Below are 144,179 nucleotides of genomic sequence, written 5' to 3' on the forward strand. Positions count from 1 at the left end.
GGGCAATGTCCTTTTCTAAACTTTGCTCATACCTCTTCTACTCTTTGTCTTCTCAAAAACTGTTTTATTGTGTTTTTCTCACACACTATCTTGATTATTTTTGTATCCTATAAATTAAATCCCATAATGATCAAAATCACCTGATTCCAAAATCTCACTACACAAAATAACCTCCCTTTTTAATGTAAACAAATTGAGTAAATGAGACGAATAAAACCAACATTAGACAATATAGATTTAGAAACTTCACATTTATTTAGAAAAATTAAACAGAATCAGAAACATTTTGCAGTTTCCGGATAAAAACATTAAGAAGTTAAGAGACAACATGACAGTCAGAAATATGGCCAAAATAAGGGCTACATCTGGACTCACAAAGAGTCATCCTTCAGCACTCAGGAGAGGAAAAACCCCCATGATGGAGGAAACCTCTGGGGAACCATGGCAAAAAGGACTGCCCTTCCCTCTGGGCTTAAGTAGGAAAATGTAAAATGCCCTTAATTGTTCTTCAATTAAAATTACCTTTAACAGTGTGTTTCTTTCAAATTATTATTATTATCATTATATTTTAGATTCTGCAGAGCTGAAAATTTTACAGATAACGACAAGTACAATACAGCAATTGACATACAGCTACAAGAGAAATAAAGCGGCCTGTTCCCGCAGGAATTTACAATCTATGTTTTAACAGAATGGAATTATTTGCCAAGTTTGTGTTCCCTTCCTTACCATCTGCACCCCCTCCAAAAGAAACAATAATGGAAAAAATGTTGAGACCCTTTGCAAAAGATTTGTCTACAGATGTTGCTGTTATAATCATTTACAACCTTGTGACATAACCACCAACTCACAAGGTCAGCAACCATGGAATGGATCTTTTGCAGAAGCACAAATGGTACATGTTAATCTAATCAGCTAGAACCCTCAAATTGCAAGGTAAGCATAAATAGAAAGGATGTTTGGCAGAGGCACTAGTCTTTAAAAAATGGTACATGAGTCAATCCTCTACTTAATTAGAACATTGTTAGCTAGACTCCAGAATCTCAAGGTTAGCAAACAATGTTGATACCCTGGTCAGAGGCACGATACTTAAACATATGGTACGTTAGTTAATGCTCTAATTAATTTGACCCTACATAGCTACACCAATAAATCTCAAGGTCTTAGAGAGGCAATAGTCTTACAAAAAAAACCAATCAAGAGTTGCTGCTCATATCAGAATTATCCTCCTGAAGTAAGACCTTCAAATCTCAAGGTTAGCAGAAATGGAATCAATCATGACACCTTTTGATGAGGCATTTGTCTCTAATAAACTACATACAAGTTCTAATTTATCAATTAGAACCTAATTTGCTACAGCTATCAAATCTCAATGTTGGAAGCAATGGAATAACTTATGATACCCTTTGTGGAGGCATTTGTCTCTAATAAACTACATACAAGTTCTAATTTATCAATTAGAACCTGATTTGCTACAGCTATCAAATCTCAATGTTGGAAGCAATGGAATAATTTATGATACCCTTTGTGGAGGCACCAATCTCTGACAAACATTACACAAGTTAATGCTCTAATTAATTAGAACCTCCTTAACTAGACCCCCAAACCTCAAGGATAGCAACGATGGAGTATATATTGATACCCTCTGGAAGGCAACCTTCCCCACCAAAAATAGTATGCCAGTTGCTGCTCCTATCAGGTACAATATTCTGAGCTTGGACTCTCAAATTAAAAGGTAAGCATAAATGGAAGGACTCATGTCATGCTCCAAAAAATGGTACACAAGTAAGTGTTCTAGTCATTTACCAGCTCTTTAGCTAGAAACCCTTAATCTTAACGTCAGCAACAATTAAATCAAACTTCATGCCCTTTGAAAGGCAACAGTATTCTCAAAAATGGTACATTGGTTGCTGCTCCTATGAGACACACATCTTGAGATTGCTTCTTAATGTCAGAAGCAATGGAATGACTCATGATACCCTTTGTGGAGGCATCAGTCTTTAACATAGGGTACACGAGTTAATGCCCTAATTAATTAAAACCCACTAGCTAGTTGTCTAAATCTAAAGGATCCCAACAATGGAGTGGATTTTGATACCCTTTGAGAGGAAAAAGTATCCACAAAAATGTTACACAGGTTGCTGCTCCTAAAAGAAACAATGTCCTAAACTAGGACCCTGAAATCTAAATGTCAGCAGCAATGGAATGACTGATGATACCCTTTGTGGAGGCATCAGTCTTTAACATAGGGTACACGAGTTAATGCCCTAATTAATTAAAACCCACTAGCTAGTTGTCTAAATCTAAAGGATCCCAACAATGGAGTGGATTTTGATACCCTTTGAGAGGAAAAAGTATCCACAAAAATGTTACAAAGGTTGCTGCTCCTATCAGATACAATGTCCTAAACTAGGACCCTGATATCTAAATGTCAGCAGCAATGGAATGACTGATGATACCCTTCATGGAGGCATCAGTTTCCAAAAACTGGTTCAGATGTTGCTGCTCTAATCATTCAAAACCTATTTAGCTAGAATGCCTAAATCTCAAGCCGAGCAGCAATTGAGTTGATCGGGATACCCATTGCAGAGGCACTCGTCTCTAATAAATGGCACACGATTTGCTGCTTTACTCAGACTAAACCTCCTGAGCTAGAATCCCCCACATTTGAAGATCAGTAATAATAGAAACAATGTTGATAAAGACTTTTGCCTCTGCCAAGGTTAACAACCTTAATGTTCTAATCAACTACACCCTCCTTAGCTAGACCCCCAAATCTAAAGGATAGCAACAATGGATTGGATAAAAGGTACCTAATTTGCTGATCTACTCATTTAGAACATATTTAGCTAGACTTCCTATCTCTCAAGGTCAGAAACAATAGAGTAGATCATGATACCTTTTGGTGAGGCACAAGTCTCTAATAAATGACACAAGAGTTGATTTACTACTCAGTCTGAACCTCCTGAGCTAAAATCCCCAAATTTGCAAATCAGTAACAATAGATACAGTATTAATACCTTTTGTAGAGGCACCAGTCTTCAAAAAATGGTACATGAGTCAATCCTCTAATTAATTAGAACATTATTAGCTAGACTCCTGAATCTCAAGGTTAGCAAACAATGCTGATACCCTTGTCAGAGGCACCAGACTTAAACATATGGTACGTTAGTTAATGCTCTAATTAAATAGACCCTACTTAGCTACACCAATAAATCTCAAGGTCTTAGAGGGGCAATAGTCTTACAAAAAATAACAATCAAGAGTTGCTGCTGATATCAGATTTATCCTCCTGAAGTAAGACCTTCAAATTGCAAGGTTGGCAGCAATGGAATCAATCATGACACCTTTTGATGAGGCATTTGTCTCTAATAAACTACATACAAGTTCTAATTTATCAATTAGAACCTAATTTGCTACAGCTATCAAATCTCAAGGTTGGAAGCAATGGAATAACTTATGATACCCTTTGTGGAGGCACCAATCTCTAACAAACAGTACACAAGTTAATGCTCTAATTAATTAGAACCTCCTTAACTAGACCCCCAAACCTCAAGGATAGCAACGATGGAGTAGATATTGATACCCTCTGAGAGGCAACCTTCTCCACCAAAAATAGTATGCCAGTTGCTGCTCCTGTCAGGTACAATATTCTGAGCTTGGACTCTCAAATTAAAAGGTAAGCATAAATGGAAGGACTCATGTCATGCTCCAAAAAATGGTACACAAGTAAGTGTTCTAGTCATTTACCAGCTCTTTAGCTAGAAACCCTTAATCTTAACGTCAGCAACAACTAAATCAAACTTGATGCCCTTTGAAAGGCAACAGTATTCTCAAAAATGGTACATTGGTTGCTGCTCCTATGAGACACACATCTTGAGATTGCTTCTTAATGTCAGAAGCAATGGAATGACTCATGATACCCTTTGTGGAGGCATCAGTCTTTAACATAGGGTACACGAGTTAATGCCCTAATTAATTAAAACCCACTAGCTAGTTGTCTAAATCTAAAGGATCCCAACAATGGAGTGGATTTTGATACCCTTTGAGAGGAAAAAGTATCCACAAAAATGTTACAAAGGTTGCTGCTCCTATCAGAAACAATATCCTAAACTAGGACCCTGGAATCTAAATGTTGGCAGCAATGGAACACAAGTTAATGCTCTAATTAATTAAAACCCACTAGCTAGTTGTCTAAATCTAAAGGATCCCAACAATGGAGTGGATTTTGATACCCTTTGAGAGGAAAAAGTATCCACAAAAATGTTACACAGGTTGCTGCTCCTAAAAGAAACAATGTCCTAAACTAGGACCCTGAAATCTAAATGTCAGCAGCAATGGAATGACTGATCATACCCTTTGTGGAGGCATCAGTCTTTAACATAGGGTACACGAGTTAATTCCCTAATTAATTAAAACCCACTAGCTAGTTGTCTAAATCTAAAGGATCCCAACAATGGAGTGGATTTTGATACCCTTTGAGAGGAAAAAGTATCCACAAAAATGTTACAAAGGTTGCTGCTCCTATCAGATACAATGTCCTAAACTAGGACCCTGATATCTAAATGTCCGCAGCAATGGAACACAAGATAATGCTCTAATTAATTAAAACCCACTAGCTAGTTGTCTAAATCTAAAGGATACCAACAATGGAGTGGATTTTGATACCCTTTGAGAGGAAAACGTATCCACAAAAGTGTTACAAAGGTTGCTGCTCCTATCAGAAACAATGTCCTAAACTAGGACCCTGAAATCTAAATGTCAGCAGCAATGGAATGACTGATGATACCCTTCATGGAGGCATCATTTTCCAAAAACTGGATCAGATGTTGCTGCTCTAATCATTCAAAACCTATTTAGCTAGAATGCCTAAATCTCAAGGCCAGCAGCAATTGAGTTGATCGGGATACCCTTTGCAGAGGCACTCGTCTCTAATAAATGGCACACGATTTGCTGCTATACTCAGACTACACCTCCTGAGCTAGAATCCCCACATTTGAAGATCAGTAATAATAGAAACAATGTTGATAAAGACTTTTGCCTCTGCCAAGGTTAACAACTGGTACATAACTTAATGATCTAATCAAATACACCCTCCTTAGCTAGACCCCCAAATCTAAAGGATAGCAACAATGGATTGGATAAAAGGTACCTAATTTGCTGATCTACTCATTTAGAACATATTTAGCTAAACTTCTTATCTGTCAAGGTCAGAAACAATAGAGTAGATCATGATACCTTTTGGTGAGGCACAAGTCTCTAATAAATGACACAAGAGTTGATTTACTACTCAGTCTGAACCTCCTGAGCTAAAATCCCCAAATTTGCAGATCAGTAACAATAGATACAATATTAATACCTTTTGTAGAGGCACCAGTCTTCAAAAAATAGTACATGAGTCAATCCTCTAATTAATTAGAACATTATTAGCTAGACTCCTGAATCTCAAGGTTAGCAAACAATGCTGATACCCTTGTCAGAGGCACCAGACTTAAAAATATGGTACATTAGTTAATGCTCTAATTAAATAGACCCTACTTAGCTACACCAATAAATCTCAAGGTCTTAGAGAGGCAATAGTCTTACAAAAAATAACAATCAAGAGTTGCTGCTGATATCATATTTATCCTCCTGAAGTAAGACCTTCAAATCCCAAGGCTGGCAGCAATGGAATCAATCATTACACCTTCTGATGAGGCATTTGTCTCTAATAAACTACATACAAGTTCTAATTTATCAATTAGAACCTAATTTGCTACAGCTATCAAATCTCAATGTTGGAAGCAATGGAATAACTTATGATAGCCTTTGTGAAGGCACTAATCTCTAACAAACAGTACACAAGTTAATGCTCTAATTAATTAGAACCACCTTAACTAGACCCCCAAACCTCAAGGATAGCAACGATGGAGTGGATTTTGATACCCTTTGAGAGGAAAAAGTATCCACAAAAATGTTACAAAGGTTGCTGCTCCTATCAGATACAATGTCCTAAACTAGGACCCTGAAATATAAATGTCCGCAGCAATGGAACACAAGTTAATGCTCTAATTAATTAAAACCCACTAGCTAGTTGTCTAAATCTAAAGGATCCCAACAATGGAGTGGATTTTGATACCCTTTGAGAGGAAAAAGTATCCACAAAAATGTTACACAGGTTGCTGCTCCTAAAAGAAACAATGTCCTAAACTAGGACCCTGAAATCTAAATGTCAGCAGCAATGGAATGACTGATGATACCCTTCATGGAGGCATCAGTTTCCAAAAACTGGATCAGATGTTCCTGCTCTAATCATTCAAAACCTATTTAGCTAGAATGCCTAAATCTCAAGCCGAGCAGCAATTGAGTTGATCGGGATACCCTTTGCAGAGGCACTCGTCTCTAATAAATGGCACACGATTTGCTGCTATACTCAGACGAAACCTCCTGAGCTAGAATCCCCAAATTTGAAGATCAGTAATAATAGAAACAATGTTGATAAAGACTTTTGCCTCTGCCATGGTTAACAACTGGTACGTGAATTAATCATCTAATCAACTACACCCTCCTTAGCTAGACCCCCAGATCGAAAGGATAGCAACAATGGATTGGATAAATGGTACCTAATTTGCTGATCTACTCATTTAGAACATATTTAGCTAGACTTCCTATCTCTCAAGGTCAGAAACAATAGAGTAGATCAGGGGTTCTCAAACTGCGGCCCTCCAGCTGCTGCAGGACTACATCTCCCATACTCCTCAGCCAGCCCCTTAGCTGAAGGATCATTATGGGAGATGTAGTCCTGCAGCAGCTGGAGGGCCGCAGTTTGAGAACCCCTGGAGTAGATCATGATACCTTTTGGTAAGGCACAAGTCTCTAATAAATGACACAAGAGTTGATTTACTACTCAGGCTGTACCTCCTGAGCTAAAATACCCAAATTTGCCGATCAGTAACAATAGATACAATATTAATACCTTTTGTAGAGGCACCAGTCTTCAAAAAATGGTACATGAGTCAATCCTCTAATTAATTAGAACATTGTTAGCTAGACTCCTGAATCTTCAGGGTAGCAAACAATGTTGATACCCTGGTCAGAGGCACGATACTTAAACATATGGTACGTTAGTTAATGCTCTAATTAATTTGACCCTACATAGCTACACCAATAAATCTCAAGGTCTTAGAAAGGTAATAGTCTTACAAAAAAAAAACAATCAAGAGTTGCTACTCATGTCAGATTTATCCTCCTGAAGTAAGACCTTCAAATTGCAAGGTTTGCAGCAATGGAATCAATCATGACACCTTTTGATGAGGCATTTGTCTCTAATAAACTACATACAAGTTCTAATTTATCAATTAGAACCTAATTTGGTGCAGCTATCAAATCTCAATGTTGGAAGCAATGGAATAACTTATGATACCCTTTGTGGAGGCATTTGTCTCTAATAAACTACATACAAGTTCTAATTTATCAATTAGAACCTGATTTGCTACAGCTATCAAATCTCAATGTTGGAAGCAATGGAATAATTTATGATACCCTTTGTGGAGGCACCAATCTCTGACAAACATTACACAAGTTAATGCTCTAATTAATTAGAACCTCCTTAACTAGACCCCCAAACCTCAAGGATAGCAACGATGGAGTATATATTGATACCCTCTGGAAGGCAACCTTCCCCACCAAAAATAGTATGCCAGTTGCTGCTCCTATCAGGTACAATATTCTGAGCTTGGACTCTCAAATTAAAAGGTAAGCATAAATGGAAGGACTCATGTCATGCTCCAAAAAATGGTACACAAGTAAGTGTTCTAGTCATTTACCAGCTCTTTAGCTAGAAACCCTTAATCTTAACGTCAGCAACAACTAAATCAAACTTGATGCCCTTTGAAAGGCAACAGTATTCTCAAAAATGGTACATTGGTTGCTGCTCCTATGAGACACACATCTTGAGATTGCTTCTTAATGTCAGAAGCAATGGAATGACTCAAGATACCCTTTGTGGAGGCATCAGTCTTTAACATAGGGTACACGACTTAATGCCCTAATTAATTAAAACCCACTAGCTAGTTGTCTAAATCTCAAGGATAGAAACAATGGAGTGGATTTTGATACCCTTTGAGAGGAAAAAGTATCCACAAAAGTGTTACAAAGGTTGCTGCTCCTATCAGATACAATGTCCTAAACTAGGACCCTGAAATCTAAATGTCCGCAGCAATGGAACACAAGTTAATGCTCTAATTAATTAAAACCCACTAGCTAGTTGTCTAAATCTAAAGGATCCCAACAATGGCGTGCATTTTGATACCCTTTGAGAGGAAAAAGTATCCACAAAAATGTTACAAAGGTTGCTGCTCCTATTAGAAACAATGTCCTAAACTAGGACCCTGAAATCTAAATGTCAGCAGCAATGGAATGACTGATGATACCCTTTGTGGAGGCATCAGTCTTTAACATAGGGTACACGAGTTAATGCCCTAATTAATTAAAACCCACTAGCTAGTTGTCTAAATCTAAAGGATCCCAACAATGGAGTGGATTTTGATACCCTTTGAGAGGAAAAAGTATCCACAAAAATGTTACAAAGGTTGCTGCTCCTATCAGAAACAATGTCCTAAACTAGGACCCTGAAATCTAAATGTCAGCAGCAATGGAATGACTGATGATACCCTTTGTGGAGGCATCAGTCTTTAACATAGGGTACACGAGTTAATGCCCTAATTAATTAAAACCCACTAGCTAGTTGTCTAAACCTCAAGGATAGCAACAATGGAGTGGATTTTGATACCCTTTGAGAGGAAAAAGTATCCACAAAAATGTTACAAAGGTTGCTGCTCCTATCAGAAACAATATCCTAAACTAGGACCCTGGAATCTAAATGTTGGCAGCAATGGAACACAAGTTAATGCTCTAATTAATTAAAACCCACTAGCTAGTTGTCTAAATCTCAAGGATAGCAACAATGGAGTGGATTTTGATACCCTTTGAGAGGAAAAAGTATCCACAAAAGTGTTACAAAGGTTGCTGCTCCTATCAGATACAATGTCCTAAACTAGGACCCTGATATCTAAATGTCAGCAGCAATGGAATGACTGATGATACCCTTCATGGAGGCATCAGTTTCCAAAAACTGGTTCAGATGTTGCTGCTCTAATCATTCAAAACCTATTTAGCTAGAATGCCTAAATCTCAAGCCGAGCAGCAATTGAGTTGATCGGGATACCCTTTGCAGAGGCACTCGTCTCTAATAAATGGCACACGATTTGCAGCTTTACTCAGACTACACCTCCTGAGCTAGAATCCCCACATTTGAAGATCAGTAATAATAGAAACAATGTTGATAAAGACTTTTGCCTCTGCCATGGTTAACAACTGGTACGTGACTTAATCATCTAATCAACTACACCCTCCTTAGCTAGACCCCCAGATCGAAAGGATAGCAACAATGGATTGGATAAATGGTACCTAATTTGCTGATCTACTCACTTAGAACATATTTAGCTAGACTTCCTATCTCTCAAGGTCAGAAACAATAGAGTAGATCAGGGGTTCTCAAACTGCGGCCCTCCAGCTGCTGCAGGACTACATCTCCCATACTCCTCAGCCAGCCCCTTAGCTGAAGGAGCATTATGGGAGATGTAGTCCTGCAGCAGCTGGAGGGCCGCAGTTTGAGAACCCCTGGAGTAGATCATGATACCTTTTGGTAAGGCACAAGTCTCTAATAAATGACACAAGAGTTGATTTACTACTCAGGCTGTACCTCCTGAGCTAAAATACCCAAATTTGCAGATCAGTAACAATAGATACAATATTAATACCTTTTGTAGAGGCACCAGTCTTCAAAAAATGGTACATGAGTCAATCCTCTAATTAATTAGAACATTGTTAGCTAGACTCCTGAATCTCAAGGTTAGCAAACAATGTTGATACCCTGGTCAGAGGCACGATACTTAAACATATGGTACGTTAGTTAATGCTCTAATTAATTTGACCCTACATAGCTACACCAATAAATCTCAAGGTCTTAGAAAGGTAATAGTCTTACAAAAAAAAAACAATCAAGAGTTGCTACTCATGTCAGATTTATCCTCCAGAAGTAAGACCTTCAAATTGCAAGGTTTGCAGCAATGGAATCAATCATGACACCTTTTGATGAGGCATTTGTCTCTAATAAACTACATACAAGTTCTAATTTATCAATTAGAACCTAATTTGCTACAGCTATCAAATCTCAATGTTGGAAGCAATGGAATAACTTATGATACTCTTTGTGGAGGCACCAATCTCTAACAAACAGTACACAAGTTAATGCTCTAATTAATTAGAACCTCCTTAACTAGACCCCCAAACCTCAAGGATAGCAACGATGGAGAAGATATTGATACCGTATGAGAGGCAACCTTCTCCACCAAAAATAGTATGCCAGTTGCTGCTCCTATCAGGTACAATATTCTGAGCTTGGACTCTCAAATTAAAAGGTAAGCATAAATGGAAGGACTCATGTCATGCTCCAAAAAATGGTACACAAGTAAGTGTTCTAGTCATTTACCAGCTCTTTAGCTAGAAACCCTTAATCTTAACGTCAGCAACAAAAAAATCAAACTTGATGCCCTTTGAAAGGCAACAGTATTCTCAAAAATGGTACATTGGTTGCTGCTCGTATGAGACACACATCTTGAGATTGCTTCTTAATGTCAGAAGCAATGGAATGACTCAAGATACCCTTTGTGGAGGCATCAGTCTTTAACATAGGGTACACAAGTTAATGCTCTAATTAATTAAAACCCACTAGCTAGTTGTCTAAATCTAAAGGATCCCAACAATGGAGTGGATTTTGATACCCTTTGAGAGGAAAAAGTATCCACAAAAATGTTACACAGGTTGCTGCTCCTAAAAGAAACAATGTCCTAAACTAGGACCCTGAAATCTAAATGTCAGCAGCAATGGAATGACTGATGATACCCTTTGTGGAGGCATCAGTCTTTAACATAGGGTACACGAGTTAATTCCCTAATTAATTAAAACCCACTAGCTAGTTGTCTAAATCTAAAGGATCCCAACAATGGAGTGGATTTTGATACCCTGTGAGAGGAAAAAGTATCCACAAAAATGTTACAAAGGTTGCTGCTCCTATCAGAAACAATGTCCTAAACTCGGACCCTGAAATCTAAATGTCAGCAGCAATGGAATGACTGATGATACCCTTCATGGAGGCATCAGTTTCCAAAAACTGGTTCAGATGTTGCTGCTCTAATCATTCAAAACCTATTTAGCTAGAATGCCTAAATCTCAAGCCGAGCAGCAATTGAGTTGATCGGGATACCCTTTGCAGAGGCACTCGTCTCTAATAAATGGCACACGATTTGCTGCTTTACTCAGACTAAACCTCCTGAGCTAGAATCCCCCACATTTGAAGATCAGTAATAATAGAAACAATGTTGATAAAGACTTTTGCCTCTGCCAAGGTTAACAACCTTAATGTTCTAATCAACTACACCCTCCTTAGCTAGACCCCCAAATCTAAAGGATAGCAACAATGGATTGGATAAAAGGTACCTAATTTGCTGATCTACTCATTTAGAACATATTTAGCTAGACTTCCTATCTCTCAAGGTCAGAAACAATAGAGTAGATCATGATACCTTTTGGTGAGGCACAAGTCTCTAATAAATGACACAAGAGTTGATTTACTACTCAGTCTGAACCTCCTGAGCTAAAATCCCCAAATTTGCAGATCAGTAACAATAGATACAGTATTAATACCTTTTGTAGAGGCACCAGTCTTCAAAAATGGTACATGAGTCAATCCTCTACTTAATTAGAACATTGTTAGCTAGACTCCTGAATCTCAAGGTTAGCAAACAATGCTGATACCCTTGTCAGAGGCACCAGACTTAAACATATGGTACGTTAGTTAATGCTCTAATTAAATAGACCCTACTTAGCTACACCAATAAATCTCAAGGTCTTAGAGAGGCAATAGTCTTACAAAAAATAACAATCAAGAGTTGCTGCTGATATCATATTTATCCTCCTGAAGTAAAACCTTCAAATCCCAAGGCTGGCAGCAATGGAATCAATCATTACACCTTCTGATGAGGCATTTGTCTCTAATAAACTACATACAAGTTCTAATTTATCAATTAGAACCTAATTTGCTACAGCTATCAAATCTCAATGTTGGAAGCAATGGAATAACTTATGATAGCCTTTGTAAAGGCACTAATCTCTAACAAACAGTACACAAGTTAATGCTCTAATTAATTAGAACCACCTTAACTAGACCCCCAAACCTCAAGGATAGCAACGATGGAGTGGATTTTGATACCCTTTGAGAGGAAAAAGTATCCACAAAAATGTTACAAAGGTTGCTGCTTCTATCAGAAACAATGTCCTAAACTAGGACCCTGAAATCTAAATGTCAGCAGCAATGGAATGACTGATGATACCCTTTGTGGAGGCATCAGTCTTTAACATAGGGTACACGAGTTAATGCCCTAATTAATTAAAACCCACTAGCTAGTTGTCTAAATCTAAAGGATCCCAACAATGGAGTGGATTTTGATACCCTTTGAGAGGAAAAAGTATCCACAAAAATGTTACAAAGGTTGCTGCTCCTATCAGAAACAATGTCCTAAACTAGGACCCTGAAATCTAAATGTCAGCAGCAATGGAATGACTGATGATACCCTTCATGGAGGCATCAGTTTCCAAAAACTGGATCAGATGTTCCTGCTCTAATCATTCAAAACCTATTTAGCTAGAATGCCTAAATCTCAAGCCGAGCAGCAATTGAGTTGATCGGGATACCCTTTGCAGAGGCACTCGTCTCTAATAAATGGCACACGATTTGCTGCTATACTCAGACGAAACCTCCTGAGCTAGAATCCCCAAATTTGAAGATCAGTAATAATAGAAACAATGTTGATAAAGACTTTTGCCTCTGCCATGGTTAACAACTGGTACGTGACTTAATGATCTAATCAACTACACCCTCCTTAGCTAGACCCCCAGATCGAAAGGATAGCAACAATGGATTGGATAAATGGTACCTAATTTGCTGATCTACTCATTTAGAACATATTTAGCTAGACTTCCTATCTCTCAAGGTCAGAAACAATAGAGTAGATCAGGGGTTCTCAAACTGCGGCCCTCCAGCTGCTGCAGGACTACATCTCCCATACTCCTCAGCCAGCCCCTTAGCTGAAGGAGCATTATGGGAGATGTAGTCCTGCAGCAGCTGGAGGGCCGCAGTTTGAGAACCCCTGGAGTAGATCATGATACCTTTTGGTAAGGCACAAGTCTCTAATAAATGACACAAGAGTTGATTTACTACTCAGGCTGTACCTCCTGAGCTAAAATACCCAAATTTGCAGATCAGTAACAATAGATACAATATTAATACCTTTTGTAGAGGCACCAGTCTTCAAAAAAATGGTACATGAGTCAATCCTCTAATTAATTAGAACATTGTTAGCTAGACTCCTGAATCTCAAGGTTAGCAAACAATGTTGATACCCTGGTCAGAGGCACGATACTTAACCATATGGTACGTTAGTTAATGCTCTAATTAATTTGACCCTACATAGCTACACCAATAAATCTCAAGGTCTTAGAAAGGTAATAGTCTTACAAAAAAAAAACAATCAAGAGTTGCTACTCATGTCAGATTTATCCTCCTGAAGTAAGACCTTCAAATTGCAAGGTTTGCAGCAATGGAATCAATCATGACACCTTTTGATGAGGCATTTGTCTCTAATAAACTACATACAAGTTCTAATTTATCAATTAGAACCTAATTTGCTGCAGCTATCAAATCTCAATGTTGGAAGCAATGGAATAACTTATGATACTCTTTGTGGAGGCACCAATCTCTAACAAACAGTACACAAGTTAATGCTCTAATTAATTAGAACCTCCTTAACTAGACCCCCAAACCTCAAGGATAGCAACGATGGAGTAGATATTGATACCCTCTGAGAGGCAACCTTCTCCACCAAAAATAGTATGCCAGTTGCTGCTCCTGTCAGGTACAATATTCTGAGCTTGGACTCTCAAATTAAAAGGTAAGCATAAATGGAAGGACTCATGTCATGCTCCAAAAAATGGTACACAAGTAAGTGTTCTAGTCATTTACCAGCTCTTTAGCTAGAAACCCTTAATCTTAACGTCAGCAACAACTAAATCAAACTTGATGCCCTTTGAAAGGCAACAGTATTCTCAAAAATGGTACATTGGTTGCTGCTCCTATGAGACACACATCTTGAGATTGCTTCTTAATGTCAGAAGCAATGGAATGACTCAAGATACCCTTTGTGGAGGCATCAGTCTTTAACATAGGGTACACGACTTAATGCCCTAATTAATTAAAACCCACTAGCTAGTTGTCTAAATCTCAAGGATAGAAACAATGGAGTGGATTTTGATACCCTTTGAGAGGAAAAAGTATCCACAAAAGTGTTACAAAGGTTGCTGCTCCTATCAGATACAATGTCCTAAACTAGGACCCTGAAATCTAAATGTCTGCAGCAATGGAACACAAGTTAATGCTCTAATTAATTAAAACTCACTAGCTAGTTGTCTAAATCTAAAGGATCCCAACAATGGAGTGGATTTTGATACCCTTTGAGAGGAAAAAGTATCCACAAAAATGTTACACAGGTTGCTGCTCCTAAAAGAAACAATGTCCTAAACCAGGACCCTGAAATCTAAATGTCAGCAGCAATGGAATGACTGATCATACCCTTTGTGGAGGCATCAGTCTTTAACATAGGGTACACGAGTTAATTCCCTAATTAATTAAAACCCACTAGCTAGTTGTCTAAATCTAAAGGATCCCAACAATGGAGTGGATTTTGATACCCTTTGAGAGGAAAAAGTATCCACAAAAATGTTACAAAGGTTGCTGCTCCTATCAGAAACAATATCCTAAACTAGGACCCTGAAATCTAAATGTCAGCAGCAATGGAATGACTGATCATACCCTTTGTGGAGGCATCAGTCTTTAACATAGGGTACACGAGTAAATTACCTAATTAATTAAAACCCACTAGCTAGTTGTCTAAATCTAAAGGATCCCAACAGTGGAGTGGATTTTGATACCCTTTGAGAGGAAAAAGTATCCACAAAAATGTTACAAAGGTTGCTGCTCCTATCAGAAACAATATCCTAAACTAGGACCCTGGAATCTAAATGTTGGCAGCAATGGAACACAAGTTAATGCTCTAATTAATTAAAACCCACTAGCTAGTTGTCTAAATCTCAAGGATAGCAACAATGGAGTGGATTTTGATACCCTTTGAGAGGAAAAAGTATCCACAAAAGTGTTACAAAGGTTGCTGCTCCTATCAGATACAATGTCCTAAACTAGGACCCTGATATCTAAATGTCAGCAGCAATGGAATGACTGATGATACCCTTCATGGAGGCATCAGTTTCCAAAAACTGGTTCAGATGTTGCTGCTCTAATCATTCAAAACCTATTTAGCTAGAATGCCTAAATCTCAAGCCGAGCAGCAATTGAGTTGATCGGGATACCCTTTGCAGAGGCACTCGTCTCTAATAAATGGCACACAATTTGCTGCTTTACTCAGACTAAACCTCCTGAGCTAGAATCCCCCACATTTGAAGATCAGTAATAATAGAAACAATGTTGATAAAGACTTTTGCCTCTGCCAAGGTTAACAACCTTAATGTTCTAATCAACTACACCCTCCTTAGCTAGACCCCCAAATCTAAAGGATAGCAACAATGGATTGGATAAAAGGTACCTAATTTGCTGATCTACTCATTTAGAACATATTTAGCTAGACTTCCTATCTCTCAAGGTCAGAAACAATAGAGTAGATCATGATACCTTTTGGTGAGGCACAAGTCTCTAATAAATGACACAAGAGTTGATTTACTACTCAGTCTGAACCTCCTGAGCTAAAATCCCCAAATTTGCAGATCAGTAACAATAGATACAATATTAATACCTTTTGTAGAGGCACCAGTCTGCAAAAAATGGTACATGAGTCAATCCTCTAATTAATTAGAACATTGTTAGCTAGACTCCTGAATCTCAAGGTTAGCAACAATGGAGTGGATTTTGATAGCCTTTGAGAGGAAAAAGTATCCACAAAAATGTTACAAAGGTTGCTGCTCCTATCAGATACAATGTCCTAAACTAGGACCCTGATATCTAAATGTCCGCAGCAATGAAACACAAGTTAATGCTCTAATTAATTAAAACCCACTAGCTAGTTGTCTAAATCTAAAGGATCCCAACAATGGAGTGGATTTTGATACCCTTTGAGAGGAAAAAGTATCCACAAAAATGTTACACAGGTTGCTGCTCCTAAAAGAAACAATGTCCTAAACTAGGACCCTGAAATCTAAATGTCAGCAGCAATGGAATGACTGATGATACCCTTTGTGGAGGCATCAGTCTTTAACATAGGGTACACGAGTTAATTCCCTAATTAATTAAAACCCACTAGCTAGTTGTCTAAATCTAAAGGATCCCAACAATGGAGTGGATTTTGATACCCTGTGAGAGGAAAAAGTATCCACAAAAATGTTACAAAGGTTGCTGCTCCTATCAGAAACAATGTCCTAAACTCGGACCCTGAAATCTAAATGTCAGCAGCAATGGAATGACTGATGATACCCTTCATGGAGGCATCAGTTTCCAAAAACTGGTTCAGATGTTGCTGCTCTAATCATTCAAAACCTATTTAGCTAGAATGCCTAAATCTCAAGCCGAGCAGCAATTGAGTTGATCGGGATACCCTTTGCAGAGGCACTCGTCTCTAATAAATGGCACACGATTTGCTGCTTTACTCAGACTAAACCTCCTGAGCTAGAATCCCCCACATTTGAAGATCAGTAATAATAGAAACAATGTTGATAAAGACTTTTGCCTCTGCCAAGGTTAACAACCTTAATGTTCTAATCAACTACACCCTCCTTAGCTAGACCCCCAAATCTAAAGGATAGCAACAATGGATTGGATAAAAGGTACCTAATTTGCTGATCTACTCATTTAGAACATATTTAGCTAGACTTCCTATCTCTCAAGGTCAGAAACAATAGAGTAGATCATGATACCTTTTGGTGAGGCACAAGTCTCTAATAAATGACACAAGAGTTGATTTACTACTCAGTCTGAACCTCCTGAGCTAAAATCCCCAAATTTGCAGATCAGTAACAATAGATACAGTATTAATACCTTTTGTAGAGGCACCAGTCTTCAAAAATGGTACATGAGTCAATCCTCTACTTAATTAGAACATTGTTAGCTAGACTCCTGAATCTCAAGGTTAGCAAACAATGCTGATACCCTTGTCAGAGGCACCAGACTTAAACATATGGTACGTTAGTTAATGCTCTAATTAAATAGACCCTACTTAGCTACACCAATAAATCTCAAGGTCTTAGAGAGGCAATAGTCTTACAAAAAATAACAATCAAGAGTTGCTGCTGATATCATATTTATCCTCCTGAAGTAAAACCTTCAAATCCCAAGGCTGGCAGCAATGGAATCAATCATTACACCTTCTGATGAGGCATTTGTCTCTAATAAACTACATACAAGTTCTAATTTATCAATTAGAACCTAATTTGCTACAGCTATCAAATCTCAATGTTGGAAGCAATGGAATAACTTATGATAGCCTTTGTAAAGGCACTAATCTCTAACAAACAGTACACAAGTTAATGCTCTAATTAATTAGAACCACCTTAACTAGACCCCCAAACCTCAAGGATAGCAACGATGGAGTGGATTTTGATACCCTTTGAGAGGAAAAAGTATCCACAAAAATGTTACAAAGGTTGCTGCTTCTATCAGAAACAATGTCCTAAACTAGGACCCTGAAATCTAAATGTCAGCAGCAATGGAATGACTGATGATACCCTTTGTGGAGGCATCAGTCTTTAACATAGGGTACACGAGTTAATGCCCTAATTAATTAAAACCCACTAGCTAGTTGTCTAAATCTAAAGGATCCCAACAATGGAGTGGATTTTGATACCCTTTGAGAGGAAAAAGTATCCACAAAAATGTTACAAAGGTTGCTGCTCCTATCAGAAACAATGTCCTAAACTAGGACCCTGAAATCTAAATGTCAGCAGCAATGGAATGACTGATGATACCCTTCATGGAGGCATCAGTTTCCAAAAACTGGATCAGATGTTCCTGCTCTAATCATTCAAAACCTATTTAGCTAGAATGCCTAAATCTCAAGCCGAGCAGCAATTGAGTTGATCGGGATACCCTTTGCAGAGGCACTCGTCTCTAATAAATGGCACACGATTTGCTGCTATACTCAGACGAAACCTCCTGAGCTAGAATCCCCAAATTTGAAGATCAGTAATAATAGAAACAATGTTGATAAAGACTTTTGCCTCTGCCATGGTTAACAACTGGTACGTGACTTAATGATCTAATCAACTACACCCTCCTTAGCTAGACCCCCAGATCGAAAGGATAGCAACAATGGATTGGATAAATGGTACCTAATTTGCTGATCTACTCATTTAGAACATATTTAGCTAGACTTCCTATCTCTCAAGGTCAGAAACAATAGAGTAGATCAGGGGTTCTCAAACTGCGGCCCTCCAGCTGCTGCAGGACTACATCTCCCATACTCCTCAGCCAGCCCCTTAGCTGAAGGAGCATTATGGGAGATGTAGTCCTGCAGCAGCTGGAGGGCCGCAGTTTGAGAACCCCTGGAGTAGATCATGATACCTTTTGGTAAGGCACAAGTCTCTAATAAATGACACAAGAGTTGATTTACTACTCAGGCTGTACCTCCTGAGCTAAAATACCCAAATTTGCAGATCAGTAACAATAGATACAATATTAATACCTTTTGTAGAGGCACCAGTCTTCAAAAAAATGGTACATGAGTCAATCCTCTAATTAATTAGAACATTGTTAGCTAGACTCCTGAATCTCAAGGTTAGCAAACAATGTTGATACCCTGGTCAGAGGCACGATACTTAACCATATGGTACGTTAGTTAATGCTCTAATTAATTTGACCCTACATAGCTACACCAATAAATCTCAAGGTCTTAGAAAGGTAATAGTCTTACAAAAAAAAAACAATCAAGAGTTGCTACTCATGTCAGATTTATCCTCCTGAAGTAAGACCTTCAAATTGCAAGGTTTGCAGCAATGGAATCAATCATGACACCTTTTGATGAGGCATTTGTCTCTAATAAACTACATACAAGTTCTAATTTATCAATTAGAACCTAATTTGCTGCAGCTATCAAATCTCAATGTTGGAAGCAATGGAATAACTTATGATACTCTTTGTGGAGGCACCAATCTCTAACAAACAGTACACAAGTTAATGCTCTAATTAATTAGAACCTCCTTAACTAGACCCCCAAACCTCAAGGATAGCAACGATGGAGTAGATATTGATACCCTCTGAGAGGCAACCTTCTCCACCAAAAATAGTATGCCAGTTGCTGCTCCTGTCAGGTACAATATTCTGAGCTTGGACTCTCAAATTAAAAGGTAAGCATAAATGGAAGGACTCATGTCATGCTCCAAAAAATGGTACACAAGTAAGTGTTCTAGTCATTTACCAGCTCTTTAGCTAGAAACCCTTAATCTTAACGTCAGCAACAACTAAATCAAACTTGATGCCCTTTGAAAGGCAACAGTATTCTCAAAAATGGTACATTGGTTGCTGCTCCTATGAGACACACATCTTGAGATTGCTTCTTAATGTCAGAAGCAATGGAATGACTCAAGATACCCTTTGTGGAGGCATCAGTCTTTAACATAGGGTACACGAGTTAATGCCCTAATTAATTAAAACCCACTAGCTAGTTGTCTAAATCTCAAGGATAGAAACAATGGAGTGGATTTTGATACCCTTTGAGAGGAAAAAGTATCCACAAAAGTGTTACAAAGGTTGCTGCTCCTATCAGATACAATGTCCTAAACTAGGACCCTGAAATCTAAATGTCTGCAGCAATGGAACACAAGTTAATGCTCTAATTAATTAAAACTCACTAGCTAGTTGTCTAAATCTAAAGGATCCCAACAATGGAGTGGATTTTGATACCCTTTGAGAGGAAAAAGTATCCACAAAAATGTTACACAGGTTGCTGCTCCTAAAAGAAACAATGTCCTAAACCAGGACCCTGAAATCTAAATGTCAGCAGCAATGGAATGACTGATCATACCCTTTGTGGAGGCATCAGTCTTTAACATAGGGTACACGAGTTAATTCCCTAATTAATTAAAACCCACTAGCTAGTTGTCTAAATCTAAAGGATCCCAACAATGGAGTGGATTTTGATACCCTTTGAGAGGAAAAAGTATCCACAAAAATGTTACAAAGGTTGCTGCTCCTATCAGAAACAATATCCTAAACTAGGACCCTGAAATCTAAATGTCAGCAGCAATGGAATGACTGATCATACCCTTTGTGGAGGCATCAGTCTTTAACATAGGGTACACGAGTAAATTACCTAATTAATTAAAACCCACTAGCTAGTTGTCTAAATCTAAAGGATCCCAACAGTGGAGTGGATTTTGATACCCTTTGAGAGGAAAAAGTATCCACAAAAATGTTACAAAGGTTGCTGCTCCTATCAGAAACAATATCCTAAACTAGGACCCTGGAATCTAAATGTTGGCAGCAATGGAACACAAGTTAATGCTCTAATTAATTAAAACCCACTAGCTAGTTGTCTAAATCTCAAGGATAGCAACAATGGAGTGGATTTTGATACCCTTTGAGAGGAAAAAGTATCCACAAAAGTGTTACAAAGGTTGCTGCTCCTATCAGATACAATGTCCTAAACTAGGACCCTGATATCTAAATGTCAGCAGCAATGGAATGACTGATGATACCCTTCATGGAGGCATCAGTTTCCAAAAACTGGTTCAGATGTTGCTGCTCTAATCATTCAAAACCTATTTAGCTAGAATGCCTAAATCTCAAGCCGAGCAGCAATTGAGTTGATCGGGATACCCTTTGCAGAGGCACTCGTCTCTAATAAATGGCACACAATTTGCTGCTTTACTCAGACTAAACCTCCTGAGCTAGAATCCCCCACATTTGAAGATCAGTAATAATAGAAACAATGTTGATAAAGACTTTTGCCTCTGCCAAGGTTAACAACCTTAATGTTCTAATCAACTACACCCTCCTTAGCTAGACCCCCAAATCTAAAGGATAGCAACAATGGATTGGATAAAAGGTACCTAATTTGCTGATCTACTCATTTAGAACATATTTAGCTAGACTTCCTATCTCTCAAGGTCAGAAACAATAGAGTAGATCATGATACCTTTTGGTGAGGCACAAGTCTCTAATAAATGACACAAGAGTTGATTTACTACTCAGTCTGAACCTCCTGAGCTAAAATCCCCAAATTTGCAGATCAGTAACAATAGATACAATATTAATACCTTTTGTAGAGGCACCAGTCTGCAAAAAATGGTACATGAGTCAATCCTCTAATTAATTAGAACATTGTTAGCTAGACTCCTGAATCTCAAGGTTAGCAACAATGGAGTGGATTTTGATAGCCTTTGAGAGGAAAAAGTATCCACAAAAATGTTACAAAGGTTGCTGCTCCTATCAGATACAATGTCCTAAACTAGGACCCTGATATCTAAATGTCCGCAGCAATGAAACACAAGTTAATGCTCTAATTAATTAAAACCCACTAGCTAGTTGTCTAAATCTAAAGGATCCCAACAATGGAGTGGATTTTGATACCCTTTGAGAGGAAAAAGTATCCACAAAAATGTTACAAAGGTTGCTGCTCCTATCAGAAACAATGTCCTAAACTAGGACCCTGAAATCTAAATGTCAGCAGCAATGGAATGACTGATGATACCCTTCATGGAGGCATCAGTTTCCAAAAACTGGTTCAGATGTTGCTGCTCTAATCATTCAAAACCTATTTAGCTAGAATGCCTAAATCTCAAGCCGAGCAGCAATTGAGTTGATCGGGATACCCTTTGCAGAGGCACTCGTCTCTAATAAATGGCACACGATTTGCTGCTTTACTCAGACTAAACCTCCTGAGCTAGAATCCCCCACATTTGAAGATCAGTAATAATAGAAACAATGTTGATAAAGACTTTGTTAAGGCACACGTCTCTAATAAATGACACAAGAGTTGATTTACTACTCAGGCTGTACCTCCTGAGCTAAAATACCCAAAGTTGCAGATCAGTAACAATAGATACAATATTAATACCTTTTGTAGAGGCACCAGTCTTCAAAAAATGGTACATGAGTCAATCCTCTAATTAATTAGAACATTGTTAGCTAGACTCCTGAATCTCAAGGTTAGCAACAATGGAGTGGATTTTGATACCCTTTGAGAGGAAAAAGTATCCACAAAAATGTTACAAAGGTTGCTGCTCCTATCAGATACAATGTCCTAAACTAGGACCCTGAAATCTAAATGTCCGCAGCAATGGAACACAAGTTAATGCTCTAATTAATTAGAACCTCCTTAACTAGACCCCCAAACCTCAAGGATAGCAACGATGGAGTGGATTTTGATACCCTTTGAGAGGAAAAAGTATCCACAAAAGTGTTACAAAGGTTGCTGCTCCTATCAGATACAATGTCCTAAACTAGGACCCTGATATCTAAATGTCCGCAGCAATGGAACACAAGATAATGCTCTAATTAATTAAAACCCACTAGCTAGTTGTCTAAATCTCAAGGATAGAAACAATGGAGTGGATTTTGATACCCTTTGAGAGGAAAAAGTATCCACAAAAGTGTTACAAAGGTTGCTGCTCCTATCAGATACAATGTCCTAAACTAGGACCCTGAAATCTAAATGTCAGCAGCAATGGAATGACTGATCATACCCTTTGTGGAGGCATCAGTCTTTAACATAGGGTACACGAGTTAATTCCCTAATTAATTAAAACCCACTAGCTAGTTGTCTAAATCTAAAGGATCCCAACAATGGAGTGGATATTGATACCCTTTGAGAGGAAAAAGTATCCACAAAAATGTTACAAAGGTTGCTGCTAATATCAGAAACAATATCCTAAACTAGGACCCGGGAATCTAAATGTTGGCAGCAAATGGAACACAAGTTAATGCTCTAATTAATTAAAACCCACTAGCTAGTTGTCTAAATCTCAAGGATAGCAACAATGGAGTGGATTTTGATACCCTTTGAGAGGAAAAAGTATCCACAAAAGTGTTACAAAGGTTGCTGCTCCTATCAGATACAATGTCCTAAACTAGGACCCTGATATCTAAATGTCAGCAGCAATGGAATGAGTGATGATACCCTTCATTGAGGCATCAGTTTCCAAAAACTGGTTCAGATGTTGCTGCTCTAATCATTCAAAACCTACTTAGCTAGAATGCCTAAATCTCAAGGGCAGCAGCAATTGAGTTGATCGGGATACCCTTTGCAGAGGCACTCGTCTCTAATAAATGGCACACGATTTGCTGCTTTACTCAGACTAAACCTCCTGAGCTAGAATCCCCACATTTGAAGATCAGTAATAATAGAAACAATGTTGATAAAGACTTTTGCCTCTGCCAAGGTTAACAACTGGTACATGACTTAATGATCTAATCAAATACACCCTCCTTAGCTAGACCCCCAAATCTAAAGGATAGCAACAATGGATTGGATAAAAGGTACCTAATTTGCTGATCTACTCATTTAGAACATAGTTAGCTAGACTTCCTATCTCTCAAGGTCAGAAACAATAGAGTAGATCATGATACCTTTTGGTGAGGCACAAGTCTCTAATAAATGACACAAGAGTTGATTTACTACTCAGTCTGAACCTCCTGAGCTAAAATCCCCAAATTTGCAGATCAGTAACAATAGATACAGTATTAATACCTTTGGCAGAGGCACCAGTCTTCAAAAAATGGTACATGAGTCAATCCTCTAATTAATTAGAACATTGTTAGCTAGACTCCTGAATCTCAAGGTTAGCAAACAATGCTGATACCCTTGTCAGAGGCACCAGACTTAAACATATGGTACGTTAGTTAATGCTCTAATTAAATAGACCCTACTTAGCTACACCAATAAATCTCAAGGTCTTAGAGAGGCAATAGTCTAACCAAAAAAAAACAATCAAGAGTTGCTGCTGATATCAGATTTATCCTCCTGAAGTAAGACCTTCAAATCCCAAGGTTGGCAGCAATGGAATCAATCATTACACCTTCTGATGAGGCATTTGTCTCTAATAAACTACATACAAGTTCTAATTTATCAATTAGAACCTAATTTGCTACAGCTATTAAATCTCAATGTTGGAAGCAATGGAATAACTTATGATAGCCTTTGTGAAGGCACCAATCTCTAACAAACAGTACACAAGTTAATGCTCTAATTAATTAGAACCTCCTTAACTAGACCCCCAAACCTCAAGGATAGCAATGATGGAGTAGATATTGATACCCTCTGAGAGGCAACCTTCTCCACCAAAAATAGTATGCCAGTTGCTGCTCCTATCAGGTACAATATTCGGAGCTTGGATTCTCAAATTAAAAGGTAAGCATAAATGGAAGGACTCATGTCATGCTCCAAAAAATAGTACACAAGTAAGTGTTCTAGTCATTTACCAGCTCTTTAGCTAGAAACACTTAATCTTAACGTCAGCAACAACTGAATCAAACTTGATGCCCTTTGAAAGGCAACAGTATTCTCAAAATTGGTACATTAGTTGCTGCTCCTATGAGACACACATCTTGAGATTGCTTCTTAATGTCAGAAGCAATGGAATGACTCATGATACCCTTTGTGGAGGCATCAGTCTTTAACATAGGGTACACGAGTTAATGCCCTAATTAATTAAAACCCACTAGCTAGTTCTCTAAACCTCAAGGATAGCAACAATGGAGTGGATTTTGATACCCTTTGAGAGGAAAAAGTATCCACAAAAGTGTTACAAAGGTTGCTGCTCCTATCAGATACAATGTCCTAAACTAGGACCCTGAAATATAAATGTCCGCAGCAATGGAACACAAGTTAATGCTCTAATTAATTAAAACCCACTAGCTAGTTGTCTAAATCTCAAGGATAGAAACAATGGAGTGGATTTTGATATCCTTTGAGAGGAAAAAGTATCCACAAAAGTGTTACAAAGGTTGCTGCTCCTATCAGATACAATGTCCTAAACTAGGACCCTGAAATCGAAATGTCCGCAGCAATGGAACACAAGTTAATGCTCTAATTAATTAAAACCCACTAGCTAGTTGTCTAAATCTAAAGGATAACAACAATGGAGTGGATTTTGATACCCTTTGAGAGGAAAACGTATCCACAAAAGTGTTACAAAGCTTGCTGCTCCTATCAGAAACAATGTCCTAAACTAGGACCCTGAAATCTAAATGTCAGCAGCAATGGAATGACTGATGATACCCTTCATGGAGGCATCATTTTCCAAAAACTGGATCAGATGTTGCTGCTCTAATCATTCAAAACCTATTTAGCTAGAATGCCTAAATCTCAAGGCCAGCAGCAATTGAGTTGATCGGGATACACTTTGCAGAGGCACTCGTCTATAATAAATGGCACACGATTTGCTGCTATACTCAGACTACACCTCCTGAGCTAGAATCCCCATATTTGAAGATCAGTAATAATAGAAACAATGTTGATAAAGACTTTTGCCTCTGCCAAGGTTAACAACTGGTACATGACTTAATGATCTAATCAAATACACCCTCCTTAGCTAGACCCCCAAATCTAAAGGATAGCAACAATGGATTGGATAAAAGGTACCTAATTTGCTGATCTACTCATTTAGAACATATTTAGCTAGACTTCCTATCTCTCAAGGTCAGAAACAATAGAGTAGATCATGATACCTTTTGGTGAGGCACAAGTCTCTAATAAATGACACAAGAGTTGATTTACTACTCAGTCTGAACCTCCTGAGCTAAAATCCCCAAATTTGCAGATCAGTAACAATAGATACAGTATTAATACCTTTTGTAGAGGCACCAGTCTTCAAAAAATGGTACATGAGTCAATCCTCTAATTAATTAGAACATTGTTAGCTAGACTCCTGAATCTCAAGGTTAGCAACAATGGAGTGGATTTTGATACTCTTTGAGAGGAAAAAGTATCCACAAAAATGTTACAAAGGTTGCTGCTCCTATCAGATACAATGTCCTAAACTAGGACCCTGATATCTAAATGTCCGCAGCAATGAAACACAAGTTAATGCTCTAATTAATTAAAACCCACTAGCTAGTTGTCTAAATCTAAAGGATCCCAACAATGGAGTGGATTTTGATACCCTTTGAGAGGAAAAAGTATCCACAAAAATGTTACACAGGTTGCTGCTCCTATCAGATACAATGTCCTAAACTAGGACCCTGAAATCTAAATGTCCGCAGCAATGGAACACAAGTTAATGCTCTAATTAATTAAAACCCACTAGCTAGCTGTCTAAATCTAAAGGATCCCAACAATGGAGTGGATTTTGATACCCTTTGAGAGGAAAAAGTATCCACAAAAATGTTACACAGGTTGCTGCTCCTATCAGATACAATGTCCTAAACTAGGACCCTGAAATCTAAATGTCCGCAGCAATGGAACACAAGTTAATGCTCTAATTAATTAAAACCCACTAGCTAGCTGTCTAAATCTAAAGGATCCCAACAATGGAGTGGATTTTGATACCCTTTGAGAGGAAAAAGTATCCACAAAAATGTTACACAGGTTGCTGCTCCTAAAAGAAACAATGTCCTAAACTAGGACCCTGAAATCTAAATGTCAGCAGCAATGGAATGACTGATCATACCCTTTGTGGAGGCATCAGTCTTTAACATAGGGTACATGAGTTAATTCCCTAATTAATTAAAACCCACTAGCTAGTTGTCTAAATCTCAAGGATAGCAACAATGGAGTGGATTTTGATACCCTTTGAGAGGGAAAAAGTATCCACAAAAATGTTACAAAGGTTGCTGCTCCTATCAGATACAATGTCCTAAACTAGGACCCTGAAATATAAATGTCCGCAGCAATGGAACACAAGTTAATGCTCTCATTAATTAAAACCCACTAGCTAGTTGTCTAAATCTAAAGGATCCCAACAATGGAGTAGATATTGATACCCTCTGAGAGGCAACCTTCTCCACCAAAAATAGTATGCCAGTTGCTGCTCCTATCAGGTACAATATTCGGAGCTTGGATTCTCAAATTAAAAGGTAAGCATAAATGGAAGGACTCATGTCATGCTCCAAAAAATGGTACACAAGTAAGTGTTCTAATCATTTACCAGCTCTTTAGCTAGAAACACTTAATCTTAACGTCAGCAACAACTGAATCAAACTTGATGCCCTTTGAAAGGCAACAGTATTCTCAAAAATGGTACATTAGTTGCTGCTCCTATGAGACACACATCTTGAGATTGCTTCTTAATGTCAGAAGCAATGGAATGACTCAAGATACCCTTTGTGGAGGCATCAGTCTTTAACATAGGGTACACGAGTTAATGCCCTAATTAATTAAAACCCACTAGCTAGTTGTCTAAACCTCAAGGATAGCAACAATGGAGTGGATTTTGATACCCTTTGAGAGGAAAAAGTATCCACAAAAATGTTACAAAGGTTGCTGCTCCTATCAGAAACAATATCCTAAACTAGGACCCTGGAATCTAAATGTTGGCAGCAATGGAACACAAGTTAATGCTCTAATTAATTAAAACCCACTAGCTAGTTGTCTAAATCTCAAGGATAGCAACAATGGAGTGGATTTTGATACCCTTTGAGAGGAAAAAGTATCCACAAAAGTGTTACAAAGGTTGCTGCTCCTATCAGATACAATGTCCTAAACTAGGACCCTGATATCTAAATGTCAGCAGCAATGGAATGACTGATGATACCCTTCATGGAGGCATCAGTTTCCAAAAACTGGTTCAGATGTTGCTGCTCTAATCATTCAAAACCTATTTAGCTAGAATGCCTAAATCTCAAGCCGAGCAGCAATTGAGTTGATCGGGATACCCTTTGCAGAGGCACTCGTCTCTAATAAATGGCACACGATTTGCAGCTTTACTCAGACTAAACCTACTGAGCTAGAATCCCCAAATTTGAAGATCAGTAATAATAGAAACAATGTTGATAGAGACTTTTGCCTCTGCCATGGTTAACAACTGGTACGTGACTTAATCATCTAATCAACTACACCCTCCTTAGCTAGACCCCCAGATCGAAAGGATAGCAACAATGGATTGGATAAATGGTACCTAATTTGCTGATCTACTCATTTAGAACATATTTAGCTAGACTTCCTATCTCTCAAGGTCAGAAACAATAGAGTAGATCATGATACCTTTTGGTGAGGCACAAGTCTCTAATAAATGACACAAGAGTTGATTTACTACTCAGTCTGAACCTCCTGAGCTAAAATCCCCAAATTTGCAGATCAGTAACAATAGATACAATATTAATACCTTTGGCAGAGGCACCAGTCTTCAAAAAATGGTACATGAGTCAATCCTCTAATTCAGGGCTTGACAAATTTGTTGTGAATCTAGGCGCCAGGTAAAAAAGTTAGGAGCCAGGATTTTTTTAAACTAACAGTTGGTCAGGAGTGATCTGATCATCATCAGCCCACTTACTAAACTCACAGCGTTTGACCTGGAAGCACCCTAGACTTTCAATTCAGTGCTGTTTTTTTTTTTTTTATTAATTTTTAATTAACTTTTATTAACTCTTTCGATGCTGATGTTCCATTGGAGCACAGCATTGACTGATATTTAGTCCCCACAAGCTTGTGGGGACAAATGTTAACCCCTGCAATGCCACAAATGTGTAACGCTGCACTGTCGCTCTCATGGAGCGATCAGGCAGCAGGGGGGTGTTGGGTCAGGTCCCCACACTTGTGTGGGGACCCAATCAACACACAACCCCCTTCCCTGAAGCCGCCTGTGGCAGCTGAAAACACGATTGCTGGTTTTGCAGCAACCGCGTTTTCAGCCTACAGGATCACTCCGTGGGAGGGATCTCAGGCTCGGGGGTGGGCTCTGAGTGGCTGTGCTGTCTGCTCAGACTCCTGGGCAGACAGCAGAAGCAGCGCCCCCGTGTGGTGACTCAGCCTCTTACATCCACAATTTTTTCTGGATGTAAGAGGCTGACAAAACCTAGGCGCCAGGACAAAATTCTCTGTTGCCATGGCGACCTGGCGCCTGGGATTTGTCGAGCCCTGCTCTAATTAATTAGAACATTGTTAGCTAGACTCCTGAATCTCAAGGTAAGCAAACAATGTTGATACCCTTGTCAGAGGCACCATACTTAAACATATGGTACGTTAGTTAATGCTCTAATTAATTAGACCCTACTTAGCTACACCAATAAATCTCAAGGTCTTAGAAAGGCAATAGTCTTACAAAAAAAAAAAACAATCAAGAGTTGCTTCTCATATCAGATTTATCCTCCTGAAGTAAGACCTTCAAATTGCAAGGTTTGCAGCAATGGAATCAATCATGACACCTTTTGATGAGGTATTTGTCTCTAATAAACTACATACAAGTTCTAATTTATCAATTAGAACCTAATTTGCTACAGCTATCAAATCTCAATGTTGGAAGCAATGGAATAACTTATGATACCCTTTGTGGAGGCATTTGTCTCTAACAAACAGTACACAAGTTAATGCTCTAATTAATTAGAACCTCCTTAACTAGACCTCCAAACCTCAAGGATAGCAACGATGGAGTGGATTTTGATATCCTTTGAGAGGAAAAAGTATCCACAAAAGTGTTACAAAGGTTGCTGCTCCTATCAGATACAATGTCCTAAACTAGGACCCTGAAATCTAAATGTCAGCAGCAATGGAACACAAGTTAATGCTCTAATTAATTAAAACCCACTAGCTAGTTGTCTAAATCTCAAGGATAGCAACAATGGAGTGGATTTTGATACCCTTTGAGAGGAAAAAGTATCCACAAAAGTGTTACAAAGGTTGCTGCTCCTATCAGATACAATGTCCTAAACTAGGACCCTGATATCTAAATGTCAGCAGCAATGGAATGACTGATGATACCCTTCATGGAGGCATCAGTTTCCAAAAACTGGTTCAGATGTTGCTGCTCTAATCATTCAAAACCTATTTAGCTAGAATGCCTAAATCTCAAGGCCAGCAGCAATTGAGTTGATTGGGATACCCTTTGCAGAGGCACTCGTCTCTAATAAATGGCACACGATTTGCTGCTATACTCAGACTAAACCTTCTGAGCTAGAATCCCCACATTTGAAGATCAGTAATAATAGAAACAATGTTGATAAAGACTTTTGCCTCTGCCAAGGTTAACAACCTTAATGTTCTAATCAACTACACCCTCCTTAGCTAGACCCCCAAATCTAAAGGATAGCAACAATGGATTGGATAAAAGGTACCTAATTTGCTGATCTACTCATTTAGAACATATTTAGCTAGACTTCCTATCTCTCAAGGTCAGAAACAATAGAGTAGATCATGATACCTTTTGGTGAGGCACAAGTCTCTAATAAATGACACAAGAGTTGATTTACTACTCAGTCTGAACCTCCTGAGCTAAAATCCCCAAATTTGCAGATCAGTAACAATAGATACAGTATTAATACCTTTGGCAGAGGCACCAGTCTTCAAAAAATGATACAAATTAATGCTCTAATTAGAACCTCCTTAACTAGACCCCCAATCTTCAAGCATAGCAACAATGGAGTGGAATGTTACATGGTCGCTGGGCTAATCCATCAGAAGCTCTTTAGAAACCCCAAATTATGAAGAACAGAATGGATGTTTATACCCAGCATATGGCACAGGAGTAGTATTACTATACAACGAAAACCTCTCTAACTACAACCCCGAAATCTAAAAGTCAGATTTTAAGTAGTAAACCTCCAAGCTCTCACCCATATCCAAGGATTTCTGTGCTGTGAAGACGAGGATCAGCTCCAAGGGTGTAGGTGTGAAGATCTGTCAGAGACTCAGATGTGACTGAGCACAAATAGAATGTTGCAGCAGTTACTAGTGGTGACTTCTGTGACATCACAACGTGATCTCTCTTTGACATTCTTGCTCCAGTTGCAAAGTATAGCATGTTGAACATATTATTAATCTGATAATTACAAAAACAAGCACATTATTTCTATTGTCTATTAGGGTGGAGAAGGTTTTTGATCAATTTTTTAGTTGCATTAGTCTCCAAGAAATGGTACACTAATTGCTGCTCTAATCAATTAGGAACTCCTTAGCTAAAACATCCAAAGCTCCTGGCCAGCAGAAATGAAAATGATCTTGAAACCCTTTGCAGAGTCACCAGTCTCCAGGAAATGGTACACGAGATGTGGTTCTAACCATGAGGACCCTCCTTAGCTAGAACCCCCAATTTTCAAGGCCAGCAACAATGAAATAGATCTAGATACAATTCCCAGTCTATAACAAATGTTACAGGAGTTGCTTGGCTAATCCATAAGAAGCTCTTTAGAAGCCCAAAATTATGAAGAATAGAATGGATTTTCATACCCTTTGTTGAGACACGAGGCTTGAGCAAATGGCACAGGAGTAGTAGTACTATACAACGAAAACCTCTCTAACTACAACCCCCAAATCTAAAAGTCAGATTTTAAGTAGTAAACCTCCAAGCTCTCACCAATATCCAAGGATTTCTGTGCTGTGAAGAAGAGGATCAGCTCCAAGGGTGTAGGTGTGAAGATCCGTCAGAGACTGAGATGTCACTAATCACAAAAAGAATGTTGCAGCAGTTACTAGTGGTGACTAGTGTGATATCACAATGTGTCTCTCTATGACATTCCTGTTCCATGCTGGCACCCAAGTCTAGTTATAACCTCCTTAGTTAAAACCACCAAACCTAATGGTTTTAGATCCATTTTGTAGCTGCATTAGTCTCCATGAAATGGTACACTAATTGCTGCTCTAATCAATTAGGACCTCCTTAGCTAGAACACCCAAAGCTCGTGGGCAGCAGAAATGAAAATGATCTTGAAACCCTTTGCAGAGACACCAGTCTCCAGCAAATGGTACACGAGATGTGGTTCTAATCATGAGGACCCTCCTTAGCTAGAACCCCCAATTTTCAAGGTCAGCAACAATGGAATAGATACAATTCCCATTCTATAACAAATGTTACACGAGTCGCTTGGCTTATCCATCAAAAGCTTTAGAAGTCCAAAATTATGAAGAACAGAATGGATCTTCATACCCTTTGTTGAGACACAAGGCTTCAGCAAATGGGGTCAGGAGTAGTAGTACTATACAACGAAAACCTCTCTAACTACAACCCCCAAATCTAAAAGTCAGATTTTAAGTAGTAAACCTCCAAACTCTCACCCATATCCAAGGATTTCTGTGCTGGGAAGGCGAGGATCAGCTCCAAGGGTGTAGGTGTGAAGATCTGTCAGAGACTCAGATGTGACTGAGCACAAATAGAATGTTGCAGCAGTTACTAGGGGTGACTACTGTGACATCACAACGTGATCTCCCTTTGACATTCTTGCTCCAGTCGCAAAGTATAGCATTTTGAACATATTATTAATCTGATAATTACAAAAACAAATAGTTATTTAGATATTACTTTAACAATCACATTATTTCTATTGTCTATTAGGGTGGAGAAGGTTTTTGATCAATTTTGTGGTTGCATTAGCCTCCAAGAAATGGTACACTAATTTCTGCTCTAATAAATTAGGACCTCCTTAGCTTGAAAATTATGAAGAATAGAATCGATGTTCATCCCCTTTGTTGAGACACGAGGCTTCAGCAAATGGCACAGGAGTAGTAGTACTATAGTATATGCCACTCTGCCATATAGGGGGTTAAAAGGCATATCATGGGACAGAGTGGCATATAGGGGGGTATAAGGCATTTCTGGAGGCAGAGTGGCATAAAGGGGGTTAAAAGGCATATCATGCGGCACTCTGCCTCCAGAAAAGCCTTATGCCCCCCTATATGCCACTCTGCCTCCCCGATATATGCTTTATACCCTCCTATATGCCACTCTGCCCCATGATATGCCTTTTAATCCCCTATATGCCACTCTGCCTCCAGATATGCCTTTTGACCCACTATATGTCACTCTGCATCCAGAAATGCCTTATACCCCTATATGCCACTCTGGCATATAGGGGGTTAAAAGGCATATCAAGGGACAGAGTGGCATATAGGGGGGTATAAGGAATTTCTGGAGGCAGAGTGGCATATAGGTGGACACACTTACATACACACACATGCCGATTTTTTTTGTTTTTAACAAATGCAAAAAAATATACAGTTTGTACAAAAAATACATTAGTTTACTGACCTTCTACTTCTCTTGACTTCCGTCCTCTGGTAGCTGCACACTGTTCTCTTCTCTATCCTGACAGGATGTCACTGACTCGACATCCGGTGCTCCAGCAGTCTGAGTGCGAGGGGGCGGAGCTTTCACCCTTCACGCTGCTCCCATCACTATGCAGCCAACAGGTTGCTGGGAATGTAATCGAAACGGCCGATGCGTGCTGATGCCGCCGGCCGGAGCAACTTTGACACTTTTTTTTAAAATGTAATATGGCAAGCTGGATCGGCTTGCCATATAAAGTAAAAAAAAAAAGTATTAAAGCAGAGCCGGCCGGCGGCATCAGCACGCATCGGCCGCTTAGATTACATTCCCAGCAACCTGATGGCTGCATAGTGATGGAAGCAGCGTGAGGGGTGAAAGCGCCGTGCGAGGGGGCGGAGCTTTCACCCCTCACGCTGCTCCCATCACTAGGCGGCCATCGCACACGGCTGCTGGTTGCTGATGCCGCCGGCCGGTGCTACTTTAATACATTTTTAAAATTTAATATGCCAAGCCGGACCCGTTTGCCATATTAAATTAAAAAAACAAGTATTATAGTAGTGCCGGCCGACCGCATCAGCACCCAGCGGCCGCTTAGATTAGATTCCGGGCAGCCTGGGGGGGCAATTGCCCCCCTGCCAGCCCGCCCCTGGCGCCGGGGGAGGTCTACAATGCCGTCTTCAGTGTTAGTCTGCCGGCCTCCCAGCCCACGGACCTGCCGTCCCACCGGGAAATTTCCCGGTATCCCGGTGGGCTAGTCTGGCCCTGCTGTGAAGACAAGTATCAGCTCCAAGGGTGTAGGTGTGAAGATCTGTCAGAGACTCAGATGTGACTGATCACAAAAATAATGTTGCAGCAGTTACTAGGGGTGACTACTGTGACATCACAATGTGATCTCTATGACATTCCTGTTCCATGCTGGCACCCAAGTCTAGTTATAACCTCCTTAGTTAGAACCACCAAACCTAATGGTTGTTGATCCATTTTGTAGCTGCATTAGTCTCCAAGAAATGGTACACTAATTGCTGCTCTAATCAATTAGGACCTCCTTAGCTAGAACACCCAAAGCTCGTGGGCAGCAGAAATGAAAATGATCTTGAAACCCTTTGCAGAGTCACCAGTCTCCAGCAAATGGTACACGAGATGTGGTTCTAATCATGTGGACCCTCCTTAGCTAGAACCCCCAAATTTCAAGGTCAGCAACAATGAAATAGATACAATTCCCATTCTATAACAAATGTTACACGAGTCGCTTGGCTAATCCATCAGAAGATCTTTAGAAGCCCAAAATTATGAATAGAATGGATGTTCATACCCTTTGTTGAGACACGAGGCTTGAGCAAATGGCACAGGAGTAGTAGTACTATACAACGAAAACCTCTCTAACTACAACCCCCAAATCTAAAAGTCAGATTTTAAGTAGTAAACCTCCAAGCTCTCACCCATATCCAAGGATTTCTGTGCTGGGAAGACGAGGATCAGCTCCAAGGGTGTAGGTGTGAAGATCTGTCAGAGACTCAGATGTGACTGAGCACAAATAGAATGTTGCAGCAGTTACTATGGGTGACTTCTGTGACATCACAACGTGATCTCCCTTCGACTTTCTTGCTCCAGTCGCAAAGTATAGCATGTTGAACATTTTATTGATCTTATAATTACAAAAACAAACAGTTACTTAGATATTTTTTAACAATCACATTATTTCTATTGTCTATTAGGGTGCAGTCCCTAAATACTGTATTTTTTCTTTCCAGCTTACATATTTTTGATATCTATCAAACTAAATCCTTTTATACACTCAATAAAAATGTAAATTGTGTGAACTGTATCCACTATTCCCTCTTGTGGATTTAGAGCGCAACAAAATAAAGCTCATCAAAACGTCTTAGAATTTTGTACTGTTCCTTTACCACCCCTACATAAGAGGTGGAGGGCTGTTTGGGGGTCTCTGGTGGTCAAGGATGATCAATCATTCAGGAGGGGTGATAAAAGCTCATGGTTCATCCTAACCCAGGGCAAGCAGACCCAAGTCACATCACGATGTCACTAACGACAAATAACCAACTGTCTGCTTTTTATTTACAGTAAATAAAATAATTGTATATAATGTTTTACTTAAGAGAACTCATAGATGTTTTCCTTCAAGCAGCCAATCAGTTGCTCAAAACAAATCCCATTGAAATCAATAAGAGCTCTTTCTGCGCATGCGCATAGGGGGGGGTTTATGAAAGCCACGCCGGTGCTGAAGCTGGATAGGGAGACGCATTTGGCCGAGCACACCTCTTTCACTGAAAATAACTGCTGGGCAGGGAAAGGGCAGATACATATGGGGTGATTCTGCTAATGCATCTAAAAGGGGACACTATGACAAATGAAGTGCACCCCGCAGGTTTCATACACATTAACCCCTTCAATCCCCTATAGACGTACCGGGACGTCCACAAAACGCCTATTAAGAAACCCCTATGGATGTCCCGGTACGTCCAGCCCGTCGTTTGACAGCCTGGACTCCCCACTGACAGCAGAAGCCGGCGTTGCCGGCTTTCTGCTGTCCGATCTCCTGTAACAGCTTCCGGCTGCGATCTCTATGCACGTCTGTGAGGACCTGCATAGAGATCGCAGTGTGATCAGTGCAGGGGGATCGCGGGGAGGGGAGTGAGAAACCATGTCTCTCACCCCCCCCCTCCCGTCCTGAAACAGAAAAGCTGAAAAAAAAACACGTTAATTCATTATTTAAAATAATATTAAAAAATTAAAATAATAATATAAATAATACTTAAAAAAATTATAATGTGAGCTGTGATGTCATTGTGACATCACTGGCATGTTCAGGAGGTCCCTAGGAGGACCTCTAACCATTTCTGTGTAAAAAAAATATATAAAAAATACCAAAAAAATGTAAAAAAATGAAAATAAAAAAAGTAAAAAAAAAATATATAAAAAAAGATAATAAAAAAATAATTAAAAAACCTTACTTCCCATTGCCCTAGCATAACATCTAGCCAGTATAACCCTCCTGCCCCCATTCACATCCCCCAAACCCGTTAAGCCATAGGCATAAAAATTATAGAAAATTGTACACCTTATAGCAGGGGCGTCCAACCTGCGGCCCTCCAGCTGCTGCAGGACTACATCTCCCATCCTCCTCAGCCAGCCCCTTAGCTGAAAGAGCATTATGGGAGATGTAGTCCTGCAACAGCTGGAGGGACGCAGGTTGGACGCCCCTGCCTTATAGTATGCTCCCTGGTGCTGGGAAAGTCTGGAAAATCTATATAAATTAGGTATTTCTGAAATCAGGACACCTGAATTGATAAACTTGGAGGGGATTTTCCATCACTTTACCTAATTTTGTGAGGATTCAGAGGGAAAATGTAAAAAAAAATAGTTTTCTTTTCTAATCTTCGCTAGTTTTTACAAAATTTCTCATTCTAAATTTACAGCTAATCATCCAACTATGGTATCAAACAAAAGCTCTATCTCTCCTTGAAAAAACAATATATAGTTTACATAGGTACACTACTCACAGGAACAGAGAATAATCGCTGAACCGGCATACCGCAAAAATGGCAAAATTGCTCCGGGCTTTGAGGTACGAAAAATCCCTGGGATTGAAGGGGTTAAAGTGCATGCGATGGCTGGAGTGTTTAAACATGCATGCAACGGGCATAAGCTTGAATATAAAAGAATTACAAGGACCAAGTAAGATACTTTACTGAATGGGCAGTAGATAAATGGAACAGCCTCCCATCAGAAGTGGTAGATATTAATACATTGAAGGGATTTAAGCATGCATGACATAAAGGTCATGATTCTCAGACAAGACCAACGACTGATTAAATTCTGAGTCTCTACAATCAGGAATAATGTGCAGACTAGATGGGCTGAAAAGCGTTGATTTTGAAAAACCGAAAAATCCGTTAAGAATAATCTGGCATTTATATGTATATTATGTATATATATATATATATATATATAGATCTATATATATAGATCTATATATATATACATATATTCTCCCAGAGTGCACTGTATACATACATGTTCCTGTAACACCTGCACATGTGTGGCTTCCCTACACACATGTAAACAGCCTGCGCCTCCCCCCTCCTCATCGCAGCCTTTATGAAACCAAAAACATGGGCTGTTTCAAGGGAGGGCAGCCCAGTGACAGCCAATGGGAGGCCGCCCTGCCGGTCACGTGAGCACACACTTTATGTAATGTTGCCGCACATTGTTATGACAGGGGCTCTTTGTGCTTCTTCTTCTTCCCCCCACTTTGTCTCCGCCGGAGTCCGGATCCGCTCCGTGCCAAGCGGGGTCTGCCCGACCATCCATAACGATCTAACCCCGTCAGAAGAGGAGCTCCGTGACATCTCTTCTCCCCACCTATAGGACTCTGATCAGCTGCTCGCTGTCACTGATGCCGGGGCAAGGACTCCCCTCGTCAGCTGCTGTGTGGAGGAGGTTATAGACTTTGTATAATATGAGCCTCTGATCACCCGCCCTGTGCTGTTTTATGCCCTCGGCTTTATTGTTCTTGCGTGGAGAGTTACCCTCCTGTGACCCATGGATGTCTTTAACTGCCCCTCCTGCCAGCAGGCCCTCTGGGACCCTGTAACTGTAAGATGCGGCCACTCTTTCTGCAAAAGGTGCTTGCGGGGGCCAGCAGTGGACAGGTGCCACGTTTGCAAGCTGAAGCCCAGGGGTGCCCAGGAGCTGAAATGTAACACCCTTTTATGCAACCTGCTGGAGCAGTGCCTGCAGAGCGAAACCAGACTGAACAGGGTGAGAAGCGACCTGCGCGATCTGCTCTCACTCCAGGACCACGAAGAGGCAGCAAAAGTGGCCTCCAGAGGAGTTGTGATGGGTGAGTTTCTGTAGGAGGTGCCGGGGGAGGGGGGCATTTAAATGTCTATATGTGATCCTCATGATGATATAAGAGTAGATCATATATCACATTATATATGATCATTGCTATTATATACCGGGATTAACTCATCCATAGCCAGTGCATATTGAGTTTTTGTAAAATTGTGGACAGTGATCATTATCAGTGCGTTTCTGTCTTTTAATGGCCTGTTGTATGATTGTTATTATTATTTATTGTTGTATATACCGCCATTGTAGCGTATAAGTGGAGAACCCTGTATATGTTGCCCAAATGATGTATCCAATGAGCATTAAGGGCATTACGCTGGTGGCAGCATGTTAGGTGCCCTTAATTGTGTCTACGTAGGACGCCATCCTGAGAATGGAACCTAAAAACCTTTTTTGTTACTTAAAATATTTGTACTGGTGGTTGATCTGTGCCCTCCTACCATTAGATTAGGCTTAGAGGGTCTTTCAGGTATTGAAATGTCTGCCCAGAGCCCAGCAATGCATTAAAGTGCAGAACCTTCTTAGATGGAGAGGGGGAAAGACGGAGGTAGAGGCGCATGTCCAAGACTGGACTCATCTCTGATAGCCTCAGGTTAGTTGAACCATCAGACGTGACATCAGTGCCTGTTAGGCATACCTTGGAGAGCTTCCTTAGTCAGCTGACTGAGACTCTTTAGGTATTAACCCTTTAATAGCACGTCAAGAAGATTCTTTGGAGTGATTTGCCAAATTGTAAGACTTTACTGAGTCACCTGCATTCAAGCAGGGATATCATCCATAACATACTGGTATCATAAGCAGGGGTCTTATGTATGATCACAGCAGTGTAGAATAGGACAGGAGTCAGTTCCAGACCGTGTGATCTGGAGATTTTACTCCTTCATCCAGAGACGCTGATATTTGGGCAACAAACCACGGACTCCGGGTCAAACTTTAAGAGTTCCCAGCTAGGCTCTTACAAGAATTATGGGGCTCACTTATTCTTTGGTGCAAAATTGGACGTTTGGGTGAGAGAGGGAACGTTCCTTGTCTCTCACCCTGCTCTGCGGACGCTGACATATTTAGATTTACGAATGTTTGCCATGTTAGGTTTTTTTTTATGTTCTGTCCAATAGCAGATTATCTAAAATCATAGCTACCTGTGGAGTAGGAGGAACGTAAACCAGTTCTGGGTGGATCGGGGAGCACCTGTGAACGCTGTGTGTCTGCTTATGACAGCTTGACAAAGGCCCTGTTTGGCCGAAACGTTGCTTTTGTTTGTTTTCGCTTAATAAAGTGTCCTAGAGACTGGAAGCTGTTTGGAGTGCTGGGATTCCTTTTCTTTGAATGCTTATGACACGGCTTGGGTAATAAGCAGCATTTAACGATAAGTAATTAGCGAGATCTTTAACCTGAGTGCTGTTGGTAGCTATTGAATACTTCAGAGCAGTCTGGTGACACTTTCTCGAACATCCAAGAGGGAGTCACTGGGTTCTGTCTATGAGACACATATAGTGCTACATGTAGTATGGGCGATCAGACCTACTTCCACATACTGACATTATTTTCTGGGTGACAGATGGTGCCCTTCTGTGGCACCTGGACCAAGAGCCGGAGCTAGTCCCTTTTGCACCCGAGGCAACAATGGAAAATTGCCCCCCCCAGCTATTTTTTTTTTTTTTTTTTTACAGAGGTTGTTTTATTTACACTGCCCTTACACACACCTGTCCATAAATACACATACACGTTGCCTTTACACACAACTGCCCATAAACACACACATACACTGCCCTTACACGCAACTGCCCTTACACACACACCTTTCCATTAATATGCATATACACATACACCAGCTTACAAACATACAAATACCTACACTGCCCTTACACACGCACACACACCAGCTTACAAACACACACCTGCCCTTTAACACGTGTATACACATACACTGCCCTCACACTTCCCTACATTTACACACGCACATATACACACACACACCAGCTTACAAACACAGAAATACCTACACTGCCCATACACATACACACACATACTGCCCATACACACACACACTGCCCATACACACACACCAGCTTACAAACACACACACATACACAGCCCTCACACACACCAGCTTACAAACACACACCTATACACAGCCCTTTCTCTCATCTATTACTTTTCTCATCTTCCATCCTGTGGTGGGAGCTCGAGGTCTGTCACTCCAGGCCTCTGCTTGACATCATATCCCGTAGCTCTGCATCATTTGCCGTCGCATAGTGGTTAGGGAGAACGGAAGACGAGGTCTGAATTGACAGACCTCACGCTCCCTAATGTTGGGCCGGTTTGAGGGGGATTGTGATATCCCCAACCAGCCCTGCTCATCGGGCACCTCCACCCCAGACCAGGGCTGATGGTGCCTGGGTGCGCACTGCTCACAGGGGCGCCTGATGAGCAGGGCTGTTTGGGGAGAGCACAATCGTGCAGTCCCCTGAAGACCGGCACAGGGGAGGGGGCCTTTCCGGTCACCCTCTCCCATATAGAAATGGTACTGTCCGTGATCTCCCCAAGCAGACCTGGGGGCTGCAGCTTCTGATCGGGCGGCTGTGCACCCCCTCGCAGGTGCGCCCAAGGCGAGTGCCTCACTCGCCTCACCCTTGCTACAGCCCTGCCTGGACCAGGAGAATGCCAGCTGTCACTCCAGAAAATATGGTGTCCTCCAATGAAAGTAGGTCCCAATGTAATGTAAGAAAATACCCGCAATGTATAAGTAGGTTGGACCCCCACCCACTAGGGGCCACAAAAAAGACCCTTAATGCCTGGACATACACAGAAGAACTCTACATTGGCATTGAGAACCGTAGCCATAATGGACTACATACATTGGGAATTAAACAATTATATTGCCATAGCAACAATTAATAATAATAATAATAATTATTATCATTCAAGAATTATTTCAAAACTGTATGTATATTTAGTTACAAAAGTATATTCTGTAGAGTACGTTGAATATCGACACATGTAACATTTAATGTAATTATGTTGTAGATCTTGGTTTTCCGGGGGCCTTCATCTCCTGAAGAGCTGTTAGACGAGGTCTCTCATTACTTGAAGTCGTCCAGTCCAGACGCCGCTACCCTCATAGCTCCTCTAAAAGCTGCATCCATTGATTCATGTGACACAATAGCGAATGTGAAGGTAACCTTAAGTTTTGGTATGATTGGGATACTGCAGGTTTACCTTACCAAGAGACATACAAAAATCACAAACAGTAGGAACCAAATTCATAACTTACCTCTGGCTCAGGGGGCATAAGATTGAAATGTTGAGATACATCTGATGTCATCAATACAGTGTGAGCCAGGAGAAAGAGTCAGAGCAAGCTATAGGTAAAGGGCCACATTTTAAATTTAGTTTCAGAGGGTATGCAGAGCTAGTGGAGGGACTGACACAGTGGGACAGCTAATGATGGGACCAGGGCCGGCCTTTGGGGTGTGCGACCGCCGCCGCCGCGGGGTCCGACGCCGCTGCCGCTGGGTCCACTGCCGCCCCCTCTGTACCTAAATTAAAACATCGGGGTTTTTTTTTTTACTTTATTTAACATCCTCCATGTTAAATAAAGTTTTTTTTAACTTTATTTAACATGCAGGATGTTAAATAAAGTTAAAACACACAAAAAACCCCCCAATGTTTTCATTTATGTCCCGGGCAGGGGTGCCGAGCGGTTGCTTGTGAAGTTTTCAGGAACCGCTCGGCGCCCCTCACGCTCCGTGACTCCATCGCGGTGCTGCGTTTTATGCTGAGCGCCAGAATATTCCGGCGTTCAGCTGTGAAGCGCGCACCACGGGAAGACAGACGCCTCCCGCTCCCACCGATGGACTCAACAAGGTAAGTAAGGGGAAGGGGCAGAAGGGGGGGTCAGTGAGAAGAGTGGGGGTCAGTGAGAAGGGGCAGAGGTGGTAGATAGTGATACAGGGGGATAGATAGTGAGAAAGGGGAGTTTTTTTACAAGTTTTTATTCCTTTCTTTTTTGGGATGGGGGTGGCGCCAGAGGAGTAGTCCGCACAGGGCGCCAGAACACCTAAGGCCGGCTCTGGATGGGACAGGGACTAATACTTATCGTACCCCAATCAAAATGTCTTTAGACAACGTCACATATTATATGACTGCACTTATTGTACCTCCCCTTTTATTATACTGTAAAGCGCTACGTAGATGCACAAACGCGTAGTAAAAAATAAATATGCGTACATATACATTGTACTGTGAAAAAGTATTTCCACTCTTTCCTATTTTTTCTGGCTTTTGCATTTGTCACATTGAAATGTTTCAGATCATCAAACTAATTTTAATATTAAATAAAGATAACTCCAGTAAAACACAAAATGCAGTTTTGAAATGAAGATTTTATGTATGGGAGGAAAATGCTAAGCTATCCTACCCAACCTGGCACTATGTGAAAAAGTAATTGCCCCCTTACTTATTGAATCAATTAATTAACCAAATTTAAATGATAATTGGGTTCAATTTCACTAGACACTGATTACTGCCAGCCCTGCTGAATCTAAATATCAATTAAATAGAATGTTTTTTGCGAAGTGATGTAGGCTTAAAGGTCTTAGAAAGCAGCACATGATGCCACAATCTGAAGAAACTCCAGATCAAAGAAGAAACAACTGGGAATCATCCAAAGCAATTTCTAAGGCTCTGGGACTCCAGCAAAGCACTGTGAGAGCCATTATCTACAAATGGAGAAAACGAACAAAAAGAACACAAACTCTTGTCTGACATTTGCCAAAATATATCTTGATGATCCTCAAGACTTTTGGGATAATATTCTGTGGACTGATGAGTCTAAAGTGGAATTTTTTTGAAAGACATGCTTCCTGGTAAATCTGAAGTAAATCTTAACACAGCATTCCATAACAAGAACTTCACACCAACAGTTAAACGTGGTGGTGGTGGTAGTGTGGTGGCCTGGGGCTGCTTTGCTGTTTCAGGGCCTGGGCGACTTCCCATAATTGATGACACCATGAATTTTGCTCTCTACCAGAAAATCCTGAAGGAGAATGTCCAGCCATCAGTTTGTGACCTAAAGCACAAGCGCAGTTGGTTATGCAGCAGGACCGTGATCCGAAGCACATAAGCAAGTCCACCTCTTAATGGCTCAAAATAAACAAAATGAAGGTTCGGTGCTACCAAGTCAAAGTCCTGACTTAAATCCGTTGGTAATGCTCGAAAACCTTCCAATGTGGCTGAATTAAGACAACTCTACCAAGGAGAGTCACCAATATTAATAATAATATTGCTATTTATTGCAAATGTTTGATTGCACTTTTTGCGCAAAGGATGGCAACCAGTAATGGCATTATTTTTTCACATGAGTAAAAAAGGTTTTGATGAACTCTTTACCTTCAATAATTAAAATAATGATTTAAAAGCTGCATTTTGTGTTTACTCAAATTGTTTTATATTAACATGTAAATATGACTAAAAAGGAGAAATTGAAGAAATTAGGTAAATACCGTTTTTGAGTAAATGGTCTGAAAAATATCCCTCGTCTTATATTTATTATAATCAAACCTCAAATAGAGATCTGACTACAAGACTAAGATCCAGATTCCCCGCAGCGCTGCAGGGGACCTGAATCCTTCTCTCTGGCAGCCAGTGGCTTCTATGACAGAGCGCCGGCATCACATGACCTTCCAGTGCTCCACCAAAGAAGCCCTGGCCCTTTTTATTAACAGAGCAATTCTCTCTTCTGCATGTGGTCTGGCAGCTCTTATAACATGCTTTTCCTCTTTCTGTCTAATCTTATAGATCTGTCTGTCTTCCTAACTTTGCTTTTCTCTGTATTTACTAAATGCTTCTTGTTTTTTACTATTCTGGCCACTTCTGCGGGGTATCACAGTGTTTTCTTTAATGTTTGCTCTTACTGACCAGCCTAATAAAACTTTATGTTACCTTCAATAATTGAACTTTTAAATAATCTCATTCCTCCTGTACTCCATTAAATGGCACCAAGTAACTTTTTTACACATTCTCTCATTTTCGAAAATTCAGCAAGGGTGTGGGGGCTTTAGGGTGACCAAATTGGCCTTGTTTTCCAGGACACATATAATTTTTACATATTGCTGACAAAACCTGCAGTATGGGGCATCATTTTATCTGTGCTGGCAGCATCAATACACAAGGGGCAGCTGGGGCCATTACATAAATCAATACTAAAAGGAGGGGCTGGCTGGGGGCAAAAACACAAAAGGGGGGGTCAATGACAAAGAAGTGTGGGGGAAAAACATTGTTTTTATTGTTGTAGCTTAGCCCATCCAGATGTGTGACAGAGCCTGTCCTGGTGTGTGTGTGTGTTTGGGTGTCGATGTAGAAGAGCCTGTCCTGGTGTGTGTGTCAGTGCGGCAGAGCCTGTCCTGGTGTGTGTGTTTGGGTGTCAATGTCCTGGTGTGTGTGTTTGGGTGTTGGTGTGGCAGAGCCTGTCCTGATGTGTGTCCCCGTGTGGCAGAGCCTACCCTGGTGTGTGTGTGCATCTGGGTGTAGATGTGGAAGAGCCTGTCCTGGTGTCTGTGCTTGGGTGCTGGTGTGGCAGAGCCTGTCCTGGTGTGTTTGTCGGTATGGCAGAGCATGTCCTGGTGTGTTTGGGTGTTGGTGTGGCAGAGCCTGTCCTGGTGTGTGTGTTTGGTCATCTGTTACCTGGCACTGTAGAAATAAATTGAACTATTTAATTTTTACCATTTCAGAGATAAAGCACCCTCCTTTGTAGATCACGTCAGAGGACAAACCTTTCCAGGCCCAAAAATCAGAGGAGAAGTAAAGTTATTGTGTTATTTACTCTATTTCAATCTGCATATTTTATTAAAATTGATTAGTGACTTCAGGCATCCTGTGTATGATGACTTTTTTAGTGTACTGATGTACTCCCGATCCCATCACATTAGATTCTATCCTATATTATCTGCCTAGCACTGATGTCATCTTATCCAGTACACATGGATGCTGAGGAGTTAAGATTCTAAGAGTCTATTGTATTTATTTCTATAAAAAGGCCCACTAAAATCCTCAGCACCAGGCCCACGATGATCTTAATCCAGCCCTGCCAATAACTAATACATAAAGATTTTTGTATATTGTATATTTTTCATTTTTTAGAGTCAATTACTAGCCCCTGGCAAGTATGTCTTAATGGGAAATAGGATTAAAGCCATTAAAGGGAAATGCTCTGAAAAATACCCCTCATTTTAAAATCCAACCTCAAATAAGAGTAAGATCCAGATCCCCGCAGCGCTACAGGGGACCTGGATCCTTGTCTCTGTCAGCTGGTGGACATCTGCGCAATGTGCCGGGGCTTCTATGACGGAGCGGCAACGTGACATAATGTTTGGGTCAATATAGAAGTAAAGTCATGCAGTAAGAAAAAAAATGATATGGCTGTATTATTCCAAGAGAAAATGGAGCCTTTAGACAGTTGATACACTTTATTAGGCTGAAATAGAAATACATATAAAGTAACAAAAGCTCACTTGTCACTTATTTTGTGTGATTTATATTTATATGAATTTCTGATGTTAAGTATTTCTTTTTCTTTCTAAATATCTTACAGGGAGGAGAGAAGAAAAAAGACAAGCATTAGAAGAACAAAAGTGATACAATGTTGCTGGAACATGCATTTAACAAACCTCCATTATACTTATTAATGCGCTTCTGCATGTGTGTTTGTAAATGGTCTGCAATGTATATACTGACCTTTACTTAAAGGTCATGGGTTTTCAGAATAAAACCTTAAACAAACTTGTTGAAGTATTCCAATATCTTATGAAATATACTGAGTACCTGTATATACACTCAATACAATCGTCTACAGCCTAGGGCTGAATATGGAGCAGCACCATAGGCTGGTACAAATGATCTATCAAAAAAAGACTGAGGGATCTATCAGGAAATAACATGGGGGCTCAATATAGAAAACAGAGGAGGGGGGGTATTATAGAAACATTTCCATAAATAAAGGCATTTCACAATGTATCAGAGGGAAGTTCGTGAAATCAAGGAGCTGAAACCACAACTTTCCTGACAAGTCTACTGTTGGTGAATAGCTACAAACAGCAGACTCGGGTGGTCTTTCGGGCGCTGCAGGCGATCAGGCACTGTACCTGCGGGTCCCAGTAATCCCGCGCACTCCCGCAAGGCTGCCTTCGCGTTGCTCCCTCACAACATCTATTCTCTTGTTCCGCAAAAGGAAGCCAGCGGAGTCACGTGATTTTACGTCATGTCACATGACTCTGCTCAGCTCCTGGGTGGAACAAGAGAAGAGACGCTGTACGGGAGCAACATGAAGGCAGCCTTGCGGGACTGCACAGAAAATCTGCAGTACAGGTAAGGGAGTGGGTGTGATTGACCACATATGTTGCGGGAGCGGGCGGGATTGGACACATATGTTGCGGGAGCGGTTGGGAGTGGAACACACACATTGCGGAAGCGGGCGGTAATGGTCACAAAATCAGCGGGAGCGGTATTAAAAAACTAAAGGACCTGACTCTAAACAGGGCTTGACTGAGGATGACCAACTGGCTCTGGCACTTGAAGGCCACCAAATAACATTTGTGCAGAGATCAGCAGGATATGTGTGGCTGCGAGTAACGTTATTACAGTTTTGGAGTGTGCGGTCGCCCGTATCCATCGGGCAGTCACACAATAGTGGGATATGGGATATGATGGTATAGGGTAATTTGCTACCCCCACCCATTGTTTACATTACCCTTCATTGAACCAGTTCCCCACCTTTGTGTATAGAATATTTTTTGGGCTTGCCAACTTGCTCTCAGGTCCAGGAAAACTTTTATATTTAAAATCTGCATATTTTTAGGTATAATCATCACGCAGAAGGAAACATAACAAACCTGATGTACAATTGCTGAGTAAAGATACCACAACAATTTAATAGTAAAAAAAAAATCCCTGGCTGAATAATTTATTGGTGTTCCAGCGGCATATAGTGTAACAAAAATCACTACACAAAGAAACAAAGTCATTATTGAAATATTTTTCATATTATTTTGAAAACTGCCAAATTTTGTTCCAGGAGGAATATACAGACTTTATTGCATATCCGAGTACTTTTCAGGCAAAGTTTTTGGGGTAATTCTATCTCTTAGATCGGTAGCAGATGTTTATTCCAGGGACTTTGATGACATTAAAGACATAAAGCTCAGGTACAGGTAATTTATTGCAGCTAACAAATTGCAACTGGATAACCTGGGCTTGTTAGGGAGTCATTGTTGGTCCTTGTGATTAATAGCACTGTGGGTTGTAGTTTTGAAAGCAACTTCCGATACAGCGATGGGCGAGAGGGCAGTAAAAGCTACTGTCCTTCCACATGTCATTTTATTTAGCAGCAGACCCTACAACTTCTCCGTGGCTTACCTTTGGTGGCAGTTGTTTTTGTTCAGTCCCACAGGCCACGGTTCCAAATAAATATTTCCGAATAAAGGGACACTTCAGTGGTAGTTGTCAATGTACATATGATACCCATTATTAAGACGGGTTGAGATGAGGTTCCAGGCAATTTTCACCACTTATCCCCACAGAGCCGGCATAGCCTGGGTAATTTAATTGCAAGTGACCCCCCCACCCCATAAATCCAAAAAGAAAAGGAATGTCCGTCTCTTTAACAAAGCTTGTACAGCTTGACCGTTACCTTGCCCTCTTGGAACTTATATGTTGTTTAAATATCAGCCTTCCTTTTTATTGCATTAACCCCTTAATGATAAGACTGTACACGTTTGGGCAAAGGCTGTTTTAATATTTTTGCGGTCATTTTGTGCATCCGCACACATTATATACACATTTTACCACAAACATTACATATCATATATTATATATTTTTGAAAACTAAACCCCAGGGTATTTCAAATATTGATATTTTCATTTTTTATCACCAGCCTTTGTCAACATTTGCAGTAGTATTTTTTGTGTTTTTTTCCACACACATTTATGTATGAATTTGCAGCTCCTGGTATATGTTACTGTCAAAAAACAGCCCAATTTGTGTTCAGCAACACTGAGTACAGGGACACCCCCACGCATAGGGGTTTGTTGGGTTGTCTGGGAGGTAAAAGGCCATCTTGGCAAGGTTTGCATTTTTCTTTCAGTTTCAACATCAGTCTGTGCTGCCAGGCCTAGTAGACTTGGTTTATTGTGAATCTAGTGTTTAGCCAATATGTGTGTAGTAGATACATGGAGCGGTTACCCTTTCAGTCAGAAATGGTACGAGGGTGGAGTGGCGAGAGTTAACGGAGTTTAAATAAGATGCGGTGTGAACCCAATGAACCATACATGAGGTTTACTCCAGTCGATTAGTTTCTTTGTGTTATTATGGGACTCATTTTGCCTAAACCATTCCAAGTTGGCAAATGTGACACCTCTCCTAGCCAGAAAGGCACCATTTTGACCCTGCAAAGAACCCTCCAACAAACAAAGGCGTTACAATCTCAGCCCCTTTTCTACTAAAGGTTATATTTAAAAGATTAAATCTAGATCCAGGGATCTGGGGTCCTCATATGTATATTTGAGGTGCCCACATTTTTCCTAGCAGAATGACATCAGACAAGGTTGGGTTATCTCCAATCATTTAATCGATAAACTAAAGTCTGCAGTGTTAGATCACAGACTGACCAAGGAAGGTCATTATGGAAAGAGGCATTTCTGACAAGTCTGGATCTGAAAAAATATAACCTTTATATTCTGTAACTGGATAGAAAAACCCTTTGCTAGGTGTCGAATAAGTGGCCCAATCTCGTAGCTCCTCCTATTCTTCTGCGGACTGCAGCCATGCCATCTGACCTGCAGTCAACAGGTATAAAGTATTGTGTACTTCGATATTAAGGTGTCCCTATTTTGGTGGCCAAGATCTAATTTTGCAATAAATCGCCATTATTCTTGCCAAAAGCTCTTCCGGGAATAGAATAAAGTACTTCTGTAAGTAGGATTTCTATTAACTGTTCTCCCTTTTATTTTTATCTGCTTGGTGTGACTAAATTGTTAATATCTGTTTTTGTATTTACTGTGAATATTTTTTATTTTATAATAAATCATTCATTTATTAAGTTCCTGCCTTTGTCTGGTATAAGAACCACATTTGCCTTGAAGAGAGTTATTTAATAATCCGTAGTCTTCTTAGATGCTTGGCTAATCTGCATGTTTGGATATCTTTCATAAACTATTTGGGGACAGTAGATTAAAAAGTAAATTGAGCGTTTTAACCAGGTTTGGTGGCAGCATTACCTATCTTTATATCAGAGTGAGAGGTGTGTAAGCGGTGCATTTAATTATTATTTTCCAGTCTAGTGAAGACAGATAGTGATTTAGACCCTCTTACCGCAAAAATAAGTCACGTGCCTGCTTGGAGTAGTGGGCATTCCTGCCATGTGCCATGTCCTATTTTTAGGAGATCTTTCAACCTGGCCAAGTCGATCTACCCCATCAAATCATACATTTTTTTAAACTACATACTCCATGGGCATTTACAACACCATTTTTTTCAACTCTTTCCATGTGATAATGTTTGCTCATATCTGATTTGTGAAACTGGATGGTTCTCCTGATGCTGACATCCGTGGCAAATTATTTTTACATGTTACACATTTTTTAAACTATTTTATTATTATTATGATTTTACGGATCACTTGTGATTAGTGAGCTGGGCTCCATTGACTGCATGGTTGAATTCAGTGCCTGGACAGACCCTTGTGAAGTCATTAGCTGTTCAGTTGGTAGTGCCATCTTGTGAGTGGCAGCAATGGTGCTTAGAATAAAATCGGTCTGGGTGCAATGAAAAAACATTGTACAGAATTATCAGTAATCAGGTTGCCTTTATTCTCAGTGGAACTCAATGTATCACTAAATAGTGTTCAGAAAAGACAGAATATGGAGGCAGAGAGACAAACAGTGTGCCATGCAGTATACATTTATCGGCCAATCACAGTGATTGTATGACATAGGTGGTTGCTAATTGGTTCCTACAGACTGCCTTGGTTACGAGACAGTCTCCTGCAATGGGTTCTATACCATCAATATAGGTATGTTTTTGTGCGATAACATAGAACAGGATTGATATTTTTACTGTTTAATAACTATGATTAATAACTCATTGTTAACTGAAATAAACAATGTGAGAAGTGGCACATGGCAAATAGATAGAAAAATAGTGGCTCTCCAGCTGTCATGGGCCTATGATTTCCTTGAGTTTAGTCAGAATCTTTAAGGAAGAGAAGCATGCATATGGTCATCTGAGATTATGAGCTTTGTAGTTCTTTCTCAGGTAAGCATACAGCAGGGCAATGTCCTTTTCTAAACTTTGCTCATACCTCTTCTACTCTTTGTCTTCTCAAAAACTGTTTTATTGTGTTTTTCTCACACACTATCTTGATTATTTTTGTATCCTATAAATTAAATCCCATAATGATCAAAATCACCTGATTCCAAAATCTCACTACACAAAATAACCTCCCTTTTTAATGTAAACAAATTGAGTAAATGAGACGAATAAAACCAACATTAGACAATATAGATTTAGAAACTTCACATTTATTTAGAAAAATTAAACAGAATCAGAAACATTTTGCAGTTTCCGGATAAAAACATTAAGAAGTTAAGAGACAACATGACAGTCAGAAATATGGCCAAAATAAGGGCTACATCTGGACTCACAAAGAGTCATCCTTCAGCACTCAGGAGAGGAAAAACCCCCATGATGGAGGAAACCTCTGGGGAACCATGGCAAAAAGGACTGCCCTTCCCTCTGGGCTTAAGTAGGAAAATGTAAAATGCCCTTAATTGTTCTTCAATTAAAATTACCTTTAACAGTGTGTTTCTTTCAAATTATTATTATTATCATTATATTTTAGATTCTGCAGAGCTGAAAATTTTACAGATAACGACAAGTACAATACAGCAATTGACATACAGCTACAAGAGAAATAAAGCGGCCTGTTCCCGCAGGAATTTACAATCTATGTTTTAACAGAATGGAATTATTTGCCAAGTTTGTGTTCCCTTCCTTACCATCTGCACCCCCTCCAAAAGAAACAATAATGGAAAAAATGTTGAGACCCTTTGCAAAAGATTTGTCTACAGATGTTGCTGTTATAATCATTTACAACCTTGTGACATAACCACCAACTCACAAGGTCAGCAACCATGGAATGGATCTTTTGCAGAAGCACAAATGGTACATGTTAATCTAATCAGCTAGAACCCTCAAATTGCAAGGTAAGCATAAATAGAAAGGATGTTTGGCAGAGGCACTAGTCTTTAAAAAATGGTACATGAGTCAATCCTCTACTTAATTAGAACATTGTTAGCTAGACTCCTGAATCTCAAGGTTAGCAAACAATGTTGATACCCTGGTCAGAGGCACGATACTTAAACATATGGTACGTTAGTTAATGCTCTAATTAATTTGACCCTACATAGCTACACCAATAAATCTCAAGGTCTTAGAGAGGCAATAGTCTTACAAAAAAAAACAATCAAGAGTTGCTGCTCATATCAGATTTATCCTCCTGAAGTAAGACCTTCAAATCGCAAGGTTAGCAGAAATGGAATCAATCATGACACCTTTTGATGAGGCATTTGTCTCTAATAAACTACATACAAGTTCTAATTTATCAATTAGAACCTAATTTGCTACAGCTATCAAATCTCAATGTTGGAAGCAATGGAATAACTTATGATACCCTTTGTGGAGGCATTTGTCTCTAATAAACTACATACAAGTTCTAATTTATCAATTAGAACCTGATTTGCTACAGCTATCAAATCTCAATGTTGGAAGCAATGGAATAACTTATGATACCCTTTGTGGAGGCACCAATCTCTGACAAACAGTACACAAGTTAATGCTCTAATTAATTAGAACCTCCTTAACTAGACCCCCAAACCTCAAGGATAGCAACGATGGAGTATATATTGATACCCTCTGGGAGGCAACCTTCCCCACCAAAAATAGTATGCCAGTTGCTGCTCCTATCAGGTACAATATTCTGAGCTTGGACTCTCAAATTAAAAGGTAAGCATAAATGGAAGGACTCATGTCATGCTCCAAAAAATGGTACACAGGTAAGTGTTCTAGTCATTTACCAGCTCTTTAGCTAGAAACCCTTAATCTTAACGTCAGCAACAAAAAAATCAAACTTGATGCCCTTTGAAAGGCAACAGTATTCTCAAAAATGGTACATTGGTTGCTGCTCCTATGAGACACACATCTTGAGATTGCTTCTTAATGTCAGAAGCAATGGAATGACTCAAGATACCCTTTGTGGAGGCATCAGTCTTTAACATAGGGTACACGAGTTAATGCCCTAATTAATTAAAACCCACTAGCTAGTTGTCTAAATCTCAAGGATAGAAACAATGGAGTGGATTTTGATACCCTTTGAGAGGAAAAAGTATCCACAAAAGTGTTACAAAGGTTGCTGCTCCTATCAGATACAATGTCCTAAACTAGGACCCCGAAATCTAAATGTCCGCAGCAATGGAACACAAGTTAATGCTCTAATTAATTAAAACCCACTAGCTAGTTGTCTAAATCTAAAGGATCCCAACAATGGAGTGGATTTTGATACCCTTTGAGAGGAAAAAGTATCCACAAAAATGTTACACAGGTTGCTGCTCCTAAAAGAAACAATGTCCTAAACTAGGACCCTGAAATCTAAATGTCAGCAGCAATGGAATGACTGATGATACCCTTTGTGGAGGCATCAGTCTTTAACATAGGGTACACGAGTTAATTCCCTAATTAATTAAAACCCACTAGCTAGTTGTCTAAATCTAAAGGATCACAACAATGGAGTGGATTTTGATACCCTTTGAGAGGAAAAAGTATCCACAAAAATGTTACAAAGGTTGCTGCTCCTATCAGAAACAATGTCCTAAACTAGGACCCTGAAATCTAAATGTCAGCAGCAATGGAATGACTGATAATACCCTTCATGGAGGCATCAGTTTCCAAAAACTGGTTCAGATGTTGCTGCTCTAATCATTCATAACCTATTTAGCTATAATGCCTAAATCTCAAGGGCAGCAGCAATTGAGTTGATCGGGATACCCTTTGCAGAGGCACTCGTCTCTAATAAATGGCACACGATTTGCTGCTTTACTCAGACTAAACCTCCTGAGCTAGAATCCCCCACATTTGAAGATCAGTAATAATAGAAACAATGTTGATAAAGACTTTTGCCTCTGCCAAGGTTAACAACCTTAATGTTCTAATCAACTACACCCTCCTTAGCTAGACGCCCAAATCTAAAGGATAGCAACAATGGATTGGATAAAAGGTACCTAATTTGCTGATCTACTCATTTAGAACATATTTAGCTAGACTTCCTATCTCTCAAGGTCAGAAACAATAGAGTAGATCATGATACCTTTTGGTGAGGCACAAGTCTCTAATAAATGACACAAGAGTTGATTTACTACTCAGTCTGAACCTCCTGAGCTAAAATCCCCAAATTTGCAGATCAGTAACAATAGATACAGTATTAATACCTTTTGTAGAGGCACCAGTCTTCAAAAAATGGTACATGAGTCAATCCTCTAATTAATTAGAACATTGTTAGCTAGACTCCTGAATCTCAAGGTTAGCAACAATGGAGTGGATTTTGATACCCTTTGAGAGGAAAAAGTATCCACAAAAATGTTACAAAGGTTGCTGCTCCTATCAGATACAATGTCCTAAACTAGGACCCTGATATCTAAATGTCCACAGCAATGAAACACAAGTTAATGCTCTAATTAATTAAAACCCACTAGCTAGTTGTCTAAATCTAAAGGATCCCAACAATGGAGTGGATTTTGATACCCTTTGAGAGGAAAAAGTATCCACAAAAGTGTTACAAAGTTTGCTGCTCCTATCAGAAACAATGTCCTAAACTAGGACCCTGAAATCTAAATGTCAGCAGCAATGGAATGACTGAGGATACCCTTCATGGAGGCATCATTTTCCAAAAACTGGATCAGATGTTGCTGCTCTAATCATTCAAAACCTATTTAGCTAGAATGCCTAAATCTCAAGGGCAGCAGCAATTGAGTTGATCGGGATACCCTTTGCAGAGGCACTCGTCTCTAATAAATGGCACACGATTTGCTGCTTTACTCAGACTAAACCTCCTGAGCTAGAATCCCCACATTTGAAGATCAGTAATAATAGAAACAATGTTGATAAAGACTTTTACCTCTGCCATGGTTAACAACTGGTACGTGACTTAATCATCTAATCAACTACACCCTCCTTAGCTAGACCCCCAGATCTAAAGGATAGCAACAATGGATTGGATAAATGGTACCTAATTTGCTGATCTACTCATTTAGAACATATTTAGCTAGACTTCCTATCTCTCAAGGTCAGAAACAATAGAGTAGATCATGATACCTTTTGGTGAGGCACAAGTCTCTAATAAATGACACAAGAGTTGATTTACTACTCAGTCTGAACCTCCTGAGCTAAAATCCCCAAATTTGCAGATCAGTAACAATAGATACAATATTAATACCTTTGGCAGAGGCACCAGTCTTCAAAAAATGGTACATGAGTCAATCCTCTAATTAATTAGAACATTGTTAGCTAGACTCCTGAATCTCAAGGTTAGCAAACAATGCTGATACCCTTGTCAGAGGCACCAGACTTAAACATATGGTACGTTAGTTAATGCTCTAATTAAATAGACCCTACTTAGCTACACCAATAAATCTCAAGGTCTTAGAGAGGCAATAGTCTAACCAAAAAAAAACAATCAAGAGTTGCTGCTGATATCAGATTTATCCTCCTGAAGTAAGACCTTCAAATCCCAAGGTTGGCAGCAATGGAATCAATCATTACACCTTCTGATGAGGCATTTGTCTCTAATAAACTAAATACAAGTTCTAATTTATCAATTAGAACCTAATTTGCCACAGCTATCAAATCTCAATGTTGGAAGCAATGGAATAACTTATGATACCCTTCGTGGAGGCACCAATCTCTAACAAACAGTACACAAGTTAATGCTCTAATTAATTAGAACCTCCTTAACTAGACCCCCAAACCTCAAGGATAGCAATGATGGAGTAGATATTGATACCCTCTGAGAGGCAACCTTCTCCACCAAAAATAGTATGCCAGTTGCTGCTCCTATCAGGTACAATATTCGGAGCTTGGATTCTCAAATTAAAAGGTAAGCATAAATGGAAGGACTCATGTCATGCTCCAAAAAATGGTACACAAGTAAGTGTTCTAGTCATTTACCAGCTCTTTAGCTAGAAACACTTAATCTTAACGTCAGCAACAACTGAATCAAACTTGATGCCCTTTGAAAGGCAACAGTATTCTCAAAAATGGTACATTAGTTGCTGCTCCTATGAGACACACATCTTGAGATTGCTTCTTAATGTCAGAAGCAATGGAATGACTCATGATACCCTTTGTGGAGGCATCAGTCTTTAACATAGGGTACACGAGTTAATGCCCTAATTAATTAAAACCCACTAGCTAGTTGTCTAAACCTCAAGGATAGCAACAATGGAGTGGATTTTGATACCCTTTGAGAGGAAAAAGTATCCACAAAAATGTTACAAAGGTTGCTGCTCCTATCAGATACAATGTCCTAAACTAGGACCCTGATATCTAAATGTCCGCAGCAATGAAACACAAGTTAATGCTCTAAATTAATTAAAACCCACTAGCTAGTTGTCTAAATCTAAAGGATACCAACAATGGAGTGGATTTTGATACCCTTTGAGAGGAAAAAGTATCCACAAAAATGTTACAAAGGTTGCTGCTCCTATCAGAAACAATGTCCTAAACTAGGACCCTGAAATCTAAATGTCAGCAGCAATGGAATGACTGATGATACCCTTCATGGAGGCATCAGTTTCCAAAAACTGGATCAGATGTTCCTGCTCTAATCATTCAAAACCTATTTAGCTAGAATGCCTAAATCTCAAGCCGAGCAGCAATTGAGTTGATCGGAATACCCTTTGCAGAGGCACTCGTCTCTAATAAATGGCACACGATTTGCTGCTATACTCAGACGAAACCTCCTGAGCTAGAATCCCCAAATTTGAAGATCAGTAATAATAGAAACAATGTTGATAAAGACTTTTGCCTCTGCCATGGTTAACAACTGGTACGTGACTTAATCATCTAATCAACTACACCCTCCTTAGCTAGACCCCCAGATCGAAAGGATAGCAACAATGGATTGGATAAATGGTACCTAATTTGCTGATCTACTCATTTAGAACATATTTAGCTAGACTTCCTATCTCTCAAGGTCAGAAACAATAGAGTAGATCAGGGGTTCTCAAACTGCGGCCCTCCAGCTGCTGCAGGACTACATCTCCCATACTCCTCAGCCAGCCCCTTAGCTGAAGGAGCATTATGGGAGACGTAGTCCTGCAGCAGCTGGAGGGCCGCAGTTTGAGAACCCCTGGAGTAGATCATGATACCTTTTGGTAAGGCACAAGTCTCTAATAAATGACACAAGAGTTGATTTACTACTCAGGCTGTACCTCCTGAGCTAAAATACCCAAATTTGCAGATCAGTAACAATAGATACAATATTAATACCTTTTGTAGAGGCACCAGTCTTCAAAAAATGGTACATGAGTCAATCCTCTAATTAATTAGAACATTGTTAGCTAGACTCCTGAATCTCAAGGTTAGCAAACAATGCTGATACAATTGTCAGAGGCACCAGACTTAAACATATGGTACGTTAGTTAATGCTCTAATTAAATAGACCCTACTTAGCTACACCAATAAATCTCAAGGTCTTAGAGAGGCAATAGTCTTACAAAAAATAACAATCAAGAGTTGCTGCTGATATCAGATTTATCCTCCTGAAGTAAGACCTTCAAATCCCAAGGTTGGCAGCAATGAAATCAATCATTACACCTTCTGATGAGGCATTTGTCTCTAATAAACTACATACAAGTTCTAATTTATCAATTAGAACCTAATTTGCTACAGCTATTAAATCTCAGTGTTGGAAGCAATGGAATAACTTATGATAGCCTTTGTGAAGGCACCAATCTCTAACAAACAGTACACAAGTTAATGCTCTAATTAATTAGAACCTCCTTAACTAGACCCCCAAACCTCAAGGATAGCAACGATGGAGTGGATTTTGATACCCTTTGAGAGGAAAAAGTATCCACAAAAGTGTTACAAAGGTTGCTGCTCCTATCAGATACAATGTCCTAAACTAGGACCCTGAAATCTAAATGTCAGCAGCAATGGAACACAAGTTAATGCTCTAATTAATTAAAACCCACTAGCTAGTTGTCTAAACCTCAAGGATAGCAACAATGGAGTGGATTTTGATACCCTTTGAGAGAAAAACGTATCCACAAAAGTGTTACAAAGGTTGCTGCTCCTATCAGAAACAATGTCCTAAACTAGGACCCTGAAATCTAAATGTCAGCAGCAATGGAATGAGTGATGATACCCTTCATGGAGGCATCATTTTCCAAAAACTGGATCAGATGTTGCTGCTCTAATCATTCATAACCTATTTAGCTAGAATGCCTAAATCTCAAGGGCAGCAGCAATTGAGTTGATCGGGATACCCTTTGCAGAGGCACTCGTCTCTAATAAATGGCACACGATTTGCTGCTATACTCAGACTACACCTCCTGAGCTAGAATCCCCCACATTTGAAGATCAGTAATAATAGAAACAATGTTGATAAAGACTTTTGACTCTGCCAAGGTTAACAACCTTAATGTTCTAATCAACTACACCCTCCTTAGCTAGACGCCCAAATCTAAAGGATAGCAACAATGGATTGGATAAAAGGTACCTAATTTGATGATCTACTCATTTAGAACATATTTAGCTAGACTTCCTATCTCTCAAGGTCAGAAACAATAGAGTAGATCATGATACCTTTTGGTGAGGCACAAGTCTCTAATAAATGACACAAGAGTTGATTTACTACTCAGTCTGAACCTCCTGAGCTAAAATCCCCAAATTTGCAGATCAGTAACAATAGATACAGTATTAATACCTTTTGTAGAGGCACCAGTCTTCAAAAATGGTACATGAGTCAATCCTCTACTTAATTAGAACATTGTTAGCTAGACTCCTGAATCTCAAGGTTAGCAAACAATGCTGATACCCTTCTCAGAGGCACCAGACTTAAACATATGGTACGTTAGTTAATGCTCCAATTAAATAGACCCTACTTAGCTACACCAATAAATCTCAAGGTCTTAGAGAGGCAATAGTCTTACAAAAAATAACAATCAAGAGTTGCTGCTGATATCAGATTTATCCTCCTGAAGTAAGACCTTCAAATCCCAAGGTTGGCAGCAATGGAATCAATCATTACACCTTCTGATGAGGCATTTCTCTCTAATAAACTACATACAAGTTCTAATTTATCAATTAGAACCTAATTTGCTACAGCTATTAAATCTCAATGTTGGAAGCAATGGAATAACTTATGATAGCCTTTGTGAAGGCACCAATCTCTAACAAACAGTACACAAGTTAATGCTCTAATTAATTAGAACCTCCTTAACTAGGCCTCCAAGCCTCAAGAATAGCAATGATGGAGTAGATATTGATACCCTCTGAGAGGCAACCTTCTCCACCAAAAATAGTATGCCAGTTGCTGCTCCTATCAGGTACAATATTCGGAGCTTGGATTCTCAAATTAAAAGGTAAGCATAAATGGAAGGACTCATGTCATGCTCCAAAAAATGGTACACAAGTAAGTGTTCTAGTCATTTACCAGCTCTTTAGCTAGAAACCCTTAATCTTAACGTCAGCAACAATTAAATCAAACTTCATGCCCTTTGAAAGGCAACAGTATTCTCAAAAATGGTACATTGGTTGCTGCTCCTATGAGACACACATCTTGAGATTGCTTCTTAATGTCAGAAGCAATGGAATGACTCATGATACCCTTTGTGGAGGCATCAGTCTTTAACATAGGGTACACGAGTTAATGCCCTAATTAATTAAAACCCACTAGCTAGTTGTCTAAATCTAAAGGATCCCAACAATGGAGTGGATTTTGATACCCTTTGAGAGGAAAAAGTATCCACAAAAATGTTACACAGGTTGCTGCTCCTAAAAGAAACAATGTCCTAAACTAGGACCCTGAAATCTAAATGTCAGCAGCAATGGAATGACTGATGATACCCTTTGTGGAGGCATCAGTCTTTAACATAGGGTACACGAGTTAATGCCCTGATTAATTAAAACCCACTAGCTAGTTGTCTAAATCTAAAGGATCCCAACAATGGAGTGGATTTTGATACCCTTTGAGAGGAAAAAGTATCCACAAAAATGTTACAAAGGTTGCTGCTCCTATCAGAAACAATGTCCTAAACTAGGACCCTGAAATCTAAATGTCAGCAGCAATGGAATGACTGATGATACCCTTCATGGAGGCATCAGTTTCCAAAAACTGGATCAGATGTTCCTGCTCTAATCATTCAAAACCTATTTAGCTAGAATGCCTAAATCTCAAGCCGAGCAGCAATTGAGTTGATCGGGATACCCTTTGCAGAGGCACTCGTCTCTAATAAATGGCACACGATTTGCTGCTATACTCAGACGAAACCTCCTGAGCTAGAATCCCCAAATTTGAAGATCAGTAATAATAGAAACAATGTTGATAAAGACTTTTGCCTCTGCCATGGTTAACAACTGGTACGTGACTTAATGATCTAATCAACTACACCCTCCTTAGCTAGACCCCCAGATCGAAAGGATAGCAACAATGGATTGGATAAATGGTACCTAATTTGCTGATCTACTCATTTAGAACATATTTAGCTAGACTTCCTATCTCTCAAGGTCAGAAACAATAGAGTAGATCAGGGGTTCTCAAACTGCGGCCCTCCAGCTGCTGCAGGACTACATCTCCCATACTCCTCAGCCAGCCCCTTAGCTGAAGGAGCATTATGGGAGATGTAGTCCTGCAGCAGCTGGAGGGCCGCAGTTTGAGAACCCCTGGAGTAGATCATGATACCTTTTGGTAAGGCACAAGTCTCTAATAAATGACACAAGAGTTGATTTACTACTCAGGCTGTACCTCCTGAGCTAAAATACCCAAATTTGCAGATCAGTAACAATAGATACAATATTAATACCTTTTGTAGAGGCACCAGTCTTCAAAAAATGGTACATGAGTCAATCCTCTAATTAATTAGAACATTGTTAGCTAGACTCCTGAATCTTCAGGGTAGCAAACAATGTTGATACCCTGGTCAGAGGCACGATACTTAAACATATGGTACGTTAGTTAATGCTCTAATTAATTTGACCCTACATAGCTACACCAATAAATCTCAAGGTCTTAGAAAGGTAATAGTCTTACAAAAAAAAAACAATCAAGAGTTGCTACTCATGTCAGATTTATCCTCCTGAAGTAAGACCTTCAAATTGCAAGGTTTGCAGCAATGGAATCAATCATGACACCTTTTGATGAGGCATTTGTCTCTAATAAACTACATACAAGTTCTAATTTATCAATTAGAACCTAATTTGCTGCAGCTATCAAATCTCAATGTTGGAAGCAATGGAATAATTTATGATACCCTTTGTGGAGGCACCAATCTCTAACAAACAGTACACAAGTTAATGCTCTAATTAATTAGAACCTCCTTAACTAGACCCCCAAACCTCAAGAATAGCAACGATGGAGTAGATATTGATACCCTCTGAGAGGCAACCTTCTCCACCAAAAATAGTATGCCAGTTGCTGCTCCTATCAGGTACAATATTCTGAGCTTGGACTCTCAAATTAAAAGGTAAGCATAAATGGAAGGACTCATGTCATGCTCCAAAAAATGGTACACAAGTAAGTGTTCTAGTCATTTACCAGCTCTTTAGCTAGAAACCCTTAATCTTAACGTCAGCAACAACTAAATCAAACTTGATGCCCTTTGAAAGGCAACAGTATTCTCAAAAATGGTACATTGGTTGCTGCTCCTATGAGACACACATCTTGAGATTGCTTCTTAATGTCAGAAGCAATGGAATGACTCAAGATACCCTTTGTGGAGGCATCAGTCTTTAACATAGGGTACACGACTTAATGCCCTAATTAATTAAAACCCACTAGCTAGTTGTCTAAATCTCAAGGATAGAAACAATGGAGTGGATTTTGATACCCTTTGAGAGGAAAAAGTATCCACAAAAGTGTTACAAAGGTTGCTGCTCCTATCAGATACAATGTCCTAAACTAGGACCCTGAAATCTAAATGTCCGCAGCAATGGAACACAAGTTAATGCTCTAATTAATTAAAACCCACTAGCTAGTTGTCTAAATCTAAAGGATCCCAACAATGGCGTGCATTTTGATACCCTTTGAGAGGAAAAAGTATCCACAAAAATGTTACAAAGGTTGCTGCTCCTATTAGAAACAATGTCCTAAACTAGGACACTGAAATCTAAATGTCAGCAGTAATGGAATGACTGATGATACCCTTTGTGGAGGCATCAGTCTTTAACATAGGGTACACGAGTTAATGCCCTAATTAATTAAAACCCACTAGCTAGTTGTCTAAACCTCAAGGATAGCAACAATGGAGTGGATTTTGATACCCTTTGAGAGGAAAAAGTATCCACAAAAATGTTACAAAGGTTGCTGCTCCTATCAGAAACAATATCCTAAACTAGGACCCTGGAATCTAAATGTTGGCAGCAATGGAACACAAGTTAATGCTCTAATTAATTAAAACCCACTAGCTAGTTGTCTAAATCTCAAGGATAGCAACAATGGAGTGGATTTTGATACCCTTTGAGAGGAAAAAGTATCCACAAAAGTGTTACAAAGGTTGCTGCTCCTATCAGATACAATGTCCTAAACTAGGACCCTGATATCTAAATGTCAGCAGCAATGGAATGACTGATGATACCCTTCATGGAGGCATCAGTTTCCAAAAACTGGTTCAGATGTTGCTGCTCTAATCATTCAAAACCTATTTAGCTAGAATGCCTAAATCTCAAGCCGAGCAGCAATTGAGTTGATCGGGATACCCTTTGCAGAGGCACTCGTCTCTAATAAATGGCACACGATTTGCTGCTTTACTCAGACTAAACCTACTGAGCTAGAATCCCCAAATTTGAAGATCAGTAATAATAGAAACAATGTTGATAAAGACTTTTGCCTCTGCCATGGTTAACAACTGGTACGTGACTTAATCATCTAATCAACTACACCCTCCTTAGCTAGACCCCCAGATCGAAAGGATAGCAACAATGGATTGGATAAATGGTACCTAATTTGCTGATCTACTCATTTAGAACATATTTAGCTAGACTTCCTATCTCTCAAGGTCAGAAACAATAGAGTAGATCAGGGGTTCTCAAACTGCGGCCCTCCAGCTGCTGCAGGACTACATCTCCCATACTCCTCAGCCAGCCCCTTAGCTGAAGGAGCATTATGGGAGATGTAGTCCTGCAGCAGCTGGAGGGCCGCAGTTTGAGAACCCCTGGAGTAGATCATGATACCTTTTGGTAAGGCACAAGTCTCTAATAAATGACACAAGAGTTGATTTACTACTCAGGCTGTACCTCCTGAGCTAAAATACCCAAATTTGCAGATCAGTAACAATAGATACAATATTAATACCTTTTGTAGAGGCACCAGTCTTCAAAAAATGGTACATGAGTCAATCCTCTAATTAATTAGAACATTGTTAGCTAGACTCCTGAATCTCAAGGTTAGCAAACAATGTTGATACCCTGGTCAGAGGCACGATACTTAAACATATGGTACGTTAGTTAATGCTCTAATTAATTTGACCCTACATAGCTACACCAATAAATCTCAAGGTCTTAGAAAGGTAATAGTCTTACAAAAAAAAAACAATCAAGAGTTGCTACTCATGTCAGATTTATCCTCCTGAAGTAAGACCTTCAAATTGCAAGGTTTGCAGCAATGGAATCAATCATGACACCTTTTGATGAGGCATTTGTCTCTAATAAACTACATACAAGTTCTAATTTATCAATTAGAACCTAATTTGCTACAGCTATCAAATCTCAATGTTGGAAGCAATGGAATAACTTATGATACTCTTTGTGGAGGCACCAATCTCTAACAAACAGTACACAAGTTAATGCTCTAATTAATTAGAACCTCCTTAACTAGACCCCCAAACCTCAAGGATAGCAACGATGGAGAAGATATTGATACCCTATGAGAGGCAACCTTCTCCACCAAAAATAGTATGCCAGTTGCTGCTCCTATCAGGTACAATATTCTGAGCTTGGACTCTCAAATTAAAAGGTAAGCATAAATGGAAGGACTCATGTCATGCTCCAAAAAATGGTACACAAGTAAGTGTTCTAGTCATTTACCAGCTCTTTAGCTAGAAACCCTTAATCTTAACGTCAGCAACAAAAAAATCAAACTTGATGCCCTTTGAAAGGCAACAGTATTCTCAAAAATGGTACATTGGTTGCTGCTCGTATGAGACACACATCTTGAGATTGCTTCTTAATGTCAGAAGCAATGGAATGACTCAAGATACCCTTTGTGGAGGCATCAGTCTTTAACATAGGGTACACAAGTTAATGCTCTAATTAATTAAAACCCACTAGCTAGTTGTCTAAATCTAAAGGATCCCAACAATGGAGTGGATTTTGATACCCTTTGAGAGGAAAAAGTATCCACAAAAATGTTACACAGGTTGCTGCTCCTAAAAGAAACAATGTCCTAAACTAGGACCCTGAAATCTAAATGTCAGCAGCAATGGAATGACTGATGATACCCTTTGTGGAGGCATCAGTCTTTAACATAGGGTACACGAGTTAATTCCCTAATTAATTAAAACCCACTAGCTAGTTGTCTAAATCTAAAGGATCCCAACAATGGAGTGGATTTTGATACCCTGTGAGAGGAAAAAGTATCCACAAAAATGTTACAAAGGTTGCTGCTCCTATCAGAAACAATGTCCTAAACTCGGACCCTGAAATCTAAATGTCAGCAGCAATGGAATGACTGATGATACCCTTCATGGAGGCATCAGTTTCCAAAAACTGGTTCAGATGTTGCTGCTCTAATCATTCAAAACCTATTTAGCTAGAATGCCTAAATCTCAAGCCGAGCAGCAATTGAGTTGATCGGGATACCCTTTGCAGAGGCACTCGTCTCTAATAAATGGCACACGATTTGCTGCTTTACTCAGGCTAAACCTCCTGAGCTAGAATCCCCCACATTTGAAGATCAGTAATAATAGAAACAATGTTGATAAAGACTTTTGCCTCTGCCAAGGTTAACAACCTTAATGTTCTAATCAACTACACCCTCCTTAGCTAGACCCCCAAATCTAAAGGATAGCAACAATGGATTGGATAAAAGGTACCTAATTTGCTGATCTACTCATTTAGAACACATTTAGCTAGACTTCCTATCTCTCAAGGTCAGAAACAATAGAGTAGATCATGATACCTTTTGGTGAGGCACAAGTCTCTAATAAATGACACAAGAGTTGATTTACTACTCAGTCTGAACCTCCTGAGCTAAAATCCCCAAATTTGCAGATCAGTAACAATAGATACAGTATTAATACCTTTTGTAGAGGCACCAGTCTTCAAAAATGGTACATGAGTCAATCCTCTACTTGATTAGAACATTGTTAGCTAGACTCCTGAATCTCAAGGTTAGCAAACAATGCTGATACCCTTGTCAGAGGCACCAGACTTAAACATATGGTACGTTAGTTAATGCTCTAATTAAATAGACCCTACTTAGCTACACCAATAAATCTCAAGGTCTTAGAGAGGCAATAGTCTTACAAAAAATAACAATCAAGAGTTGCTGCTGATATCATATTTATCCTCCTGAAGTAAGACCTTCAAATCCCAAGGCTGGCAGCAATGGAATCAATCATTACACCTTCTGATGAGGCATTTGTCTCTAATAAACTACATACAAGTTCTAATTTATCAATTAGAACCTAATTTGCTACAGCTATCAAATCTCAATGTTGGAAGCAATGGAATAACTTATGATAGCCTTTGTAAAGGCACTAATCTCTAACAAACAGTACACAAGTTAATGCTCTAATTAATTAGAACCACCTTAACTAGACCCCCAAACCTCAAGGATAGCAACGATGGAGTGGATTTTGATACCCTTTGAGAGGAAAAAGTATCCACAAAAATGTTACAAAGGTTGCTGCTTCTATCAGAAACAATGTCCTAAACTAGGACCCTGAAATCTAAATGTCAGCAGCAATGGAATGACTGATGATACCCTTTGTGGAGGCATCAGTCTTTAACATAGGGTACACGAGTTAATGCCCTAATTAATTAAAACCCACTAGCTAGTTGTCTAAATCTAAAGGATCCCAACAATGGAGTGGATTTTGATACCCTTTGAGAGGAAAAAGTATCCACAAAAATGTTACAAAGGTTGCTGCTCCTATCAGAAACAATGTCCTAAACCAGGACCCTGAAATCTAAATGTCAGCAGCAATGGAATGACTGATGATACCCTTCATGGAGGCATCAGTTTCCAAAAACTGGATCAGATGTTCCTGCTCTAATCATTCAAAACCTATTTAGCTAGAATGCCTAAATCTCAAGCCGAGCAGCAATTGAGTTGATCGGGATACCCTTTGCAGAGGCACTCGTCTCTAATAAATGGCACACGATTTGCTGCTATACTCAGACGAAACCTCCTGAGCTAGAATCCCCAAATTTGAAGATCAGTAATAATAGAAACAATGTTGATAAAGACTTTTGCCTCTGCCATGGTTAACAACTGGTACGTGACTTAATGATCTAATCAACTACACCCTCCTTAGCTAGACCCCCAGATCGAAAGGATAGCAACAATGGATTGGATAAATGGTACCTAATTTGCTGATCTACTCATTTAGAACATATTTAGCTAGACTTCCTATCTCTCAAGGTCAGAAACAATAGAGTAGATCAGGGGTTCTCAAACTGCGGCCCTCCAGCTGCTGCAGGACTACATCTCCCATACTCCGCAGCCAGCCCCTTAACTGAAGGAGCATTATGGGAGACGTAGTCCTGCAGCAGCTGGAGGGCCGCAGTTTGAGAACCCCTGGAGTAGATCATGATACCTTTTGGTAAGGCACAAGTCTCTAATAAATGACACAAGAGTTGATTTACTACTCAGGCTGTACCTCCTGAGCTAAAATACCCAAATTTGCAGATCAGTAACAATAGATACAATATTAATACCTTTTGTAGAGGCACCAGTCTTCAAAAAATGGTACATGAGTCAATCCTCTAATTAATTAGAACATTGTTAGCTAGACTCCTGAATCTCAAGGTTAGCAAACAATGTTGATACCCTGGTCAGAGGCACGATACTTAAACATATGGTACGTTAGTTAATGCTCTAATTAATTTGACCCTACATAGCTACACCAATAAATCTCAAGGTCTTAGAAAGGTAATAGTCTTACAAAAAAAAAAACAATCAAGAGTTGCTACTCATGTCAGATTTATCCTCCTGAAGTAAGACCTTCAAATTGCAAGGTTTGCAGCAATGGAATCAATCATGACACCTTTTGATGAGGCATTTGTCTCTAATAAACTACATACAAGTTCTAATTTATCAATTAGAACCTAATTTGCTGCAGCTATCAAATCTCAATGTTGGAAGCAATGGAATAACTTATGATACTCTTTGTGGAGGCACCAATCTCTAACAAACAGTACACAAGTTAATGCTCTAATTAATTAGAACCTCCTTAACTAGACCCCCAAACCTCAAGGATAGCAACGATGGAGTAGATATTGATACCCTCTGAGAGGCAACCTTCTCCACCAAAAATAGTATGCCAGTTGCTGCTCCTATCAGGTACAATATTCTGAGCTTGGACTCTCAAATTAAAAGGTAAGCATAAATGGAAGGACTCATGTCATGCTCCAAAAAATGGTACACAAGTAAGTGTTCTAGTCATTTACCAGCTCTTTAGCTAGAACCCCTTAATCTTAACGTCAGCAACAAAAAAATCAAACTTGATGCCCTTTGAAAGGCAACAGTATTCTCAAAAATGGTACATTGGTTGCTGCTCCTATGAGACACACATCTTGAGATTGCTTCTTAATGTCAGAAGCAATGGAATGACTCAAGATACCCTTTGTGGAGGCATCAGTCTTTAACATAGGGTACACGAGTTAATGCCCTAATTAATTAAAACCCACTAGCTAGTTGTCTAAATCTCAAGGATAGAAACAATGGAGTGGATTTTGATACCCTTTGAGAGGAAAAAGTATCCACAAAAGTGTTACAAAGGTTGCTGCTCCTATCAGATACAATGTCCTAAACTAGTACCCTGAAATCTAAATGTCTGCAGCAATGGAACACAAGTTAATGCTCTAATTAATTAAAACTCACTAGCTAGTTGTCTAAATCTAAAGGATCCCAACAATGGAGTGGATTTTGATACCCTTTGAGAGGAAAAAGTATCCACAAAAATGTTACAAAGGTTGCTGCTCCTAAAAGAAACAATGTCCTAAACCAGGACCCTGAAATCTAAATGTCAGCAGCAATGGAATGACTGGTCATACCCTTTGTGGAGGCATCAGTCTTTAACATAGGGTACACGAGTTAATTCCCTAATTAATTAAAACCCACTAGCTAGTTGTCTAAATCTAAAGGATCCCAACAATGGAGTGGATTTTGATACCCTTTGAGAGGAAAAAGTATCCACAAAAATGTTACAAAGGCTGCTGCTCCTATCAGAAACAATATCCTAAACTAGGACCCTGAAATCTAAATGTCAGCAGCAATGGAATGACTGATCATACCCTTTGTGGAGGCATCAGTCTTTAACATAGGGTACACGAGTAAATTACCTAATTAATTAAAACCCACTAGCTAGTTGTCTAAATCTAAAGGATCCCAACAGTGGAGTGGATTTTGATACCCTTTGAGAGGAAAAAGTATCCACAAAAATGTTACAAAGGTTGCTGCTCCTATCAGAAACAATATCCTAAACTAGGACCCTGGAATCTAAATGTTGGCAGCAATGGAACACAAGTTAATACTCTAATTAATTAAAACCCACTAGCTAGTTGTCTAAATCTCAAGGATAGCAACAATGGAGTGGATTTTGATACCCTTTGAGAGGAAAAAGTATCCACAAAAGTGTTACAAAGGTTGCTGCTCCTATCAGATACAATGTCCTAAACTAGGACCCTGATATCTAAATGTCAGCAGCAATGGAATGACTGATGATACCCTTCATGGAGGCATCAGTTTCCAAAAACTGGTTCAGATGTTGCTGCTCTAATCATTCAAAACCTATTTAGCTTGAATGCCTAAATCTCAAGCCGAGCAGCAATTGAGTTGATCGGGATACCCTTTGCAGAGGCACTCGTCTCTAATAAATGGCACACGATTTGCTGCTTTACTCAGACTAAACCTCCTGAGCTAGAATCCCCCACATTTGAAGATCAGTAATAATAGAAACAATGTTGATAAAGACTTTGTTAAGGCACACGTCTCTAATAAATGACACAAGAGTTGATTTACTACTCAGGCTGTACCTCCTGAGCTAAAATACCCAAAGTTGCAGATCAGTAACAATAGATACAATATTAATACCTTTTGTAGAGGCACCAGTCTTCAAAAAATGGTACATGAGTCAATCCTCTAATTAATTAGAACATTGTTAGCTAGACTCCTGAATCTCAAGGTTAGCAACAATGGAGTGGATTTTGATACCCTTTGAGAGGAAAAAGTATCCACAAAAATGTTACAAAGGTTGCTGCTCCTATCAGATACAATGTCCTAAACTAGGACCCTGAAATCTAAATGTCCGCAGCAATGGAACACAAGTTAATGCTCTAATTAATTAGAACCTCCTTAACTAGACCCCCAAACCTCAAGGATAGCAACGATGGAGTGGATTTTGATACCCTTTGAGAGGAAAAAGTATCCACAAAAGTGTTACAAAGGTTGCTGATCCTATCAGATACAATGTCCTAAACTAGGACCCTGATATCTAAATGTCAGCAGCAATGGAATGAGTGATGATACCCTTCATGGAGGCATCAGTTTCCAAAAACTGGTTCAGATGTTGCTGCTCTAATCATTCAAAACCTATTTAGCTAGAATGCCTAAATCTCAAGGCCAGCAGCAATTGAGTTGATCGGGATACCCTTTGCAGAGGCACTCGTCTCTAATAAACGGCACACGATTTGCTGCTATACTCAGACTACACCTCCTGAGCTAGAATCCCCACATTTGAAGATCAGTAATAATAGAAACAATGTTGATAAAGACTTTTGCCTCTGCCATGGTTAACAACTGGTACATGACTGAATGATCTAATCAAATACACCCTCCTTAGCTAGACCCCCAAATCTAAAGGATAGCAACAATGGATTGGATAAAAGGTACCTAATTTGCTGATCTACTCATTTAGAACATATTTAGCTAGACTTCCTATCTCTCAAGGTCAGAAACAATAGAGTAGATCATGATACCTTTTGGTGAGGCACAAGTCTCTAATAAATGACACAAGAGTTGATTTACTACTCAGTCTGAACCTCCTGAGCTAAAATCCCCAAATTTGCAGATCAGTAACAATAGATACAGTATTAATACCTTTTGTAGAGGCACCAGTCTTCAAAAAATGGTACATGAGTCAATCCTCTAATTAATTAGAACATTATTAGCTAGACTCCTGAATCTCAAGGTTAGCAAACAATGCTGATACCCTTGTCAGAGGCACCAGACTTAAACATATGGTACGTTAGTTAATGCTCTAATTAAATAGACCCTACTTAGCTACACCAATAAATCTCAAGGTCTTAGAGAGGCAATAGTCTTACAAAAAATAACAATCAAGAGTTGCTGCTGATATCAGATTTATCCTCCTGAAGTAAGACCTTCAAATCCCAAGGTTGGCAGCAATGGAATCACTCATTACACCTTCTGATGAGGCATTTGTCTCTAATAAACTACATACAAGTTCTAATTTATCAATTAGAACCTAATTTGCTACAGCTATCAAATCTCAAGGTTGGAAGCAATGGAATAACTTATGATACCCTTTGTGGAGGCACCAATCTCTAACAAACAGTACACAAGTTAATGCTCTAATTAATTAGAACCTCCTTAACTAGACCCCCAAACCTCAAGGATAGCAACGATGGAGTAGATATTGATACCCTCTGAGAGGCAACCTTCTCCACCAAAAATAGTATGCCAGTTGCTGCTCCTATCAGGTACAATATTCTGAGCTTGGACTCTCAAATTAAAAGGTAAGCATAAATGGAAGGACTCATGTCATGCTCCAAAAAATGGTACACAAGTAAGTGTTCTAGTCATTTACCAGCTCTTTAGCTAGAAACCCTTAATCTTAACGTCAGCAACAACTAAATCAAACTTGATGCCCTTTGAAAGGCAACAGTATTCTCAAAAATGGTACATTGGTTGCTGCTCCTATGAGACACACATCTTGAGATTGCTTCTTAATGTCAGAAGCAATGGAATGACTCATGATACCCTTTGTGGAGGCATCAGTCTTTAACATAGGGTACACGAGTTAATGCCCTAATTAATTAAAACCCACTAGCTAGTTGTCTAATTCTAAAGGATCCCAACAATGGAGTGGATTTTGATACCCTTTGAGAGGAAAAAGTATCCACAAAAATGTTACAAAGGTTGCTGCTCCTATCAGAAACAATATCCTAAACTAGGACCCTGGAATCTAAATGTTGGCAGCAATGGAACACAAGTTAATGCTCTAATTAATTAAAACCCACTAGCTAGTTGTCTAAATCTAAAGGATCCCAACAATGGAGTGGATTTTGATACCCTTTGAGAGGAAAAAGTATCCACAAAAATGTTACACAGGTTGCTGCTCCTAAAAGAAACAATGTCCTAAACTAGGACCCTGAAATCTAAATGTCAGCAGCAATGGAATGACTGATCATACCCTTTGTGGAGGCATCAGTCTTTAACATAGGGTACACGAATTAATTCCCTAATTAATTAAAACCCACTAGCTAGTTGTCTAAATCTAAAGGATCCCAACAATGGAGTGGATTTTGATACCCTTTGAGAGGAAAAAGTATCCACAAAAATGTTACAAAGGTTGCTGCTCATATCAGATACAATGTCCTAAACTAGGACCCTGATATCTAAATGTCCGCAGCAATGGAACACAAGATAATGCTCTAATTAATTAAAACCCACTAGCTAGTTGTCTAAATCTAAAGGATACCAACAATGGAGTGGATTTTGATACCCTTTGAGAGGAAAACGTATCCACAAAAATGTTACAAAGGTTGCTGCTCCTATCAGAAACAATGTCCTAAACTAGGACCCTGAAATCTAAATGTCAGCAGCAATGGAATGACTGATGATACCCTTCATGGAGGCATCATTTTCCAAAAACTGGATCAGATGTTGCTGCTCTAATCATTCAAAACCTATTTAGCTAGAATGCCTAAATCTCAAGGCCAGCAGCAATTGAGTTGATCGGGATACCCTTTGCAGAGGCACTCGTCTCTAATAAATGGCACACGATTTGCTGCTATACTCAGACTACACCTCCTGAGCTAGAATCCCCACATTTGAAGATCAGTAATAATAGAAACAATGTTGATAAAGACTTTTGCCTCTGCCAAGGTTAACAACTGGTACATGACTTAATGATCTAATCAAATACACCCTCCTTAGCTAGACCCCCAAATCTAAAGGATAGCAACAATGGATTGGATAAAAGGTACCTAATTTGCTGATCTACTCATTTAGAACATATTTAGCTAGACTTCCTATCTCTCAAGGTCAGAAACAATAGAGTAGATCATGATACCTTTTGGTGAGGCACAAGTCTCTAATAAATGACACAAGAGTTGATTTACTACTCAGTCTGAACCTCCTGAGCTAAAATCCCCAAATTTGCAGATCAGTAACAATAGATACAGTATTAATACCTTTGGCAGAGGCACCAGTCTTCAAAAAATGATACAAATTAATGCTCTAATTAGAACCTCCTTAACTAGACCCCCAATCTTCAAGCATAGCAACAATGGAGTGGAATGTTACATGGTCGCTGGGCTAATCCATCAGAAGCTCTTTAGAAACCCCAAATTATGAAGAACAGAATGGATGTTTATACCCAGCATATGGCACAGGAGTAGTAGTACTATACAACGAAAACCTCTCTAACTACAACCCCGAAATCTAAAAGTCAGATTTTAAGTAGTAAACCTCCAAGCTCTCACCCATATCCAAGGATTTCTGTGCTGTGAAGACGAGGATCAGCTCCAAGGGTGTAGGTGTGAAGATCTGTCAGAGACTCAGATGTGACTGAGCACAAATAGAATGTTGCAGCAGTTACTAGTGGTGACTTCTGTGACATCACAACGTGATCTCTCTTTGACATTCTTGCTCCAGTCGCAAAGTATAGCATGTTGAACATATTATTAATCTGATAATTACAAAAACAAGCACATTATTTCTATTGTCTATTAGGGTGGAGAAGGTTTTTGATCAATTTTTTAGTTGCATTAGTCTCCAAGAAATGGTACACTAATTGCTGCTCTAATCAATTAGGAACTCCTTAGCTAAAACATCCAAAGCTCCTGGCCAGCAGAAATGAAAATGATCTTGAAACCCTTTGCAGAGTCACCAGTCTCCAGGAAATGGTACACGAGATGTGGTTCTAACCATGAGGACCCTCCTTAGCTAGAACCCCCAATTTTCAAGGCCAGCAACAATGAAATAGATCTAGATACAATTCCCAGTCTATAACAAATGTTACAGGAGTTGCTTGGCTAATCCATAAGAAGCTCTTTAGAAGCCCAAAATTATGAAGAATAGAATGGATTTTCATACCCTTTGTTGAGACACGAGGCTTGAGCAAATGGCACAGGAGTAGTAGTACTATACAACGAAAACCTCTCTAACTACAACCCCCAAATCTAAAAGTCAGATTTTAAGTAGTAAACCTCCAAGCTCTCACCAATATCCAAGGATTTCTGTGCTGTGAAGACGAGGATCAGCTCCAAGGGTGTAGGTGTGAAGATCCGTCAGAGACTGAGATGTCACTAATCACAAAAAGAATGTTGCAGCAGTTACTAGTGGTGACTAGTGTGATATCACAATGTGTCTCTCTATGACATTCCTGTTCCATGCTGGCACCCAAGTCTAGTTATAACCTCCTTAGTTAAAACCACCAAACCTAATGGTTTTAGATCCATTTTGTAGCTGCATTAGTCTCCATGAAATGGTACACTAATTGCTGCTCTAATCAATTAGGACCTCCTTAGCTAGAACACCCAAAGCTCGTGGGCAGCAGAAATGAAAATGATCTTGAAACCCTTTGCAGAGACACCAGTCTCCAGCAAATGGTACACGAGATGTGGTTCTAATCATGAGGACCCTCCTTAGCTAGAACCCCCAATTTTCAAGGTCAGCAACAATGGAATAGATAGAATTCCCATTCTATAACAAATGTTACACGAGTCGCTTGGCTTATCCATCAAAAGCTTTAGAAGTCCAAAATTATGAAGAACAGAATGGATCTTCATACCCTTTGTTGAGACACAAGGCTTCAGCAAATGGCACAGGAGTAGTAGTACTATACAACGAAAACCTCTCTAACTACAACCCCCAAATCTAAAAGTCAGATTTTAAGTAGTAAACCTCCAAACTCTCACCCATATCCAAGGATTTCTGTGCTGGGAAGGCGAGGATCAGCTCCAAGGGTGTAGGTGTGAAGATCTGTCAGAGACTCAGATGTGACTGAGCACAAATAGAATGTTGCAGCAGTTACTAGGGGTGACTACTGTGACATCACAACGTGATCTCCCTTTGACATTCTTGCTCCAGTCGCAAAGTATAGCATTTTGAACATATTATTAATCTGATAATTACAAAAACAAATAGTTATTTAGATATTACTTTAACAATCACATTATTTCTATTGTCTATTAGGGTGGAGAAGGTTTTTGATCAATTTTGTGGTTGCATTAGCCTCCAAGAAATGGTACACTAATTTCTGCTCTAATAAATTAGGACCTCCTTAGCTTGAAAATTATGAAGAATAGAATCGATGTTCATCCCCTTTGTTGAGACACGAGGCTTCAGCAAATGGCACAGGAGTAGTAGTACTATAGTATATGCCACTCTGCCATATAGGGGGTTAAAAGGCATATCATGGGACAGAGTGGCATATAGGGGGGTATAAGGCATTTCTGGAGGCAGAGTGGCATAAAGGGGGTTAAAAGGCATATCATGCGGCACTCTGCCTCCAGAAAAGCCTTATGCCCCCCTATATGCCACTCTGCCTCCCCGATATATGCTTTATACCCTCCTATATGCCACTCTGCCCCATGATATGCCTTTTAATCCCCTATATGCCACTCTGCCTCCAGATATGCCTTTTGACCCACTATATGTCACTCTGCATCCAGAAATGCCTTATACCCCTATATGCCACTCTGGCATATAGGGGGTTAAAAGGCATATCAAGGGACAGAGTGGCATATAGGGGGGTATAAGGAATTTCTGGAGGCAGAGTGGCATATAGGTGGACACACTTACATACACACACATGCCGATTTTTTTTGTTTTTAACAAATGCAAAAAAATATACAGTTTGTACAAAAAATACATTAGTTTACTGACCTTCTACTTCTCTTGACTTCCGTCCTCTGGTAGCTGCACACTGTTCTCTTCTCTATCCTGACAGGATGTCACTGACTCGACATCCGGTGCTCCAGCAGTCTGAGTGCGAGGGGGCGGAGCTTTCACCCTTCACACTGCTCCCATCACTATGCAGCCTACAGGTTGCTGGGAATGTACTCGAAACGGCCGATGCGTGCTGATGCCGCCGGCCGGAGCAACTTTGACACTTTTTTTTAAAATGTAATATGGCAAGCTGGATCGGCTTGCCATATAAAGTAAAAAAAAAAAGTATTAAAGCAGAGCCGGCCGGCGGCATCAGCACGCATCGGCCGTTTAGATTACATTCCCAGCAACCTGATGGCTGCATAGTGATGGAAGCAGCGTGAGGGGTGAAAGCGCCGTGCGAGGGGGCGGAGCTTTCACCCCTCACGCTGCTCCCATCACTAGGCGGCCATCGCACACGGCTGCTGGTTGCTGATGCCGCCGGCCGGTGCTACTTTAATACATTTTTAAAATTTAATATGCCAAGCCGGACCCGTTTGCCATATTAAATTAAAAAAACAAGTATTAGTAGTAGTACAAGTAGTAGTGCCGGCCGACCGCATCAGCACCCAGCGGCCGCTTAGATTAGATTCCGGGCAGCCTGGGGGGGCAATTGCCCCCCTGCCAGCCCGCCCCTGGCGCCGGGGGAGGTCTACAATGCCGTCTTCAGTGTTAGTCTGCCGGCCTCCCAGCCCACGGACCTGCCGTCCCACCGGGAAATTTCCCGGTATCCCGGTGGGCTAGTCTGGCCCTGCTGTGAAGACAAGTATCAGCTCCAAGGGTGTAGGTGTGAAGATCTGTCAGAGACTCAGATGTGACTGATCACAAAAATAATGTTGCAGCAGTTACTAGGGGTGACTACTGTGACATCACAATGTGATCTCTATGACATTCCTGTTCCATGCTGGCACCCAAGTCTAGTTATAACCTCCTTAGTTAGAACCACCAAACCTAATGGTTGTTGATCCATTTTGTAGCTGCATTAGTCTCCAAGAAATGGTACACTAATTGCTGCTCTAATCAATTAGGACCTCCTTAGCTAGAACACCCAAAGCTCGTGGGCAGCAGAAATGAAAATGATCTTGAAACCCTTTGCAGAGTCACCAGTCTCCAGCAAATGGTACACGAGATGTGGTTCTAATCATGTGGACCCTCCTTAGCTAGAACCCCCAAATTTCAAGGTCAGCAACAATGAAATAGATACAATTCCCATTCTATAACAAATGTTACACGAGTCGCTTGGCTAATCCATCAGAAGATCTTTAGAAGCCCAAAATTATGAATAGAATGGATGTTCATACCCTTTGTTGAGACACGAGGCTTGAGCAAATGGCACAGGAGTAGTAGTACTATACAACGAAAACCTCTCTAACTACAACCCCCAAATCTAAAAGTCAGATTTTAAGTAGTAAACCTCCAAGCTCTCACCCATATTCAAGGATTTCTGTGCTGGGAAGACGAGGATCAGCTCCAAGGGTGTAGGTGTGAAGATCTGTCAGAGACTCAGATGTGACTGAGCACAAATAGAATGTTGCAGCAGTTACTATGGGTGACTTCTGTGACATCACAACGTGATCTCCCTTCGACTTTCTTGCTCCAGTCGCAAAGTATAGCATGTTGAACATTTTATTGATCTTATAATTACAAAAACAAACAGTTACTTAGATATTTTTTAACAATCACATTATTTCTATTGTCTATTAGGGTGCAGTCCCTAAATACTGTATTTTTTCTTTCTAGCTTACATATTTTTGATATCTATCAAACTAAATCCTTTTATACACTCAATAAAAATGTAAATTGTGTGAACTGTATCCACTATTCCCTCTTGTGGATTTAGAGCGCAACAAAATAAAGCTCATCAAAACGTCTTAGAATTTGGTACTGTTCCTTTACCACCCCTACATAAGAGGTGGAGGGCTGTTTGGGGGTCTCTGGTGGTCAAGGATGATCAATCATTCAGGAGGGGTGATAAAAGCTCATGGTTCATCCTAACCCAGGGCAAGCAGACCCAAGTCACATCACGATGTCACTAACGACAAATAACCAACTGTCTGCTTTTTATTTACAGTAAATAAAATAATTGTATATAATGTTTTACTTAAGAGAACTCATAGATGTTTTCCTTCAAGCAGCCAATCAGTTGCTCAAAACAAATCCCATTGAAATCAATAGGAGCTCTTTCTGCGCATGCGCATAGGGGGGGGTTTATGAAAGCCACGCCGGTGCTGAAGCTGGATAGGGAGACGCATTTGGCCGAGCACACCTCTTTCACTGAAAATAACTGCTGGGCAGGGAAAGGGCAGATACATATGGGGTGATTCTGCTAATGCATCTAAAAGGGGACACTATGACAAATGAAGTGCACCCCGCAGGTTTCATACACATTAACCCCTTCAATCCCCTATAGACGTACCGGGACGTCCACAAAACGCCTATTAAGAAACCCCTATGGATGTCCCGGTACGTCCAGCCCGTCGTTTGACAGCCTGGACTCCCCACTGACAGCAGAAGCCGGCGTTGCCGGCTTTCTGCTGTCCGATCTCCTGTAACAGCTTCCGGCTGCGATCTCTATGCACGTCTGTGAGGACCTGCATAGAGATCGCAGTGTGATCAGTGCAGGGGGATCGCGGGGAGGGGAGTGAGAAACCATGTCTCTCACCCCCCCCTCCCGTCCTGAAACAGAAAAGCTGAAAAAAAAACACGTTAATTCATTATTTAAAATAATATTAAAAAATTAAAATAATAATATAAATAATACTTAAAAAAATTATAATGTGAGCTGTGATGTCATTGTGACATCACTGGCATGTTCAGGAGGTCCATAGGAGGACCTCTAACCATTTCTGTGTAAAAAAAATATATAAAAAATACCAAAAAAATGTAAAAAAATGAAAATAAAAAAAGTAAAAAAAAAATATATAAAAAAAGATAATAAAAAAATAATTAAAAAACCTTACTTCCCATTGCCCTAGCATAACATCTAGCCAGTATAACCCTCCTGCCCCCATTCACATCCCCCAAACCCGTTAAGCCATAGGCATAAAAATTATAGAAAATTGTACACCTTATAGCAGGGGCGTCCAACCTGCGGCCCTCCAGCTGCTGCAGGACTACATCTCCCATCCTCCTCAGCCAGCCCCTTAGCTGAAAGAGCATTATGGGAGATGTAGTCCTGCAACAGCTGGAGGGACGCAGGTTGGACGCCCCTGCCTTATAGTATGCTCCCTGGTGCTGGGAAAGTCTGGAAAATCTATATAAATTAGGTATTTCTGAAATCAGGACACCTGAATTGATAAACTTGGAGGGGATTTTCCATCACTTTACCTAATTTTGTGAGGATTCAGAGGGAAAATGTAAAAAAAAATAGTTTTCTTTTCTAATCTTCGCTAGTTTTTACAAAATTTCTCATTCTAAATTTACAGCTAATCATCCAACTATGGTATCAAACAAAAGCTCTATCTCTCCTTGAAAAAACAATATATAGTTTACATAGGTACACTACTCACAGGAACAGAGAATAATCGCTGAACCGGCATACCGCAAAAATGGCAAAATTGCTCCGGGCTTTGAGGTACGAAAAATCCCTGGGATTGAAGGGGTTAAAGTGCATGCGATGGCTGGAGTGTTTAAACATGCATGCAACGGGCATAAGCTTGAATATAAAAGAATTACAAGGACCAAGTAAGATACTTTACTGAATGGGCAGTAGATAAATGGAACAGCCTCCCATCAGAAGTGGTAGATATTAATACATTGAAGGGATTTAAGCATGCATGACATAAAGGTCATGATTCTCAGACAAGACCAACGACTGATTAAATTCTGAGTCTCTACAATCAGGAATAATGTGCAGACTAGATGGGCTGAAAAGCGTTGATTTTGAAAAACCGAAAAATCCGTTAAGAATAATCTGGCATTTATATGTATATTATGTATATATATATATATATATATATATAGATCTATATATATAGATCTATATATATATATATATTCTCCCAGAGTGCACTGTATACATACATGTTCCTGTAACACCTGCACATGTGTGGCTTCCCTACACACATGTAAACAGCCTGCGCCTCCCCCCTCCTCATCGCAGCCTTTATGAAACCAAAAACATGGGCTGTTTCAAGGGAGGGCAGCCCAGTGACAGCCAATGGGAGGCCGCCCTGCCGGTCACGTGAGCACACACTTTATGTAATGTTGCCGCACATTGTTATGACAGGGGCTCTTTGTGCTTCTTCTTCTTCCCCCCACTTTGTCTCCGCCGGAGTCCGGATCCGCTCCGTGCCAAGCGGGGTCTGCCCGACCATCCATAACGATCTAACCCCGTCAGAAGAGGAGCTCCGTGACATCTCTTCTCCCCACCTATAGGACTCTGATCAGCTGCTCGCTGTCACTGATGCCGGGGCAAGGACTCCCCTCGTCAGCTGCTGTGTGGAGGAGGTTATAGACTTTGTGTAATATGAGCCTCTGATCACCCGCCCTGTGCTGTTTTATGCCCTCGGCTTTATTGTTCTTGCGTGGAGAGTTACCCTCCTGTGACCCATGGATGTCTTTAACTGCCCCTCCTGCCAGCAGGCCCTCTGGGACCCTGTAACTGTAAGATGCGGCCACTCTTTCTGCAAAAGGTGCTTGCGGGGGCCAGCAGTGGACAGGTGCCACGTTTGCAAGCTGAAGCCCAGGGGTGCCCAGGAGCTGAAATGTAACACCCTTTTATGCAACCTGCTGGAGCAGTGCCTGCAGAGCGAAACCAGACTGAACAGGGTGAGAAGCGACCTGCGCGATCTGCTCTCACTCCAGGACCACGAAGAGGCAGCAAAAGTGGCCTCCAGAGGAGTTGTGATGGGTGAGTTTCTGTAGGAGGTGCCGGGGGAGGGGGGCATTTAAATGTCTATATGTGATCCTCATGATGATATAAGAGTAGATCATATATCACATTATATATGATCATTGCTATTATATACCGGGATTAACTCATCCATAGCCAGTGCATATTGAGTTTTTGTAAAATTGTGGACAGTGATCATTATCAGTGCGTTTCTGTCTTTTAATGGCCTGTTGTATGATTGTTATTATTATTTATTGTTGTATATTGTTGTATATACCGCCATTGTAGCGTATAAGTGGAGAACCCTGTATATGTTGCCCAAATGATGTATCCAATGAGCATTAAGGGCATTACGCTGGTGGCAGCATGTTAGGTGCCCTTAATTGTGTCTACGTAGGACGCCATCCTGAGAATGGAACCTAAAAACCTTTTTTGTTACTTAAAATATTTGTACTGGTGGTTGATCTGTGCCCTCCTACCATTAGATTAGGCTTAGAGGGTCTTTCAGGTATTGAAATGTCTGCCCAGAGCCCAGCAATGCATTAAAGCGCAGAACCTTCTTAGATGGAGAGGGGGAAAGACGGAGGTAGAGGCGCATGTCCAAGACTGGACTCATCTCTGATAGCCTCAGGTTAGTTGAACCATCAGACGTGACATCAGTGCCTGTTAGGCATACCTTGGAGAGCTTCCTTAGTCAGCTGACTGAGACTCTTTAGGTATTAACCCTTTAATAGCACGTCAAGAAGATTCTTTGGAGTGATTTGCCAAATTGTAAGACTTTACTGAGTCACCTGCATTCAAGCAGGGATATCATCCATAACATACTGGTATCATAAGCAGGGGTCTTATGTATGATCACAGCAGTGTAGAATAGGACAGGAGTCAGTTCCAGACCGTGTGATCTGGAGATTTTACTCCTTCATCCAGAGACGCTGATATTTGGGCAACAAACCACGGACTCCGGGTCAAACTTTAAGAGTTCCCAGCTAGGCTCTTACAAGAATTATGGGGCTCACTTATTCTTTGGTGCAAAATTGGACGTTTGGGTGAGAGAGGGAACGTTCCTTGTCTCTCACCCTGCTCTGCAGACGCTGACATATTTAGATTTACGAATGTTTGCCATGTTAGGTTTTTTTTTATGTTCTGTCCAATAGCAGATTATCTAAAATCATAGCTACCTGTGGAGTAGGAGGAACGTAAACCAGTTCTGGGTGGATCGGGGAGCACCTGTGAACGCTGTGTGTCTGCTTATGACAGCTTGACAAAGGCCCTGTTTGGCCGAAACGTTGCTTTTGTTTGTTTTCGCTTAATAAAGTGTCCTAGAGACTGGAAGCTGTTTGGAGTGCTGGGATTCCTTTTCTTTGAATGCTTATGACACGGCTTGGGTAATAAGCAGCATTTAACGATAAGTAATTAGCGAGATCTTTAACCTGAGTGCTGTTGGTAGCTATTGAATACTTCAGAGCAGTCTGGTGACACTTTCTCGAACATCCAAGAGGGAGTCACTGGGTTCTGTCTATGAGACACATATAGTGCTACATGTAGTATGGGCGATCAGACCTACTTCCACATACTGACATTATTTTCTGGGTGACAGATGGTGCCCTTCTGTGGCACCTGGACCAAGAGCCGGAGCTAGTCCCTTTTGCACCCGAGGCAACAATGGAAAATTGCCCCCCCCAGCTATTTTTTTTTTTTTTTTTTTACAGAGGTTGTTTTATTTACACTGCCCTTACACACACCTGTCCATAAATACACATACACGTTGCCTTTACACACAACTGCCCATAAACACACACATACACTGCCCTTACACGCAACTGCCCTTACACACACACCTTTCCATTAATATGCATATACACATACACCAGCTTACAAACATACAAATACCTACACTGCCCTTACACACGCACACACACCAGCTTACAAACACACACCTGCCCTTTAACACGTGTATACACATACACTGCCCTCACACTTCCCTACATTTACACACGCACATATACACACACACACACCAGCTTACAAACACAGAAATACCTACACTGCCCATACACATACACACACATACTGCCCATACACACACACACTGCCCATACACACACACCAGCTTACAAACACACACACATACACAGCCCTCACACACACCAGCTTACAAACACACACCTATACACAGCCCTTTCTCTCATCTATTACTTTTCTCATCTTCCATCCTGTGGTGGGAGCTCGAGGTCTGTCACTCCAGGCCTCTGCTTGACATCATATCCCGTAGCTCTGCATCATTTGCCGTCGCATAGTGGTTAGGGAGAACGGAAGACGAGGTCTGAATTGACAGACCTCACGCTCCCTAATGTTGGGCCGGTTTGAGGGGGATTGTGATATCCCCAACCAGCCCTGCTCATCGGGCACCTCCACCCCAGACCAGGGCTGATGGTGCCTGGGTGCGCACTGCTCACAGGGGCGCCTGATGAGCAGGGCTGTTTGGGGAGAGCACAATCGTGCAGTCCCCTGAAGACCGGCACAGGGGAGGGGGCCTTTCCGGTCACCCTCTCCCATATAGAAATGGTACTGTCCGTGATCTCCCCAAGCAGACCTGGGGGCTGCAGCTTCTGATCGGGCGGCTGTGCACCCCCTCTCAGGTGCGCCCAAGGCGAGTGCCTCACTCGCCTCACCCTTGCTACAGCCCTGCCTGGACCAGGAGAATGCCAGCTGTCACTCCAGAAAATATGGTGTCCTCCAATGAAAGTAGGTCCCAATGTAATGTAAGAAAATACCCGCAATGTATAAGTAGGTTGGACCCCCACCCACTAGGGGCCACAAAAAAGACCCTTAATGCCTGGACATACACAGAAGAACTCTACATTGGCATTGAGAACCGTAGCCATAATGGACTACATACATTGGGAATTAAACAATTATATTGCCATAGCAACAATTAATAATAATAATAATAATTATTATCATTCAAGAATTATTTCAAAACTGTATGTATATTTAGTTACAAAAGTATATTCTGTAGAGTACGTTGAATATCGACACATGTAACATTTAATGTAATTATGTTGTAGATCTTGGTTTTCCGGGGGCCTTCATCTCCTGACGAGCTGTTAGACGAGGTCTCTCATTACTTGAAGTCGTCCAGTCCAGACGCCGCTACCCTCATAGCTCCTCTAAAAGCTGCATCCATTGATTCATGTGACACAATAGCGAATGTGAAGGTAACCTTAAGTTTTGGTATGATTGGGATACTGCAGGTTTACCTTACCAAGAGACATACAAAAATCACAAACAGTAGGAACCAAATTCATAACTTACCTCTGGCTCAGGGGGCATAAGATTGAAATGTTGAGATACATCTGATGTCATCAATACAGTGTGAGCCAGGAGAAAGAGTCAGAGCAAGCTATAGGTAAAGGGCCACATTTTAAATTTAGTTTCAGAGGGTATGCAGAGCTAGTGGAGGGACTGACACAGTGGGACAGCTAATGATGGGACCAGGGCCGGCCTTTGGGGTGTGCGACCGCCGCCGCCGCGGGGTCCGACGCCGCTGCCGCTGGGTCCACTGCCGCCCCCTCTGTACCTAAATTAAAACATCGGGGTTTTTTTTTTTACTTTATTTAACATCCTCCATGTTAAATAAAGTTTTTTTTAACTTTATTTAACATGCAGGATGTTAAATAAAGTTAAAACACACAAAAAACCCCCCAATGTTTTCATTTATGTCCCGGGCAGGGGTGCCGAGCGGTTGCTTGTGAAGTTTTCAGGAACCGCTCGGCGCCCCTCACGCTCCGTGACTCCATCGCGGTGCTGCGTTTTATGCTGAGCGCCAGAATATTCCGGCGTTCAGCTGTGAAGCGCGCACCACGGGAAGACAGACGCCTCCCGCTCCCACCGATGGACTCAACAAGGTAAGTAAGGGGAAGGGGCAGAAGGGGGGGTCAGTGAGAAGAGTGCGGGTCAGTGAGAAGGGGCAGAGGTGGTAGATAGTGATACAGGGGGATAGATAGTGAGAAAGGGGAGTTTTTTTACAAGTTTTTATTCCTTTCTTTTTTGGGATGGGGGTGGCGCCAGAGGAGTAGTCCGCACAGGGCGCCAGAACACCTAAGGCCGGCTCTGGATGGGACAGGGACTAATACTTATCGTACCCCAATCAAAATGTCTTTAGACAACGTCACATATTATATGACTGCACTTATTGTACCTCCCCTTTTATTATACTGTAAAGCGCTACGTAGATGCACAAACGCGTAGTAAAAAATAAATATGCGTACATATACATTGTACTGTGAAAAAGTATTTCCACTCTTTACTATTTTTTCTGGCTTTTGCATATTTGTCACATTGAAATGTTTCAGATCATCAAACTAATTTTAATATTAAATAAAGATAACTCCAGTAAAACACAAAATGCAGTTTTGAAATGAAGATTTTATGTATGGGAGGAAAATGCTAAGCTATCCTACCCAACCTGGCACTATGTGAAAAAGTAATTGCCCCCTTACTTATTGAATCAATTAATTAACCAAATTTAAATGATAATTGGGTTCAATTTCACTAGACACTGATTACTGCCAGCCCTGCTGAATCTAAATATCAATTAAATAGAATGTTTTTTGCGAAGTGATGTAGGCTTAAAGGTCTTAGAAAGCAGCACATGATGCCACAATCTGAAGAAACTCCAGATCAAAGAAGAAACAACTGGGAATCATCCAAAGCAATTTCTAAGGCTCTGGGACTCCAGCAAAGCACTGTGAGAGCCATTATCTACAAATGGAGAAAACGAACAAAAAGAACACAAACTCTTGTCTGACATTTGCCAAAATATATCTTGATGATCCTCAAGACTTTTGGGATAATATTCTGTGGACTGATGAGTCTAAAGTGGAATTTTTTTGAAAGACATGCTTCCTGGTAAATCTTAACACAGCATTCCATAACAAGAACTTCACACCAACAGTTAAACGTGGTGGTGGTGGTAGTGTGGTGGCCTGGGGCTGCTTTGCTGTTTCAGGGCCTGGGCGACTTCCCATAATTGATGACACCATGAATTTTGCTCTCTACCAGAAAATCCTGAAGGAGAATGTCCAGCCATCAGTTTGTGACCTAAAGCACAAGCGCAGTTGGTTATGCAGCAGGACCGTGATCCGAAGCACATAAGCAAGTCCACCTCTTAATGGCTCAAAATAAACAAAATGAAGGTTCGGTGCTACCAAGTCAAAGTCCTGACTTAAATCCGTTGGTAATGCTCGAAAACCTTCCAATGTGGCTGAATTAAGACAACTCTACCAAGGAGAGTCACCAATATTAATAATAATATTGCTATTTATTGCAAATGTTTGATTGCACTTTTTGCGCAAAGGATGGCAACCAGTAATGGCATTATTTTTTCACATGAGTAAAAAAGGTTTTGATGAACTCTTTACCTTCAATAATTAAAATAATGATTTAAAAGCTGCATTTTGTGTTTACTCAAATTGTTTTATATTAACATGTAAATATGACTAAAAAGGAGAAATTGAAGAAATTAGGTAAATACCGTTTTTGAGTAAATGGTCTGAAAAATATCCCTCGTCTTATATTTATTATAATCAAACCTCAAATAGAGATCTGACTACAAGACTAAGATCCAGATTCCCCGCAGCGCTGCAGGGGACCTGAATCCTTCTCTCTGGCAGCCAGTGGCTTCTATGACAGAGCGCCGGCATCACATGACCTTCCAGTGCTCCACCAAAGAAGCCCTGGCCCTTTTTATTAACAGAGCAATTCTCTCTTCTGCATGTGGTCTGGCCGCTCTTATAACATGCTTTTCCTCTTTCTGTCTAATCTTATAGATCTGTCTGTCTTCCTAACTTTGCTTTTCTCTGTATTTACTAAATGCTTCTTGTTTTTTACTATTCTGGCCACTTCTGCGGGGTATCACAGTGTTTTCTTTAATGTTTGCTCTTACTGACCAGCCTAATAAAACTTTGTTACCTTCAATAATTGAACTTTTAAATAATCTCATTCCTCCTGTACTCCATTAAATGGCACCAAGTAACTTTTTTACACATTCTCTCATTTTCGAAAATTCAGCAAGGGTGTGGGGGCTTTAGGGTGACCAAATTGGCCTTGTTTTCCAGGACACATATAATTTTTACATATTGCTGACAAAACCTGCAGTATGGGGCATCATTTTATCTGTGCTGGCAGCATCAATACACAAGGGGCAGCTGGGGCCATTACATAAATCAATACTAAAAGGAGGGGCTGGCTGGGGGCAAAAACACAAAAGGGGGGGTCAATGACAAAGAAGTGTGGGGGAAAAACATTGTTTTTATTGCTGTAGCTTAGCCCATCCAGATGTGTGACAGAGCCTGTCCTGGTGTGTGTGTGTTTGGGTGTCGATGTGGAAGAGCCTGTCCTGGTGTGTGTGTCAGTGCGGCAGAGCCTGTCCTGGTGTGTGTGTGTTTGGGTGTCAATGTCCTGGTGTGTGTGTTTGGGTGTTGGTGTGGCAGAGCCTGTCCTGATGTGTGTCCCCGTGTGGCAGAGCCTACCCTGGTGTGTGTGTGCATCTGGGTGTAGATGTGGAAGAGCCTGTCCTGGTGTCTGTGTTTGGGTGTTGGTGTGGCAGAGCCTGTCCTGGTGTGTGTGTTTGGTCATCTGTTACCTGGCACTGTAGAAATAAATTGAACTATTTAATTTTTACCATTTCAGAGATAAAGCACCCTCCTTTGTAGATCACGTCAGAGGACAAACCTTTCCAGGCCCAAAAATCAGAGGAGAAGTAAAGTTATTGTGTTATTTACTCTATTTCAATCTGCATATTTTATTAAAATTGATTAGTGACTTCAGGCATCCTGTGTATGATGACTTTTTTAGTGTACTGATGTACTCCCGATCCCATCACATTAGATTCTATCCTATATTATCTGCCTAGCACTGATGTCATCTTATCCAGTACACATGGATGCTGAGGAGTTAAGATTCTAAGAGTCTATTGTATTTATTTCTATAAAAAGGCCCACTAAAATCCTCAGCACCAGGCCCACGATGATCTTAATCCAGCCCTGCCAATAACTAATACATAAAGATTTTTGTATATTGTATATTTTTCATTTTTTAGAGTCAATTACTAGCCCCTGGCAAGTATGTCTTAATGGGAAATAGGATTAAAGCCATTAAAGGGAAATGCTCTGAAAAATACCCCTCATTTTAAAATCCAACCTCAAATAAGAGTAAGATCCAGATCCCCGCAGCGCTACAGGGGACCTGGATCCTTGTCTCTGTCAGCTGGTGGACATCTGCGCAATGTGCCGGGGCTTCTATGACGGAGCGGCAACGTGACATAATGTTTGGGTCAATATAGAAGTAAAGTCATGCAGTAAGAAAAAAAATGATATGGCTGTATTATTCCAAGAGAAAAGGGAGCCTTTAGACAGTTGATACACTTTATTAGGCTGAAATAGAAATACATATAAAGTAACAAAAGCTCACTTGTCACTTATTTTGTGTGATTTATATTTATATGAATTTCTGATGTTAAGTATTTCTTTTTCTTTCTAAATATCTTACAGGGAGGAGAGAAGAAAAAAGACAAGCATTAGAAGAACAAAAGTGATACAATGTTGCTGGAACATGCATTTAACAAACCTCCATTATACTTATTAATGCGCTTCTGCATGTGTGTTTGTAAATGGTCTGCAATGTATATACTGACCTTTACTTAAAGGTCATGGGTTTTCAGAATAAAACCTTAAACAAACTTGTTGAAGTATTCCAATATCTTATGAAATATACTGAGTACCTGTATATACACTCAATACAATCGTCTACAGCCTAGGGCTGAATATGGAGCAGCACCATAGGCTGGTACAAATGATCTATCAAAAAAAGACTGAGGGATCTATCAGGAAATAACATGGGGGCTCAATATAGAAAACAGAGGAGGGGGGGTATTATAGAAACATTTCCATAAATAAAGGCATTTCACAATGTATCAGAGGGAAGTTCGTGAAATCAAGGAGCTGAAACCACAACTTTCCTGACAAGTCTACTGTTGGTGAATAGCTACAAACAGCAGACTCGGGTGGTCTTTCGGGCGCTGCAGGCGGTCAGGCACTGTACCTGCGGGTCCCAGTAATCCCGCGCACTCCCGCAAGGCTGCCTTCGCGTTGCTCCCTCACAACATCTATTCTCTTGTTCCGCAAAAGGAAGCCAGCGGAGTCACGTGATTTTACGTCATGTCACATGACTCTGCTCAGCTCCTGGGTGGAACAAGAGAAGAGACGCTGTACGGGAGCAACATGAAGGCAGCCTTGCGGGACTGCACAGAAAATCTGCAGTACAGGTAAGGGAGTGGGTGTGATTGACCACATATGTTGCGGGAGCGGGCGGGATTGGACACATATGTTGCGGGAGCGGTTGGGAGTGGAACACACACATTGCGGAAGCGGGCGGTAATGGTCACAAAATCAGCGGGAGCGGTATTAAAAAACTAAAGGACCTGACTCTAAACAGGGCTTGACTGAGGATGACCAACTGGCTCTGGCACTTGAAGGCCACCAAATAACATTTGTGCAGAGATCAGCAGGATATGTGTGGCTGCGAGTAACGTTATTACAGTTTTGGAGTGTGCGGTCGCCCGTATCCATCGGGCAGTCACACAATAGTGGGATATGGGATATGGCGGTATAGGGTAATTTGCTACCCCCACCCATTGTTTATATTACCCTTCATTGAACCAGTTCCCCACCTTTGTGTATAGAATATTTTTGGGGCTTGCCAACTTGCTCTCAGGTCCAGGAAAACTTTTATATTTAAAATCTGCATATTTTTAGGTATAATCATCACGCAGAAGGAAACATAACAAACCTGATGTACAATTGCTGAGTAAAGATACCACAACAATTTAATAGTAAAAAAAAATCCCTGGCTGAATAATTTATTGGTGTTCCAGCGGCATATAGTGTAACAAAAATCACTACACAAAGAAACAAATTCATTTTGGGAATTATTGAAATATTTTTCATATTATTTTGAAAACTGCCAAATTTTGTTCCAGGAGGAATATACAGACTTTATTGCATATCCGAGTACTTTTCAGGCAAGTACTCTTAGATCGGTAGCAGATGTTTATTCCAGGGACTTTGATGACATTAAAGACATAAAGCTCAGGTACAGGTAATTTATTGCAGCTAACAAATTGCAACTGGATAACCTGGGCTTGTTAGGGAGTCATTGTTGGTCCTTGTGATCACCAAATAAATAGCACTGTGGGTTGTAGTTTTGAAAGCAACTTCCGATACAGCGATGGGCGAGAGGGCAGTAAAAGCTACTGTCCTTCCACATGTCATTTTATTTAGCAGCAGACCCTACAACTTCTCCGTGGCTTACCTTTGGTGGCAGTTGTTTTTGTTAAATCCCACAGGCCACGGTTCCAAATAAATATTTCCGAATAAAGGGACACTTCAGTGGTAGTTGTCAATGTACATATGATACCCATTATTAAGACGGGTTGAGATGAGGTTCCAGGCAATTTTCACCACTTATCCCCACAGAGCCGGCATAGCCTGGGTAATTTAATTGCAAGTGACCCCCCCACCCCATAAATCCAAAAAGAAAAGGAATGTCCGTCTCTTTAACAAAGCTTGTACAGCTTGACCGTTACCTTGCCCTCTTGGAACTTATATGTTGTTTAAATATCAGCCTTCCTTTTTATTGCATTAACCCCTTAATGATAAGACTGTACACGTTTGGGCAAAGGCTGTTTTAATATTTTTGCGGTCATTTTGTGCATCCGCACACATTATATACACATTTTACCACAAACATTACATATCATATATTATATATTTTTGAAAACTAAACCCCAGGGTATTTCAAATATTGATATTTTCATTTTTTATCACCAGCCTTTCTCAACATTTGCAGTAGTATTTTTTGTGTTTTTTTCCACACACATTTATGTATGAATTTGCAGCTCCTGGTATATGTTACTGTCAAAAAACAGCCCAATTTGTGTTCAGCAACACTGAGTACAGGGACACCCCCACGCATAGGGGTTTGTTGGGTTGTCTGGGAGGTAAAAGGCCATCTTGGCAAGGTTTGCATTTTTCTTTCAGTTTCAACATCAGTCTGTGCTGCCAGGCCTAGTAGACTTGGTTTATTGTGAATCTAGTGTTTAGCCAATATGTGTGTAGTAGATACATGGAGCCGTTACCCTTTCAGTCAGAAATGGTACGAGGGTGGAGTGGCGAGAGTTAACGGAGTTTAAATAAGATGCGGTGTGAACCCAATGAACCATACATGAGGTTTACTCCAGTCGATTAGTTTCTTTGTGTTATTATGGGACTCATTTTGCCTAAACCATTCCAAGTTGGCAAATGTGACACCTCTCCTAGCCAGAAAGGCACCATTTTGACCCTGCAAAGAACCCTCCAACAAACAAAGGCGTTACAATCTCAGCCCCTTTTCTACTAAAGGTTATATTTAAAAGATTAAATCTAGATCCAGGGATCTGGGGTCCTCATATGTATATTTGAGGTGCCCACATTTTTCCTAGCAGAATGACATCAGACAAGGTTGGGTTATCTCCAATCATTTAATCGATAAACTAAAGTCTGCAGTGTTAGATCACAGACTGACCAAGGAAGGTCATTATGGAAAGAGGCATTTCTGACAAGTCTGGATCTGAAAAAATATAACCTTTATATTCTGTAACTGGATAGAAAAACCCTTTGCTAGGTGTCGAATAAGTGGCCCAATCTCGTAGCTCCTCCTATTCTTCTGCGGACTGCAGCCATGCCATCTGACCTGCAGTCAACAGGTATAAAGTATTGTGTACTTCGATATTAAGGTGTCCTTATTTTGGTGGCCAAGATCTAATTTTGCAATAAATCGCCATTATTCTTGCCAAAAGCTCTTCCGGGAATAGAATAAAGTACTTCTGTAAGTAGGATTTCTATTAACTGTTCTCCCTTTTATTTTTATCTGCTTGGTGTGACTAAATTGCTAATATCTGTTTTTGTATTTACTGTGAATATTTTTTATTTTATAATAAATCATTCATTTATTAAGTTCCTGCCTTTGTCTGGTATAAGAACCACATTTGCCTTGAAGAGAGTTATTTAATAATCCGTAGTCTTCTTAGATGCTTGGCTAATCTGCATGTTTGGATATCTTTCATAAACTATTTGGGGACAGTAGATTAAAAAGTAAATTGAGCGTTTTAACCAGGTTTGGTGGCAGCATTACCTATCTTTATATCAGAGTGAGAGGTGTGTAAGCGGTGCATTTAATTATTATTTTCCAGTCTAGTGAAGACAGATAGTGATTTAGACCCTCTTACCGCAAAAATAAGTCACGTGCCTGCTTGGAGTAGTGGGCATTCCTGCCATGTGCCATGTCCTATTTTTAGGAGATCTTTCAACCTGGCCAAGTCGATCTACCCCATCAAATCATACATTTTTTTAAACTACATACTCCATGGGCATTTACAACACCATTTTTTTCAACTCTTTCCATGTGATAATGTTTGCTCATATCTGATTTGTGAAACTGGATGGTTCTCCTGATGCTGACATCCGTGGCAAATTATTTTTACATGTTACACATTTTTTAAACTATTTTATTATTATTATGATTTTACGGATCACTTGTGATTAGTGAGCTGGGCTCCATTGACTGCATGGTTGAATTCAGTGCCTGGACAGACCCTTGTGAAGTCATTAGCTGTTCAGTTGGTAGTGCCATCTTGTGAGTGGCAGCAATGGTGCTTAGAATAAAATCGGTCTGGGTGCAATGAAAAAACATTGTACAGAATTATCAGTAATCAGGTTGCCTTTATTCTCAGTGGAACTCAATGTATCACTAAATAGTGTTCAGAAAAGACAGAATATGGAGGCAGAGAGACAAACAGTGTGCCATGCAGTATACATTTATCGGCCAATCACAGTGATTGTATGACATAGGTGGTTGCTAATTGGTTCCTACAGACTGCCTTGGTTACGAGACAGTCTCCTGCAATGGGTTCTATACCATCAATATAGGTATGTTTTTGTGCGATAACATAGAACAGGATTGATATTTTTACTGTTTAATAACTATGATTAATAACTCATTGTTAACTGAAATAAACAATGTGAGAAGTGGCACATGGCAAATAGATAGAAAAATAGTGGCTCTCCAGCTGTCATGGGCCTATGATTTCCTTGAGTTTAGTCAGAATCTTTAAGGAAGAGAAGCATGCATATGGTCATCTGAGATTATGAGCTTTGTAGTTCTTTCTCAGGTAAGCATACAGCAGGGCAATGTCCTTTTCTAAACTTTGCTCATACCTCTTCTACTCTTTGTCTTCTCAAAAACTGTTTTATTGTGTTTTTCTCACACACTATCTTGATTATTTTTGTATCCTATAAATTAAATCCCATAATGATCAAAATCACCTGATTCCAAAATCTCACTACACAAAATAACCTCCCTTTTTAATGTAAACAAATTGAGTAAATGAGACGAATAAAACCAACATTAGACAATATAGATTTAGAAACTTCACATTTATTTAGAAAAATTAAACAGAATCAGAAACATTTTGCAGTTTCCGGATAAAAACATTAAGAAGTTAAGAGACAACATGACAGTCAGAAATATGGCCAAAATAAGGGCTACATCTGGACTCACAAAGAGTCATCCTTCAGCACTCAGGAGAGGAAAAACCCCCATGATGGAGGAAACCTCTGGGGAACCATGGCAAAAAGGACTGCCCTTCCCTCTGGGCTTAAGTAGGAAAATGTAAAATGCCCTTAATTGTTCTTCAATTAAAATTACCTTTAACAGTGTGTTTCTTTCAAATTATTATTATTATCATTATATTTTAGATTCTGCAGAGCTGAAAATTTTACAGATAACGACAAGTACAATACAGCAATTGACATACAGCTACAAGAGAAATAAAGCGGCCTGTTCCCGCAGGAATTTACAATCTATGTTTTAACAGAATGGAATTATTTGCCAAGTTTGTGTTCCCTTCCTTACCATCTGCACCCCCTCCAAAAGAAACAATAATGGAAAAAATGTTGAGACCCTTTGCAAAAGATTTGTCTACAGATGTTGCTGTTATAATCATTTACAACCTTGTGACATAACCACCAACTCACAAGGTCAGCAACCATGGAATGGATCTTTTGCAGAAGCACAAATGGTACATGTTAATCTAATCAGCTAGAACCCTCAAATTGCAAGGTAAGCATAAATAGAAAGGATGTTTGGCAGAGGCACTAGTCTTTAAAAAATGGTACATGAGTCAATCCTCTACTTAATTAGAACATTGTTAGCTAGACTCCAGAATCTCAAGGTTAGCAAACAATGTTGATACCCTGGTCAGAGGCACGATACTTAAACATATGGTACGTTAGTTAATGCTCTAATTAATTTGACCCTACATAGCTACACCAATAAATCTCAAGGTCTTAGAGAGGCAATAGTCTTACAAAAAAAACCAATCAAGAGTTGCTGCTCATATCAGAATTATCCTCCTGAAGTAAGACCTTCAAATCTCAAGGTTAGCAGAAATGGAATCAATCATGACACCTTTTGATGAGGCATTTGTCTCTAATAAACTACATACAAGTTCTAATTTATCAATTAGAACCTAATTTGCTACAGCTATCAAATCTCAATGTTGGAAGCAATGGAATAACTTATGATACCCTTTGTGGAGGCATTTGTCTCTAATAAACTACATACAAGTTCTAATTTATCAATTAGAACCTGATTTGCTACAGCTATCAAATCTCAATGTTGGAAGCAATGGAATAATTTATGATACCCTTTGTGGAGGCACCAATCTCTGACAAACATTACACAAGTTAATGCTCTAATTAATTAGAACCTCCTTAACTAGACCCCCAAACCTCAAGGATAGCAACGATGGAGTATATATTGATACCCTCTGGAAGGCAACCTTCCCCACCAAAAATAGTATGCCAGTTGCTGCTCCTATCAGGTACAATATTCTGAGCTTGGACTCTCAAATTAAAAGGTAAGCATAAATGGAAGGACTCATGTCATGCTCCAAAAAATGGTACACAAGTAAGTGTTCTAGTCATTTACCAGCTCTTTAGCTAGAAACCCTTAATCTTAACGTCAGCAACAATTAAATCAAACTTCATGCCCTTTGAAAGGCAACAGTATTCTCAAAAATGGTACATTGGTTGCTGCTCCTATGAGACACACATCTTGAGATTGCTTCTTAATGTCAGAAGCAATGGAATGACTCATGATACCCTTTGTGGAGGCATCAGTCTTTAACATAGGGTACACGAGTTAATGCCCTAATTAATTAAAACCCACTAGCTAGTTGTCTAAATCTAAAGGATCCCAACAATGGAGTGGATTTTGATACCCTTTGAGAGGAAAAAGTATCCACAAAAATGTTACACAGGTTGCTGCTCCTAAAAGAAACAATGTCCTAAACTAGGACCCTGAAATCTAAATGTCAGCAGCAATGGAATGACTGATGATACCCTTTGTGGAGGCATCAGTCTTTAACATAGGGTACACGAGTTAATGCCCTAATTAATTAAAACCCACTAGCTAGTTGTCTAAATCTAAAGGATCCCAACAATGGAGTGGATTTTGATACCCTTTGAGAGGAAAAAGTATCCACAAAAATGTTACAAAGGTTGCTGCTCCTATCAGAAACAATGTCCTAAACTAGGACCCTGAAATCTAAATGTCAGCAGCAATGGAATGACTGATGATACCCTTCATGGAGGCATCAGTTTCCAAAAACTGGATCAGATGTTCCTGCTCTAATCATTCAAAACCTATTTAGCTAGAATGCCTAAATCTCAAGCCGAGCAGCAATTGAGTTGATCGGGATACCCTTTGCAGAGGCACTCGTCTCTAATAAATGGCACACGATTTGCTGCTATACTCAGACGAAACCTCCTGAGCTAGAATCCCCAAATTTGAAGATCAGTAATAATAGAAACAATGTTGATAAAGACTTTTGCCTCTGCCATGGTTAACAACTGGTACGTGACTTAATGATCTAATCAACTACACCCTCCTTAGCTAGACCCCCAGATCGAAAGGATAGCAACAATGGATTGGATAAATGGTACCTAATTTGCTGATCTACTCATTTAGAACATATTTAGCTAGACTTCCTATCTCTCAAGGTCAGAAACAATAGAGTAGATCAGGGGTTCTCAAACTGCGGCCCTCCAGCTGCTGCAGGACTACATCTCCCATACTCCTCAGCCAGCCCCTTAGCTGAAGGAGCATTATGGGAGATGTAGTCCTGCAGCAGCTGGAGGGCCGCAGTTTGAGAACCCCTGGAGTAGATCATGATACCTTTTGGTAAGGCACAAGTCTCTAATAAATGACACAAGAGTTGATTTACTACTCAGGCTGTACCTCCTGAGCTAAAATACCCAAATTTGCAGATCAGTAACAATAGATACAATATTAATACCTTTTGTAGAGGCACCAGTCTTCAAAAAATGGTACATGAGTCAATCCTCTAATTAATTAGAACATTGTTAGCTAGACTCCTGAATCTCAAGGTTAGCAAACAATGTTGATACCCTGGTCAGAGGCACGATACTTAAACATATGGTACGTTAGTTAATGCTCTAATTAATTTGACCCTACATAGCTACAGCAATAAATCTCAAGGTCTTAGAAAGGTAATAGTCTTACAAAAAAAAAACAATCAAGAGTTGCTACTCATGTCAGATTTATCCTCCTGAAGTAAGACCTTCAAATTGCAAGGTTTGCAGCAATGGAATCAATCATGACACCTTTTGATGAGGCATTTGTCTCTAATAAACTACATACAAGTTCTAATTTATCAATTAGAACCTAATTTGCTGCAGCTATCAAATCTCAATGTTGGAAGCAATGGAATAACTTATGATACTCTTTGTGGAGGCACCAATCTCTAACAAACAGTACACAAGTTAATGCTCTAATTAATTAGAACCTCCTTAACTAGACCCCCAAACCTCAAGGATAGCAACGATGGAGTAGATATTGATACCCTCTGAGAGGCAACCTTCTCCACCAAAAATAGTATGCCAGTTGCTGCTCCTGTCAGGTACAATATTCTGAGCTTGGACTCTCAAATTAAAAGGTAAGCATAAATGGAAGGACTCATGTCATGCTCCAAAAAATGGTACACAAGTAAGTGTTCTAGTCATTTACCAGCTCTTTAGCTAGAAACCCTTAATCTTAACGTCAGCAACAACTAAATCAAACTTGATGCCCTTTGAAAGGCAACAGTATTCTCAAAAATGGTACATTGGTTGCTGCTCCTATGAGACACACATCTTGAGATTGCTTCTTAATGTCAGAAGCAATGGAATGACTCAAGATACCCTTTGTGGAGGCATCAGTCTTTAACATAGGGTACACGAGTTAATGCCCTAATTAATTAAAACCCACTAGCTAGTTGTCTAAATCTCAAGGATAGAAACAATGGAGTGGATTTTGATACCCTTTGAGAGGAAAAAGTATCCACAAAAGTGTTACAAAGGTTGCTGCTCCTATCAGATACAATGTCCTAAACTAGGACCCTGAAATCTAAATGTCTGCAGCAATGGAACACAAGTTAATGCTCTAATTAATTAAAACTCACTAGCTAGTTGTCTAAATCTAAAGGATCCCAACAATGGAGTGGATTTTGATACCCTTTGAGAGGAAAAAGTATCCACAAAAATGTTACACAGGTTGCTGCTCCTAAAAGAAACAATGTCCTAAACCAGGACCCTGAAATCTAAATGTCAGCAGCAATGGAATGACTGATCATACCCTTTGTGGAGGCATCAGTCTTTAACATAGGGTACACGAGTTAATTCCCTAATTAATTAAAACCCACTAGCTAGTTGTCTAAATCTAAAGGATCCCAACAATGGAGTGGATTTTGATACCCTTTGAAAGGAAAAAGTATCCACAAAAATGTTACAAAGGTTGCTGCTCCTATCAGAAACAATATCCTAAACTAGGACCCTGAAATCTAAATGTCAGCAGCAATGGAATGACTGATCATACCCTTTGTGGAGGCATCAGTCTTTAACATAGGGTACACGAGTAAATTACCTAATTAATTAAAACCCACTAGCTAGTTGTCTAAATCTAAAGGATCCCAACAGTGGAGTGGATTTTGATACCCTTTGAGAGGAAAAAGTATCCACAAAAATGTTACAAAGGTTGCTGCTCCTATCAGAAACAATATCCTAAACTAGGACCCTGGAATCTAAATGTTGGCAGCAATGGAACACAAGTTAATGCTCTAATTAATTAAAACCCACTAGCTAGTTGTCTAAATCTCAAGGATAGCAACAATGGAGTGGATTTTGATACCCTTTGAGAGGAAAAAGTATCCACAAAAGTGTTACAAAGGTTGCTGCTCCTATCAGATACAATGTCCTAAACTAGGACCCTGATATCTAAATGTCAGCAGCAATGGAATGACTGATGATACCCTTCATGGAGGCATCAGTTTCCAAAAACTGGTTCAGATGTTGCTGCTCTAATCATTCAAAACCTATTTAGCTAGAATGCCTAAATCTCAAGCCGAGCAGCAATTGAGTTGATCGGGATACCCTTTGCAGAGGCACTCGTCTCTAATAAATGGCACACAATTTGCTGCTTTACTCAGACTAAACCTCCTGAGCTAGAATCCCCCACATTTGAAGATCAGTAATAATAGAAACAATGTTGATAAAGACTTTTGCCTCTGCCAAGGTTAACAACCTTAATGTTCTAATCAACTACACCCTCCTTAGCTAGACCCCCAAATCTAAAGGATAGCAACAATGGATTGGATAAAAGGTACCTAATTTGCTGATCTACTCATTTAGAACATATTTAGCTAGACTTCCTATCTCTCAAGGTCAGAAACAATAGAGTAGATCATGATACCTTTTGGTGAGGCACAAGTCTCTAATAAATGACACAAGAGTTGATTTACTACTCAGTCTGAACCTCCTGAGCTAAAATCCCCAAATTTGCAGATCAGTAACAATAGATACAATATTAATACCTTTTGTAGAGGCACCAGTCTGCAAAAAATGGTACATGAGTCAATCCTCTAATTAATTAGAACATTGTTAGCTAGACTCCTGAATCTCAAGGTTAGCAACAATGGAGTGGATTTTGATAGCCTTTGAGAGGAAAAAGTATCCACAAAAATGTTACAAAGGTTGCTGCTCCTATCAGATACAATGTCCTAAACTAGGACCCTGATATCTAAATGTCCGCAGCAATGAAACACAAGTTAATGCTCTAATTAATTAAAACCCACTAGCTAGTTGTCTAAATCTAAAGGATCCCAACAATGGAGTGGATTTTGATACCCTTTGAGAGGAAAAAGTATCCACAAAAATGTTACAAAGGTTGCTGCTCCTATCAGAAACAATGTCCTAAACTAGGACCCTGAAATCTAAATGTCAGCAGCAATGGAATGACTGATGATACCCTTCATGGAGGCATCAGTTTCCAAAAACTGGTTCAGATGTTGCTGCTCTAATCATTCAAAACCTATTTAGCTAGAATGCCTAAATCTCAAGCCGAGCAGCAATTGAGTTGATCGGGATACCCTTTGCAGAGGCACTCGTCTCTAATAAATGGCACACGATTTGCTGCTTTACTCAGACTAAACCTCCTGAGCTAGAATCCCCCACATTTGAAGATCAGTAATAATAGAAACAATGTTGATAAAGACTTTGTTAAGGCACACGTCTCTAATAAATGACACAAGAGTTGATTTACTACTCAGGCTGTACCTCCTGAGCTAAAATACCCAAAGTTGCAGATCAGTAACAATAGATACAATATTAATACCTTTTGTAGAGGCACCAGTCTTCAAAAAATGGTACATGTGTCAATCCTCTAATTAATTAGAACATTGTTAGCTAGACTCCTGAATCTCAAGGTTAGCAACAATGGAGTGGATTTTGATACCCTTTGAGAGGAAAAAGTATCCACAAAAATGTTACAAAGGTTGCTGCTCCTATCAGATACAATGTCCTAAACTAGGACCCTGAAATCTAAATGTCCGCAGCAATGGAACACAAGTTAATGCTCTAATTAATTAGAACCTCCTTAACTAGACCCCCAAACCTCAAGGATAGCAACGATGGAGTGGATTTTGATACCCTTTGAGAGGAAAAAGTATCCACAAAAGTGTTACAAAGGTTGCTGCTCCTATCAGATACAATGTCCTAAACTAGGACCCTGATATCTAAATGTCCGCAGCAATGGAACACAAGATAATGCTCTAATTAATTAAAACCCACTAGCTAGTTGTCTAAATCTCAAGGATAGAAACAATGGAGTGGATTTTGATACCCTTTGAGAGGAAAAAGTATCCACAAAAGTGTTACAAAGGTTGCTGCTCCTATCAGATACAATGTCCTAAACTAGGACCCTGAAATCTAAATGTCAGCAGCAATGGAATGACTGATCATACCCTTTGTGGAGGCATCAGTCTTTAACATAGGGTACACGAGTTAATTCCCTAATTAATTAAAACCCACTAGCTAGTTGTCTAAATCTAAAGGATCCCAACAATGGAGTGGATATTGATACCCTTTGAGAGGAAAAAGTATCCACAAAAATGTTACAAAGGTTGCTGCTAATATCAGAAACAATATCCTAAACTAGGACCCGGGAATCTAAATGTTGGCAGCAAATGGAACACAAGTTAATGCTCTAATTAATTAAAACCCACTAGCTAGTTGTCTAAATCTCAAGGATAGCAACAATGGAGTGGATTTTGATACCCTTTGAGAGGAAAAAGTATCCACAAAAGTGTTACAAAGGTTGCTGCTCCTATCAGATACAATGTCCTAAACTAGGACCCTGATATCTAAATGTCAGCAGCAATGGAATGAGTGATGATACCCTTCATTGAGGCATCAGTTTCCAAAAACTGGTTCAGATGTTGCTGCTCTAATCATTCAAAACCTACTTAGCTAGAATGCCTAAATCTCAAGGGCAGCAGCAATTGAGTTGATCGGGATACCCTTTGCAGAGGCACTCGTCTCTAATAAATGGCACACGATTTGCTGCTTTACTCAGACTAAACCTCCTGAGCTAGAATCCCCACATTTGAAGATCAGTAATAATAGAAACAATGTTGATAAAGACTTTTGCCTCTGCCAAGGTTAACAACTGGTACATGACTTAATGATCTAATCAAATACACCCTCCTTAGCTAGACCCCCAAATCTAAAGGATAGCAACAATGGATTGGATAAAAGGTACCTAATTTGCTGATCTACTCATTTAGAACATAGTTAGCTAGACTTCCTATCTCTCAAGGTCAGAAACAATAGAGTAGATCATGATACCTTTTGGTGAGGCACAAGTCTCTAATAAATGACACAAGAGTTGATTTACTACTCAGTCTGAACCTCCTGAGCTAAAATCCCCAAATTTGCAGATCAGTAACAATAGATACAGTATTAATACCTTTGGCAGAGGCACCAGTCTTCAAAAAATGGTACATGAGTCAATCCTCTAATTAATTAGAACATTGTTAGCTAGACTCCTGAATCTCAAGGTTAGCAAACAATGCTGATACCCTTGTCAGAGGCACCAGACTTAAACATATGGTACGTTAGTTAATGCTCTAATTAAATAGACCCTACTTAGCTACACCAATAAATCTCAAGGTCTTAGAGAGGCAATAGTCTAACCAAAAAAAAACAATCAAGAGTTGCTGCTGATATCAGATTTATCCTCCTGAAGTAAGACCTTCAAATCCCAAGGTTGGCAGCAATGGAATCAATCATTACACCTTCTGATGAGGCATTTGTCTCTAATAAACTACATACAAGTTCTAATTTATCAATTAGAACCTAATTTGCTACAGCTATTAAATCTCAATGTTGGAAGCAATGGAATAACTTATGATAGCCTTTGTGAAGGCACCAATCTCTAACAAACAGTACACAAGTTAATGCTCTAATTAATTAGAACCTCCTTAACTAGACCCCCAAACCTCAAGGATAGCAATGATGGAGTAGATATTGATACCCTCTGAGAGGCAACCTTCTCCACCAAAAATAGTATGCCAGTTGCTGCTCCTATCAGGTACAATATTCGGAGCTTGGATTCTCAAATTAAAAGGTAAGCATAAATGGAAGGACTCATGTCATGCTCCAAAAAATAGTACACAAGTAAGTGTTCTAGTCATTTACCAGCTCTTTAGCTAGAAACACTTAATCTTAACGTCAGCAACAACTGAATCAAACTTGATGCCCTTTGAAAGGCAACAGTATTCTCAAAATTGGTACATTAGTTGCTGCTCCTATGAGACACACATCTTGAGATTGCTTCTTAATGTCAGAAGCAATGGAATGACTCATGATACCCTTTGTGGAGGCATCAGTCTTTAACATAGGGTACACGAGTTAATGCCCTAATTAATTAAAACCCACTAGCTAGTTCTCTAAACCTCAAGGATAGCAACAATGGAGTGGATTTTGATACCCTTTGAGAGGAAAAAGTATCCACAAAAGTGTTACAAAGGTTGCTGCTCCTATCAGATACAATGTCCTAAACTAGGACCCTGAAATATAAATGTCCGCAGCAATGGAACACAAGTTAATGCTCTAATTAATTAAAACCCACTAGCTAGTTGTCTAAATCTCAAGGATAGAAACAATGGAGTGGATTTTGATATCCTTTGAGAGGAAAAAGTATCCACAAAAGTGTTACAAAGGTTGCTGCTCCTATCAGATACAATGTCCTAAACTAGGACCCTGAAATCGAAATGTCCGCAGCAATGGAACACAAGTTAATGCTCTAATTAATTAAAACCCACTAGCTAGTTGTCTAAATCTAAAGGATAACAACAATGGAGTGGATTTTGATACCCTTTGAGAGGAAAACGTATCCACAAAAGTGTTACAAAGCTTGCTGCTCCTATCAGAAACAATGTCCTAAACTAGGACCCTGAAATCTAAATGTCAGCAGCAATGGAATGACTGATGATACCCTTCATGGAGGCATCATTTTCCAAAAACTGGATCAGATGTTGCTGCTCTAATCATTCAAAACCTATTTAGCTAGAATGCCTAAATCTCAAGGCCAGCAGCAATTGAGTTGATCGGGATACACTTTGCAGAGGCACTCGTCTATAATAAATGGCACACGATTTGCTGCTATACTCAGACTACACCTCCTGAGCTAGAATCCCCATATTTGAAGATCAGTAATAATAGAAACAATGTTGATAAAGACTTTTGCCTCTGCCAAGGTTAACAACTGGTACATGACTTAATGATCTAATCAAATACACCCTCCTTAGCTAGACCCCCAAATCTAAAGGATAGCAACAATGGATTGGATAAAAGGTACCTAATTTGCTGATCTACTCATTTAGAACATATTTAGCTAGACTTCCTATCTCTCAAGGTCAGAAACAATAGAGTAGATCATGATACCTTTTGGTGAGGCACAAGTCTCTAATAAATGACACAAGAGTTGATTTACTACTCAGTCTGAACCTCCTGAGCTAAAATCCCCAAATTTGCAGATCAGTAACAATAGATACAGTATTAATACCTTTTGTAGAGGCACCAGTCTTCAAAAAATGGTACATGAGTCAATCCTCTAATTAATTAGAACATTGTTAGCTAGACTCCTGAATCTCAAGGTTAGCAACAATGGAGTGGATTTTGATACCCTTTGAGAGGAAAAAGTATCCACAAAAATGTTACAAAGGTTGCTGCTCCTATCAGATACAATGTCCTAAACTAGGACCCTGATATCTAAATGTCCGCAGCAATGAAACACAAGTTAATGCTCTAATTAATTAAAACCCACTAGCTAGTTGTCTAAATGTAAAGGATCCCAACAATGGAGTGGATTTTGATACCCTTTGAGAGGAAAAAGTATCCACAAAAATGTTACACAGGTTGCTGCTCCTATCAGATACAATGTCCTAAACTAGGACCCTGAAATCTAAATGTCCGCAGCAATGGAACACAAGTTAATGCTCTAATTAATTAAAACCCACTAGCTAGCTGTCTAAATCTAAAGGATCCCAACAATGGAGTGGATTTTGATACCCTTTGAGAGGAAAAAGTATCCACAAAAATGTTACACAGGTTGCTGCTCCTATCAGATACAATGTCCTAAACTAGGACCCTGAAATCTAAATGTCCGCAGCAATGGAACACAAGTTAATGCTCTAATTAATTAAAACCCACTAGCTAGCTGTCTAAATCTAAAGGATCCCAACAATGGAGTGGATTTTGATACCCTTTGAGAGGAAAAAGTATCCACAAAAATGTTACACAGGTTGCTGCTCCTAAAAGAAACAATGTCCTAAACTAGGACCCTGAAATCTAAATGTCAGCAGCAATGGAATGACTGATCATACCCTTTGTGGAGGCATCAGTCTTTAACATAGGGTACATGAGTTAATTCCCTAATTAATTAAAACCCACTAGCTAGTTGTCTAAATCTCAAGGATAGCAACAATGGAGTGGATTTTGATACCCTTTGAGAGGGAAAAAGTATCCACAAAAATGTTACAAAGGTTGCTGCTCCTATCAGATACAATGTCCTAAACTAGGACCCTGAAATATAAATGTCCGCAGCAATGGAACACAAGTTAATGCTCTCATTAATTAAAACCCACTAGCTAGTTGTCTAAATCTAAAGGATCCCAACAATGGAGTAGATATTGATACCCTCTGAGAGGCAACCTTCTCCACCAAAAATAGTATGCCAGTTGCTGCTCCTATCAGGTACAATATTCGGAGCTTGGATTCTCAAATTAAAAGGTAAGCATAAATGGAAGGACTCATGTCATGCTCCAAAAAATGGTACACAAGTAAGTGTTCTAATCATTTACCAGCTCTTTAGCTACAAACACTTAATCTTAACGTCAGCAACAACTGAATCAAACTTGATGCCCTTTGAAAGGCAACAGTATTCTCAAAAATGGTACATTAGTTGCTGCTCCTATGAGACACACATCTTGAGATTGCTTCTTAATGTCAGAAGCAATGGAATGACTCAAGATACCCTTTGTGGAGGCATCAGTCTTTAACATAGGGTACACGAGTTAATGCCCTAATTAATTAAAACCCACTAGCTAGTTGTCTAAACCTCAAGGATAGCAACAATGGAGTGGATTTTGATACCCTTTGAGAGGAAAAAGTATCCACAAAAATGTTACAAAGGTTGCTGCTCCTATCAGAAACAATATCCTAAACTAGGACCCTGGAATCTAAATGTTGGCAGCAATGGAACACAAGTTAATGCTCTAATTAATTAAAACCCACTAGCTAGTTGTCTAAATCTCAAGGATAGCAACAATGGAGTGGATTTTGATACCCTTTGAGAGGAAAAAGTATCCACAAAAGTGTTACAAAGGTTGCTGCTCCTATCAGATACAATGTCCTAAACTAGGACCCTGATATCTAAATGTCAGCAGCAATGGAATGACTGATGATACCCTTCATGGAGGCATCAGTTTCCAAAAACTGGTTCAGATGTTGCTGCTCTAATCATTCAAAACCTATTTAGCTAGAATGCCTAAATCTCAAGCCGAGCAGCAATTGAGTTGATCGGGATACCCTTTGCAGAGGCACTCGTCTCTAATAAATGGCACACGATTTGCAGCTTTACTCAGACTAAACCTACTGAGCTAGAATCCCCAAATTTGAAGATCAGTAATAATAGAAACAATGTTGATAGAGACTTTTGCCTCTGCCATGGTTAACAACTGGTACGTGACTTAATCATCTAATCAACTACACCCTCCTTAGCTAGACCCCCAGATCGAAAGGATAGCAACAATGGATTGGATAAATGGTACCTAATTTGCTGATCTACTCATTTAGAACATATTTAGCTAGACTTCCTATCTCTCAAGGTCAGAAACAATAGAGTAGATCATGATACCTTTTGGTGAGGCACAAGTCTCTAATAAATGACACAAGAGTTGATTTACTACTCAGTCTGAACCTCCTGAGCTAAAATCCCCAAATTTGCAGATCAGTAACAATAGATACAATATTAATACCTTTGGCAGAGGCACCAGTCTTCAAAAAATGGTACATGAGTCAATCCTCTAATTCAGGGCTTGACAAATTTGTTGTGAATCTAGGCGCCAGGTAAAAAAGTTAGGAGCCAGGATTTTTTTAAACTAACAGTTGGTCAGGAGTGATCTGATCATCATCAGCCCACTTACTAAACTCACAGCGTTTGACCTGGAAGCACCCTAGACTTTCAATTCAGTGCTGTTTTTTTTTTTTTTATTAATTTTTAATTAACTTTTATTAACTCTTTCGATGCTGATGTTCCATTGGAGCACAGCATTGACTGATATTTAGTCCCCACAAGCTTGTGGGGACAAATGTTAACCCCTGCAATGCCACAAATGTGTCATACACAATTGTGGCATTGAAGGGGTTAACGCTGCACTGTCGCTCTCATGGAGCGATCAGGCAGCAGGGGGGTGTTGGGTCAGGTCCCCACACTTGTGTGGGGACCCAATCAACACACAACCCCCTTCCCTGAAGCCGCCTGTGGCAGCTGAAAACACGATTGCTGGTTTTGCAGCAACCGCGTTTTCAGCCTACAGGATCACTCCGTGGGAGGGATCTCAGGCTCGGGGGTGGGCTCTGAGTGGCTGTGCTGTCTGCTCAGACTCCTGGGCAGACAGCAGAAGCAGCGCCCCCGTGTGGTGACTCAGCCTCTTACATCCACAATTTTTTCTGGATGTAAGAGGCTGACAAAACCTAGGCGCCAGGACAAAATTCTCTGTTGCCATGGCGACCTGGGATTTGTCGAGCCCTGCTCTAATTAATTAGAACATTGTTAGCTAGACTCCTGAATCTCAAGGTAAGCAAACAATGTTGATACCCTTGTCAGAGGCACCATACTTAAACATATGGTACGTTAGTTAATGCTCTAATTAATTAGACCCTACTTAGCTACACCAATAAATCTCAAGGTCTTAGAAAGGCAATAGTCTTACAAAAAAAAAAAACAATCAAGAGTTGCTTCTCATATCAGATTTATCCTCCTGAAGTAAGACCTTCAAATTGCAAGGTTTGCAGCAATGGAATCAATCATGACACCTTTTGATGAGGTATTTGTCTCTAATAAACTACATACAAGTTCTAATTTATCAATTAGAACCTAATTTGCTACAGCTATCAAATCTCAATGTTGGAAGCAATGGAATAACTTATGATACCCTTTGTGGAGGCATTTGTCTCTAACAAACAGTACACAAGTTAATGCTCTAATTAATTAGAACCTCCTTAACTAGACCTCCAAACCTCAAGGATAGCAACGATGGAGTGGATTTTGATATCCTTTGAGAGGAAAAAGTATCCACAAAAGTGTTACAAAGGTTGCTGCTCCTATCAGATACAATGTCCTAAACTAGGACCCTGAAATCTAAATGTCAGCAGCAATGGAACACAAGTTAATGCTCTAATTAATTAAAACCCACTAGCTAGTTGTCTAAATCTCAAGGATAGCAACAATGGAGTGGATTTTGATACCCTTTGAGAGGAAAAAGTATCCACAAAAGTGTTACAAAGGTTGCTGCTCCTATCAGATACAATGTCCTAAACTAGGACCCTGATATCTAAATGTCAGCAGCAATGGAATGACTGATGATACCCTTCATGGAGGCATCAGTTTCCAAAAACTGGTTCAGATGTTGCTGCTCTAATCATTCAAAACCTATTTAGCTAGAATGCCTAAATCTCAAGGCCAGCAGCAATTGAGTTGATTGGGATACCCTTTGCAGAGGCACTCGTCTCTAATAAATGGCACACGATTTGCTGCTATACTCAGACTAAACCTTCTGAGCTAGAATCCCCACATTTGAAGATCAGTAATAATAGAAACAATGTTGATAAAGACTTTTGCCTCTGCCAAGGTTAACAACCTTAATGTTCTAATCAACTACACCCTCCTTAGCTAGACCCCCAAATCTAAAGGATAGCAACAATGGATTGGATAAAAGGTACCTAATTTGCTGATCTACTCATTTAGAACATATTTAGCTAGACTTCCTATCTCTCAAGGTCAGAAACAATAGAGTAGATCATGATACCTTTTGGTGAGGCACAAGTCTCTAATAAATGACACAAGAGTTGATTTACTACTCAGTCTGAACCTCCTGAGCTAAAATCCCCAAATTTGCAGATCAGTAACAATAGATACAGTATTAATACCTTTGGCAGAGGCACCAGTCTTCAAAAAATGATACAAATTAATGCTCTAATTAGAACCTCCTTAACTAGACCCCCAATCTTCAAGCATAGCAACAATGGAGTGGAATGTTACATGGTCGCTGGGCTAATCCATCAGAAGCTCTTTAGAAACCCCAAATTATGAAGAACAGAATGGATGTTTATACCCAGCATATGGCACAGGAGTAGTATTACTATACAACGAAAACCTCTCTAACTACAACCCCCGAAATCTAAAAGTCAGATTTTAAGTAGTAAACCTCCAAGCTCTCACCCATATCCAAGGATTTCTGTGCTGTGAAGACGAGGATCAGCTCCAAGGGTGTAGGTGTGAAGATCTGTCAGAGACTCAGATGTGACTGAGCACAAATAGAATGTTGCAGCAGTTACTAGTGGTGACTTCTGTGACATCACAACGTGATCTCTCTTTGACATTCTTGCTCCAGTCGCAAAGTATAGCATGTTGAACATATTATTAATCTGATAATTACAAAAACAAGCACATTATTTCTATTGTCTATTAGGGTGGAGAAGGTTTTTGATCAATTTTTTAGTTGCATTAGTCTCCAAGAAATGGTACACTAATTGCTGCTCTAATCAATTAGGAACTCCTTAGCTAAAACATCCAAAGCTCCTGGCCAGCAGAAATGAAAATGATCTTGAAACCCTTTGCAGAGTCACCAGTCTCCAGGAAATGGTACACGAGATGTGGTTCTAACCATGAGGACCCTCCTTAGCTAGAACCCCCAATTTTCAAGGCCAGCAACAATGAAATAGATCTAGATACAATTCCCAGTCTATAACAAATGTTACAGGAGTTGCTTGGCTAATCCATAAGAAGCTCTTTAGAAGCCCAAAATTATGAAGAATAGAATGGATTTTCATACCCTTTGTTGAGACACGAGGCTTGAGCAAATGGCACAGGAGTAGTAGTACTATACAACGAAAACCTCTCTAACTACAACCCCCAAATCTAAAAGTCAGATTTTAAGTAGTAAACCTCCAAGCTCTCACCAATATCCAAGGATTTCTGTGCTGTGAAGACGAGGATCAGCTCCAAGGGTGTAGGTGTGAAGATCCGTCAGAGACTGAGATGTCACTAATCACAAAAAGAATGTTGCAGCAGTTACTAGTGGTGACTAGTGTGATATCACAATGTGTCTCTCTATGACATTCCTGTTCCATGCTGGCACCCAAGTCTAGTTATAACCTCCTTAGTTAAAACCACCAAACCTAATGGTTTTAGATCCATTTTGTAGCTGCATTAGTCTCCATGAAATGGTACACTAATTGCTGCTCTAATCAATTAGGACCTCCTTAGCTAGAACACCCAAAGCTCGTGGGCAGCAGAAATGAAAATGATCTTGAAACCCTTTGCAGAGACACCAGTCTCCAGCAAATGGTACACGAGATGTGGTTCTAATCATGAGGACCCTCCTTAGCTAGAACCCCCAATTTTCAAGGTCAGCAACAATGGAATAGATACAATTCCCATTCTATAACAAATGTTACACGAGTCGCTTGGCTTATCCATCAAAAGCTTTAGAAGTCCAAAATTATGAAGAACAGAATGGATCTTCATACCCTTTGTTGAGACACAAGGCTTCAGCAAATGGGGTCAGGAGTAGTAGTACTATACAACGAAAACCTCTCTAACTACAACCCCCAAATCTAAAAGTCAGATTTTAAGTAGTAAACCTCCAAACTCTCACCCATATCCAAGGATTTCTGTGCTGGGAAGGCGAGGATCAGCTCCAAGGGTGTAGGTGTGAAGATCTGTCAGAGACTCAGATGTGACTGAGCACAAATAGAATGTTGCAGCAGTTACTAGGGGTGACTACTGTGACATCACAACGTGATCTCCCTTTGACATTCTTGCTCCAGTCGCAAAGTATAGCATTTTGAACATATTATTAATCTGATAATTACAAAAACAAATAGTTATTTAGATATTACTTTAACAATCACATTATTTCTATTGTCTATTAGGGTGGAGAAGGTTTTTGATCAATTTTGTGGTTGCATTAGCCTCCAAGAAATGGTACACTAATTTCTGCTCTAATAAATTAGGACCTCCTTAGCTTGAAAATTATGAAGAATAGAATCGATGTTCATCCCCTTTGTTGAGACACGAGGCTTCAGCAAATGGCACAGGAGTAGTAGTACTATAGTATATGCCACTCTGCCATATAGGGGGTTAAAAGGCATATCATGGGACAGAGTGGCATATAGGGGGGTATAAGGCATTTCTGGAGGCAGAGTGGCATAAAGGGGGTTAAAAGGCATATCATGCGGCACTCTGCCTCCAGAAAAGCCTTATGCCCCCCTATATGCCACTCTGCCTCCCCGATATATGCTTTATACCCTCCTATATGCCACTCTGCCCCATGATATGCCTTTTAATCCCCTATATGCCACTCTGCCTCCAGATATGCCTTTTGACCCACTATATGTCACTCTGCATCCAGAAATGCCTTATACCCCTATATGCCACTCTGGCATATAGGGGGTTAAAAGGCATATCAAGGGACAGAGTGGCATATAGGGGGGTATAAGGAATTTCTGGAGGCAGAGTGGCATATAGGTGGACACACTTACATACACACACATGCCGATTTTTTTTGTTTTTAACAAATGCAAAAAAATATACAGTTTGTACAAAAAATACATTAGTTTACTGACCTTCTACTTCTCTTGACTTCCGTCCTCTGGTAGCTGCACACTGTTCTCTTCTCTATCCTGACAGGATGTCACTGACTCGACATCCGGTGCTCCAGCAGTCTGAGTGCGAGGGGGCGGAGCTTTCACCCTTCACGCTGCTCCCATCACTATGCAGCCAACAGGTTGCTGGGAATGTAATCGAAACGGCCGATGCGTGCTGATGCCGCCGGCCGGAGCAACTTTGACACTTTTTTTTAAAATGTAATATGGCAAGCTGGATCGGCTTGCCATATAAAGTAAAAAAAAAAAGTATTAAAGCAGAGCCGGCCGGCGGCATCAGCACGCATCGGCCGCTTAGATTACATTCCCAGCAACCTGATGGCTGCATAGTGATGGAAGCAGCGTGAGGGGTGAAAGCGCCGTGCGAGGGGGCGGAGCTTTCACCCCTCACGCTGCTCCCATCACTAGGCGGCCATCGCACACGGCTGCTGGTTGCTGATGCCGCCGGCCGGTGCTACTTTAATACATTTTTAAAATTTAATATGCCAAGCCGGACCCGTTTGCCATATTAAATTAAAAAAACAAGTATTATAGTAGTGCCGGCCGACCGCATCAGCACCCAGCGGCCGCTTAGATTAGATTCCGGGCAGCCTGGGGGGGCAATTGCCCCCCTGCCAGCCCGCCCCTGGCGCCGGGGGAGGTCTACAATGCCGTCTTCAGTGTTAGTCTGCCGGCCTCCCAGCCCACGGACCTGCCGTCCCACCGGGAAATTTCCCGGTATCCCGGTGGGCTAGTCTGGCCCTGCTGTGAAGACAAGTATCAGCTCCAAGGGTGTAGGTGTGAAGATCTGTCAGAGACTCAGATGTGACTGATCACAAAAATAATGTTGCAGCAGTTACTAGGGGTGACTACTGTGACATCACAATGTGATCTCTATGACATTCCTGTTCCATGCTGGCACCCAAGTCTAGTTATAACCTCCTTAGTTAGAACCACCAAACCTAATGGTTGTTGATCCATTTTGTAGCTGCATTAGTCTCCAAGAAATGGTACACTAATTGCTGCTCTAATCAATTAGGAACTCCTTAGCTAGAACACCCAAAGCTCGTGGGCAGCAGAAATGAAAATGATCTTGAAACCCTTTGCAGAGTCACCAGTCTCCAGCAAATGGTACACGAGATGTGGTTCTAATCATGTGGACCCTCCTTAGCTAGAACCCCCAAATTTCAAGGTCAGCAACAATGAAATAGATACAATTCCCATTCTATAACAAATGTTACACGAGTCGCTTGGCTAATCCATCAGAAGATCTTTAGAAGCCCAAAATTATGAATAGAATGGATGTTCATACCCTTTGTTGAGACACGAGGCTTGAGCAAATGGCACAGGAGTAGTAGTACTATACAACGAAAACCTCTCTAACTACAACCCCCAAATCTAAAAGTCAGATTTTAAGTAGTAAACCTCCAAGCTCTCACCCATATCCAAGGATTTCTGTGCTGGGAAGACGAGGATCAGCTCCAAGGGTGTAGGTGTGAAGATCTGTCAGAGACTCAGATGTGACTGAGCACAAATAGAATGTTGCAGCAGTTACTATGGGTGACTTCTGTGACATCACAACGTGATCTCCCTTCGACTTTCTTGCTCCAGTCGCAAAGTATAGCATGTTGAACATTTTATTGATCTTATAATTACAAAAACAAACAGTTACTTAGATATTTTTTAACAATCACATTATTTCTATTGTCTATTAGGGTGCAGTCCCTAAATACTGTATTTTTTCTTTCTAGCTTACATATTTTTGATATCTATCAAACTAAATCCTTTTATACACTCAATAAAAATGTAAATTGTGTGAACTGTATCCACTATTCCCTCTTGTGGATTTAGAGCGCAACAAAATAAAGCTCATCAAAACGTCTTAGAATTTGGTACTGTTCCTTTACCACCCCTACATAAGAGGTGGAGGGCTGTTTGGGGGTCTCTGGTGGTCAAGGATGATCAATCATTCAGGAGGGGTGATAAAAGCTCATGGTTCATCCTAACCCAGGGCAAGCAGACCCAAGTCACATCACGATGTCACTAACGACAAATAACCAACTGTCTGCTTTTTATTTACAGTAAATAAAATAATTGTATATAATGTTTTACTTAAGAGAACTCATAGATGTTTTCCTTCAAGCAGCCAATCAGTTGCTCAAAACAAATCCCATTGAAATCAATAGGAGCTCTTTCTGCGCATGCGCATAGGGGGGGGTTTATGAAAGCCACGCCGGTGCTGAAGCTGGATAGGGAGACGCATTTGGCCGAGCACACCTCTTTCACTGAAAATAACTGCTGGGCAGGGAAAGGGCAGATACATATGGGGTGATTCTGCTAATGCATCTAAAAGGGGACACTATGACAAATGAAGTGCACCCCGCAGGTTTCATACACATTAACCCCTTCAATCCCCTATAGACGTACCGGGACGTCCACAAAACGCCTATTAAGAAACCCCTATGGATGTCCCGGTACGTCCAGCCCGTCGTTTGACAGCCTGGACTCCCCACTGACAGCAGAAGCCGGCGTTGCCGGCTTTCTGCTGTCCGATCTCCTGTAACAGCTTCCGGCTGCGATCTCTATGCACGTCTGTGAGGACCTGCATAGAGATCGCAGTGTGATCAGTGCAGGGGGATCGCGGGGAGGGGAGTGAGAAACCATGTCTCTCACCCCCCCCTCCCGTCCTGAAACAGAAAAGCTGAAAAAAAAACACGTTAATTCATTATTTAAAATAATATTAAAAAATTAAAATAATAATATAAATAATACTTAAAAAAATTATAATGTGAGCTGTGATGTCATTGTGACATCACTGGCATGTTCAGGAGGTCCCTAGGAGGACCTCTAACCATTTCTGTGTAAAAAAAATATATAAAAAATACCAAAAAAATGTAAAAAAATGAAAATAAAAAAAGTAAAAAAAAAATATATAAAAAAAGATAATAAAAAAATAATTAAAAAACCTTACTTCCCATTGCCCTAGCATAACATCTAGCCAGTATAACCCTCCTGCCCCCATTCACATCCCCCAAACCCGTTAAGCCATAGGCATACAAATTATAGAAAATTGTACACCTTATAGCAGGGGCGTCCAACCTGCGGCCCTCCAGCTGCTGCAGGACTACATCTCCCATCCTCCTCAGCCAGCCCCTTAGCTGAAAGAGCATTATGGGAGATGTAGTCCTGCAACAGCGGGAGGGACGCAGGTTGGACGCCCCTGCCTTATAGTATGCTCCCTGGTGCTGGGAAAGTCTGGAAAATCTATATAAATTAGGTATTTCTGAAATCAGGACACCTGAATTGATAAACTTGGAGGGGATTTTCCATCACTTTACCTAATTTTGTGAGGATTCAGAGGGAAAATGTAAAAAAAAATAGTTTTCTTTTCTAATCTTCGCTAGTTTTTACAAAATTTCTCATTCTAAATTTACAGCTAATCATCCAACTATGGTATCAAACAAAAGCTCTATCTCTCCTTGAAAAAACAATATATAGTTTACATAGGTACACTACTCACAGGAACAGAGAATAATCGCTGAACCGGCATACCGCAAAAATGGCAAAATTGCTCCGGGCTTTGAGGTACGAAAAATCCCTGGGATTGAAGGGGTTAAAGTGCATGCGATGGCTGGAGTGTTTAAACATGCATGCAACGGGCATAAGCTTGAATATAAAAGAATTACAAGGACCAAGTAAGATACTTTACTGAATGGGCAGTAGATAAATGGAACAGCCTCCCATCAGAAGTGGTAGATATTAATACATTGAAGGGATTTAAGCATGCATGACATAAAGGTCATGATTCTCAGACAAGACCAACGACTGATTAAATTCTGAGTCTCTACAATCAGGAATAATGTGCAGACTAGATGGGCTGAAAAGCGTTGATTTTGAAAAACCGAAAAATCCGTTAAGAATAATCTGGCATTTATATGTATATTATGTATATATATATATATATATATATATCTATATATATAGCTCTATATATATATATATATATATTCTCCCAGAGTGCACTGTATACATACATGTTCCTGTAACACCTGCACATGTGTGGCTTCCCTACACACATGTAAACAGCCTGCGCCTCCCCCCTCCTCATCGCAGCCTTTATGAAACCAAAAACATGGGCTGTTTCAAGGGAGGGCAGCCCAGTGACAGCCAATGGGAGGCCGCCCTGCCGGTCACGTGAGCACACACTTTATGTAATGTTGCCGCACATTGTTATGACAGGGGCTCTTTGTGCTTCTTCTTCTTCTTCCCCCCACTTTGTCTCCGCCGGAGTCCGGATCCGCTCCGTGCCAAGCGGGGTCTGCCCGACCATCCATAACGATCTAACCCCGTCAGAAGAGGAGCTCCGTGACATCTCTTCTCCCCACCTATAGGACTCTGATCAGCTGCTCGCTGTCACTGATGCCGGGGCAAGGACTCCCCTCGTCAGCTGCTGTGTGGAGGAGGTTATAGACTTTGTATAATATGAGCCTCTGATCACCCGCCCTGTGCTGTTTTATGCCCTCGGCTTTATTGTTCTTGCGTGGAGAGTTACCCTCCTGTGACCCATGGATGTCTTTAACTGCCCCTCCTGCCAGCAGGCCCTCTGGGACCCTGTAACTGTAAGATGCGGCCACTCTTTCTGCAAAAGGTGCTTGCGGGGGCCAGCAGTGGACAGGTGCCACGTTTGCAAGCTGAAGCCCAGGGGTGCCCAGGAGCTGAAATGTAACACCCTTTTATGCAACCTGCTGGAGCAGTGCCTGCAGAGCGAAACCAGACTGAACAGGGTGAGAAGCGACCTGCGCGATCTGCTCTCACTCCAGGACCACGAAGAGGCAGCAAAAGTGGCCTCCAGAGGAGTTGTGATGGGTGAGTTTCTGTAGGAGGTGCCGGGGGAGGGGGGCATTTAAATGTCTATATGTGATCCTCATGATGATATAAGAGTAGATCATATATCACATTATATATGATCATTGCTATTATATACCGGGATTAACTCATCCATAGCCAGTGCATATTGAGTTTTTGTAAAATTGTGGACAGTGATCATTATCAGTGCGTTTCTGTCTTTTAATGGCCTGTTGTATGATTGTTATTATTATTTATTGTTGTATATACCGCCATTGTAGCGTATAAGTGGAGAACCCTGTATATGTTGCCCAAATGATGTATCCAATGAGCATTAAGGGCATTACGCTGGTGGCAGCATGTTAGGTGCCCTTAATTGTGTCTACGTAGGACGCCATCCTGAGAATGGAACCTAAAAACCTTTGTTGTTACTTAAAATATTTGTACTGGTGGTTGATCTGTGCCCTCCTACCATTAGATTAGGCTTAGAGGGTCTTTCAGGTATTGAAATGTCTGCCCAGAGCCCAGCAATGCATTAAAGTGCAGAACCTTCTTAGATGGAGAGGGGGAAAGACGGAGGTAGAGGCGCATGTCCAAGACTGGACTCATCTCTGATAGCCTCAGGTTAGTTGAACCATCAGACGTGACATCAGTGCCTGTTAGGCATACCTTGGAGAGCTTCCTTAGTCAGCTGACTGAGACTCTTTAGGTATTAACCCTTTAATAGCACGTCAAGAAGATTCTTTGGAGTGATTTGCCAAATTGTAAGACTTTACTGAGTCACCTGCATTCAAGCAGGGATATCATCCATAACATACTGGTATCATAAGCAGGGGTCTTATGTATGATCACAGCAGTGTAGAATAGGACAGGAGTCAGTTCCAGACCGTGTGATCTGGAGATTTTACTCCTTCATCCAGAGACGCTGATATTTGGGCAACAAACCACGGACTCCGGGTCAAACTTTAAGAGTTCCCAGCTAGGCTCTTACAAGAATTATGGGGCTCACTTATTCTTTGGTGCAAAATTGGACGTTTGGGTGAGAGAGGGAACGTTCCTTGTCTCTCACCCTGCTCTGCAGACGCTGACATATTTAGATTTACGAATGTTTGCCATGTTAGGTTTTTTTTAATGTTCTGTCCAATAGCAGATTATCTAAAATCATAGCTACCTGTGGAGTAGGAGGAACGTAAACCAGTTCTGGGTGGATCGGGGAGCACCTGTGAACGCTGTGTGTCTGCTTATGACAGCTTGACAAAGGCCCTGTTTGGCCGAAACGTTGCTTTTGTTTGTTTTCGCTTAATAAAGTGTCCTAGAGACTGGAAGCTGTTTGGAGTGCTGGGATTCCTTTTCTTTGAATGCTTATGACACGGCTTGGGTAATAAGCAGCATTTAACGATAAGTAATTAGCGAGATCTTTAACCTGAGTGCTGTTGGTAGCTATTGAATACTTCAGAGCAGTCTGGTGACACTTTCTCGAACATCCAAGAGGGAGTCACTGGGTTCTGTCTATGAGACACATATAGTGCTACATGTAGTATGGGCGATCAGACCTACTTCCACATACTGACATTATTTTCTGGGTGACAGATGGTGCCCTTCTGTGGCACCTGGACCAAGAGCCGGAGCTAGTCCCTTTTGCACCCGAGGCAACAATGGAAAATTGCCCCCCCCAGCTATTTTTTTTTTTTTTTTTTTACAGAGGTTGTTTTATTTACACTGCCCTTACACACACCTGTCCATAAATACACATACACGTTGCCTTTACACACAACTGCCCATAAACACACACATACACTGCCCTTACACGCAACTGCCCTTACACACACACCTTTCCATTAATATGCATATACACATACACCAGCTTACAAACATACAAATACCTACACTGCCCTTACACACGCACACACACCAGCTTACAAACACACACCTGCCCTTTAACACGTGTATACGCATACACTGCCCTCACACTTCCCTACATTTACACACGCACATATACACACACACACACCAGCTTACAAACACAGAAATACCTACACTGCCCATACACATACACACACATACTGCCCATACACACACACACTGCCCATACACACACACCAGCTTACAAACACACACACATACACAGCCCTCACACACACCAGCTTACAAACACACACCTATACACAGCCCTTTCTCTCATCTATTACTTTTCTCATCTTCCATCCTGTGGTGGGAGCTCGAGGTCTGTCACTCCAGGCCTCTGCTTGACATCATATCCCGTAGCTCTGCATCATTTGCCGTCGCATAGTGGTTAGGGAGAACGGAAGACGAGGTCTGAATTGACAGACCTCACGCTCCCTAATGTTGGGCCGGTTTGAGGGGGATTGTGATATCCCCAACCAGCCCTGCTCATCGGGCACCTCCACCCCAGACCAGGGCTGATGGTGCCTGGGTGCGCACTGCTCACAGGGGCGCCTGATGAGCAGGGCTGTTTGGGGAGAGCACAATCGTGCAGTCCCCTGAAGACCGGCACAGGGGAGGGGGCCTTTCCGGTCACCCTCTCCCATATAGAAATGGTACTGTCCGTGATCTCCCCAAGCAGACCTGGGGGCTGCAGCTTCTGATCGGGCGGCTGTGCACCCCCTCTCAGGTGCGCCCAAGGCGAGTGCCTCACTCGCCTCACCCTTGCTACAGCCCTGCCTGGACCAGGAGAATGCCAGCTGTCACTCCAGAAAATATGGTGTCCTCCAATGAAAGTAGGTCCCAATGTAATGTAAGAAAATACCCGCAATGTATAAGTAGGTTGGACCCCCACCCACTAGGGGCCACAAAAAAGACCCTTAATGCCTGGACATACACAGAAGAACTCTACATTGGCATTGAGAACCGTAGCCATAATGGACTACATACATTGGGAATTAAACAATTATATTGCCATAGCAACAATTAATAATAATAATAATAATTATTATCATTCAAGAATTATTTCAAAACTGTATGTATATTTAGTTACAAAAGTATATTCTGTAGAGTACGTTGAATATCGACACATGTAACATTTAATGTAATTATGTTGTAGATCTTGGTTTTCCGGGGGCCTTCATCTCCTGAAGAGCTGTTAGACGAGGTCTCTCATTACTTGAAGTCGTCCAGTCCAGACGCCGCTACCCTCATAGCTCCTCTAAAAGCTGCATCCATTGATTCATGTGACACAATAGCGAATGTGAAGGTAACCTTAAGTTTTGGTATGATTGGGATACTGCAGGTTTACCTTACCAAGAGACATACAAAAATCACAAACAGTAGGAACCAAATTCATAACTTACCTCTGGCTCAGGGGGCATAAGATTGAAATGTTGAGATACATCTGATGTCATCAATACAGTGTGAGCCAGGAGAAAGAGTCAGAGCAAGCTATAGGTAAAGGGCCACATTTTAAATTTAGTTTCAGAGGGTATGCAGAGCTAGTGGAGGGACTGACACAGTGGGACAGCTAATGATGGGACCAGGGCCGGCCTTTGGGGTGTGCGACCGCCGCCGCCGCGGGGTCCGACGCCGCTGCCGCTGGGTCCACTGCCGCCCCCTCTGTACCTAAATTAAAACATCGGGGTTTTTTTTTTTACTTTATTTAACATCCTCCATGTTAAATAAAGTTTTTTTTAACTTTATTTAACATGCAGGATGTTAAATAAAGTTAAAACACACAAAAAACCCCCCAATGTTTTCATTTATGTCCCGGGCAGGGGTGCCGAGCGGTTGCTTGTGAAGTTTTCAGGAACCGCTCGGCGCCCCTCACGCTCCGTGACTCCATCGCGGTGCTGCGTTTTATGCTGAGCGCCAGAATATTCCGGCGTTCAGCTGTGAAGCGCGCACCACGGGAAGACAGACGCCTCCCGCTCCCACCGATGGACTCAACAAGGTAAGTAAGGGGAAGGGGCAGAAGGGGGGGTCAGTGAGAAGAGTGGGGGTCAGTGAGAAGGGGCAGAGGTGGTAGATAGTGATACAGGGGGATAGATAGTGAGAAAGGGGAGTTTTTTTACAAGTTTTTATTCCTTTCTTTTTTGGGATGGGGGTGGCGCCAGAGGAGTAGTCCGCACAGGGCGCCAGAACACCTAAGGCCGGCTCTGGATGGGACAGGGACTAATACTTATCGTACCCCAATCAAAATGTCTTTAGACAACGTCACATATTATATGACTGCACTTATTGTACCTCCCCTTTTATTATACTGTAAAGCGCTACGTAGATGCACAAACGCGTAGTAAAAAATAAATATGCGTACATATACATTGTACTGTGAAAAAGTATTTCCACTCTTTCCTATTTTTTCTGGCTTTTGCATTTGTCACATTGAAATGTTTCAGATCATCAAACTAATTTTAATATTAAATAAAGATAACTCCAGTAAAACACAAAATGCAGTTTTGAAATGAAGATTTTATGTATGGGAGGAAAATGCTAAGCTATCCTACCCAACCTGGCACTATGTGAAAAAGTAATTGCCCCCTTACTTATTGAATCAATTAATTAACCAAATTTAAATGATAATTGGGTTCAATTTCACTAGACACTGATTACTGCCAGCCCTGCTGAATCTAAATATCAATTAAATAGAATGTTTTTTGCGAAGTGATGTAGGCTTAAAGGTCTTAGAAAGCAGCACATGATGCCACAATCTGAAGAAACTCCAGATCAAAGAAGAAACAACTGGGAATCATCCAAAGCAATTTCTAAGGCTCTGGGACTCCAGCAAAGCACTGTGAGAGCCATTATCTACAAATGGAGAAAACGAACAAAAAGAACACAAACTCTTGTCTGACATTTGCCAAAATATATCTTGATGATCCTCAAGACTTTTGGGATAATATTCTGTGGACTGATGAGTCTAAAGTGGAATTTTTTTGAAAGACATGCTTCCTGGTAAATCTTAACACAGCATTCCATAACAAGAACTTCACACCAACAGTTAAACGTGGTGGTGGTGGTAGTGTGGTGGCCTGGGGCTGCTTTGCTGTTTCAGGGCCTGGGCGACTTCCCATAATTGATGACACCATGAATTTTGCTCTCTACCAGAAAATCCTGAAGGAGAATGTCCAGCCATCAGTTTGTGACCTAAAGCACAAGCGCAGTTGGTTATGCAGCAGGACCGTGATCCGAAGCACATAAGCAAGTCCACCTCTTAATGGCTCAAAATAAACAAAATGAAGGTTCGGTGCTACCAAGTCAAAGTCCTGACTTAAATCCGTTGGTAATGCTCGAAAACCTTCCAATGTGGCTGAATTAAGACAACTCTGCCAAGGAGAGTCACCAATATTAATAATAATATTGCTATTTATTGCAAATGTTTGATTGCACTTTTTGCGCAAAGGATGGCAACCAGTAATGGCATTATTTTTTCACATGAGTAAAAAAGGTTTTGATGAACTCTTTACCTTCAATAATTAAAATAATGATTTAAAAGCTGCATTTTGTGTTTACTCAAATTGTTTTATATTAACATGTAAATATGACTAAAAAGGAGAAATTGAAGAAATTAGGTAAATACCGTTTTTGAGTAAATGGTCTGAAAAATATCCCTCGTCTTATATTTATTATAATCAAACCTCAAATAGAGATCTGACTACAAGACTAAGATCCAGATTCCCCGCAGCGCTGCAGGGGACCTGAATCCTTCTCTCTGGCAGCCAGTGGCTTCTATGACAGAGCGCCGGCATCACATGACCTTCCAGTGCTCCACCAAAGAAGCCCTGGCCCTTTTTATTAACAGAGCAATTCTCTCTTCTGCATGTGGTCTGGCCGCTCTTATAACATGCTTTTCCTCTTTCTGTCTAATCTTATAGATCTGTCTGTCTTCCTAACTTTGCTTTTCTCTGTATTTACTAAATGCTTCTTGTTTTTTACTATTCTGGCCACTTCTGCGGGGTATCACAGTGTTTTCTTTAATGTTTGCTCTTACTGACCAGCCTAATAAAACTTTGTTACCTTCAATAATTGAACTTTTAAATAATCTCATTCCTCCTGTACTCCATTAAATGGCACCAAGTAACTTTTTTACACATTCTCTCATTTTCGAAAATTCAGCAAGGGTGTGGGGGCTTTAGGGTGACCAAATTGGCCTTGTTTTCCAGGACACATATAATTTTTACATATTGCTGACAAAACCTGCAGTATGGGGCATCATTTTATCTGTGCTGGCAGCATCAATACACTGGCTGGGGCCATTACATAAATCAATACTAAAAGGAGGGGCTGGCTGGGGGCAAAAACACAAAAGGGGGGGTCAATGACAAAGAAGTGTGGGGGAAAAACATTGTTTTTATTGCTGTAGCTTAGCCCATCCAGATGTGTGACAGAGCCTGTCCTGGTGTGTGTGTGTTTGGGTGTCGATGTGGAAGAGCCTGTCCTGGTGTGTGTGTCAGTGCGGCAGAGCCTGTCCTGGTGTGTGTGTGTTTGGGTGTCAATGTCCTGGTGTGTGTGTTTGGGTGTTGGTGTGGCAGAGCCTGTCCTGATGTGTGTCCCCGTGTGGCAGAGCCTACCCTGGTGTGTGTGTGCATCTGGGTGTAGATGTGGAAGAGCCTGTCCTGGTGTCTGTGTTTGGGTGTTGGTGTGGCAGAGCCTGTCCTGGTGTGTGTGTTTGGTCATCTGTTACCTGGCACTGTAGAAATAAATTGAACTATTTAATTTTTACCATTTCAGAGATAAAGCACCCTCCTTTGTAGATCACGTCAGAGGACAAACCTTTCCAGGCCCAAAAATCAGAGGAGAAGTAAAGTTATTGTGTTATTTACTCTATTTCAATCTGCATATTTTATTAAAATTGATTAGTGACTTCAGGCATCCTGTGTATGATGACTTTTTTAGTGTACTGATGTACTCCCGATCCCATCACATTAGATTCTATCCTATATTATCTGCCTAGCACTGATGTCATCTTCTCCAGTACACATGGATGCTGAGGAGTTAAGATTCTAAGAGTCTATTGTATTTATTTCTATAAAAAGGCCCACTAAAATCCTCAGCACCAGGCCCACGATGATCTTAATCCAGCCCTGCCAATAACTAATACATAAAGATTTTTGTATATTGTATATTTTTCATTTTTTAGAGTCAATTACCAGCCCCTGGCAAGTATGTCTTAATGGGAAATAGGATTAAAGCCATTAAAGGGAAATGCTCTGAAAAATACCCCTCATTTTAAAATCCAACCTCATATAAGAGTAAGATCCAGATCCCCGCAGCGCTACAGGGGACCTGGATCCTTGTCTCTGTCAGCTGGTGGACATCTGCGCAATGTGCCGGGGCTTCTATGACGGAGCGGCAACGTGACATAATGTTTGGGTCAATATAGAAGTAAAGTCATGCAGTAAGAAAAAAAATGATATGGCTGTATTATTCCAAGAGAAAAGGGAGCCTTTAGACAGTTGATACACTTTATTAGGCTGAAATAGAAATACATATAAAGTAACAAAAGCTCACTTGTCACTTATTTTGTGTGATTTATATTTATATGAATTTCTGATGTTAAGTATTTCTTTTTCTTTCTAAATATCTTACAGGGAGGAGAGAAGAAAAAAGACAAGCATTAGAAGAACAAAAGTGATACAATGTTGCTGGAACATGCATTTAACAAACCTCCATTATACTTATTAATGCGCTTCTGCATGTGTGTTTGTAAATGGTCTGCAATGTATATACTGACCTTTACTTAAAGGTCATGGGTTTTCAGAATAAAACCTTAAACAAACTTGTTGAAGTATTCCAATATCTTATGAAATATACTGAGTACCTGTATATACACTCAATACAATCGTCTACAGCCTAGGGCTGAATATGGAGCAGCACCATAGGCTGGTACAAATGATCTATCAAAAAAAGACTGAGGGATCTATCAGGAAATAACATGGGGGCTCAATATAGAAAACAGAGGAGGGGGGGTATTATAGAAACATTTCCATAAATAAAGGCATTTCACAATGTATCAGAGGGAAGTTCGTGAAATCAAGGAGCTGAAACCACAACTTTCCTGACAAGTCTACTGTTGGTGAATAGCTACAAACAGCAGACTCGGGTGGTCTTTCGGGCGCTGCAGGCGGTCAGGCACTGTACCTGCGGGTCCCAGTAATCCCGCGCACTCCCGCAAGGCTGCCTTCGCGTTGCTCCCTCACAACATCTATTCTCTTGTTCCGCAAAAGGAAGCCAGCGGAGTCACGTGATTTTACGTCATGTCACATGACTCTGCTCAGCTCCTGGGTGGAACAAGAGAAGAGACGCTGTACGGGAGCAACATGAAGGCAGCCTTGCGGGACTGCACAGAAAATCTGCAGTACAGGTAAGGGAGTGGGTGTGATTGACCACATATGTTGCGGGAGCGGGCGGGATTGGACACATATGTTGCGGGAGCGGTTGGGAGTGGAACACACACATTGCGGAAGCGGGCGGTAATGGTCACAAAATCAGCGGGAGCGGTATTAAAAAACTAAAGGACCTGACTCTAAACAGGGCTTGACTGAGGATGACCAACTGGCTCTGGCACTTGAAGGCCACCAAATAACATTTGTGCAGAGATCAGCAGGATATGTGTGGCTGCGAGTAACGTTATTACAGTTTTGGAGTGTGCGGTCGTCCGTATCCATCGGGCAGTCACACAATAGTGGGATATGGGATATGGCGGTATAGGGTAATTTGCTACCCCCACCCATTGTTTATATTACCCTTCATTGAACCAGTTCCCCACCTTTGTGTATAGAATATTTTTGGGGCTTGCCAACTTGCTCTCAGGTCCAGGAAAACTTTTATATTTAAAATCTGCATATTTTTAGGTATAATCATCACGCAGAAGGAAACATAACAAACCTGATGTACAATTGCTGAGTAAAGATACCACAACAATTTAATAGTAAAAAAAAATCCCTGGCTGAATAATTTATTGGTGTTCCAGCGGCATATAGTGTAACAAAAATCACTACACAAAGAAACAAATTCATTTTGGGAATTATTGAAATATTTTTCATATTATTATGAAAACTGCCAAATTTTGTTCCAGGAGGAATATACAGACTTTATTGCATATCCGAGTACTTTTCAGGCAAGTACTCTTAGATCGGTAGCAGATGTTTATTCCAGGGACTTTGATGACATTAAAGACATAAAGCTCAGGTACAGGTAATTTATTGCAGCTAACAAATTGCAACTGGATAACCTGGGCTTGTTAGGGAGTCATTGTTGGTCCTTGTGATCACCAAATAAATAGCACTGTGGGTTGTAGTTTTGAAAGCAACTTCCGATACAGCGATGGGCGAGAGGGCAGTAAAAGCTACTGTCCTTCCACATGTCATTTTATTTAGCAGCAGACCCTACAACTTCTCCGTGGCTTACCTTTGGTGGCAGTTGTTTTTGTTAAATCCCACAGGCCACGGTTCCAAATAAATATTTCCGAATAAAGGGACACTTCAGTGGTAGTTGTCAATGTACATATGATACCCATTATTAAGACGGGTTGAGATGAGGTTCCAGGCAATTTTCACCACTTATCCCCACAGAGCCGGCATAGCCTGGGTAATTTAATTGCAAGTGACCCCCCCACCCCATAAATCCAAAAAGAAAAGGAATGTCCGTCTCTTTAACAAAGCTTGTACAGCTTGACCGTTACCTTGCCCTCTTGGAACTTATATGTTGTTTAAATATCAGCCTTCCTTTTTATTGCATTAACCCCTTAATGATAAGACTCTACACGTTTTGCGGTCATTTTGTGCATCCGCACACATTATATACACATTTTACCACAAACATTACATATCATATATTATATATTTTTGAAAACTAAACCCCAGGGTATTTCAAATATTGATATTTTCATTTTTTATCACCAGCCTTTCTCAACATTTGCAGTAGTATTTTTTGTGTTTTTTTCCACACACATTTATGTATGAATTTGCAGCTCCTGGTATATGTTACTGTCAAAAAACAGCCCAATTTGTGTTCAGCAACACTGAGTACAGGGACACCCCCACGCATAGGGGTTTGTTGGGTTGTCTGGGAGGTAAAAGGCCATCTTGGCAAGGTTTGCATTTTTCTTTCAGTTTCAACATCAGTCTGTGCTGCCAGGCCTAGTAGACTTGGTTTATTGTGAATCTAGTGTTTAGCCAATATGTGTGTAGTAGATACATGGAGCCGTTACCCTTTCAGTCAGAAATGGTACGAGGGTGGAGTGGCGAGAGTTAACAGAGTTTAAATAAGATGCGGTGTGAACCCAATGAACCATACATGAGGTTTACTCCAGTCGATTAGTTTCTTTGTGTTATTATGGGACTCATTTTGCCTAAACCATTCCAAGTTGGCAAATGTGACACCTCTCCTAGCCAGAAAGGCACCATTTTGACCCTGCAAAGAACCCTCCAACAAACAAAGGCGTTACAATCTCAGCCCCTTTTCTACTAAAGGTTATATTTAAAAGATTAAATCTAGATCCAGGGATCTGGGGTCCTCATATGTATATTTGAGGTGCCCACATTTTTCCTAGCAGAATGACATCAGACAAGGTTGGGTTATCTCCAATCATTTAATCGATAAACTAAAGTCTGCAGTGTTAGATCACAGACTGACCAAGGAAGGTCATTATGGAAAGAGGCATTTCTGACAAGTCTGGATCTGAAAAAATATAACCTTTATATTCTGTAACTGGATAGAAAAACCCTTTGCTAGGTGTCGAATAAGTGGCCCAATCTCGTAGCTCCTCCTATTCTTCTGCGGACTGCAGCCATGCCATCTGACCTGCAGTCAACAGGTATAAAGTATTGTGTACTTCGATATTAAGGTGTCCTTATTTTGGTGGCCAAGATCTAATTTTGCAATAAATCGCCATTATTCTTGCCAAAAGCTCTTCCGGGAATAGAATAAAGTACTTCTGTAAGTAGGATTTCTATTAACTGTTCTCCCTTTTATTTTTATCTGCTTGGTGTGACTAAATTGTTAATATCTGTTTTTGTATTTACTGTGAATATTTTTTATTTTATAATAAATCATTCATTTATTAAGTTCCTGCCTTTGTCTGGTATAAGAACCACATTTGCCTTGAAGAGAGTTATTTAATAATCCGTAGTCTTCTTAGATGCTTGGCTAATCTGCATGTTTGGATATCTTTCATAAACTATTTGGGGACAGTAGATTAAAAAGTAAATTGAGCGTTTTAACCAGGTTTGGTGGCAGCATTACCTATCTTTATATCAGAGTGAGAGGTGTGTAAGCGGTGCATTTAATTATTATTTTCCAGTCTAGTGAAGACAGATAGTGATTTAGACCCTCTTACCGCAAAAATAAGTCACGTGCCTGCTTGGAGTAGTGGGCATTCCTGCCATGTGCCATGTCCTATTTTTAGGAGATCTTTCAACCTGGCCAAGTCGATCTACCCCATCAAATCATAAATTTTTTTAAACTACATACTCCATGGGCATTTACAACACCATTTTTTTCAACTCTTTCCATGTGATAATGTTTGCTCATATCTGATTTGTGAAACTGGATGGTTCTCCTGATGCTGACATCCGTGGCAAATTATTTTTACATGTTACACATTTTTTAAACTATTTTATTATTATTATGATTTTACGGATCACTTGTGATTAGTGAGCTGGGCTCCATTGACTGCATGGTTGAATTCAGTGCCTGGACAGACCCTTGTGAAGTCATTAGCTGTTCAGTTGGTAGTGCCATCTTGTGAGTGGCAGCAATGGTGCTTAGAATAAAATCGGTCTGGGTGCAATGAAAAAACATTGTACAGAATTATCAGTAATCAGGTTGCCTTTATTCTCAGTGGAACTCAATGTATCACTAAATAGTGTTCAGAAAAGACAGAATATGGAGGCAGAGAGACAAACAGTGTGCCATGCAGTATACATTTATCGGCCAATCACAGTGATTGTATGACATAGGTGGTTGCTAATTGGTTCCTACAGACTGCCTTGGTTACGAGACAGTCTCCTGCAATGGGTTCTATACCATCAATATAGGTATGTTTTTGTGCGATAACATAGAACAGGATTGATATTTTTACTGTTTAATAACTATGATTAATAACTCATTGTTAACTGAAATAAACAATGTGAGAAGTGGCACATGGCAAATAGATAGAAAAATAGTGGCTCTCCAGCTGTCATGGGCCTATGATTTCCTTGAGTTTAGTCAGAATCTTTAAGGAAGAGAAGCATGCATATGGTCATCTGAGATTATGAGCTTTGTAGTTCTTTCTCAGGTAAGCATACAGCAGGGCAATGTCCTTTTCTAAACTTTGCTCATACCTCTTCTACTCTTTGTCTTCTCAAAAACTGTTTTATTGTGTTTTTCTCACACACTATCTTGATTATTTTTGTATCCTATAAATTAAATCCCATAATGATCAAAATCACCTGATTCCAAAATCTCACTACACAAAATAACCTCCCTTTTTAATGTAAACAAATTGAGTAAATGAGACGAATAAAACCAACATTAGACAATATAGATTTAGAAACTTCACATTTATTTAGAAAATTTAAACAGAATCAGAAACATTTTGCAGTTTCCGGATAAAAACATTAAGAAGTTAAGAGACAACATGACAGTCAGAAATATGGCCAAAATAAGGGCTACATCTGGACTCACAAAGAGTCATCCTTCAGCACTCAGGAGAGGAAAAACCCCCATGATGGAGGAAACCTCTGGGGAACCATGGCAAAAAGGACTGCCCTTCCCTCTGGGCTTAAGTAGGAAAATGTAAAATGCCCTTAATTGTTCTTCAATTAAAATTACCTTTAACAGTGTGTTTCTTTCAAATTATTATTATTATCATTATATTTTAGATTCTGCAGAGCTGAAAATTTTACAGATAACGACAAGTACAATACAGCAATTGACATACAGCTACAAGAGAAATAAAGCGGCCTGTTCCCGCAGGAATTTACAATCTATGTTTTAACAGAATGGAATTATTTGCCAAGTTTGTGTTCCCTTCCTTACCATCTGCACCCCCTCCAAAAGAAACAATAATGGAAAAAATGTTGAGACCCTTTGCAAAAGATTTGTCTACAGATGTTGCTGTTATAATCATTTACAACCTTGTGACATAACCACCAACTCACAAGGTCAGCAACCATGGAATGGATCTTTTGCAGAAGCACAAATGGTACATGTTAATCTAATCAGCTAGAACCCTCAAATTGCAAGGTAAGCATAAATAGAAAGGATGTTTGGCAGAGGCACTAGTCTTTAAAAAATGGTACATGAGTCAATCCTCTACTTAATTAGAACATTGTTAGCTAGACTCCAGAATCTCAAGGTTAGCAAACAATGTTGATACCCTGGTCAGAGGCACGATACTTAAACATATGGTACGTTAGTTAATGCTCTAATTAATTTGACCCTACATAGCTACACCAATAAATCTCAAGGTCTTAGAGAGGCAATAGTCTTACAAAAAAAACCAATCAAGAGTTGCTGCTCATATCAGAATTATCCTCCTGAAGTAAGACCTTCAAATCTCAAGGTTAGCAGAAATGGAATCAATCATGACACCTTTTGATGAGGCATTTGTCTCTAATAAACTACATACAAGTTCTAATTTATCAATTAGAACCTAATTTGCTACAGCTATCAAATGTCAATGTTGGAAGCAATGGAATAACTTATGATACCCTTTGTGGAGGCATTTGTCTCTAATAAACTACATACAAGTTCTAATTTATCAATTAGAACCTGATTTGCTACAGCTATCAAATCTCAATGTTGGAAGCAATGGAATAATTTATGATACCCTTTGTGGAGGCACCAATCTCTGACAAACATTACACAAGTTAATGCTCTAATTAATTAGAACCTCCTTAACTAGACCCCCAAACCTCAAGGATAGCAACGATGGAGTATATATTGATACCCTCTGGAAGGCAACCTTCCCCACCAAAAATAGTATGCCAGTTGCTGCTCCTATCAGGTACAATATTCTGAGCTTGGACTCTCAAATTAAAAGGTAAGCATAAATGGAAGGACTCATGTCATGCTCCAAAAAATGGTACACAAGTAAGTGTTCTAGTCATTTACCAGCTCTTTAGCTAGAAACCCTTAATCTTAACGTCAGCAACAATTAAATCAAACTTCATGCCCTTTGAAAGGCAACAGTATTCTCAAAAATGGTACATTGGTTGCTGCTCCTATGAGACACACATCTTGAGATTGCTTCTTAATGTCAGAAGCAATGGAATGACTCATGATACCCTTTGTGGAGGCATCAGTCTTTAACATAGGGTACACGAGTTAATGCCCTAATTAATTAAAACCCACTAGCTAGTTGTCTAAATCTAAAGGATCCCAACAATGGAGTGGATTTTGATACCCTTTGAGAGGAAAAAGTATCCACAAAAATGTTACACAGGTTGCTGCTCCTAAAAGAAACAATGTCCTAAACTAGGACCCTGAAATCTAAATGTCAGCAGCAATGGAATGACTGATGATACCCTTTGTGGAGGCATCAGTCTTTAACATAGGGTACACGAGTTAATGCCCTAATTAATTAAAACCCACTAGCTAGTTGTCTAAATCTAAAGGATCCCAACAATGGAGTGGATTTTGATACCCTTTGAGAGGAAAAAGTATCCACAAAAATGTTACAAAGGTTGCTGCTCCTATCAGATACAATGTCCTAAACTAGGACCCTGATATCTAAATGTCAGCAGCAATGGAATGACTGATGATACCCTTCATGGAGGCATCAGTTTCCAAAAACTGGTTCAGATGTTGCTGCTCTAATCATTCAAAACCTATTTAGCTAGAATGCCTAAATCTCAAGCCGAGCAGCAATTGAGTTGATCGGGATACCCTTTGCAGAGGCACTCGTCTCTAATAAATGGCACACGATTTGCTGCTTTACTCAGACTAAACCTCCTGAGCTAGAATCCCCCACATTTGAAGATCAGTAATAATAGAAACAATGTTGATAAAGACTTTTGCCTCTGCCAAGGTTAACAACCTTAATGTTCTAATCAACTACACCCTCCTTAGCTAGACCCCCAAATCTAAAGGATAGCAACAATGGATTGGATAAAAGGTACCTAATTTGCTGATCTACTCATTTAGAACATATTTAGCTAGACTTCCTATCTCTCAAGGTCAGAAACAATAGAGTAGATCATGATACCTTTTGGTGAGGCACAAGTCTCTAATAAATGACACAAGAGTTGATTTACTACTCAGTCTGAACCTCCTGAGCTAAAATCCCCAAATTTGCAAATCAGTAACAATAGATACAGTATTAATACCTTTTGTAGAGGCACCAGTCTTCAAAAAATGGTACATGAGTCAATCCTCTAATTAATTAGAACATTATTAGCTAGACTCCTGAATCTCAAGGTTAGCAAACAATGCTGATACCCTTGTCAGAGGCACCAGACTTAAACATATGGTACGTTAGTTAATGCTCTAATTAAATAGACCCTACTTAGCTACACCAATAAATCTCAAGGTCTTAGAGAGGCAATAGTCTTACAAAAAATAACAATCAAGAGTTGCTGCTGATATCAGATTTATCCTCCTGAAGTAAGACCTTCAAATCCCAAGGTTGGCAGCAATGGAATCACTCATTACACCTTCTGATGAGGCATTTGTCTCTAATAAACTACATACAAGTTCTAATTTATCAATTAGAACCTAATTTGCTACAGCTATCAAATCTCAAGGTTGGAAGCAATGGAATAACTTATGATACCCTTTGTGGAGGCACCAATCTCTAACAAACAGTACACAAGTTAATGCTCTAATTAATTAGAACCTCCTTAACTAGACCCCCAAATCTCAAGGATAGCAACGATGGAGTAGATATTGATACCCTCTGAGAGGCAACCTTCTCCACCAAAAATAGTATGCCAGTTGCTGCTCCTATCAGGTACAATATTCTGAGCTTGGACTCTCAAATTAAAAGGTAAGCATAAATGGAAGGACTCATGTCATGCTCCAAAAAATGGTACACAAGTAAGTGTTCTAGTCATTTACCAGCTCTTTAGCTAGAAACCCTTAATCTTAACGTCAGCAACAACTAAATCAAACTTGATGCCCTTTGAAAGGCAACAGTATTCTCAAAAATGGTACATTGGTTGCTGCTCCTATGAGACACACATCTTGAGATTGCTTCTTAATGTCAGAAGCAATGGAATGACTCATGATACCCTTTGTGGAGGCATCAGTCTTTAACATAGGGTACACGAGTTAATGCCCTAATTAATTAAAACCCACTAGCTAGTTGTCTAAATCTAAAGGATCCCAACAATGGAGTGGATTTTGATACCCTTTGAGAGGAAAAAGTATCCACAAAAATGTTACAAAGGTTGCTGCTCCTATCAGAAACAATATCCTAAACTAGGACCCTGGAATCTAAATGTTGGCAGCAATGGAACACAAGTTAATGCTCTAATTAATTAAAACCCACTAGCTAGTTGTCTAAATCTAAAGGATCCCAACAATGGAGTGGATTTTGATACCCTTTGAGAGGAAAAAGTATCCACAAAAATGTTACACAGGTTGCTGCTCCTAAAAGAAACAATGTCCTAAACTAGGACCCTGAAATCTAAATGTCAGCAGCAATGGAATGACTGATCATACCCTTTGTGGAGGCATCAGTCTTTAACATAGGGTACACGAGTTAATTCCCTAATTAATTAAAACCCACTAGCTAGTTGTCTAAATCTAAAGGATCCCAACAATGGAGTGGATTTTGATACCCTTTGAGAGGAAAAAGTATCCACAAAAATGTTACACAGGTTGCTGCTCCTAAAAGAAACAATGTCCTAAACTAGGACCCTGAAATCTAAATGTCAGCAGCAATGGAATGACTGATGATACCCTTCATGGAGGCATCAGTTTCCAAAAACTGGATCAGATGTTCCTGCTCTAATCATTCAAAACCTATTTAGCTAGAATGCCTAAATCTCAAGCCGAGCAGCAATTGAGTTGATCGGGATACCCTTTGCAGAGGCACTCGTCTCTAATAAATGGCACACGATTTGCTGCTATACTCAGACGAAACCTCCTGAGCTAGAATCCCCAAATTTGAAGATCAGTAATAATAGAAACAATGTTGATAAAGACTTTTGCCTCTGCCATGGTTAACAACTGGTACGTGAATTAATCATCTAATCAACTACACCCTCCTTAGCTAGACCCCCAGATCGAAAGGATAGCAACAATGGATTGGATAAATGGTACCTAATTTGCTGATCTACTCATTTAGAACATATTTAGCTAGACTTCCTATCTCTCAAGGTCAGAAACAATAGAGTAGATCAGGGGTTCTCAAACTGCGGCCCTCCAGCTGCTGCAGGACTACATCTCCCATACTCCTCAGCCAGCCCCTTAGCTGAAGGAGCATTATGGGAGATGTAGTCCTGCAGCAGCTGGAGGGCCGCAGTTTGAGAACCCCTGGAGTAGATCATGATACCTTTTGGTAAGGCACAAGTCTCTAATAAATGACACAAGAGTTGATTTACTACTCAGGCTGTACCTCCTGAGCTAAAATACCCAAATTTGCAGATCAGTAACAATAGATACAATATTAATACCTTTTGTAGAGGCACCAGTCTTCAAAAAATGGTACATGAGTCAATCCTCTAATTAATTAGAACATTGTTAGCTAGACTCCTGTATCTCAAGGTTAGCAACAATGGAGTGGATTTTGATATCCTTTGAGAGGAAAAAGTATCCACAAAAATGTTACTAAGGTTGCTGCTCCTATCAGATACAATGTCCTAAACTAGGACCCTGATATCTAAATGTCCGCAGCAATGGAACACAAGATAATGCTCTAATTAATTAAAACCCACTAGCTAGTTGTCTAAATCTCAAGGATAGAAACAATGGAGTGGATTTTGATACCCTTTGAGAGGAAAAAGTATCCACAAAAGTGTTACAAAGGTTGCTGCTCCTATCAGATACAATGTCCTAAACTAGGACCCTGAAATCTAAATGTCAACAGCAATGGAATGACTGATCATACCCTTTGTGGAGGCATCAGTCTTTAACATAGGGTACACGAGTTAATTCCCTAATTAATTAAAACCCACTAGCTAGTTGTCTAAATCTAAAGGATCCCAACAATGGAGTGGATATTGATACCCTTTGAGAGGAAAAAGTATCCACAAAAATGTTACAAAGGTTGCTGCTAATATCAGAAACAATATCCTAAACTAGGACCCGGGAATCTAAATGTTGGCAGCAAATGGAACACAAGTTAATGCTCTAATTAATTAAAACCCACTAGCTAGTTGTCTAAATCTCAAGGATAGCAACAATGGAGTGGATTTTGATACCCTTTGAGAGGAAAAAGTATCCACAAAAGTGTTACAAAGGTTGCTGCTCCTATCAGATACAATGTCCTAAACTAGGACCCTGATATCTAAATGTCAGCAGCAATGGAATGAGTGATGATACCCTTCATTGAGGCATCAGTTTCCAAAAACTGGTTCAGATGTTGCTGCTCTAATCATTCAAAACCTACTTAGCTAGAATGCCTAAATCTCAAGGGCAGCAGCAATTGAGTTGATCGGGATACCCTTTGCAGAGGCACTCGTCTCTAATAAATGGCACACGATTTGCTGCTTTACTCAGACTAAACCTCCTGAGCTAGAATCCCCACATTTGAAGATCAGTAATAATAGAAACAATGTTGATAAAGACTTTTGCCTCTGCCAAGGTTAACAACTGGTACATGACTTAATGATCTAATCAAATACACCCTCCTTAGCTAGACCCCCAAATCTAAAGGATAGCAACAATGGATTGGATAAAAGATACCTAATTTGCTGATCTACTCATGTAGAACATAGTTAGCTAGACTTCCTATCTCTCAAGGTCAGAAACAATAGAGTAGATCATGATACCTTTTGGTGAGGCACAAGTCTCTAATAAATGACACAAGAGTTGATTTACTACTCAGTCTGAACCTCCTGAGCTAAAATCCCCAAATTTGCAGATCAGTAACAATAGATACAGTATTAATACCTTTGGCAGAGGCACCAGTCTTCAAAAAATGGTACATGAGTCAATCCTCTAATTAATTAGAACATTGTTAGCTAGACTCCTGAATCTCAAGGTTAGCAAACAATGCTGATACCCTTGTCAGAGGCACCAGACTTAAACATATGGTACGTTAGTTAATGCTCTAATTAAATAGACCCTACTTAGCTACACCAATAAATCTCAAGGTCTTAGAGAGGCAATAGTCTAACCAAAAAAAAACAATCAAGAGTTGCTGCTGATATCAGATTTATCCTCCTGAAGTAAGACCTTCAAATCCCAAGGTTGGCAGCAATGGAATCAATCATTACACCTTCTGATGAGGCATTTGTCTCTAATAAACTACATACAAGTTCTAATTTATCAATTAGAACCTAATTTGCTACAGCTATTAAATCTCAATGTTGGAAGCAATGGAATAACTTATGATAGCCTTTGTGAAGGCACCAATCTCTAACAAACAGTACACAAGTTAATGCTCTAATTAATTAGAACCTCCTTAACTAGACCCCCAAACCTCAAGGATAGCAATGATGGAGTAGATATTGATACCCTCTGAGAGGCAACCTTCTCCACCAAAAATAGTATGCCAGTTGCTGCTCCTATCAGGTACAATATTCGGAGCTTGGATTCTCAAATTAAAAGGTAAGCATAAATGGAAGGACTCATGTCATGCTCCAAAAAATAGTACACAAGTAAGTGTTCTAGTCATTTACCAGCTCTTTAGCTAGAAACACTTAATCTTAACGTCAGCAACAACTGAATCAAACTTGATGCCCTTTGAAAGGCAACAGTATTCTCAAAATTGGTACATTAGTTGCTGCTCCTATGAGACACACATCTTGAGATTGCTTCTTAATGTCAGAAGCAATGGAATGACTCATGATACCCTTTGTGGAGGCATCAGTCTTTAACATAGGGTACACGAGTTAATGCCCTAATTAATTAAAACCCACTAGCTAGTTCTCTAAACCTCAAGGATAGCAACAATGGAGTGGATTTTGATACCCTTTGAGAGGAAAAAGTATCCACAAAAGTGTTACAAAGGTTGCTGCTCCTATCAGATACAATGTCCTAAACTAGGACCCTGAAATATAAATGTCCGCAGCAATGGAACACAAGTTAATGCTCTAATTAATTAAAACCCACTAGCTAGTTGTCTAAATCTCAAGGATAGAAACAATGGAGTGGATTTTGATATCCTTTGAGAGGAAAAAGTATCCACAAAAGTGTTACAAAGGTTGCTGCTCCTATCAGATACAATGTCCTAAACTAGGACCCTGAAATCGAAATGTCCGCAGCAATGGAACACAAGTTAATGCTCTAATTAATTAAAACCCACTAGCTAGTTGTCTAAATCTAAAGGATAACAACAATGGAGTGGATTTTGATACCCTTTGAGAGGAAAACGTATCCACAAAAGTGTTACAAAGCTTGCTGCTCCTATCAGAAACAATGTCCTAAACTAGGACCCTGAAATCTAAATGTCAGCAGCAATGGAATGACTGATGATACCCTTCATGGAGGCATCATTTTCCAAAAACTGGATCAGATGTTGCTGCTCTAATCATTCAAAACCTATTTAGCTAGAATGCCTAAATCTCAAGGCCAGCAGCAATTGAGTTGATCGGGATACACTTTGCAGAGGCACTCGTCTATAATAAATGGCACACGATTTGCTGCTATACTCAGACTACACCTCCTGAGCTAGAATCCCCATATTTGAAGATCAGTAATAATAGAAACAATGTTGATAAAGACTTTTGCCTCTGCCAAGGTTAACAACTGGTACATGACTTAATGATCTAATCAAATACACCCTCCTTAGCTAGACCCCCAAATCTAAAGGATAGCAACAATGGATTGGATAAAAGGTACCTAATTTGCTGATCTACTCATTTAGAACATATTTAGCTAGACTTCCTATCTCTCAAGGTCAGAAACAATAGAGTAGATCATGATACCTTTTGGTGAGGCACAAGTCTCTAATAAATGACACAAGAGTTGATTTACTACTCAGTCTGAACCTCCTGAGCTAAAATCCCCAAATTTGCAGATCAGTAACAATAGATACAGTATTAATACCTTTTGTAGAGGCACCAGTCTTCAAAAAATGGTACATGAGTCAATCCTCTAATTAATTAGAACATTGTTAGCTAGACTCCTGAATCTCAAGGTTAGCAACAATGGAGTGGATTTTGATACCCTTTGAGAGGAAAAAGTATCCACAAAAATGTTACAAAGGTTGCTGCTCCTATCAGATACAATGTCCTAAACTAGGACCCTGATATCTAAATGTCCGCAGCAATGAAACACAAGTTAATGCTCTAATTAATTAAAACCCACTAGCTAGTTGTCTAAATCTAAAGGATCCCAACAATGGAGTGGATTTTGATACCCTTTGAGAGGAAAAAGTATCCACAAAAATGTTACACAGGTTGCTGCTCCTATCAGATACAATGTCCTAAACTAGGACCCTGAAATCTAAATGTCCGCAGCAATGGAACACAAGTTAATGCTCTAATTAATTAAAACCCACTAGCTAGCTGTCTAAATCTAAAGGATCCCAACAATGGAGTGGATTTTGATACCCTTTGAGAGGAAAAAGTATCCACAAAAATGTTACACAGGTTGCTGCTCCTAAAAGAAACAATGTCCTAAACTAGGACCCTGAAATCTAAATGTCAGCAGCAATGGAATGACTGATCATACCCTTTGTGGAGGCATCAGTCTTTAACATAGGGTACATGAGTTAATTCCCTAATTAATTAAAACCCACTAGCTAGTTGTCTAAATCTCAAGGATAGCAACAATGGAGTGGATTTTGATACCCTTTGAGAGGGAAAAAGTATCCACAAAAATGTTACAAAGGTTGCTGCTCCTATCAGATACAATGTCCTAAACTAGGACCCTGAAATATAAATGTCCGCAGCAATGGAACACAAGTTAATGCTCTAATTAATTAAAACCCACTAGCTAGTTGTCTAAATCTAAAGGATCCCAACAATGGAGTAGATATTGATACCCTCTGAGAGGCAACCTTCTCCACCAAAAATAGTATGCCAGTTGCTGCTCCTATCAGGTACAATATTCGGAGCTTGGATTCTCAAATTAAAAGGTAAGCATAAATGGAAGGACTCATGTCATGCTCCAAAAAATGGTACACAAGTAAGTGTTCTAATCATTTACCAGCTCTTTAGCTAGAAACACTTAATCTTAACGTCAGCAACAACTGAATCAAACTTGATGCCCTTTGAAAGGCAACAGTATTCTCAAAAATGGTACATTAGTTGCTGCTCCTATGAGACACACATCTTGAGATTGCTTCTTAATGTCAGAAGCAATGGAATGACTCAAGATACCCTTTGTGGAGGCATCAGTCTTTAACATAGGGTACACGAGTTAATGCCCTAATTAATTAAAACCCACTAGCTAGTTGTCTAAACCTCAAGGATAGCAACAATGGAGTGGATTTTGATACCCTTTGAGAGGAAAAAGTATCCACAAAAATGTTACAAAGGTTGCTGCTCCTATCAGAAACAATATCCTAAACTAGGACCCTGGAATCTAAATGTTGGCAGCAATGGAACACAAGTTAATGCTCTAATTAATTAAAACCCACTAGCTAGTTGTCTAAATCTCAAGGATAGCAACAATGGAGTGGATTTTGATACCCTTTGAGAGGAAAAAGTATCCACAAAAGTGTTACAAAGGTTGCTGCTCCTATCAGATACAATGTCCTAAACTAGGACCCTGATATCTAAATGTCAGCAGCAATGGAATGACTGATGATACCCTTCATGGAGGCATCAGTTTCCAAAAACTGGTTCAGATGTTGCTGCTCTAATCATTCAAAACCTATTTAGCTAGAATGCCTAAATCTCAAGCCGAGCAGCAATTGAGTTGATCGGGATACCCTTTGCAGAGGCACTCGTCTCTAATAAATGGCACACGATTTGCAGCTTTACTCAGACTAAACCTACTGAGCTAGAATCCCCAAATTTGAAGATCAGTAATAATAGAAACAATGTTGATAGAGACTTTTGCCTCTGCCATGGTTAACAACTGGTACGTGACTTAATCATCTAATCAACTACACCCTCCTTAGCTAGACCCCCAGATCGAAAGGATAGCAACAATGGATTGGATAAATGGTACCTAATTTGCTGATCTACTCATTTAGAACATATTTAGCTAGACTTCCTATCTCTCAAGGTCAGAAACAATAGAGTAGATCATGATACCTTTTGGTGAGGCACAAGTCTCTAATAAATGACACAAGAGTTGATTTACTACTCAGTCTGAACCTCCTGAGCTAAAATCCCCAAATTTGCAGATCAGTAACAATAGATACAATATTAATACCTTTGGCAGAGGCACCAGTCTTCAAAAAATGGTACATGAGTCAATCCTCTAATTCAGGGCTTGACAAATTTGTTGTGAATCTAGGCGCCAGGTAAAAAAGTTAGGAGCCAGGATTTTTTTAAACTAACAGTTGGTCAGGAGTGATCTGATCATCATCAGCCCACTTACTAAACTCACAGCGTTTGACCTGGAAGCACCCTAGACTTTCAATTCAGTGCTGTTTTTTTTTTTTTTATTAATTTTTAATTAACTTTTATTAACTCTTTCGATGCTGATGTTCCATTGGAGCACAGCATTGACTGATATTTAGTCCCCACAAGCTTGTGGGGACAAATGTTAACCCCTGCAATGCCACAAATGTGTCATACACAATTGTGGCATTGAAGGGGTTAACGCTGCACTGTCGCTCTCATGGAGCGATCAGGCAGCAGGGGGGTGTTGGGTCAGGTCCCCACACTTGTGTGGGGACCCAATCAACACACAACCCCCTTCCCTGAAGCCGCCTGTGGCAGCTGAAAACACGATTGCTGGTTTTGCAGCAACCGCGTTTTCAGCCTACAGAATCACTCCGTGGGAGGGATCTCAGGCTCGGGGGTGGGCTCTGAGTGGCTGTGCTGTCTGCTCAGACTCCTGGGCAGACAGCAGAAGCAGCGCCCCCGTGTGGTGACTCAGCCTCTTACATCCACAATTTTTTCTGGATGTAAGAGGCTGACAGGCTGACAAAATTCTCTGTTGCCATGGCGACCTGGCGCCTGGGATTTGTCGAGCCCTGCTCTAATTAATTAGAACATTGTTAGCTAGACTCCTGAATCTCAAGGTAAGCAAACAATGTTGATACCCTTGTCAGAGGCACCATACTTAAACATATGGTACGTTAGTTAATGCTCTAATTAATTAGACCCTACTTAGCTACACCAATAAATCTCAAGGTCTTAGAAAGGCAATAGTCTTACAAAAAAAAAAAACAATCAAGAGTTGCTTCTCATATCAGATTTATCCTCCTGAAGTAAGACCTTCAAATTGCAAGGTTTGCAGCAATGGAATCAATCATGACACCTTTTGATGAGGTATTTGTCTCTAATAAACTACATACAAGTTCTAATTTATCAATTAGAACCTAATTTGCTACAGCTATCAAATCTCAATGTTGGAAGCAATGGAATAACTTATGATACCCTTTGTGGAGGCATTTGTCTCTAACAAACAGTACACAAGTTAATGCTCTAATTAATTAGAACCTCCTTAACTAGACCTCCAAACCTCAAGGATAGCAACGATGGAGTGGATTTTGATATCCTTTGAGAGGAAAAAGTATCCACAAAAGTGTTACAAAGGTTGCTGCTCCTATCAGATACAATGTCCTAAACTAGGACCCTGAAATCTAAATGTCAGCAGCAATGGAACACAAGTTAATGCTCTAATTAATTAAAACCCACTAGCTAGTTGTCTAAATCTCAAGGATAGCAACAATGGAGTGGATTTTGATACCCTTTGAGAGGAAAAAGTATCCACAAAAGTGTTACAAAGGTTGCTGCTCCTATCAGATACAATGTCCTAAACTAGGACCCTGATATCTAAATGTCAGCAGCAATGGAATGACTGATGATACCCTTCATGGTGTGGCAGCTGAAAACACGATTGCTGGTTTTGCAGCAACCGCGTTTTCAGCCTACAGGATCACTCCGTGGGAGGGATCTCAGGCTCGGGGGTGGGCTCTGAGTGGCTGTGCTGTCTGCTCAGACTCCTGGGCAGACAGCAGAAGCAGCGCCCCCGTGTGGTGACTCAGCCTCTTACATCCACAATTTTTTCTGGATGTAAGAGGCTGACAAAACCTAGGCGCCAGGACAAAATTCTCTGTTGCCATGGCGACCTGGCGCCTGGGATTTGTCGAGCCCTGCTCTAATTAATTAGAACATTGTTAGCTAGACTCCTGAATCTCAAGGTAAGCAAACAATGTTGATACCCTTGTCAGAGGCACCATACTTAAACATATGGTACGTTAGTTAATGCTCTAATTAATTAGACCCTACTTAGCTACACCAATAAATCTCAAGGTCTTAGAAAGGCAATAGTCTTACAAAAAAAAAAAACAATCAAGAGTTGCTTCTCATATCAGATTTATCCTCCTGAAGTAAGACCTTCAAATTGCAAGGTTTGCAGCAATGGAATCAATCATGACACCTTTTGATGAGGTATTTGTCTCTAATAAACTACATACAAGTTCTAATTTATCAATTAGAACCTAATTTGCTACAGCTATCAAATCTCAATGTTGGAAGCAATGGAATAACTTATGATACCCTTTGTGGAGGCATTTGTCTCTAACAAACAGTACACAAGTTAATGCTCTAATTAATTAGAACCTCCTTAACTAGACCTCCAAACCTCAAGGATAGCAACGATGGAGTGGATTTTGATATCCTTTGAGAGGAAAAAGTATCCACAAAAGTGTTACAAAGGTTGCTGCTCCTATCAGATACAATGTCCTAAACTAGGACCCTGAAATCTAAATGTCAGCAGCAATGGAACACAAGTTAATGCTCTAATTAATTAAAACCCACTAGCTAGTTGTCTAAATCTCAAGGATAGCAACAATGGAGTGGATTTTGATACCCTTTGAGAGGAAAAAGTATCCACAAAAGTGTTACAAAGGTTGCTGCTCCTATCAGATACAATGTCCTAAACTAGGACCCTGATATCTAAATGTCAGCAGCAATGGAATGACTGATGATACCCTTCATGGAGGCATCAGTTTCCAAAAACTGGTTCAGATGTTGCTGCTCTAATCATTCAAAACCTATTTAGCTAGAATGCCTAAATCTCAAGGCCAGCAGCAATTGAGTTGATTGGGATACCCTTTGCAGAGGCACTCGTCTCTAATAAATGGCACACGATTTGCTGCTATACTCAGACTAAACCTTCTGAGCTAGAATCCCCACATTTGAAGATCAGTAATAATAGAAACAATGTTGATAAAGACTTTTGCCTCTGCCAAGGTTAACAACCTTAATGTTCTAATCAACTACACCCTCCTTAGCTAGACCCCCAAATCTAAAGGATAGCAACAATGGATTGGATAAAAGGTACCTAATTTGCTGATCTACTCATTTAGAACATATTTAGCTAGACTTCCTATCTCTCAAGGTCAGAAACAATAGAGTAGATCATGATACCTTTTGGTGAGGCACAAGTCTCTAATAAATGACACAAGAGTTGATTTACTACTCAGTCTGAACCTCCTGAGCTAAAATCCCCAAATTTGCAGATCAGTAACAATAGATACAGTATTAATACCTTTGGCAGAGGCACCAGTCTTCAAAAAATGATACAAATTAATGCTCTAATTAGAACCTCCTTAACTAGACCCCCAATCTTCAAGCATAGCAACAATGGAGTGGAATGTTACATGGTCGCTGGGCTAATCCATCAGAAGCTCTTTAGAAACCCCAAATTATGAAGAACAGAATGGATGTTTATACCCAGCATATGGCACAGGAGTAGTATTACTATACAACGAAAACCTCTCTAACTACAACCCCGAAATCTAAAAGTCAGATTTTAAGTAGTAAACCTCCAAGCTCTCACCCATATCCAAGGATTTCTGTGCTGTGAAGACGAGGATCAGCTCCAAGGGTGTAGGTGTGAAGATCTGTCAGAGACTCAGATGTGACTGAGCACAAATAGAATGTTGCAGCAGTTACTAGTGGTGACTTCTGTGACATCACAACGTGATCTCTCTTTGACATTCTTGCTCCAGTCGCAAAGTATAGCATGTTGAACATATTATTAATCTGATAATTACAAAAACAAGCACATTATTTCTATTGTCTATTAGGGTGGAGAAGGTTTTTGATCAATTTTTTAGTTGCATTAGTCTCCAAGAAATGGTACACTAATTGCTGCTCTAATCAATTAGGAACTCCTTAGCTAAAACATCCAAAGCTCCTGGCCAGCAGAAATGAAAATGATCTTGAAACCCTTTGCAGAGTCACCAGTCTCCAGGAAATGGTACACGAGATGTGGTTCTAACCATGAGGACCCTCCTTAGCTAGAACCCCCAATTTTCAAGGCCAGCAACAATGAAATAGATCTAGATACAATTCCCAGTCTATAACAAATGTTACAGGAGTTGCTTGGCTAATCCATAAGAAGCTCTTTAGAAGCCCAAAATTATGAAGAATAGAATGGATTTTCATACCCTTTGTTGAGACACGAGGCTTGAGCAAATGGCACAGGAGTAGTAGTACTATACAACGAAAACCTCTCTAACTACAACCCCCAAATCTAAAAGTCAGATTTTAAGTAGTAAACCTCCAAGCTCTCACCAATATCCAAGGATTTCTGTGCTGTGAAGACGAGGATCAGCTCCAAGGGTGTAGGTGTGAAGATCCGTCAGAGACTGAGATGTCACTAATCACAAAAAGAATGTTGCAGCAGTTACTAGTGGTGACTAGTGTGATATCACAATGTGTCTCTCTATGACATTCCTGTTCCATGCTGGCACCCAAGTCTAGTTATAACCTCCTTAGTTAAAACCACCAAACCTAATGGTTTTAGATCCATTTTGTAGCTGCATTAGTCTCCATGAAATGGTACACTAATTGCTGCTCTAATCAATTAGGACCTCCTTAGCTAGAACACCCAAAGCTCGTGGGCAGCAGAAATGAAAATGATCTTGAAACCCTTTGCAGAGACACCAGTCTCCAGCAAATGGTACACGAGATGTGGTTCTAATCATGAGGACCCTCCTTAGCTAGAACCCCCAATTTTCAAGGTCAGCAACAATGGAATAGATACAATTCCCATTCTATAACAAATGTTACACGAGTCGCTTGGCTTATCCATCAAAAGCTTTAGAAGTCCAAAATTATGAAGAACAGAATGGATCTTCATACCCTTTGTTGAGACACAAGGCTTCAGCAAATGGGGTCAGGAGTAGTAGTACTATACAACGAAAACCTCTCTAACTACAACCCCCAAATCTAAAAGTCAGATTTTAAGTAGTAAACCTCCAAACTCTCACCCATATCCAAGGATTTCTGTGCTGGGAAGGCGAGGATCAGCTCCAAGGGTGTAGGTGTGAAGATCTGTCAGAGACTCAGATGTGACTGAGCACAAATAGAATGTTGCAGCAGTTACTAGGGGTGACTACTGTGACATCACAACGTGATCTCCCTTTGACATTCTTGCTCCAGTCGCAAAGTATAGCATTTTGAACATATTATTAATCTGATAATTACAAAAACAAATAGTTATTTAGATATTACTTTAACAATCACATTATTTCTATTGTCTATTAGGGTGGAGAAGGTTTTTGATCAATTTTGTGGTTGCATTAGCCTCCAAGAAATGGTACACTAATTTCTGCTCTAATAAATTAGGACCTCCTTAGCTTGAAAATTATGAAGAATAGAATCGATGTTCATCCCCTTTGTTGAGACACGAGGCTTCAGCAAATGGCACAGGAGTAGTAGTACTATAGTATATGCCACTCTGCCATATAGGGGGTTAAAAGGCATATCATGGGACAGAGTGGCATATAGGGGGGTATAAGGCATTTCTGGAGGCAGAGTGGCATAAAGGGGGTTAAAAGGCATATCATGCGGCACTCTGCCTCCAGAAAAGCCTTATGCCCCCCTATATGCCACTCTGCCTCCCCGATATATGCTTTATACCCTCCTATATGCCACTCTGCCCCATGATATGCCTTTTAATCCCCTATATGCCACTCTGCCTCCAGATATGCCTTTTGACCCACTATATGTCACTCTGCATCCAGAAATGCCTTATACCCCTATATGCCACTCTGGCATATAGGGGGTTAAAAGGCATATCAAGGGACAGAGTGGCATATAGGGGGGTATAAGGAATTTCTGGAGGCAGAGTGGCATATAGGTGGACACACTTACATACACACACATGCCGATTTTTTTTGTTTTTAACAAATGCAAAAAAATATACAGTTTGTACAAAAAATACATTAGTTTACTGACCTTCTACTTCTCTTGACTTCCGTCCTCTGGTAGCTGCACACTGTTCTCTTCTCTATCCTGACAGGATGTCACTGACTCGACATCCGGTGCTCCAGCAGTCTGAGTGCGAGGGGGCGGAGCTTTCACCCTTCACGCTGCTCCCATCACTATGCAGCCAACAGGTTGCTGGGAATGTAATCGAAACGGCCGATGCGTGCTGATGCCGCCGGCCGGAGCAACTTTGACACTTTTTTTTAAAATGTAATATGGCAAGCTGGATCGGCTTGCCATATAAAGTAAAAAAAAAAAGTATTAAAGCAGAGCCGGCCGGCGGCATCAGCACGCATCGGCCGCTTAGATTACATTCCCAGCAACCTGATGGCTGCATAGTGATGGAAGCAGCGTGAGG

The sequence above is a fragment of the Sceloporus occidentalis genome, unplaced genomic scaffold (assembly GCF_023333645.1).
Source record: "Sceloporus occidentalis isolate IW3139 unplaced genomic scaffold, rSceOcc1.0.p SCAF_153, whole genome shotgun sequence".
Taxonomy (NCBI): domain Eukaryota; kingdom Metazoa; phylum Chordata; class Lepidosauria; order Squamata; family Phrynosomatidae; genus Sceloporus; species Sceloporus occidentalis.